The sequence below is a fragment of the Vulpes lagopus genome, chromosome 12, assembly GCF_018345385.1.
Source record: "Vulpes lagopus strain Blue_001 chromosome 12, ASM1834538v1, whole genome shotgun sequence".
Taxonomy (NCBI): Eukaryota; Metazoa; Chordata; class Mammalia; order Carnivora; family Canidae; genus Vulpes; species Vulpes lagopus.
Genome location: NC_054835.1, coordinates 5,953,492 through 6,092,174, shown reverse-complemented (window position 1 = coordinate 6,092,174; position 138,683 = coordinate 5,953,492). Strand labels below are relative to the sequence as shown.

General features: G+C 51.4%; 6 protein-coding genes, 1 long non-coding RNA gene and 1 other non-coding gene across 28 annotated transcripts in view; 3 read left to right on the top strand and 5 right to left on the bottom strand.

Moving 5' to 3' along the window:
• SLC27A4 (solute carrier family 27 member 4) overlaps positions 1–11,615 on the bottom strand; it is a 14,021-nt gene extending 2,406 nt beyond the window's left edge. Inside the window, exons 1-12 of the mRNA XM_041726330.1 lie at positions 11,309–11,615; positions 9,819–9,985; positions 7,862–8,256; positions 6,378–6,536; positions 4,367–4,436; positions 4,155–4,246; positions 3,232–3,341; positions 2,819–3,028; positions 2,518–2,644; positions 1,749–1,886; positions 1,400–1,564; positions 1,162–1,308 (exon numbers count right to left, since the gene is read on the bottom strand). Coding sequence (XP_041582264.1) covers positions 1,162–1,308; positions 1,400–1,564; positions 1,749–1,886; positions 2,518–2,644; positions 2,819–3,028; positions 3,232–3,341; positions 4,155–4,246; positions 4,367–4,436; positions 6,378–6,536; positions 7,862–8,256; positions 9,819–9,979 — 1,774 coding nt within the window. The 5' untranslated portion in view covers positions 9,980–9,985; positions 11,309–11,615. The remainder of the gene's footprint in view (positions 1–1,161; positions 1,309–1,399; positions 1,565–1,748; positions 1,887–2,517; positions 2,645–2,818; positions 3,029–3,231; positions 3,342–4,154; positions 4,247–4,366; positions 4,437–6,377; positions 6,537–7,861; positions 8,257–9,818; positions 9,986–11,308) is intronic.
• Positions 11,616–11,958: 343 nt separating this feature from the next.
• Positions 11,959–12,049, top strand: TRNAR-UCU. Its single transcript is given in 2 exon segments — positions 11,959–11,995; positions 12,014–12,049. It is a non-coding gene; the product is annotated as a tRNA-Arg (tRNA).
• A 4,349-nt stretch (positions 12,050–16,398) lies between these two features.
• COQ4 (coenzyme Q4) lies at positions 16,399–27,859 on the bottom strand. Its single transcript, XM_041725533.1, has 7 exons — positions 27,291–27,859; positions 27,087–27,218; positions 25,625–25,721; positions 24,993–25,095; positions 18,726–18,855; positions 18,150–18,243; positions 16,399–17,636 (listed from the first exon to the last, which is right to left on the bottom strand). The coding sequence occupies exons 1-7, from the start codon at positions 27,358–27,360 to the stop codon at positions 17,462–17,464; spliced, it is 801 nt and encodes a 266-aa protein (XP_041581467.1). The 5' UTR covers positions 27,361–27,859; the 3' UTR covers positions 16,399–17,461.
• TRUB2 (TruB pseudouridine synthase family member 2) lies at positions 27,731–38,732 on the top strand. The gene is given in 9 exon segments (XM_041725532.1): positions 27,731–27,899; positions 28,239–28,370; positions 30,644–30,718; positions 31,729–31,790; positions 33,135–33,216; positions 36,615–36,687; positions 37,197–37,333; positions 38,033–38,264; positions 38,266–38,732. Coding segments are annotated over 9 exon segments (990 nt in total). The 5' UTR covers positions 27,731–27,790; the 3' UTR covers positions 38,354–38,732.
• Positions 38,733–65,341: 26,609 nt separating this feature from the next.
• Positions 65,342–70,532, bottom strand: SWI5 (SWI5 homologous recombination repair protein). The gene is made up of 6 exons (XM_041725208.1): positions 70,519–70,532; positions 70,271–70,474; positions 69,930–69,978; positions 68,104–68,225; positions 67,285–67,379; positions 65,342–65,675 (listed from the first exon to the last, which is right to left on the bottom strand). The coding sequence occupies exons 1-6, from the start codon at positions 70,530–70,532 to the stop codon at positions 65,611–65,613; spliced, it is 549 nt and encodes a 182-aa protein (XP_041581142.1). The 3' UTR covers positions 65,342–65,610.
• A 94-nt stretch (positions 70,533–70,626) lies between these two features.
• On the top strand, positions 70,627–87,557 carry GOLGA2 (golgin A2). Of its 5 annotated transcripts, none has more exons than XM_041724639.1 (27): positions 70,627–70,775; positions 72,293–72,409; positions 73,547–73,627; positions 76,735–76,851; positions 77,130–77,173; positions 77,293–77,356; positions 77,772–77,831; positions 78,014–78,094; positions 78,892–78,930; positions 79,240–79,302; positions 79,388–79,481; positions 79,580–79,686; positions 80,619–80,677; positions 80,961–81,102; positions 82,244–82,333; positions 82,438–82,545; positions 82,732–82,819; positions 83,196–83,536; positions 83,807–83,920; positions 84,756–84,881; positions 85,060–85,135; positions 85,333–85,421; positions 85,693–85,902; positions 85,986–86,088; positions 86,172–86,278; positions 86,356–86,509; positions 86,598–87,557. In XM_041724639.1, the coding sequence occupies exons 1-27, from the start codon at positions 70,695–70,697 to the stop codon at positions 86,819–86,821; spliced, it is 2,979 nt and encodes a 992-aa protein (XP_041580573.1). In that variant the 5' UTR covers positions 70,627–70,694; the 3' UTR covers positions 86,822–87,557. The 5 variants fall into 5 exon arrangements, with proteins under 5 accessions (XP_041580573.1, XP_041580569.1, XP_041580571.1 ...); XM_041724635.1 differs by having other exon boundaries at positions 84,756–84,980; XM_041724637.1 differs by lacking the exon at positions 73,547–73,627 and having other exon boundaries at positions 84,756–84,980.
• On the bottom strand, positions 73,636–79,233 carry LOC121472947. Its single transcript, XR_005983040.1, has 3 exons — positions 78,870–79,233; positions 76,922–77,021; positions 73,636–76,218 (listed from the first exon to the last, which is right to left on the bottom strand). It is a non-coding gene; the product is annotated as an uncharacterized LOC121472947 (long non-coding RNA).
• A 665-nt stretch (positions 87,558–88,222) lies between the features above and the next one.
• Positions 88,223–134,254, bottom strand: DNM1 (dynamin 1). Of its 17 annotated transcripts, none has more exons than XM_041724650.1 (23): positions 133,967–134,254; positions 120,085–120,158; positions 119,633–119,782; positions 119,117–119,320; positions 118,617–118,715; positions 118,366–118,526; positions 116,922–117,064; positions 116,645–116,780; positions 116,405–116,472; positions 115,164–115,302; positions 106,365–106,451; positions 103,420–103,490; positions 103,177–103,228; positions 102,960–102,971; positions 100,317–100,430; positions 96,405–96,514; positions 95,656–95,767; positions 95,201–95,212; positions 94,456–94,626; positions 93,137–93,378; positions 92,554–92,769; positions 90,394–90,430; positions 88,223–89,473 (listed from the first exon to the last, which is right to left on the bottom strand). In XM_041724650.1, the coding sequence occupies exons 1-22, from the start codon at positions 134,125–134,127 to the stop codon at positions 90,409–90,411; spliced, it is 2,556 nt and encodes an 851-aa protein (XP_041580584.1). In that variant the 5' UTR covers positions 134,128–134,254; the 3' UTR covers positions 88,223–89,473; positions 90,394–90,408. The 17 variants fall into 17 exon arrangements, 11 of the variants coding, with proteins under 11 accessions (XP_041580584.1, XP_041580582.1, XP_041580585.1 ...); XM_041724648.1 differs by having other exon boundaries at positions 88,223–89,470; XM_041724651.1 differs by having other exon boundaries at positions 88,223–88,813.
• Positions 134,255–138,683: the final 4,429 nt, after the last annotated feature.

Below are 138,683 nucleotides of genomic sequence, written 5' to 3'. Positions count from 1 at the left end.
GAAGAATCGCTCAGCTGAACTTAACCCCAATCGCTGACCCACAAGCAAGGGGGAAAAAAAAAGGCTGCCTTAAGGGACGTTTATTCTGGAGCAAAGCCTCTGAAACATGCTGGCTTCCCTGCTTCTCCTACACAGAGAAGTCAGCTGTCACCCAAACCTCAGGAGCTCCCAGCCTCAATCATGAGCCTGGCACCAGTGTCCCCATTAGACCTGCTTCAGGGGCTCCCAGGAGCCTATCACCTGACAGGGGCTAACATGACCAGTACAAGGGAGGTGGCCCAAGGCTGAGCAGTTAGTGAGCCTGACATAGTCCAGGCCCTCCCCAGCCCAGAGTCTTCCCCACTTGGCCTCTCTGCCCCACCTGACACCGCTGCCCACAGCTTGGCTCCAGCTTTGGGGGCCTCCTTTCCTTCCCCTTGTGCCCAAGTGCCCTTCTGGCTTAGGGACCAGCCCGGAATGCCTACCCTGTAAAGCCTACCCTTTCATTCAGGTCTCATCTCAAAGATCACCTCCTCAGGGGAGCCTCCCAGGCACCCCATACCCCCTTTGTTTGCTTTTCTGTCAGTTCAGTTTGTATTCTATTCTTTGCCCTTGGAATGCCTTGCCCTGTGCTGCCTCTCCTACTGCTACAGAGAAACTCCAAGATGGCAAAGGTCCCATCAGAACTTGTCACTTCTATCCCTAAAAGGCCTAGCATGGAGCCTGGCAGGCACACGATAGTTATTCAGTAAACATTTGTACCACTAATGGATATTTGAACCTTCTGTCTCTGACGGCTCGGCCCACTTGCTTGTATATAGAGAGGTGTTTACCAATGACGCAGCAATGCTGTGGGAGAAGGGCAAGGGACAGCCCCCCAGGATCTCTCCAAAGGAACCAAGAAGGGGCACAGGCCTGGAACCTGTGAGCTGCACCAAGGGAGAGGACACACCTGTTTGTTTTGTTTTGTTTTAAAGATTTCATTTATTTATTTGAGAGAGAGAGTGTGTGAACATGAGTGTGTGTGGGGGGGAGGATATGGGTAGAAGGAGAGAGAGAAGCAGGCTCCCCGCTGAGCAGGGAGCCCGATGCGGGAGGCTCAATCCCAGGACCCCGGATCATGACCTGAGCCAAAGGCAGACACTTAACTGAATGAGCCACCCTGGAGCCCCGGGAACATACCTGTTTTGTGCAGCTCAGGAAGGAAGCGCAGGAAGATGGGGCGGGCATACAGGGGCAGCTCCTTCTCTAAGAGCTGTGCAAAGTGCTCCAGGTCACAGCTGCCAGCAGAGTTGGCCACGGCAGCCATTCCAGCCCGGCCCTCAGTTCCTGGGGGTGGCAGCATGGACAGTGAGGTGGCAGTGACCCCTGGCAGTGCCTCCCCATACACACCTGGCACCTCCCAGTGCCCCATAGGTACCTGGCACCTCGACACCATACACTGCCACATCGGTCATGTCCAGCAGGCGGCTGAGTGTGCCCTCCACCTCTGTGGTGGATACATTCTCCCCTTTCCAGCGGAACGTGTCTCCTGTGCGGTCTCGGAAGTACAGGTAGCCCAGCTCATCCATCACCAGCACATCACCTGGGGGGGGGGCCGGGGGTGCTATCTGAGCAGGGCTTGGGCCAGTCGACCATGTGGGACCCCAGGATCTCTTGACAAAGAGGGCTGGAACTGGGGCAGTCTGGGCAGTATTCTCCAAAGGTGGGAGAGGGCCCCTTCATTCCTCTCCACCCTGCCCATATCAAAGGGGCTAGTGCCCACCCACCAGTGAGGTAGGCCTGGTCCCCCTTTTGGAAAACGTCCTTGGCGATCTTCTTATTGCTGGCACCCTGGTTCAGATAGCCATCAAAGCGCCGCAGGGGGTCCTGCTGGATGATGCGGCCCACTAGCTGGCCTGGCTCACCTGGGGGCAGAGAAAGAGGGGCACCTTTACCTTGGTGGCCTCCTCTACCAGTTCCCCAGCCCAAATTCACCCTGAATCTCGATCTGACTTTTGGTTACAGTGCTTCCCACAGAAATGCTATGGGCTCTGGTGCAGAAGCCCTGAGGGCAGGGAGCTTCTCCTGGTGGGTCTGATGGGCACAAAGGCACTCAGTAATGTCTGGAGAGCAGATGGAGAGATGAATACGAAAAGGTGGCCAAGCTCTGTGTAGACAGCCTGACTAAAGCCAGCACTCATTGGTCCCTTGGCTCTGCTCAGAGGCGTACGTTCTTCAGCATACATGATCCCCAGAGCAACCCCAGGATGCAGTGTTGCCATCAGCCTCACTTGCAGATGAGGGGACTCAGGCACAGAGCTAAGGAGCTGAGCTAGGATTAATCCCAGGGTCCTCCACACAACAGTGACTCAATGGACTGACAGAGGGGATGAGGAATGGAAGGACGGATGGACGAAGATATAAATGACTTGTGGCCCTAAAAGAAGAGCCAAGTGATGGCCACTGGTCAGAAAAGGGCTCCCCACTCAGCCCAGTCCCATCTCCTCCCAGGCCAAACTCTCCTGCTCTGACTCCACTTCCAACCCTGGGACAGACCTGGTTGGCAGGGAAGGCAGACACCATTGGGCCCCCGGATCAGTTCCATGGTGTCCTCGTTGACTCGTACCAGCCGGATGGGGTACACAAAGGACAGGATGCGGCTGTTGAAGCCACAGGCCCCCACCTGCAAAGGCCAAGACTTGGGCCTGGGCTCTCCCGCCACCAGCCTGAGGCTGGACAATGGTGGGGAGCCTGGTGCCCACACTCCCACAACTGCCCTGCCCCAACCAGACAGCAGGGTCTCCAGTGCCCACACTCCTAGCCGGACCTGCCCACCCTCCACAGCCCCGCTGCCCACCTGGCTGTCGAAGTTGCCCACACTGCAGTTACATTCAGTGGCCCCATAGAACTCAGCCACTTGGGGGATGTGGAAACGGCTAGAAAAGTCGGTCCAGATGGACTGGCGGAGGCCGTTGCCAAGTGCCATGCGCACCCGATGCTGGTGTTCCGCCTCCCGGGGCGGCTGGTTCAGGAGGTAGCGGCACAGCTCGCCGATGTACTGCACAATCTGGGGGGTGGACCTGGTGTGAGGGTGGCCCTCGGCTGCTCCCTCCTGTCCTCCCAATCCCGCGGACCTCAGTCTCCCCATCAGAACAACAGGAATGTTGCCCCCAAATGAGTGACGGGCTTCAGCTGCCAGACAGATGTCCCCATGTGGGGCTGGCAGGTCATGAGGGGTTGGGCGGCTCATCCTCTGCCCTTCTCACTTACTGTGCAGTTGTACTTGATACAGTCGTCCCAGAACCGGGAGGCTGAGAACTTCTTCCGGATCACCACTGTCATGCCATGGAGCAGGCACTGCCCTATTCCCACGATGTTCCCTAAAGGTGGAGGGCTGGGCCGTGAAGGTCAGGGAGCCGGGAGATCCCTCCTTCCAGAGCTTCCTCTTGCCCAGCCCACCTCCTCAAAGGCCCTTCCTCAGTCCCTCCTTCCTGTCCTGTTCCTCCAACACTAACTAATCACACCTCTCCCCTCATCAGACACCTCCCATAGTTCCCTGCTGCCTCCCCAGTGTGGGAACGAGTGCATGCTCCTCAGACTGTCCCTGGGGGTCCTAGAGCTGGCCCCAAGCTCTTGCTCCTGTACCTGTAATGCTGCCATTCAGCTAGAGGGGGACCAAGCTAGCACTCCTGGCTTCTGCACCTCACATCTGCCTGACTTGGGAGCATCTCCTCCAGAAAGCCTTCCTGACCATCACTGGACTCTTCTCTTGAGCTGAGCTCCTACTCCCTACCTGTCTTCATACTCACCATGCCATCTCTTATATTAGTCAGGTGAGTTCCCATCCTTCACCCTGCCCTAAACCCACACCTGACTCGAAGCACCTTGAGGGCAGGAACTATAATTATTCCATTTCTGTGTTTCTGTTCCTAAGCAGCAAGGCTGTGCATACCTGTGGAAATGAACTGGCTGGTCAGATTAGCCTGGGTGCCCTGTGGGACACAGCTGCACACATTGTGAGGCTGGTGTGGCCATCTTGGTTCAGAGGTCCAGTCAATGGCCACATCTGAGTTTGAACCCACATTTGACTCCCAAATTCATGTGTTTCTACCCACAAGATGCTGCCTGCCAAGAGGGGTGGGGTTCCTGAGGCCCAGGGGCACCAGAGGCTGAGAAAATGGGCCCAGTGTTACCTGCTGAGTGGTAGAGGGGCAGGCAGTCATAGACAATGTCATCGGGCCGCATCCGGAATCCATAGTACACCAGGGCAGCCATGCGGTAATACCTGGGAGGGCACAGAGAGAGTGCTTTGCAGGCCTCTGGGGAGGCAGGAGGACGGGCTCCCGGGCCCTGCCACCCATCCCCAGCACCCACTACCCCCCAACCCCCGGCACTTGCCCCTTACCTGCTATGTACCACGATGGCAGCTTTGGGCAGCCCTGTGGTGCCTGATGTGTAGATGTAGAAGAGCTTATCTAGAGAAAACAGACACATAAGTGGCTGTGAGAAAAGACAGCACAGGGCTGGGAAGACACTGGCTGCAGGGAGTAGGGTGCACAGAGAGCTTCTCCACTACAGATCATTTCTTTCTTTCTTTCTTTCTTTCTTTTTTTATAAACAGGCCAACAAGACCTATCTTAAATTATTTATTTATTTATTTATTTATTTATTTATTTATTTATTTATTTATTTATGATAGTCATACAGAGAGAGAGAGAGACAGAGAGGCAGAGACACAGACAGAGGGAGAAGCAGGCTCCATGCACCGGGAGCCCAATGTGGGATTCGATCCCGGGTCTCCAGGATCGCGCCCTGGGCCAAAGGCAGGCGCCAAACCGCTATGCTACCCAGGGATCCCCCCACTACAGATCATTTCTTTACCCCACCCTGATCCTAGATCAGGGACTGTCACCTTTCTTTCTTTCTTTCTTTCTTTCTTTCTTTCTTTCTTTCTTTCTTTCTCTTTCTTTCTTTCTTTCTTTCTCTTTCTTTCTTTCTTTCTTTCTTTCTCTTTCTTTCTCTTTCTTTTCTTTCTTTCTTTCTCTTTCTTTTTTTTTTTTTTATTTTTTAAAGATTTTATTTATTTATTCATGAGAACACAGAGAGAGAGGCAGAGACACAGGCAGAGGGAGAAGCAGGCTCCATGCAGGAAGAGCCCGACGTCTGGAGCCTGGGTCTCCAGGATCATACCCTGGGCTGAAGACGGCGCTAAACCACTGAGCCACCTGGGCTGCCCTGTCACATTAGTTTCTATAGAGACTCGGGCCCACCAGGCTGGAGTAGAGTCCTAGGTCAGGAACATCATGTAAAACTGCATGTCATGCATCAACCATCTCATGCCCCCTGGATACCTGCTTATGCCAGCCCTTGGCTGGGCACCATGAAGACACCAGGCTGACCCAGCCAGAGACCCTGCCCTCAGGTAGCTTACAAAAGCACCCAGGAGGGGCGCATAGGTAGCTCAGTAGATTAAGTGTGCCTTCAGCTCAGGTCATGATCTCAGGGTCCTGGGATTGAGCCCCACATTGGGCTCCCCACTCAGTGGGAAGCCTGTTTCTCCCTCTCCCTGTACCTGCTGCTTCCCCTACTTATGCTCTCTCACTCTTTGCCAAATAAAATCTTAAAAAAAAAAAGTACCCAGGAGACAAAATTCACATATGACAGAGATAAAATGACCATGATGCCAACAAAGACTGGTTCCTGAGCATTTCCTGTCACACCCGAGCTTTCCACTGTCTCATTTTCAATCCTCAAAGCCACTCCATAAAATCGGTTCCGTTACCACCCTCATTGTTACGACTATGGGAACCGAGGTTCAGAGAGAGGACAGCTCAGGTGCTCAGGGTCACAAGGGAAGCAGTGGGCTGAGGCATGAACTCAGTGCCAGCTCTGAGCCTCTGGGTGGTATAGCAAACTGGGGGCTCCCCAGAGCAGAGTGGAGCGGAGGAGAGGATGCAGGGTTGGAAGGCTGCCTGGAGGAAGGGATGGGGAGGCAGGGCAGCCTAGTGCAGAGAGAGGATTGCAGGCTGACAGGGGCTGGTACCGAATAGGTGCAGAGTTAATATTTAGAGGGTTTAGCCCCTGGCCCAACCCCAGCTGAAATTCAGACCCAGTGGTTTCCTAGGATCCATGTGACCCTGTACATGATGGATGGCAATGAAGGCTAAAGAATCAGGTTTTCTGGACTCCTGAGTTGTTGGCACCATGTCTTGCATTTTCATATACATCAGCTATACATCAGCCTTCAGAGTGACCCCATGGTCACTATACTCATCTTCCCAGTTGGAAAAAGGGAGGTGACAGGACTCACTCCAGTTCACACACCAAGTCTGCAGAAGAACCCAGGCCTCTGGCTCTGGGGCCAGCGTTCTGTCCTGGGCCCATCTGAGAACCCCTCTGTGGGGTGGGAGGCCCACCTGTGAAGCCCTTGTCAGGACGACTGGGCAGGTGCTTGGGGGCATCTTCCAGGATGGGGTCCAGGTGCTCCGTGCTGGCGGGCAGGGTGCTGGGATCCCAGGGGCCAGAGCAGAAGAGGCTGAGTGAGGGGTCCAGGCTGGCTTGGATTTCAAAGATGGCTGCAGGGGAGACAGAGCCAATTAGCAGACAGACCAGGAACCTCATGTCCCCAGGACCTCTGCTTGTGTCAGAGCTGGCGTGTTGTCAAGGGGAGACAAGCTGTGTGTAGGGAAGAAGATGACTGAAGCACCTCAGCTCCCTAGTTGCTGGCTAAGTACACGGCAGATTCCTTGCGTGCACTCTCCTGCTCACACAGCCCAGGAGGTAGGTACCAACAGAGACAGGCTCCAAGAATGGGAAGGCCTGCTCACAGCTAGAATGTGCTGGAGCTGGGACTCCAAGCTGGCTCTCTCACATGCCAAGGTCTGCACCCTTCCACACTGTACCATGCACATCTGTGGAGTACCAGAGGTCAGCAGCCCCCAGCTTCTTCAGGCCCCCCCATGCACTATAGCTGACTGGATGCTCACCTATGCTGGGCATAGGCCAGTCCTAGACCCCTCAGCTCTACTTCAGCCTCCCTCTGGATCTGTCCAACCCTCTCCCCTCTCCCTTCGGGATCCTTCCTCTTCCCTTCTCCATATGTCAGTAACCTTCCCTGGCCATCATCCCAGGATGAAATCCTGCTTTGGTGTGACCTTAAGTGAGCTCCTCACACCACTCTGAATGTCAGTCTCCTCATCTGTAAAGCCAAGATGGCCATCCCTACCTCACCTGGCTTTATGAAGATTAGGGCTGCTTTTGTAAGGCACCAAGCTCTGTACTCAGTCAGTGCTCAATGTGGCAGCTAATAAAACATAAGCTCTGCAGGAGAGCAGAGGATACATTTTTTTTTTAAAGATTATTTATTCATGAGAGATACAGAGAGAGAGAGAGAGAGAGAGAGAGAGAGAGAGAGGCAGAGACACAGGCAGAGGGAGAAGCAGGCTCCATGCAAGGAGAGCCCGACGTCTGGAGCCTGGGTCTCCAGGATCATACCCTGGGCTGAAGGTGGCACTAAACTGCTGAGCCACCCAGGCTGCCCAGAGGATACATTCTTGTTCTCATTCTATAGATGAAGCAAATGAGGCCTAATTAGTCACAAGAATCGCTACCACTGCATCTGTGGGCTCACCTAGCATCAGGCACTGTTAGTACTTCTGGTGAAGTATCATCTTGAAAATAATATGTGGTAGGTACTACAGTGAGGAAACTGAGTCACAGACATTTCTAGTCTTAGTCAGTATCTCCAGCTTACAAGCAACAGAGCCCAGGCCATCTGATACCAGGGTTCATGCCCTTAACCCCTGAGCCACACACAGTTTCCCCCAGGCCTAGAGGGGGGCTGTGGTCTGTGTAAGACCCTGTGGGACCTCTTGCTTGACCCCACAGCCCTGGGACTCACCTGGGGCCATCTCACTGCCAAAGATGAGGACCCGGGCCTGGGAGGTGGTCAAGCAGTGGCACAGGGCATCCCGTCGGAGGTTAGTGTTGATGAGGGCCGCCTCCACGCCCAGCTTGGCCATGCCCAGCCACAGGCCCACAAACTCATTGCGGTTCTCCATGAAGAGGGCAGCTACATCACCCGAGGCCAGGCCCCGAGCCTGCAGAAAGTTGGCCACGCTGCTTGAGTAATCATCCAGCTGGCGGAAGGTCCAGTGGGTGTCTGTGCCCTCAAAGATCAAGGCTGTCTTGTCTGGGTGGCGCTGTACCGTAGAAGCAAACAAAATAGGCACTGTCCGCTGCTCCCGCAGGTACCGCCGGACCTTTGCCTTGACCTTCAGGAGTACCATGCCGCCACTACATGGAAACAAGAAAGGGAACTGTGACTGCTGGGGTTGGGAGTGGGTGGTCCCAATATCCTGGTCCAGGTTGCCATCCCACAGGCCTGAGACTCCCGAGCCTGATCACTTGTAACACTGCCCTTTCCCAGCACCTGGGCGCCAGGCACCATGCCAGGCACTGACCCACTGATGCTGCACTAACTCCAGGGACTCGGACGATAACTCCCTCCTCAGTACACGGGAGGAAAGGAGGCTCTGCAGGACCATAGCTCACCCGGAGTTCACAAGCTGAGATTAGGTCCCTGGTCCTCTCTGGCATCAGGGTTCAACGCCCAGGACTCAAGAAGCTCTGCTTTGAGTCCGCTGCTCTGTCAGAGCTTTCATGACTCTCAGGCCCAAGTCAAAAGTCTCAATTCATTTGAGATCCCCCACAGCCCTGTACTGCACCTCTTCGGACCCCTACCATAGTAAATAAGGGATAAGTTTGAGATTTGTTCAATCTCCCTCCCTGTGAACCTATTGAGGGCAGGGCTCCATCTGTTTACCACCTGGTCCCTGGGGCCCCACTTAGTCCTGGGCCCAGAGCTTCACTAAATGCAGAACCATTTGGCAATATCTCCCTCTCCTGCCCTGCCCCTGCCCCATCTGACCTTTGAAAGTTCTTAGCTCCCTGAGTTCTATGCCTATTCAGATGTTGTGCCCTCTGGTTGGAATACCCTGCTCCCATCACCTGGAGGCGCCTCTTGAATACAGCTTTTTGTCCTCCAGGAGGCCTTCTCTGATTCCCCAAGGCCCTGGCCTGAAGCCATCTCTCCCTGCTCCACACTCCCACAGCTTTCTGCTACCACCCTTCCTGCAGTGGCCACTCAGAACCTCCTTTTACAATCAATTCAGATGACAAGTGCTGAGCTGCCTGTTTTGAGTGTGGGTCACTGTGCTGAACCGTGGGACACCACCTGTAAGCAAGACTGCCAGGGGCTCTGCCAGCAAGGTTTTGTTAGTTTAGGGATTTACTGTATCTCCTTCCTATCTCCCTGACCAGTCTAAGCTGGGCCCAAGACTAGGCCTGCCTTGTTCCTCCCTGAGCTCCAGAGTCAGCCTGACGCCTGGCTCAGGGTAGGTAGCAGCAGGTGTTTCTGGTACAGAAGAGCCCTGTGAACCATAACTGACTTTCTTTGGGGAGTAAGTTCCCCAGATACCTGATTCAGGGCCCTGCTCTGAACTCTGTGCCCTTTCAGACTTATGGACAGGGTCCTTCCCACAGGGTTCCTCTTCATTCTCTTATAAGCCATAGCATGGCCTCAAGACCCTTTGCAGATGTCTTCTTCACATACCTGGTGTTCAGTGTACATTCTGGGCCCCTAAATCTGCCCTAAGCTCAACAGCACCAAGTTAGGCAGATCCCCTAGGACAACACTTTCACCTTGGAGGTGGAGATACCAGGTACCACTGCCAGGGGAAGGGGGTAGAGCAGAGGCTGCTCCTCTGGGGACCAGGGGGCCCTCTGCTCACAGAACTTTGGTCTGGAGAGATTTTGGGAAGTAGGAGACCCTAGGATGGGCTAGACCAGATACTCACAAGATATCACGCCTTATGGTCTTGACGAAGATGCGGACAAAACGCCAGCCTCCAGACCCCAGGTAGAGAAACAGCAGGGAGAACCCCACCTGGGTCCAAGGCAGTTTCAGCACCAGTTTGGAGAACAGCAGCACCCCCACCAGAGACGCCCCGAGCAGCATTGTGGTCTGTGGGCACAGTATAGTCAGTGGAGCCAAATGTCTATGTCCCTTACCTCCTAGCCCAGGCAGCCACTATGATCCCAGGGGTCAACCTGTAGTGAGGCTTAGCCATGCTGAGTAGGTAGCTGAGGATGGGGTCCCTTTCCAGGGCTGTTTTGAAGGGAAAGGCTAGAGGGGAGGAACTTGAGATGAGGAGTTCCATGGCTAAGAGACAGAGGCCGGGTTCTAGCCCCTTAGTCCCATCTCCTCCTCAAACTACCCCCATCACCTTGGGTAAATTCCTTTCCTACTTTAGGCTTTAGTCTCCCCCTCTGTGTTAGAGGTATAGTGAGAATTGCTCTCGGAAGCACTTCCAGCCCAAACAGGATGGTCCACTTTCCTGATATCCAGGATCTCTAAGCAATATGGCTTGGAGGGGGATATTAACTTAAGTGTCTCTGGTTTGACTCCTCATCCAAAGACCCAAGGAGGTTCTCTGGATGACTAGGCCAAGCCACAACACCCAAAAGGGCAGCTTCCTGGTAAGGGGCCTGGCTCAGTCCCAGCCCACAAACCCGGATAGTGCCATGTCTCTGCTGGCCCACAGAGGGCGACAGAGCAAACAGGTTAGAGCTTGGAGGTGCCTAAGAGGTGACCGCCTAGAGGGGAAAGGTGATTAAGGGAGCAGGAGGGCCCTGAAGTCACCCCGAAAAAACACAGTTGGCAAGCCATTGAGATGACTCTGTGGGGACTAGCCTATAGGGGAAGGGGAATGGCTTGACTAGACGGAGATTAGGAAGGACTCTTAGTCTCTACTCCTGGCGTCTTAGGTACTTGCTCAAGAGGCAGCAGATGGGACTCAGTTTTCTTTCAGGGTTCTATTCCTGGGGAGGAGGTGAAGGTCATGGCTATAATGGAGCCTGACAGTCTCCAAGCCAGGATGGAGACATGGTCTGGACCACAGGGAGCTCTTACAGACCATCTCCTCCCTTCTCCACATGAAAAGCAAAAACAAGGAGGGGGACAAAATCAGCGCTCCCATATCCAATGCCGAGATCTCTAAGGTCCTCAGACCTCTGGGCTCCCAGAGCCTGCCAGGACAGAGAACAGGAACCCGTCCCGGAAGGCTGGGGGATGGGACGAGAAGGGAAGGGGATGCCGACAGCCCTCGGGCCCCCGTCCCAGGTCACTGCGAACCGCCTTCGCTTCTGAGCAGCCAGGGCAGCAGAGCGCCCGGCCAGGACTTAGAGCAGCAGGGCGCGCCCCTCACCCCAGCCCGCCCCACCACCTCCCCAGGACTCAGCCGGGCACATTCCCTGCCCGGGACCCACTGGCCTGGCCTATGCTCACCCGGTGTTGGCCCCGCCGCGCGGCGCCCCGTCCAGATGCGGCCTGGCTGCGGCAGCGTAGTGGGGAGCGCGGGGGGCATCGGCCGCCCCTGGGCGCGCAGAGCCAGGTCTCAGCAGAGCTTCGCCGGCTCTGCGCCCTGCATGGCCCGGCCGCCCGGCCAGCCCCGCCCGCAGCCCGGCCCCGCCCGCCCGCGGCGCTCCTCCCCCGCCCGCCTTCTGCAACCCAAACCGGCTGCGCGAGGCCACAGCACCGCCTCCCGCGCCTTCCCCGCGGCGGAAGAGCCGCAGAGACCTCGGCACCGCGCAGCCCCAACGCGCCCGACGCCTGCCGGCCCAGCCCGCCCTGCGCGCGCGAGGGCCTCGGGCGGCGCCCCGCGCGGCACGCTGGGAGCTGTAGTCCGCGCCGCGCAGCCCCGCCCCACCGCGGAGACCCCGGGGTGGGAAGGAGACCCGCGGGCTGGGGTTGGGCCCAGAGCCGGCAATCCCCTGGCTTTCGCACGTGGTGGGGAGCACCCCCGCCCGCAGCGTGGGCGGAGAATCCGGAGAACGCGAGCGGAGATGGGCAGAGTTCCAAAAAGGCTAACGCTACACCTAGAAGAACGCTAAAAGGGTGGTGTAGACACAGAGGTGAACTGGGAGTTACAAGTAGCTGGCTCTGTGGCGCAATGGATAGCGCATTGGACTTCTAGCCGATCGGGGTGTGGTGATTCAAAGGTTGTGGGTTCGAGTCCCACCAGAGTCGAATTTTGATAGCTCCTCCCTCACTTTCATGGGGATATTTTACAGCCTCCAGTACCTTCACATGGTTCAGAAAATTTGCAGACTTGAGGCTGGCACTGTGCACCTGGGACGGCAGTAAACGTGATGTCAGGTTCCTGCCCAGGAATCCTTTCTTATCCCTGGTATCTTGTAAGCACTGTGGCACACCTAGTGGTACAAAGGGCATGGAGCTGAAGATCTGTACCTAACTGGCCTCTGATCGCTCTGACCTTGCAGCAAATCAACTAACTTCTAAGCCTACCACTGTATTTGTCTTGCTACCTGCCAAGTCCTTGGCCGTTGGCCAGCTCCCCAGCGTTGTGTGGCTCTGGGCCTCTGAAAACTTGGTTCCTTGATAATTAAACACGTTGGACATCCACAATTGCCACTTATCTTTTTTTTTTTTTTTTTTTAGATTTTATTTATTTATTTGAGAGAATGTGAGCGGGGGAGGAACAAAGGGAAAGGGGCCAGCAGACACTCTGTGCTCAGTGTGGACCCTAAGGTGGAGTTCCATCTCACAAACCTGAGATCATGACCTGAGTGGAAATCAAGAGGCACAACTGACTGAGCCACCCAGGAGCCCCACCACTTATCCTTAAATACATCCCTAATTCCTTAGTCCAGTGGGAAGTCCTTAAAGGGGAGGGGAGGGGCAGTTTTCAGGGTCTAGTCCTTGGGATTAAAAATGAAATTTTCATCTGAGAAGTACTTGGCAGAGTATAAAGTGCATCCTTTTGGAGAACCTAGGTAAGTTAAAGCTCTACCTCCCCCATGGCTATTATATTCAGGAGGCAGTGTAGGGCAGTAGTGATGGGCATGGGCATTGGCATCCAACACATATGGATCACCTTCTCAGCTGGAAGTTCAAAGTCTCCACTTTTTCTTATATATAAAAATGAGAACATACTATAAGATTGAGTTAGCATTTGACATATTTATTATTGTAGTTTATAAGGTCACTGACCACAAAGCACATGCAAAATCTAGACACGAAGATTCTTCCTGATTATGTCCACAGGGCTTATCTTGATAAATGTGTGTTGAATGAATGACAGGGAGAGTGAATTGGAGGCTCTGACTTGATCCACACCAGGATCCATCAATATAAACATGATCATTTCCACATCATCTGCTGAGGTTATATGTAATGTGGACAAAGGAGAGTTTAGAAGATGGTGCTTGTGGCCAGCTCCACAACTCTTCCTCCGCCCAGCCTGGTCACAACCATGAAGCCAGGGCGGCACTCCACCTAGACCCTGGGCCTGGCCTGAGGGGGAGATGGGAGGGGACATAGCGGTAACAAGATTGTCCTTAAATTGCTTACAGTCTAGTTGGACACAGAGAGACTAGTGGAGATTAGATCATTAAATGGGTTGCCCCCCAAGTGCTCTCCATATGTGTAGTGGATATGCACTACACATTATTATGACTTGGCTTCTTTGCTTTTCAGTCAAGGACATCTGGGTTATACTCCTAGCCCCCCCTGAGGCACTGGGCAAATCACTTCTTATGGCCTTGGTGTCCTCATTTTTTTTTTTTTTTAAGATTTTATTTTAAAGCAATCTCTATACCAAATGTGGGGTTCAAACTCAACCCCAGGATCAAGAGTCCCATGCCCTACAGACTGAGCCAGCCAGGCGCCCCTTCCCATGTCCTTATTATAGAATGGGAATACAGTCATCATGGTCCCTGCCTCCTAGGGCTGGGTACAGATTCAACGAGATGATGTGGGTCAAGCTCTCAGCACAGGGTGGCACATCAAAGGCCCTCAGCTCCTGTAACCGTTCAACTCCAAGAGGGCAGGGATATAGCTGTCTCTATCACTGTGGAATCCCCAGCGTTTAGCCAACACTCAGAGGTATTTGTGAAATAACTGGAGACTAGTGGGCCTGTGCATCAGGATTCATGGACAGGGGAGGGCCATGTGGTGGGAAATGGGATGGGAAAGGCCTTTGTGTGATAAGCTGAGGAATTTATCCTGGGGGCAGGAGGAGCCCCTGGGGGTTCCTAAGGGCAGGAGCTGGGTGCTATCGTTTGTGGGACAGGCTGAGTTTAGGCTGACCTCATACTGGGTTCCTTTCTACTGACAGGACCCCTGTCTGCCCTGCATTAGGGAATTAACATCAGCTCTTAAACCTCCAGACTTTGCCAGATAAGAGACCAACATTTGGACTCACTTGAAGGCACTAAAGATCCCCAGGGGAAAAAAAAAAAAAAAAAAAAATCCCCAGGGGACTGAAGTGGTTTGGCCCCTGGCACGCAGCGTACACTTATCCCATAGATACTTGGTTGCATTGGCATTAGGACCTCTGAACTATAAAAGTCCTCTCACTCTGGGTGTGTGCAAAATAAATACCTCTGGCTTCATTGTGTACATGGTGACTTCAGAGGCCTCAAAGGGACTTCCTGGCAAATGACAGCTTCTACTTCTTTCTTTCTTTTTTTTTAACAGCTTCTACTTCTAATGCTTACTTTGTGCAAAACCACTACACGTGCATAACGTCCCTGCTGTAGGATAGGTAGGTACTCTCCCCATTTTACAGCCTTCCCAGAGGCTCAAAGGGGTGACAGTACTGCAAGGGTAGAGTGCTGGTCAGTGGCAGGTCCAGGTCTCTCTGTCCTCAGACCCTGTAACTCCAAATGTTGCTCTGAAGCCAGCTACATATGGCTTTTATCAGGCCTAGGGAAAGGGAGCTTTCTCTGAGCTACCAGGAGAGGATTCAAGACCCGTGCATCACAGAACAAGCTCCACCACAGCCCAGCTATGTGACTTGAGGATGCTCCCCAATCTTGATACCCTCATGAAGTGAGGTTGTCGTGGGGTTCTCTGCTTTGGCCTTAGCATCCATTCTTTCAACTAATGGAGCAGCAAGCCTCTACTATGTGCCAAGCACCAATCCCATGAGTGAGGGAAAAGAAGAGGTACTTGCTCTTCTGGGGCTGACACAGACCTCAAAAATAAATGAACAAATAATTTAATTTCAGAGTGATAAATTCCAGAAAGAAAATAAGGTGACATGGTGCAGCAAGGGGGAGGGCACTTCTTCAAGTGGGTGGCCAGGGAAGGCTTCTCCAAGGAGATGCCTTCACATTTGAGCACAAATGTGAGTGACAAGTAGTTGACCACGTGATGACCTGGGGACAGAATGCTATTCCTAAAGACATGAAGAAGGACAACATAGTTTATTGAGATGAAGAATGGAAGTTTCTAGGTAGAAGTGGGCAAAGCCTTATGGGCTGTGTTAAGAACTAAGGAAGTGGTAGCTATTACCAGTCTAACTTTTTTTTCCAATCATGACTTGGTGGCAAAAATGCCACCCCAAGGGCTGGAGACCAGACTCCATTCCCAGCTAATCTTGATCCCCAATGCCCATCTCTCCAATGCTGTAAAGGCTCAGGGTTATTCAGGCACAAAGTGGCTGAGGCAGGTGAACTCTCTAACTGGACAGAGACCTTTTCCCCTCAAACTTGGCACTGTTGACTTTTACTGACATGGGGGACATGGGGGTAGGGGTTCCTAGACTCTGGAAAGCTGTGGAAACCTGACAGATCTGGAAAGGTGGTCCATATTGCAAAGATGAATTAGGTCTGGAAAGCTCACCCCAACCCCCTCCTCTTTCTGCAGAAATTCAAAGAGCTCAGGACAAGGCTTCCTTTCCTTCCCAAGGCCCTGGTTCTGAGGTAGGCCTCCAACCTCCCACCTCCATCCCTGAGGGCCCTGGACTGGGATGTCGTTGGCACAAGGAAGGCAGAGGCACTGGTGTGGCAGTGGGGCAGGTTTCAGACATCCCCTGGTTCGAGTCCCAGCTCTGCTCCCATTGCCTTGTTAGTAAAATACAAGTAATAGTACATCTTTCTTTGGGTTGTTGGAGGCATCAGTGCAATAATGCATCTCAATGGCTTAGGCACATAGTACAGCTATAAACTATAGCCCTTATTATCGATAGAGAAACTGAGGCATAGGAAACACAACCATAAAGTCTTGTGGCCTGTGTTCTGGTTACTTCAGGCAATTCCTTGCCCATCTCTGGCCCTTAGTTGTCCTATCCACACAATGAGGAGCTGGCCCCTCAAAACTAAATGCTCTGCCATATTTAATTTTTTTAAAGATTTTATTTATTTATTCATAGAGACAGAGAGAGAGAGAGGCAGAGAAACAGGCAGAGGGAGAAGCAGGCTCCATGCAGAGAGCCCGACGTGGGACTCAATCCAGGGTCTCCAGGATCACGCCCTGGGCTGCAGGCGGCGCTAATCTGCTGTGCCACCGGGGCTGCCCTAATTTTTTTTTTTTTTTAAGATTTTATTTATTTGAGATTGTGGAGGGAAAGGAAGAGAGAGAAACAAATTCCACTGAGCAAGGAGCCGGATGCGGGACTCAATCACAGGACCCTGAGAATGTGACCTGAGCCAAAGGCAGACACTTAACCAACTGAGCCACCCAGGTGCCCCAAGGTTCTGCTATCTTCAGAGTGTTTCTGGTTTTAAATCCCAAGACAGGGCCAGCCACTCTTGCAATGATACTTTAACCCTGCCTGTCCCCACTCCTTGGCCCCAACCCAAAGAAAATGCCTGGGTGAGACTCCAAAATGAACCAGCTGCCTCACTGCTGCCTTTTCACCTGTGAACACAATAGAGATAATTTCTTTCTGTCCCTGAGGCCCTTTCTCTGAAGCCCTTCTTCTGAGCATCACCTCATGAAATGCTCACAGTAACCCTAGGAAGTGGGTGTGGGTTCTGTTCCCTTTTTACCCATGATGAAATAGGCTGAGAGAGGGGGACAAACTTGCCCTAAGTCCCTCTGCTGAAAAACAACGAAGGAATTAGGAACTTGAATCCCAGTGTGTCTGACTTCAGACCATAGGAAAGAGGATAAGCAGCTAAAGCTTAGGCTGGAGGGAATGTCTGCCCTTCGTGCTCAGAGGCCCAAGGCTGCCAGAGCCACGGACAGCCCTGGGCAAAGGCAGGAGAAGCTGACACTTGGGCTGATGGCAGACTTAATTCAGACAGTAGACTCACTTGCCCCTTCTCAGGTCTTTGGAACTGGTATAGCCCTTACTCCTGAAGGACACCCGGACTAGCACCCAGAAAACCCTGGTTGGCAGGGAGGGGTCCAGAACAGGGGTAGTGGGCCTGAGATACCCCAACACCAGGCTGGATTACTGATTCTCGCTCACATCTGGTTCGCTTTGGATGGCTCCTGGCTCTCCTGGGAGCCCCACTGCACTGTCTGCTTCCTCCAGGGGGTCCTCAAAGCCACTTGGCAGTGGTTATGACAAATTATGACAAATGATGTCCAAGGGTCAGTCCTGAAAGAAAAGGAACAAAGGTAATGGTGAGAGAGTCCTTTGCCCCAGGGGAAGTGGGGGTGGTGGGGTGGGCAGTGGCTCAGGGCCTAGGCCAGGCCCCTGACATGCACGTGGGGGGCATCTGTGATGCCCAGCTCCTCCCGGAGAGCTCTCAGGGGCTGCTCCCAGCGCCGCTCGTAGTACAGGTTGAGGACACATGGCGCTCTGTGCCCATTCTGAACTGCCCACGGGATCAGCTCTGAAATCAGCACTTGCAGGCTCCTGCAAGACAGCAGAGGATAAAGAAGATATAAGGTCCCAGGGCCAGGCACGCTCTGCACCCAGAAACTGGTGTGCATTTTCCCAGTTAGTCCTCACTACCCTTAGAAAGGAGTTGCTATCCCCATTAGCAGATGAGGAAACTGAAACTCAGGGAGGTAAAATTTTGTGCCCAGAGCCACACAGTTTGAATACGCTAAAGCCCAAATCGTAATCAAAGGCTACCTAACTCCAGAAACTAACACTGGGGTGCCACCCAACCCCCTCAATTCCATGGGGGAACTCCCAACACTGAGGCCTTCCCCAAGAGACCCTAGAGTCCTATGAAACACCCAGGCTTCATTCGTTGCCCTGGGGACACTGCGCCGGGCCAGTTTCACCCTTCTGCTCCATTATTTCTACCCTGGCTTTCTGGAGAACCACTGGGGCTACTCAAGAAGGCTGCATGCTTGTCCCATTTCCTGGAGCCTGGCTCCTCTGAGCCTTCCCTCAACCCCTTGCCACTAGAGAACTTACTGGGCATTGAGCCGGATTGGTCCAAAGAGAGCACCCAGGATGCACATGGGCAGGTGGGTCTGGACAGCCTCAAACCACTTCACAGTGATCTCCCCTGGGGGGGCAAGAATAGGGTGGGAGGTGAGAAGGGCCCAGAAGGAGAGCCATGGTGCTCCTGGCAGAGCAGAACAAAGCATCTGTGCCTCCTTGATCTCTATCAAGGTTAGCTGTGGCCAGTCCTAGCCCATGTGGGAATGTGAAGCACCTGGCTTGGGATGAAGGGGAGGGCATGAAAAAGAGCACAAGGAGGTAAGGGCTGGGAAGGAAGCTTGGGATCTGAATATAGAGGACTCCAAATTTGAGGCTATCAAGTCCAGGACGGTTCCTGCAGGCCTCAGGGAGTTGTGGCCGGTTTCAGAGCCGGCAGCCCTGGTGTTTGGGTGCTGCTACATCAGCTTAGGAAGCACAGAGGTAGTGGGATGGAGAGGGGATGTGTGGCACAGATGCTACCAAGATGTTCAGAAAGCAGAAAATGAGGCACTGAGCTGCCCCATCCCACCCAGCCCCACTCTCAAGGCAGCTGGGGCTAGCACTCACCGAGGAGGTTGGTGGGCATCCCCAGCAAGGTGTGGAGTATGTCGTGAACCTCCCGGTACCGCTGAATCACATATGCTAGCTCTTCGTCGTCCACGAATCGGGTGGGTGCTCGGGTATCTGGGGAGACCCTCTAACAACCATGAGCCTCTTCTAGATCTCTTCCCAACTGTTCCCAAGGCCAAACTGGCCAGCATCTCTTTGATTGTCAACCACTCCCACCAGACTCATAACCAACAAAAATCTCTGGGGACTGTTTCTGTCTACTCCTGCCCACAGGGAAGTCCTCAGGCAGGGAATACAGTGGCACTGACACCCCTATGGCCTACCCCAACTCACACACAGTGTCAAAGCCTGTTGGAATTTATAGCAAAGAAGCTCCTGGTGGTTGGGGGAAGTGATAATTGTCTAAGGGGTAAGAGTTTGGGAACCCTGGGTGGCGCAGCGGTTTAGCACCTGCCTTTGGCCCAGGGCGCGATCCTGGAGACCCAGGATCGAATCCCACGTCGGGCTCCCGGTGCATGGAGCCTGCTTCTCCCTCTGCCTATGTCTCTGCCTCTCTCTCTGCGTGACTATCATAAATAAATAAAAATTAAAAAAAAAAAAAGGGGGTAAGAGTTTGTTTTACAAGGTGGAAAAGCTCTGGAGGTTGGTTTCACAACAGTGTGGATATATTTAACACCACTGAATTGTCCACTTAGAAATGGTTAAGATGAGGGACACCTGGGTAGCTCAGTGGTTGAGCGTCTGCCTTTGGCTCAGGGTGTGATCCTGGAGTCCCAGGATCAAGTCCCATATCGGGCTCCATGCATAGAGCCTGCTTCTCCCTCTGCCTGTGTCTTTGACTCTCTGTGTCTCTCATGAGTAAATCAATAAAATCTTAAAAAAGAAAGAAAGAAAGAAAGAAAGAAAGAAAGAAAGAAAGAAATGGTTAAGATGATAATTTTTTTTTTTTTAAAGTAAACTCTACCCCCACTCACAACCCTGAGATTAAGAGTCACACACTTTCAACTGGGCCACCCAGACACCCCCGAGAGGGCGATTCTTATGTTATTTTACCTTTTTTTTTTTAAGATTTTATTTATTTATTTATTTATGATAGACACACACTGAGAGACACAGGTAGAGGGAGAAGGAGGCTCCATGCAGGGAGCCTGATGCAGGACTTGATCCCGGGACACTGGGATCATGCCCTGAGCCAAAGGCAGACTTTCAACCGCTGAGCCACCCAGGTGTCCCACCTTATGTTTTTTTTAACCACAATTAGAAATAAAATGGGGAGAAAAAGAAAAAAATGAAGCTTCCAAGGCCCAATACTTTCTTTTTTAAAGATTTAATTTGGCGGTGGGGGGTGTGCCTGGGTGGCTCAGTTGGTTAACTGTGCCTTCTGCTCAGGGCATGATGTCAGAGTTCTGGGATTGAGCCCTGTGTTGGGCTCCCTGCTCATGGGAAAACCTGCTTCTCCTTCTCCCTCTCCCCCTCCCACTGTGCGTTCTCTCTCTCTCTCTTGTGCACATGCAGGGGAGGGGCAGAGGGAGAGTCCCAAGCAGACTCTGCTGAGTGTGGAACCCAACTTGGGGCTCAATCTCATGACCCTGAGATCACGACCTGAGCCAAAAACAAGAGTTGGATGCTTAACTCACTGTGCCACCCAGGTGCCCCTAATTTTTTTGTTTTTAAGTAATCTCGGGACGCCTGGGTGGTTCAGTGGTTGAGCGTCTGCCTTTGGCTCAGGGCGTGATCCCGGGGTTCAGGTATCAAGTCCTGCATTGGGCTCTCTACGTGGAGCCTGCTTCTCTCTCTGCCTATGTCTCTGACTCTCTGTGTGTGTGACCCTCATGAATAAATAAATAAATAATCTTAAAAAAAAAAAAAGCAATCTCTATACCTAGCATGGGGCTAGAACTCATAACCCCAAGATCAAGAGTCACGTGTTCCACTGACTGAGTCCACCAGGAACCCCAGCCCCCATCCTTCACATGAGCTGCTCTCTGCATAGGGTGCTCTCCCCCACCAGCCACAGCTTCACATGTGCAATTTCTACCTGTCCTTTATGATTCACCTAAGTGTCCCCCCTGCAGGGAGGCTGTTGACTGATCAGGTCCACACTACAAGCTCTTGTAGTATCCTATACCTTGTATTGTGATGTATAGTACCATGTGCCTCTCTTCCATACCTGAACTTTCCATTATGGCAGCCACGCACTGCATGTGGCCACCAAGCCTTGAAATGTGACAGTTCCAACTTAGATGTATTATAGGTATAAAATACACACTTGGTTTCAAAGACTTGGTGAGAAGAAAACAATGTGAAATTTCAGTAATTTAGAAATGCTACCTGTTGAAATGATAATATTTTGGGAACACTGGGTTAAATACAATATGCTATTAAAAATTCCACCTGTTTCTTTTTGCTTTTGCTGGAGTGGCTAGCAGCAGATTGGAAGTCACCTGGCTTGTGTTCTCTTTCTGTGATTGGTGCTGTAGTGACCTCTCAGCTGCACATGGCTGCTGGCTGCTTTGCTCACTGTTGTATCTCCAGGGCCTGGATGAATTCACGTCTCATGAATACCTGACTAAAAGGCCAGCTCCTGGGGCTTTCCTGGCCCCAGGCAGAGGTGAGAACTGACTCCCTCTGATTCACCCTGCCTGAATCCTCAGTAGTACTCATGCAGAATGGGAGCAGCCTAGTGTTCCTGTTCCCAGAGCAGGGGCTCAGCCTATCCAGAGGCCAAAGAATTTGATGTCTTCATTGCTTTGGGGCTGCTGGCTCAATGCCTTAGTCTGTGTCTGGGATCTCACAGGGGCCCGGTTCCTAACTTCATCCTAGGAGTTCTACATGCCGTATAAAGCAGAGGGTGATCACAGTGATAGCAATTATATTTATTCAGTACGTACTATAAGCCAGCACTGTATGAATTTCTTTACGTGTATCATCATAGTGCATCCTCACGACCATCTGGGGGTAGGTGCTCTATGAGCCTCGGGTAAAGGTAAGAAAAATGAGGTTCAGAGAAGTTATGTAACTTGCCCAATATCAGCTAATCAAGTAGCTGAATCAGGACTTGAAACAAAGTCTACTAGATTTCAAAGCCAGTAGCATTAACATCCATAAGCCATGTCATTGCCCTGGAAGATAAACATTAGGTCCCCTTACCTCAGATAAGGAATATGAGGCTCAGAGAGGTCAAATGATTTGCCCAGGGCCATAAAGCTGGGAAGAGAGGTAGGATTCTAATTCAGGCTACTTTTTTTTTTTTTAAGATTTTATTTATTTATTCATGAGAGACACACAGAGAGAGGCAGAGACATAGGCAGAGGGAGAAGCAGGCTCCATGCAGGAAGCCCAATGTGGGACTCGATCCCAGGACTCCAGGATCACACCCTGGGCCAAAGGCAGGTGCTCAACTGCTGAGCCACCCAGGCATTCCTAGTACAGGCTACTCTTAACTCCAGAGCCCATGCCCATAATCTTGATGCCATGAGATGACCATGCCCCTTACCAACGACAGCCTCAGGGAGGGGAGCCTCACCTTGAACTTTGATCTAAATCTCTTCTGGAACAAAGGTGTTCCTTCACATTCTGTGGGCTGTTGGTTTCAGTGCTCTAAAGTGTCACAATCTCTAGGGCTATTATCACAACTAGGGCTGAGACTGGGCAGGGTGCCCAGGGAGGCCCTGGCAGTCCCATCCTCTCCACAGCAACAAGATGAAAGGCACTGGGGACTTTAAGGTGATCCCTCCCTGAGTGGCATTTGGGGAAGGCCACCCTGGTGGGTTTCCCACTGATGAAGTAAATTGCTTTCTGGTGAAATATGAGATGGTAGAAAATGGGGCAGGAACAAGTGTCAGGAGAGTATGTGGAGCAGATTATCATCTCAGGGACAATAACCTTCTAGAGCAGTAGTTTCTCAGCTGTCCACCACGGGATATTTGCAATATCTGCAGAGATTTATGGCTGTCATAACTTAGTGGGGGTGCTAACTGGCATCTATGTATACAGGCCAAGGATCCTGCTACACATCCTGGAAAGCACGGGGTAGCTCCTACAAAAGAGTTATCTGTTGCTGGGGCACCTGAATGGCTCAGTTGGTCAAGTATCTGCCTTCAGCTCAGGTCATAATCTCAGGGTACTGGGATCAAGCCCCACGTTGGGCTCCCTGTTCAGCAGGGAGTCTGCTTCTCCCTCTCCCTTTCCCCTCAACTTGTGCTCTCTCAAATAAAAAGAAAAAAAAATCATCTGGCCACAAAAGTCAATAGTGGTGAGGCTGAGAAGCCTAGTTCTAGAGCAACCTGCTGGAGCACCACTTAACAGAGGTACTTTGATGGGATATGTATACACTAGGATGCAGTGGTTGGGACAAGGAAGGTGACCCAGATCCTAAGGTGGTCTTTTTATTGATCAGTTCATGTTACTATCCTTTTTTTTTTTTTTTAAGACTTTATTTATTTATTCGAGAGAGAGAGAGAGAGAGAGAGAGGCAGAGACACAGAGGGAGAAGCAGGCGTCATGCAGGGAGCCTGACACAGGACTCCACCAGGGTCTCCAGGATCACACCCTGGACTGAAGGCGGCGCTAAACTGCTGAGCCACCCAGGCTGCCCCTCATGTTACTATCCTACTTGAAACCCTTAATGTTTTCCTATTGCTCCTGTTGCAAAATGCAGACTTCTTCCTGTGGCTGGAAGGGTCTGGGCCAGTTCTCCTCCCACCTGCTGGCTGCCTCTCCTCTACTCAATTCCTAGATGGCCACTTCAGCAAATTTTCCTTTCCTTTATTTTAAAGATTTTATTTATTTATTTTTTATTCATTCATTCATTCATGAGAGACACAGAGAAAGAGGCAGAGACATAAGCAGAAGGAGAAGCAGGGTCCCTGTGGGAAGCCCGATGTGGGACTTGATCCCAGGACCCCAGGATCACAACCTGAGCCAAAGGTAGGTGCTCAACACTGAGCGGCACAGATGCCCCAGTTTTCCTTTTCTTAAACACATAGTAGCTTGCACTTGCCAGTGCCTCTGCTCCTCCTCATCCAGGTCTCTTCAGAGGGCCTCCTGTGACCTCCCTGTCAGAAGTGGCCACCTCCAACCCTACCTCCTTGTCCTCTCTAATGATGTTGTTCTTACAGCACCGCCGGCTAGAATGGAAACTCCACAAAGGCAGGCTCCTTGCTGGTTTCATTCACTGTATCTCAATTACTGAGAACAGTGTTGTACATTCCAGGTAGTCAATAAATATTTTACCTGAATTTTTTTTAATTTTTATTTATTTTTTATTTTATGATAGTCACAGAGAGAGAGAGAGAGAGAGGCAGAGACATAGGCAGAGGGAGAAGCAGGCTCCATGCACCAGGAGCCCGACGTGGGATTCGATCCCGGGTCTCCAGGATCGCACCCTGGGCCAAAGGCAGGCGCCAAACCGCTGCGCCACCCAGGGATCCCTACCTGAATTTTTATATGAAATTTCTTCTTCTATTACTCATTTTCTTCCCCAAACCAGAATATTAGAACCACAAGAGCAGGACTTTGTACACTGTCTAGTTCACCATTATATCCCCAGCACCTGGGGTAATGGATGGCACACAGCAGATCTTGAACAAATGAATGAGTTCTGCAGCGGCTGGGACTCTCCCTACAAGGTCCTGTCCTCCCTGCATAGGGCAGAGAGTGCCACAACTTGTCATACCCTGGGGGAAGCCCTATCTCTAGAACAGGGGGACATGATACAACAGTTAAGAGCATGATCAAGGAGCGCCTGGCTGGTTCAGTTGGTGGAGCATGCAACTTTTGATCTTGGGGTTGTGAGTTCAAGTCCCACATTGGGTACAGACAGACTTAATAATAAAATCTTAAAAAAAAAGGCATGATCTGAATATGAATACTGCCTCCATAAATACTGGCTATATGAAATCATCAAGTTGCTTAAGTGCTCTGAGCCTTGATTTCTTCATCTATTAAAGAGGATAATAATAGGACCTACTTGACAGGATGGGTCAAGGATGAACTCTCCTATTGGGAGGGTTTGGCAAGATCAGGTATGAGCCTGGCATCTGACATCTAGTAAGTGACTTTTAAATACTGGCCAGTATTATCACTCAGAGTTCCTGGCCCATTTGCCCATCTCATAGAACACGACAAAGCCTTGGCATAGGAGACAAAAAGCACACCTGCCCACAGTGGCCACACAGGACTCCTCTTTCCTCAGGACGTCACTCCCATGCCCTTCTCTGCCTTTCCTAGTGATTGCCACATGTGCAGAAGCTGGAAACTCACATTCACATCCAGGAAACGGAGATACTCTTGGCCAAGGGAGCCCTCAGGCAGACTACGGAGCTTGTCCAGGTCAAGGGTGGACAGTGAGATCCGGGGCCGCTTTCTGTGAGGCAGAAGGCAGGACTTAGGTACTGAGAGAGCAGAAGCAAAGGCAGGTGAGAGGTCCAGCTAGGGCAAAGGTGTGAGAGGTGAAGGGGCAGAGAATAGGGCCACAAATCCTACTTTAGCACCTGCTTCTGGCCAGGACGGTGGCAGGGACTGAGGAGCCTACCAATAGCTAAGGTCATGGTTCCTGCCTACAGTGGCATAATCTAGGAAGCAAGCCTCAGGTGTGATCAGTATAGATCACAAAGAACATTGCAGGGGTGGGGGTTATAGCTAGCCTGTTACGGGAGCTTAGGGAAGGCAGAGGGCCCTGTGGCGGGAACTGGGCTAATGCCACCACATTGCACTACCTGCTGGTCATCATAATATGTATGTGAATGGCACCTATGGAGTTGGGCAGTGCCCAGCATGTGCAACCCTCCATGGCCAGGGCATCAAGAAGAGTTCCCTAGAGGAACACAATGCAATTCCAGAGGGATCAGGATCCTCAGAGTGTCTCCAATTCCCCAGGCACAGTTGGGACCTACTGTAGGATCTCAGCACCCTCTGGATCCTTCCTCATCTGGTCCCTGAGGAACTTCAGGGCATAGTATCCTGTGGTCTCCCCTAGGACTGCGACCATGTCTGAAAGGAAAGAAATGGGGACAAATGAAGGATATGATCTCAGGTAGGTTACTGGACCTGTCTCCTACATGATAAGCTACAATACTATCTCTTAGTTATGAGGATTCATGTTATACATTTAGCAAATCACCTGGCACACAGAAAGCATTCAATATATGTACCTATAGCATTATCATTGTTATTAATCTAATAGGCTGAGGTGGTTCTGATTAGCACAGTGCTCTAAAGAGTTTATAAATCACTTTTACACCCATTATTGCAACAGAATATCATGCCTCCGTTGATTACAAGCTTTGGCATCAAAATGTTAGGTTTGGGTTCAGTTGCAATCACCATCTAAGTGAACTTGTAGAAATGCTTCACATTTCCAAGCCTCAGGGTCCTAATTTATGAAATGTGGAGAACACCATTCTTACAGGGTTAATGTGAAAAATCAAGAACACTACACATATAAAACATTTAGTGCAGTGAGCGACCAGCATTAAGTGCTCAGTGAGCAATCAGTATTAACATTTCTATTAATAGGAGTAATAGTACTTTCCAGACTTAGAACCCTAAGATGTTCTAGTCATACATCCAGCCAACATTTATTGAGCATCTACTATGTGCCAGGCACATTGTAAAATACTGATGATATAGTAGAACAGGGCAGTCAGGGTGTCTGACCTCATAAGCTTTAATTTTTAGTGGGATGTTATAATTTGGTGTATATTATACCAAACTCTGCAAATCATCTATTTACTCCACAGGTTCTTTCTTTCTTTTAAGATTTGGTTTGAGGGCACCTGGGTGGCTCAGTGGTTGAGGGTCTGTCTGCCTTTGGCTCAAGTTGTGATCTTGGGATCCCGGGATCGAGTCCTGCATCGCGCTCCCCATCGGGAGCCTGCTCTTCCCTCTGCCTGTGTCTCTGCCTCTCATGAACAAGACAGAGGAGGGCGGGGGAGGTGCAGAGGGAGAGAAACAAGCAGACTCCCAGCTGAGCAGGGACCCCCACGTGGGGCTCGATTCCAGGACCCTGGGATCATGACCTAAGCCAAAGGCAGACGCTTAACGGACTGAGGCACCCAGGCGCCCCTAGTCCGCAGGTCCTCAAGGTGGCTGGATGACAGACTCTTCTGGTAGTTTATTTCCCTCCCCAAGCTCGGGCTGATTTGGCTGGAGCTCAGGGTGGGACCCAAGCAGCTGCACTGTTAAGCTTGCGCGTGATGATGGGATGCGGCCAGATTTGGGAACCCGGACCCAGTTTCTTCTCCGGTTACCACCAGGGGACAGGCAGAGAGAGGTCAGCACCTGCCAGGCTCCCCCGGCAAGGGTGCGTGCCGACCTCCCGCTGTCCTGCAGGAGCGCCGGCGCGGGCGGCCTTACCGTGCCGGTACGGGTTATAGAGAGCCATTCCGGCCGAGCCGGCGGCCAGCAGCGCCTTCTGCAGCGGGGAGGTGGGGATGTGGCCCGGGTAGGGCAGGCCGGCGCCATGGCGCGCGCCTCGGAGCCACACATCTGCGGGGAAAGACGAAGGCGGTGGTCAGAGGAGCCTGGCTCGCCAGGCTTCCCTCCCGCCTCCTCACTTGCCTGCAGCTGGCCCTCGTCGGCCGCCGAGCGCGCGGAGAGGGCGTAGGGCCGAGCGCAGCAGGGTCGCCATTGGCAGCAGGCCCCCGCCGGCCGCGGGAGAGTGAGCGCGGAGGGCGGACGCCGCGAACCTCTCCGGCCGCGGAGCTCCAGGAACGGCCTTTGAAGGAGAAAAATCGTAGCACGGGCAGAAGGCCTAATCGCTAGGTATGAGAAGGAAACCCAGGCGACCTGTCTATCACCTGCTTCCACCGAAGCAAAACTCTCCCCATTTCCCTTCACTTCCGGCAAGGGTGCCCAGGTGAGCCCCGCTAGCTTGGGGTTCAGCCCCGGGCCCCAATTCTCTCTCCCCTGCGCGTTTTCCCGGAGGTCAGTAAGACGTGAACCTCTTCCGGCTGCGAAACATGGCGGCACTCATGGTCCGGACCTCATTTAGGGTGGGACCGTACGGCACTTCCGTTCAAGAGCTGCTGTTCCGCCAGCCAGCGCCGCGGGCTTTGAGCATGGGGTCCTGCGGCCTGGCGCGGCTGCAGGGGCTCTTCGCGGTCTACAAACCCCCGGGGCTAAAGTGGAAGCACCTGCGGGACACCGTGGAGCTGCAGCTTCTGAAGGGTGAGTGCCTGGAACCAGACCCACGATCCCGCTCCGCCGCTTCTCCCGGGAGTCCACCTCCGCCTCTCATCCTTCCGGCAAAATGAAGTCATGTGACCCAGGCTCCTGGGCAGAGCTTATTCTGTACACCGTTACTCCTCGCATTCCCCTGCGTTCAGATGGCCAGAAAGTGTCCATTATCCTAAGTCGTAGAGTCGGAATTTGAACCCAGGCCTGTCTCTGAACTGCTATCCTATACGTCGTGGGTTTTGTCTTCTACGTCTGCACACCTCCCCGTCCCACCACCCCCCAGGTGTTTGGACAGAATTGACCTCATGCCCTTTACCTTTGTGTACTCAGGTGTCAACGCTGGGAAGCCTCCTGCCCCTGAACAGCGTGTTCGTTTCCTGCTAGGACCCGTAGGAAGCGATGAAGAGAAGGAGCTTACCCTCACAGCCACCAGTGTGCCCACCCTCACCAACCATCCCCTGGGTAAGGGGACCTGGGTGTCACTTCCCAGGCAGTCTCTGCGCAGAGTCCGTGTCCCAGTCGGTACTCAGACTCCCGTCCCAGATCCCTTGATGGGCCGCAGTGGGGATGAAGTATTTGACCAGGAGTCGCCAAATTTTCCTGGAAAGGTCCAGATAGCAAATGCTTTAGGTTTTGCAGGCACAGTTCTGCCATTGCAGTGCAGAGAACCTGTAGGTAGTATGGAATGCAATGAACCTGACTGTGTTCCAATAAAGCTTTAGTTATGGAAAGTGACATTTGAGTTTCATATACTTTTCCTATGTCACAAAATATTATTCTCTTAATTCTTTTGGAACCACTGAAATATGTGACATTTGAGTTTCATATACTTTTCCTATGTCACAAAATATTATTCTCTTAATTCTTTTGGAACCACTGAAATATGAAAAAAAAATTAACTCATGGGCTTAAAAAAACAGGCTTGACGATTTGGCCTGTGGACTGTAGTTTGCTGACACCTCTTTTTTTTTTTATTTTTTTTATTTTTATTTATGATAGTCATACACAGAGAGAGAGAGAGAGAGGCAGAGACACAGGCAGAGGGAGAAGCAGGCTCCATGCACCGGGAGCCCGACGTGGGATTCGATCCCGGGTCTCCAGGATTGCGCCCTGGGCCAAAGGCAGGCGCCAAACTGCTATGCCACCCAGGGATCCCCCTGCTGACACCTCTTAACTATTCTGGGACTCCAGTTGGGAAATGAGACCTTCAGGTAGAAGTCCTAAGGCAGATGTTTTGGGTTCTTGGGAAAGAGTGATTTTTTTTTCATTAAATATTTAATTTATTTATTCGCGAGAGACACACACACAGAGGCAGAGACATAGGCAGAGGAAGAGGCAGGCTCCCTGCGGGGAACAGGATGTCTGACTCTATCTGAGGACCCCCAGGATCATGACCTAAGCCAAAGGCAGACAGCCATTGAGCCACCCAGGTGCCCGGAAAGAGTGATTTTTTCTTTTTTTTTTTAGTCAACAAAGCTACCCAAGAATGGAACTAGTGATAATGACTTCTTTGTCACTAGACAGTGTTAGGAAGAGTGATAGACTTGATCAGAAACCACTAAAACCCCTTTGGCAGTGATATTTAGTGACTCTACAGTGTAGCAATAACAAGTATGTACTGAAGATCTCTTCTATACTAGATACTGTGTTAAGCTCTCGCCAAGTACCATTTCATTAAATCTTCACCACAACCCTGTGAAGTGAGTCCTGTTCTCATTTCACAAATGCTCAATGTTGACATTAAGTAATCTAGCCTATATTCAGTAGGCTCTTAACCATCCTGTATCCTTCCCCTAAGTACTTCTTGTTCTGTAGAAGTGTATATGCTTCTGGCTCTTTCCTTCATGCAGTCTTTTTTTTTTTTTTTTTTTTTTTAACAGCATTATTGAGATATACACAAAAACCCACATTTTTGTTTTTTTATTTTTAAAAACCACATTTTTTTTTAAAATTTCTTATTTATTTACTTATGATAGTCACAGAGAGAGATAGAGAGGCAGAGACACAGGCAGAGGGAGAAGCACGCTCCATGCACCCGGAGCCCGACGTGGGACTCGATCCTGGGTCTCCAGGATCACGCCCCGGGCCAAAGGCAGGCGCTAAACCGCTGCGCCACCCAGGGATCCCTAAAACCCACATTTTTAAAAAAAGATTTTATTCATTTATTTGAGAGAGAGCACATGTGCATGTGTGGAGCCCAAAGCAGGGCTCAATCCCAGGACCTTGAGATCATGACTCCAGGTGAAACTAAGAGTCAGGTGCTCAACTAAGCCCCCCAGCCCGCCCCCCACATGTTTTACTGTATATATTTTTAATGAGTTATTCATTCTTTCAGTAGTTACTTTCTGAGCACCTAGTGAATTCTGGGCTCTGGGGGTAGAACTAGGGACCTAGGCCCCACCTTCAGGAACTTACCACCTCCATTTTCTTACCAGGATGGCAGACTCTTCTGCCACAGCTTAGTAGGAAAGTTGAGTCCCAGTGTTATGTCCAGTCCAGTAAAAACCTCTCACAGGGGGAATGGTGATAGGGAGATTAACAAGCCCTTTTTCTGGGCCCAGGGAGCTGAGGAAATGGTTCTGGGCCCCAGATTCCATGGTAGGAAGCAAGAGTCCAACCTGATCCTGATTTGGGGTCCATGAGGCTACGTCCTAGGAATGAAGCAATTGTGCAGGCTGAAATCATCCTGGAGGCTGGATTCATTGAGAAAAGGGACCTTGTTTGTTTCTTTCTAGTCTGCGGACCAGCATTCACCAGCCTGAAGGTTGGTGTGGGACACCGTCTGGATGCCCAGGCGTCTGGGGTGCTTGGTAAGTGATGTAGTGAGCCTAGGGTGCAGTGATACAGGCTTGGGGGAAGACTGGGGAGCAACAATGAACCCAGGCCACTTCCAGCCTGACAGCTGTTTCCCACCGCTGTCCTCCTTCCCTGATTCCTGCCCCAAGTCTGATCAGCTGGTGGAATGGGGGGAATGTCCTAATTGCCCACTTTGTGCATATGTTTTCATTAGATAGATAGTTTATGATTTTATGAAGAAAAGAAGGCTTCAGGAGCCTAGGTGACTTGTTCTGTGTTATGTGGCTGGTGAATGACCCTGGTCCAGGGAGCAAAAACTTTCACTTGTGTGGGGTAGCCAAGAGCATGACTCTGGCCCCACCGGCCAGGATCTGAATGTCTTTGGAGCTGGACACACAAAGCCCTGAGTCATGAACCATCTGTGTCCCCAGGGCAGGCGGTGGCCACATCCTCCATGCGCGGTAGTCACAATCCCCTTGTCTCATTTCCTGGGCACAGGCAGGCAGACATGATCTCATGCTCCCGCTCCCTGTCCTCCCTCTCCAGGAGTGAATGGAGGGTCATTCTCTGCTTTATCCAGAGGGAGAAACAGGCAGGGAATGGCCACAGTGCCCCTTTATCGGGCCCTTCCTTTGTTCTGACTTCTTTCTGTGCATTGCCTCAATCTTCACAACAGCCACAGGGTCAGAAGTATTTTGTATCCCCATTTTACTGATGGGGGAAGCTTGAGGCCCAAGGAGGCTAATGGACAAGCTTAGAGCCACCCCAGATTTGAGTGTAGGTCTATGTGACTGGGCCAGTGGTCTCTTTCTTTTGAGTGCATCAGAACCCCCTGGGGCTCTCACAAAGTATCCGAGGCCCCTCCCTTCCATGAGTCAGAGTCAGTACAAATGGGTGGGCCCAGAAACTTGCATTTTTAGTAACATCAGGGGTGGAAGTATTCTGGTGGTGGTTGTAGGACTTGGAGATCCCAGGGAAATGGGGAGGGGGAACTAGGTGTGAGATCAGCCTGGGTGTCTTCCAGTACTCGGCGTGGGACATGGACGCAGGCTCCTCACCAGCATGTACAATGCTCACCTCACCAAGGTATGGGGGCGCTGGGGACAGCTCATTTAGCCCTTGGTCCTTTCCCTGGGGGTCACCGGTGAGAGTCAAGCTGAGAGGACTCCGTGGGGGAACACCTAGGCCATTAGCCAGTGTTGTTTCATGGCCATGTGCTGGGGGAGACTGTGTGAATAGCATGGTAATAACTTCCAGCTTTCTTTACTGCATACCAGCCACTGTGCACTGAGCATTGCACGTGGACTCCTTGTGGATGCCTCACAACCCACCTTCCAGATGAGACCACTGAGGCACAGAGAAGGGATATCATTTGCTCAGAGTTGTGCAGCCTGTAAGGAATGGAGCTGTGATTTGAACCTGGATCTGACACCAGAGCCTGATCATGATGCCACTCCTCTCTCCCCCCAAGACTGAGAAGTGGCTGTCACCATCCACGCATCAGGGAGCTTGCATCTGGGCTGGGGCCATAGGGTCTGGTACCTTGAGTGGGGACAGAGGTGCTGCATTAGAGAGCCTCCATTTTTAGTGGTTAAGAGCACAGATTCTGGAGCAAGTTGGCTTTATTTATTTATTTTTAATTGTTTTTTCTTTTTTTAAAGATTTTATTTATTTATTCATGAGAGATACAGAGAGAGAGAGAGAGGCAGAGGGAGAAGCGGGCTCCATGCAGGGAGCACGACATGGGACTCGATCCCAGGTCTCCAGGATCAGGCCCTGGACTGAAGGCGGCACTAAACCGCTGAGCCACCTGGGCTGCCCGCCAGTTGGCTTTAGTTTGAAACAATTCCCTCCCTGTCCTGCCAGCTGTAGGTCCCTGTGTGAATTACTTAGCATCTGGGTTCCTCCATTTCCTCATCTGTAAAATGGGAAAGATGATAGTACCTCCTGTATAGGGTTACTCTGAAGATTGTTAGCTAACTCCATGCAACATACTTAGCACAGTCACTGGCACATGGTAAATGCTCAATAAATTACTGCTGTTGCCATCATCTCTTCCTTGTGGCAGAGGCCATTAGCTGCACAGATCATATCTGGAGGCTGGAGAAAAGTCAACTGGGTGCACTGGGAGGAGTTGTCAGGCTAAGAGGAGATCAGAGGCATGGGGCGGTTGTGGTAGGGCTGTCACTGCCCTTTGTGGGCAAGTGCCTGCTGTCATAGGGAAGTCTGGTGCCCTTCCCTGGGAGCGCAGTAAGGTGGCTGGGTGGGGGCTGAGTGCTTGGCTCCCTAACGGGAGACCCAAGGACCCTGCCCCACCTGCAGACTGTCTAGCAGGTTATGGGGGAGGGGGTGTAAGGTGACACACCTCTCTTCTCAGTGCTGAGGGAGAGCAGTGACACTAACCACATCTTCCCTTTTCTATCCCCATAGGATTACACAATACGTGGCCTCCTGGGCAAAGCCACAGATGACTTCTGTGAGGATGGGCAGCTGGTGGAGAAGTCAACATATGGTGAGAGCCCACAGGAGCCTAGGGCAATGGGAGTAGCTATGATTGCCTTTGCATTTGCTCTCCCTTGATTCCTTACCCCTACACAGGCCACATAGCCCTCAGTGACTTTAACACACTAAGTTTGAGCTGGCTACTGGAGGGCTTTGGACATGTCACTCTGTCTTCCAGGTACAAATGCCCTGTGCTTCCCCTGTGCCTCCCCACCTAGCATAAATGTCACCTCAGGGAAGCTCCTCTCACCCACAGATGAATTACATGGACTCTCAGAACAGTAATCAACTAATGCTTAGTGATTTTTTTTTTTTTAATTGAGAGAGAGAGAGCGAGCGAGCAAGCCACGCTGCATGGGGAGGGGCAGAGGCAGAGGAGGAGAATTTCAAGCCGACTCTTGTTGAGCATGGAGCCTGATTCAGGGCTCAATCCCACAACTCCAAGATTGTGACCTGAACCAAAATCAACAGTCCAATGCTCAACCAACTGAGCCACCTAGGCACCCCATGATTAGTGATTATTTAATATCTGTCTTCCCACCACACTGTCATGAGAGCAAGGACCATGTCATTCCACTCCTGTAGTTCCATGCAGTGCAGAGCCTGGGACATGGAAGTGCTTGTTGGTTGGGTAGAAAGATGGAAAGGTGGATGGGTGGGTGGGTAAGTGGGTGGATGTATAGTTGGATGGTTTATTCTTCACTTCTTACTCTATGTTCTAACACTTTCTATAATATCTATTACATTTTCTTATTTGACTGATGTTTTGGGGCACTGACCATGTTCCAGGCTCTTGGAGGGGGGAGATACAATGAATCGGATGAGGTCCCTAATTTCAGTGAACTCAATCTAGCAGGGAGAGCAAACACACACCTCTGCATCTTCTGGAGAGGATTGTAAATGTGGCAGAGTAACACTATATATCTGTACATGTGGGTGTGTCGGCATACAAAACATGTCTAAAGACAGTTACCAAGTTGACACTTCTGGTAGGGAGGAAGCCAGAATTTGGAGGAGGGGCTATGCTTGTTAATGCTGATTTAAATTTCCTTCTTTCTTCCTTTTTTTTTTTAAAGATGTATTTATTTATTTATTTATTTATTTATTTATTTATTTATTTATTTATTTATTTATTTATATTTCAGCAAGAGTGCATGCACATGTGTGTAGGAAGAAGGGGCAGAGGGAGAAGATATTAAGGAGGCTCCGCGCTGAGTGCAGAGCCCAATGGAGGGCTGTGTCCCATGACCCTGAGGTCATGACCTGAGCTGAAATCAAGAGTCAGATGCTGTGGCACCTGTGTGGCTCAGTGGTTGAGCATCTACCTTTGACTCAAGTCATGATCCTGGGGTCCTGGGATCAAGTCCCGCATCGGGCTTCCCCCAGGGAACCTGCTTCTCCATCTGCCTATGTCTCTACCTCTGTGTCTCATAAATAATAAAACCTTAAAAAAATAAAAGTCAGATGCTTCACGCACTGAGCTACCCAGGTGCCCCCTAATCTAAATTTCTTAAAGAAGAGGAGTACTTACATAGATCCTCTTTCTCTGCTACTTTTCCCTGTGTGTGTGTATACGTGCTCTCTCTCTCTCTCTCTCAAATAAATATAATAAATCTTTAAAAAATAAATTTCTAGGGCAGCCCTGGTGGCGCAGTGGTTTAGCGCCGCCTGCAGCCCAGAGTGGTCCTGGGGAGTCTGGATCTAGTCCCACGTCGGGCTCCCTGCATGGAGCTTGCTTCTCCCTCTGCCTGTGTCTCTGTCTCTGTCTCTGTCTCTCTCTCTCTCTCTCTGTCTCTATGAATAAATAAATAAAATCTTTTTTAAAAAAAATTTCTTGGGGATCCCTGGGTGGCTCAGTGGTTTAGTGCCTGCCTTTGGCCCAGGGTGTGATCCTGGAGTCCTAGGATCAAGTTCCACATCAGGCTGTCTGCATGGAGCCTGCTTCTCTCTCTGCCTGTGTCTCTGCCTCTCTCAGTGTCTCTCATGAATAAATAAATAAAATCTTTAAAAAATAAATAAAAAAATGGTCAGCCCCAATGGCGCAGCGGTTTAGCGCCGCCTGCAGTCCGGGGTGTGGTCCTGGAGGCGTCGGGGGCTTCCTGCAGGGAGCCTGCTTCTCCCTCTGCCTATGTCTCTGCCTCTCTCTCTGAATAAATAAATCTTTAAAAAAAAAAAAAGTTTAAGATTCATATGTCAATTATGTAACTAAAAGATACTGTTAAAACCGAAGCAAATTAAATGCTAGGGAAGAGACCCAGGTACAGATCGGCAGCAGCCAGTAGAAAGAAGTGATGTGCTCTAGGAGGGCTTCTTGGAGGAGGCTACATTTGAACTGGGCTGTAAATGAGGTGGGGGGAGGAAGTGGTGGGTACATTTCAGGTAAGACAACAGCATGAATAAAGCCAGACAGAAGGGATAAGAGGCCTAGGCCCTCCCAAGCTGGCAGCCCTTTGGTCATCACACCTGAGCCCAGAACTCTGGCCTTTAGAGCCAGAAGCTGGCGCCTGCCCAGATGGGCCACAGGATCAGCCTCCAGGCAGTTTGTATGCATCCCCAGGCTTAGCAGCTGCCTGCCCTAGTCACTCAGTGGGACCAGCAGGCAGAGCCACTCCCTATTCTTGCCATCTGTTTCTGCATTCAGATAGATGGTACTCTCCCTCCTAGGGTCTCTGACATAAACCAACAAACAAATTGGGGCTCAAGGGACTTGGCTTAGAATATTGGAGAAGTCAGGGCACCTGGGTGGCTTAGTGGCTGAGCATCTGCCTTCAGCTCAGGGCGTGATCCTGGGCTCAGGGATCGAGTCCCACTTTGGGTTCCCTGAAGGGAGCCTGCTTCTTTCTCTGCCTATGTCTCTGTCTCTCTCTCTCTGTCTCTCATGAATAAATAAATAAAATAAAATCTTTTTAAAATATATATATTGGATAAGTCTTATGATGGCTTTGAGTTTCCAAGAGAAACTTGTTGGGCAGCCCGGGTGGTTCAGCAGTTTAGTGCCGCCTTTGGCCCAGGGCGTGATCCTGGAGACCCGAGATCGAGTCCCACGTCAGGCTCCCTGCATGGAGCCTGCTTCTCCCTCTGCCTGTGTCTCTGCCTCCCTCTGTCTGTCTGTCTCTCTCTGTCTCTCATGGGTAAATAAATAATCTTAAAAAAGAAAAAGAAACTTGTTAACTTGGAGTCTGTGAGCCCCTTAATAATTCCTCACAAAGTTAAGTTCAGGCATAACATTCTGAGAAGAGGTCCTGGCTTTTGTAAGATTCTCAAAGGACTCTCACCCCCCTAAATGGGAACTCTGGGACTCCTCTGACTTCCAAGGATAGAGCTGGGTTGAAGGAAGGGAATTTGCCAGTTTGTTGCGGCCCTTCCTCAGCAGGTGCTTGTGTGCTGACTGTCCCCTGGCTTTTCCAGACCATGTGACTAGAGAGAAGCTGGACCGAATCCTGGCCCTGATCCAGGGCTCCCATCAGAAGGCCCTGGTGATGTAAGTGGGGCCCAATCCACACTTTCCTGAAAGGGGCCCTTGGGGAGGTGCTGCAAGAGTAAGAAGTGCCTGCTGGGCTCCATGTAGGCTCTGCCCACCCTGGGGCAGATTCCATGGATCTTTTTAGAGCCTAAAAGCAGACATGAACCACTTCTACCTTTCATAGCCCGCAGAAGTGTTTCTTTGTGCCAGACCAGCCGCTGGGGAGACCAGGGGGGAGCAAGAAGCCCCTGCTAGCGTCAGTGGGAGCATATGATTTAGTGGAGAGGAAAGTCAGGAACCCACATCCCAGGACATAGAGGCAGGGTGTAGCAGCAGGCAGTATGTGCGTGGAAGCTGGGGGAACTATGCAGAGGAGGGCAGAGCCTGCTTTGAGGGATTGGAGGGGACAGAGAAGAAGGGGGCTGGAGGAACAGGAAAGATGGAAGGCTCTTTATGAGTGGGTCAGGGCCAGGGGTAAACAGTAGGCCCAGCTCCCCATCCCACGCCAACCCCCTTCTGATCCCCAGGTACTCCAACCTGGACTTGCAGACCCAGGAGGCCTATGATATGGCTGTGAGAGGCTTAATCCGGCCCATGGATAAGTCCCCGATGCTGGTAACGGGCATCCGATGCCTCTACTTTGCACCTCCGGAATTCCTCATGGGTAAGTTGCCCCAGGAAGGTGGAGCAGTGCGGGGCTCCTGGGTTTGGGGAGTCACTGTGGAATGCCCTTGCAGAGGCCAGCGCGTGCTAGCCCTGACCTCTGCTGGGTAATGCACCAGGGGCCAGCTTCCTTCTCAGCCCTGGACTGGACTTGGCCTATCACATGGCACCCAGATCAAATGCTGTTCTGTTTGCTGCCAAGTCACCCTTTGAAGCTAGACCTCAGTGAGCAAGTTATACTTAACTGTTCATTTCCAGAGCCTCCAAGTGTTTCAAGTTGCAGTGGGCTGCAGTGGGCATCCTCACCACCCCAGTCCCACCCAGCTCAGCCCCTCCCTCCTTTCTTCTCTCTTTGTCTTAGTTACTTGAGTATTGACCAGGACTCTCCCAATAATAAGCACCTTATGTACCTTGTATTCCTCACAACCTCCCATTTTACAGCTGAGCATAGCAGGTCTTAGACCCGGGCAACCTTCTGGGAGTTAACCTGCCCAGAAAGCAAACTCTGATTTTGCAGTTCTGGGTGGGGCCCAAAATTCTGCACGTATGATAAACTTTCAGGGTTGGCCCTTGGGCTACACTTTGAATAGCAAAGCCTAAGGTTATCACACAGCCAAGAGGTATCATGGGTGTGGATTTGGATCAGAAGATACCAGAGGTTGTGCTCCCAACCTTCAGATCTCTTGTGTGTCCCTGGCAGAGGTGCAGTGCATGCATGAGACACAGAAGCAGCTGAGAAGGCTGGTGCATGAGATCGGCCTGGAGCTGAAGACCACTGCTGTCTGCTCCCAAGTACGGCGTACACGTGATGGCTTTTTCACTCTGGACGATGCCCTCCTGAGGACCCAGTGGGACTTACACAGCATCCAGGATGCCATCCAGGCTGCTGCTCCCCGGGTGGCAGCGCAGCTGGAGAAGAGCTTGAGGCCAGGGCATCCAGCAGCTTCTATGTCCAGGCCGGCTCTGGGACTCCAGAGTGCCTAGCTCTGGCTCAGGGCTAGAGAGCTGTTCCGGGCATTGAAAGGCCAGGTGGCTGGCGGGGCAGTGAATGGATAAGATAAGAATTGTTGGCAAGCTGGAATTGATAACTGTGCAGAAAGCAAGAGTAGGGGAAACTTTTCTACATGTGACATAAAACTCTGAAGCTGTAAGAAAAAAGATCCAACAGATTTGACCCAATTGGGGTCAAAGGAAAAATTTCTTTATGGAGGAAAAGATGATAAACAAATGATAAGACAGGTAAAAATATGTATGATATGTTTAAGAATGAGTATCCAAGGGCACCTGGGTGGCTCAGTCAGGTAAGTGTTTGCCTTTGGCTCAGGTCATGATCTCAGGGTTCTGAGATTGAGCCTGCATGGGGCTCCCTGCTCAGCGGGGAGACTGCTTCTTCCTCTTCTCCTCCCCCTCCCCGCTCATGTGTGCGCTCACTCTCAAATAAATAAATAAAATCTTTCTTAAAAAAAGAATGAGAATCTGTAATATATAAAGAACTCTTATAAAACAGTAAGAAAATTGGGCAAATGACATGAATTTGTGTGTGTGTGTGCGTGTGTGTGTGTGTGTGTGTAAACTCAAATGGCCAATAAACCAGAAATGATGCTCACCCTCTCTAATAATAAAAGACCTACAGTAGAAAATCATATGATTTTTCTTACCTTTCTAAACAATTAATAAAATATCCAGTATCGGTGATGATATGAGAAAATGGGCAATCTGTGCTATCAGTAGGAAGGTGTACAGCTTTGTAACCTTTCAGGAATAACTTGGTAGTATGTGTCAAAATTAAAAATACTCTGACTCAGTAGTTACAGTTTCAGGAATCTCTTCTGGCATAAGTTGCAGACAGTTACAGGTACTTAGATTATCATAGCTGCAATATAATAGTAACAAATAGGAAACGTCATTACCATCCATCAGTAAAGGACTGGTTAAATAAACAGGGCATACAGAGTCAAAGACTCTATCCTAGGGGAGCCTGGCTGGCTCAGTCTGTAGAGCATACAACTCTTGATCTTGGGGTTGTAAATTGGGTGTAGGAATTACTTAAATAAAAACGTTCTTTTCCGGCAGCCCTGGTGGCTCAGCGGTTTAGCCCCGCTTTGAGCCCAGGGCATGATCCTGGAGACCCGGGATGGAGTCCCATGTCGGGCTCTCTGCATGGAGCCTGCTTCTCCCTCTGCCTGTGTCTCTGCCTCTCCCTCTCTCCTTGTGTCTCTCATGAATGAATAAAATCTATAAAAAGAAAAAAAGACAAACAGAAAAAAGGAAAGTTCTTTTCCAATACTCAGGAAAATTATCAAAAACCAATTATTTTTTCTGTCAATTTGATTTTCCTAGGCTTTGGACACCTTGATCCCATGTGGATGGTTTTGTTTTGTTTTGTTTTGTTTTGTTTTGTTTTGTTTTGTTTGTTTGGGCCTGACTCTATCCACTTGGATCTCTTCCCTCTCAATATTATTCCCCTAATAATATTTTAGTCTCTATCCACTAAGTTGATGTATTCCCACTTAGAACATTTGGGCTAGAAGGAGCAACTTAGCATCCGGCTAAGGTTCCAGTTTCAGGGGGATGCCTGGGTGGCTTAGTGGTTGAGCATCTGCCTTTGGCTCAGGTCGTGATCCTGGGGTCCTGGGATCAAGTCCCACATTGGTCTCCCCACAAGGAGCCTGCTTCTCTCTCTGCCTAGTTCTCTGCCTCTCCCTTTGTGTCTCTCATGAATAAATAACATATTTTTTAAAAAACTGTTCAAAGGTTCAAATCTGGGCCCCAAGGGGAGGCAGTGCATATTTCTCACGACTGCTGTCACCCTGGGAGAGGAGGCCCCAGCCACTGCAGCTCCCTCACCCTCACAAGGGGGCATTGCACAGTTCAGAGCAGTGCTGAGCAGGTGTGGCTCTGCTGGCTTCTGGCTGCGGGGCCTCAGAAGCTCAGCTTCCTTATACATAACATGAGAATTGTGATCTTGCCTACCTGGTGGCCTTGTAACAAATGAAGTCATGGTGAGGTTCTTGCCCTGGTGCCTGGCATGTAAGACTTGCTCTGTGAGTGAGCCACCTGCTCGCTGTGGCTACTTTCTTCTGAAGAGTGACCTAAAAGAATTGTCACAGAGTCAGAGGCCTTCTCTCCATCCCTCCTATTTATCTGGCATAAAAATCAGTTAGGAATTTGACAAACACACCTCAGCCAGATGATCAAGGTCAACAGCAACAGTGATAAGTTGTGTTGCTGGTAATGTCCTCTTGATAAGATGTAATGAAAATGACCCTTTACCTCTGTGGTCTTCTTCCTAGTAACCCATAGCCGCAGTCTTATGAGAAAGACATGGGTCAGATTCGGGTAATGAGGCATCCTACAAAATACCTGACCAGTACTTCTCAAAACTATCAAGGTCGTTAAAAGCAGTGAAGTCTGAGAAACCACTACAGCCAAGAAGAACCTAAGGAGACATGATGAGTAGATATACTGTGGGATCCTGGAACAGAAAAAGAAGACTTTAGGTAAAAACAAAAGAAATCTAAATAATTTCTGGGCATTAGTAAATAGTAATGTATCAATATTGGTTTGTTAATTTTTTTAGTTTATTTATTTATTTGAGAAAGAGAATGAGCACAACTGGAGGGGAGGGGCAGAGGCAGAGGGAGAAGCAGACTCCCCACTGAGCAGGGAGCCCAACATAGAATTCGATCCCAGGACCCCAGGATCATGACCCGAACTGAAGGCAGATGCTCAACTGACTGAGCTACCCAGGCACCCTGGTTTGTTTTGTAACAAATACATTACTGTAAAATGTTAATAGTACAATAGTGTGGCAAACTAGTGCTGAGTGTATGGGAATTCTCTGTACTATCATCTTGATTTTTCTGCAAACAACTGTTGTAAAAAAGTCTACAAAAAAAAAAAAAAAAGAAAGAAAGAAAGAAAGAGATCGGGGTGCCTGGGTGGCTCAGTTAAGCATCCAACCCTTAATTTCAACTCAGGTAACAGTCACAAGGGTCATGAGAGTGAGCCCTGTGTCAGGCTCTGCACTGAATGGGGAGTCAGTTTGAGGATTCTCTCTCTCCCTCTTCCTCTGCCCCTCCTTAACTCCCCTCAGTTGTGCACTTTCTTTCTCTGGGTATCAAATAAACAAATCTTAAAAAAAAAAAAAAAAAAAAAAAAAGCTGGAGAGACTTTTGAGAATCCAGATTTTTTTGTTGTTGTTGTTGTTAGTTGAGAATCCAGTTTCTAACCCCAAACTTTGGATTCTGACGCAGTGGATCTGGAGTGAGGCCTGGAAATCTGCATTTTAGCAAGTCCCTAAGAATTCTGATACCAGAACTGTAAAAAACAGGGGCCCCCAGGAGCCAGCTAGGCATTGTCATTCCCCTCTGGTCTTCAGGAACCACATTAATGGCTACTTGAGGCCCATTTGAGAAGAGAGTAGCCAACAGCCATGAATGACAGGGCATGGTGTGCTAGTTAGTAAGGTTACTCTATCAGAGTATCACAAACCAAGTGGCTTCAACAGTGAAAAGCTATTGTTGGGATGCCTGGGTGGCTCAGCAGTTGAGCGTCTGCCTTCAGTTGATTTTATTGTGGCCTGATCTCAGGATCCTGGATTGAGTCCCACATGGAGTTCCTTGCAGGGAGTCTGCTTTTCCCTCTGCCTCTCTCTGTGTGTGTCTCTCATGAATAAATAAATAAAATCTTTTTTTTTTAAAGATTTTATTTATCCATTCATGAGTACACACACAGAGAGAGAGAGGCAGAGACACAGGCAGAGGGAAAAGCAGGCTCCACGCAGGGAGCCTGATGTGGGACTTGATCCCGGGTCTCCAGGATCACGCCCTGGGCCAAAGCCGCTGAGCCACCCAGGGATCCCCCCTTTTTTTTAAAGGCTCAATGCAGGGAACCCGACGTAGGACTCAATCCTAGGACTACAGGATCACATCCCGGGCCGAAGGCAGGCACCAAACCGCTGAGCCACCCAGAAATCCCATAAATAAATAAAATCTTAAAAAAAAAGGGCGGGGGGAAGCTATTGTCTTGCAACAGGCCAAACGTAGAAGGCTAGAGATCCAAGATCAGGGTGTCAGCAGGGTCAATTCTTTCTGAGGGATGTGAGGAAGTAAGTGTGCCAAGCTTCTCTCCTGGCTTCTGCTGATTTGCTGACAATTTTTGGTGTTCCTTGGTTTGTAGAAGCATTGCTCAAATCTCTGCCTTCAGGTTCACATGGCTTTTCCCCCCATGACATGCCTGTGTCCAAACTTCCCCTTTCATAAGGACACTGTTCAGATTAGGAACCTGCTGTACTCAGTATTACCTCTTCTTAACTAATTACATCTGTAATGACCCTATTAAAAAAAAATCACGGGGATCCCTGGGTGGCGCAGCGGTTTGGCGCCTGCCTTTGGCCCAGGGCGCGATCCTGGAGACCCGGGATCGAATCCCACGTCGGGCTCCCGGTGCATGGAGCCTGCTTCTCCCTCTGCCTGTGTCTCTGCCTCTCTCTCTCTCTCTCTCTCTGTATGACTATCAAAAATAAATAATTAAAAAAAATCACATTCTGAGGTACTAGGGATTAGGACTTCCATATGAGAATTGTGTAGGGACACAATTTGACCCACAACACATGGTTAGAGATTCATGTGGGCTGGCTCAGTGCTCCTCAGAGCACTATTGTCATATGGCCAGAAGATTCCCCCAAGGTCAGGGCATGCTCCATACTCCCCTCCACATCTGCTGTAGATTGCCTGGGGCAAGTGTCATGCTATGGTTAGTCCATGCTCCCTTAGGAGCTCTTCGCTAGGAGTAGTAGGGGTCAGAGACTCTATGCTCACAGACTTCTGTGCCAGCCTGGGGTAGCCGGGAGGGCTCAGGGCCCCAATGTATCTAGAGGGTGGCGATCCAGAGTCAGGAAATCTAGCTGTCCCCTCCGGGGCCTCTATCCAACTAAAAATTTAAACTTTTTACTTAATGGCACTGTATATAAGAAGTCTATCTCGATCTAATTCTAGGATTTACAAAATTTGGGTAGTTGGTCTTAGATTACAAAACAAATATGGTGTGCCTGGGGGGCACAGTCGGTAAAGCGTCCAACTCTTTGTTTCAGCCTGGGTTGTGACCTCAGGGTTGTGAAATCAGGCCCCACATGGGGCTCCCCACTCAGAGCGCAGTCTAAGACTCTCTCCCTCTGTCCCTTCCCACTGCTTGCTCTCGGGTTCTCTCTCTCTCAAATAAATAAATAAATAAATAAATAAATAAATAAATAAATAAATAAAAACAGAAATATATCTCTAGGAGTCTGTTGAAATGAGGACTTTGTCTACCTCATTCAGTAGAGCCACACCATGGGCTCCTAGGATGAGACATGTGTTTTTCAAGGCTCTTCAGAGAAACAGAACCAACAGGAAGTGCATATATAAAGAGAGATTTATTTGAAGAAATTTGATCATGTGGGGCACCTGGTTGGCTCAGTTGGTAGAGTGTGTGATTTTTGATCTCAGAGTAGTGAGGTGGAGCCCCAATTCGGCATAGAGATCCTATAAATAACCAAACAAACAAACTTAAAAATTTTATTTACTGATATTATTGTGGAGCCTGGCAAGTCCAAAATCTTCAGGGTAGGGCAGCAGGCGGCAGGCTGAAGACCCAGGGGAGAGTTGATATTGCAGCTCAAGTCCCAAAAGAGTCCAGAAACAGAATTCCCTTTTTTGTGGGGGATTCAGTTTCAGATTTTTGCTTTTTTTTTTCTTCTTTTAAGGCCTGCAATTGATTGAATAAGCCCCACCCACTCTGCAGAGAGTAACCAGATAAATCTACAGATACTAGTTTGTAAGTATCTGAATACTTGCCCCAAACTTCATCACAACAGGATGTATCTCTTTTTCATTTAGGAACACAATGCATACTCCCTATGCTGGCTGAAATGGTCCAAGAGGTGCTGTGGGATTGACCATCTGGGTTTGAATCCCAGCCCTACCTTTCCTCTGTGCGTGAACTGAGCCAGTAACTCCACGGGAGTGAGTCTTGTTTACCTCCATCTGTTGGGTAGAAGTGATGACAATGGTGCCTGTCTCGTGGAGGAATAGGATGAGCCAGGATGAGCCAGATGAGTAAATGCCTCCAGAGAGCTTTCTTTGTGCCAGGCCCTGGGCTAAGAGCAGTAACATATCTGATCTCATTTAATCCTCAAACAGGCCTAGGGTTTAGGCACTATGCCTATCCCTGTTTTACAGAAAAGGAAACTGAGGGCAAATGACACCTTAAAGACACCCAGCAAGGGAGTTCAGAGCCAGGGATCAGATCTTTGGTGTCCAGAGTGACCATTCCTAACCACTATGCATCCTGCCTCTCTGCTAGAGCTATTGCTGCTTTTGTGCTAGTGGCTTACTAACTAGTCCCAGGCCTGGCACACAGTAGGTGCTTAGTAACTGCGTTTAAGGAATTGAATACCCGTTGTGATATTGAGATATAATCAGAAATACAAATTTTGGTCTTCCTCCCCAGCTTCTGGCCAGAGCACCTAAAACCTCTGTGATTTCCTAAGTGATAAAGGTGAAAGGAACACCTTTTGGGTTTTGTTTGTGTGTTTGTTTTTTAAAGATTTTATAATTGGGACGCCTGGGTGGCTCAGTGGTTGAGCATCTGCCTTAGGCTCAGGGCGTGATCCCGGGGTCCTGGGATCGACATAGGTCCAGGCCTATGTCTCTGTCTCTCTCTTTCTGTGTCTCTCATGAATAAATAAATAAAATCTTTTAAAAAATTAAAAAATAAAGATTTTATAATCGCTTCTCAGTTTTTTTGGCTAAGATCAAGTTTTGTTTTGTTTTTTTTAAGATTATTTATTTATTTGGGATCCCTGGGTGGCGCAGCGGTTTGGCGCCTGCCTTTGGCCCAGGGCGCGATCCTGGAGACCCGGGATCGAATCCCACGTCGGGCTCCCGGTGCATGGAGCCTGCTTCTCCCTCTGCCTGTGTCTCTGCTTCTCTCTCTATCTCTCTGTGACTATCATAAATAAATAAAAAAAAAATTAAAAAAAATTGTTATTAAAAAAAAAAGATTATTTATTTATTTATTTATTTATTCATGAGAGAGAGAGAGAAAGAGAGAGTGGCAGAGACACAGGCAGAGGGAGAAGCGTGCTCCATGCAGGGAGCCTGATGTGACAGGACGCCAGGATCACACGCTGAGCCAAAGGCAGGCGCTAAACCGCTGAGCCACCCAGGGATCCCCTCAAGTGTTTTTTTTTTTTTTTCCCTCAAGTGTTTTTTAATAAAGATTTTATTTACTTATTTGAGAGAGAGTGAGAACACGAGTGGGGGAAGGGCAGAGGGAGAGGGAGAAGCAGGTTCCCCACTGAGCAGGGAACCGGAGGTGGGGCTCAAACTTAGGACCCTGAGATCATGACCTGAGCTGAAGGCAGATGCTTGACTGTCTGAGCCACCCAGGCAGCCCGAAAAGAACACCTTTTGCTATTCATAATAAGGCCCCACTTCAACCACACCTGCCTACTAATGGGAACTTCGTAAAAAATCCCTAAATGATGTGGTTCAGAGAGTTTCCATGTTGGGGAACACATCTAGGTGCCAGGCAGGTGGCATACCCGGAGAGGACATGGAAACTCCGAGCGCCTTCCTACACACCTTGCCCTGTGAGGCTCTTCCATTTGGCAGTTCCTGAGTTGTATGCTTTATAGCAAACTGGTCAATATAAATAAGTGTTTCTCTGGATTTCATGAGCTGTTCAAGCAAATTATGAAACTTGATGAGGGGGTCATGAGAACTCCCAATTTATATCCAGTCGGTCTGCAGTACAGGTGACAACCTAAGACTCATGATGAGCGTCTGAAGTGCAGACAGTCTTGGGGGATGGAGCCCTGAGCCCATGGCTTTGGTATTAACTCCAGTCAGTTAGTATCAGCACTGAGTTACATTGTAGGAAACCAGTCCTTGCCCATCGAGAATTGCTTCATGTAGAAACCACCACACATTTGGTGTCAGTAGTATTACATGCAGAGAGGAAACGGGTTTTTCTTTTACTTGTATATGAATTCTGTATGTGTGTGTTGATATGAGTATATGAATAACCCAAATGGTTAATTTTTTAACAAAGCGGAATGATAATATATGTGGTGTGTAACAACTTGCTTCTTTCATGTGTAATGGAGCAGGGCCATTTCTCCCTATCTGTGCACCAGGTACTGGTGCTCCTTCCTCCAGACCTCATATGGGTGGCCAGAGGTACAGGAAGGCCCCGACCTTCTCCCGCCTTGGGCTGTTCCTGTCTATAAAACACATAGCTGGGCAGCCCGGGTGGCTCAGCGGTTTAGTGCCTGCCTTCAGCCCAGGGCGTGACCCTGGAGACCGTGGATCGAGTCCCACGTCGGGCTCCCTGGAGGGAGCCTGCTTCTCCCTCTGACTGTGCCTCTGCCTCTCTCTCTCTCTCTCTCTCTCTCTCTCTCTCTCTGTGTCTCTCATGAATAAATTTTATTTATTTAAATAAAATCTCTAAAAAAAAAAAAAAAAGAACACGTTGCTGCCGGCAGGACGGGGGAGCTTTCCCAAAGGCCTGGGTTCCAGCCACTTTATTGAGAATTCAATTAACAGATATTTATTTAGTGCCCACTATTTTCCTGGTCCTGTTGTAGGCACCAGAAATACAGCAGTAAACAAGACAGCCCAAACATCAAGTAGAGATAGGGCAGCTTGAGAAGAGGTCATTAGAATAAAGAGCCAAGGAGGTCAGGCACGGAGCCAGGGAAATTATCTGGAGGAAGAAGCCTTTGAGGCCAAGGGAATAGCCAGTGCGGGTCAAAGAGTATCTGACTTATCAGGGGACAATAGGTCCTACACGGAGATGCAATATCCAGATTGGCTTGACGGCGTCTGAATAAGAATCACCTTGAGGACCTTTGCACCTGATGTGAGTGTCCTGTGTTGTCAGAAAACAGGACCTGGACCTTTTGTTTCATAATCTGCTGGATGGAAGATCCACCTAGGTTTTGTCATCTGTGCATTTTCTCAAACCTTCAGAGTTAAGAGCCAGGGTGACCAGGATTTGTTCCTTCAAAGGAATCCGGCCCTTCTGGGCCTCTCTTCTGGCACTCACACCAATAATTTCAAAAGAATGTAGAAGCAGGCTGCCCACAATGCCTTCTTGAAAAACTAAGCTGATGCCATCACTGTAAATTACTCCCAGGGCCCAGTGTCCATCCCTGGGGCCTGGCCATGTTTTGGGATCAGCAAACCAAGTGATTTGAAAAGAAAAGTGATATTAATAAGAGCAGCTAGCATTGGGATACCTGGGTTGCTCAGTGGTTTGGCACCTGCCTTCAGCCCAGGGCATGATCCCCGGGTTCTGGGATCAAGTTCTGTATCAGGCTCCTTGCATGGAGCCTGCTTCTTCCTCTGCCTTTGTCTCTGTCTCTCTCTGTCTGTCAAGAATAAATAAATAAAATATTAAAAAAAAAAAAAAAGCAGCTAGCATTTATTGTGGGCTTCTGCCGAGCCGGGCTCTGGGCTGAGAATTTCACATTTACCCTCTCCCATGATCCCATAATCATCCTGGTATGAAGGATACCATGATTAAAGTGCCTGGGTGGCTCAGTCGGTTAGGCATCTGCCTTCAGCTCAGGTCATGATCTCAGGGTCCTGGGATTGAGCCCCATGTCGGGCTCCCTGCTCAGCGGGGAGTCTTCCTCTCCCTCTGCCTGAAGCTCACCCTGCTTGTGCTCTCTCTCTCTGTCAAATAAATAAATAAAATATTAAAAAAAATAAAAGATACAAGTGTTTCTTTCTTTTTTTAAAGATTTTATTTATTTCTTCATGAGAGACAGAGAGGCAGAGACACAGAGGGAGAAGCAGGCTCCATGCAGGGAGCCCGACATGGGACTCGATCCCAGGTCTCCAGGATCACACCCTGGGCTGAAGGCAGGCACTAAACCGGTGAGCCACCTGGGCTGCCCAACACTTGTCTCTTTTAAAAAAAGAAAAAAGATACCATGATTGGGGCGCCTGGGTGGCTCAGTGGGTTAGGCCTCCAACTCTTGGTTTCTGCTCAGGTCATGATCTCAGGATCATGAGACTGAACCCCACATGGGGCTCCACATTTAGCATGGAATCTGCTTGGGATTCTCTCTCCCTCTCTCTCTGTGCCTCCTCGATACATACCTACTCGCTCTCTAAATAAATAAATAAATAAATAAATAAATAAATAAATAAATAAAATCTTTAAAAGAAAAAGAAAGATACCATGATAATCCTCATTTTATGGGTGAGGAAGTTAGCAGGGAGAAACACTCTGCCCAGGAGACAGCATCTATGTCTCAACAGGACCCTGCTGTCTCCCTGACTCCTGAGCAGGTAGTTGCTCCAGAGATCAGCTTAACCTGCATGTCAACTGCCTCTCTGATCTCAGTCACCTAGATCTGTGGATATACTGAGCCTCAGAACCAGCCTCTGCACCAACCCTGCTTTCTTGAGCCACATTCACTGCCCCAGGCAGCCTCCCTTCTTTCTGTTTAGCAGCTCCAGGCTTCCACCTACCACACCCTCTTACCTGGCCCCACCCTCACACCAAAATTCCCAGGGAATTTGATCCCCATATTATAGGTGGGGAAACTGAGGCACCAAGTCGGTACAGGCGAGACAGCCAGTCTAGGGTAGACTCAAGATTTGAACTGGATAGTCTGGCTCCAGAGCCTGTGCTCTTTATTTGTTTAAAAAAAATTAAAAAAAAATTTTTTTTAAAGATTTTATTTATTTGAGAGAGAGAGAGACAGAGACAGAAATAGTGAGAGTCAGCACAAGCCAGGGAGGAGATAGAGAAACGGACTTTGCCGTGAGCGGGGAGCCTGATGCAGGGCCCGATCCCAGGACCCCGAGATCATGACCTGAGCCAAAGGGAGACACTTAACCGACTGAGCCACCCAGGTTTCCCCAGAGCCTGTGCTCTTAATCCTTCTTTAACCATGGCCCCCGTCTTGACCTTGGCCCAACCTAGACCCAACCCAACTGTGCCTTGGATAGGTTTCCAAGTAGATTTTTCCTCCTGAGACTTTGAGCCAGAGGACATATGCATAACCTAATCTTATCTAAGAGTTGTGGCCCTGTTAGATAGGAAGCAAATGAAAATATATGTTTCTGCATGTAGAAAGTTCAGAATAAAGTCAAGTAAGGCTTGGATTTGCTGGATCCAATCCCAAACTGAGGAAACCTGACCAGAGGGTATATGCAAATTTCTGCTGGCTGGAAAAATGAGATAAATGGGACCCAGGTACATGGGCTGTCCCACCACCCCCTTTGGAGTCCTTATTGGCACAGAGATAATCAAGAGGACTCAGTGTAGCCCATCATGATCTTGAGATTGCAGGGGACTGGAGAACCCTAACTCATGACCAAACTGTTAGGTCAATATGCAGCCTCATTTAGCTGGGAAAACCACCAAATCCCTGAGGATGATAAAATATTTTCCTTAGGAGGTATCTTTAACCCTGAAAAGGCTAGAACTTAACAGTGATTGTTAAATTGTGCCAAATATGTTAGCAACGTGAGATCTGTCAGTTGAATTTTCAGTTGCATTATTGAGTTCATTATTTCAAGAAAGAGACTCTAGGGCAGCCCTGGTGGTGCAGCAGTTTAGCACCGCCGCAGCCCGGGGTGTGACCTTGGAGACCTGGGATCAAGTCCAGCGTCAGGCTCCCTGCATGGAGCCTGCTTCTCCCTCTGCCTGTGTCTCTGCCTCTGTCTGTGTCTCTATGAATAAATAAATAAAATCTTAAAAAAAATAATAATAAATTTTTAAAAAAAGAAACTCTATTTTTCAAGAATATGCAACAGCATGCACTTACTATGCATAAGATGTGTTCTTAAAAATACCAGCATCCTCATCAACAAACCTACAGGCCTTTGCATTTGTCAGTTGCCTGCCTGGGTGCAGCCCTGCCCCATGTGTTGGGGCGGGCCTTTGGTGGTAGAAGGTCCAGGGTGTGAACTCCAACTCACACTGGGTATTTTGACCTCTGTGAAGCCAGTCCACCCACAGTAAAAATGGGGATTAATACAGTCTTTTGACCTCGGTGAAGCCAGTCCACCCACAATAAAAATGGGGATTAATTAGTCTTTCCCCCATGTACTTCTGTGGGCCAGCCACCACTCTAGCACTAGTGCTAGTGTCAAAGAACCAGCGAACAGCAGCAAGTGTACATGGTGAGAGGAGCAGGTGGGAAAATAATGGGAGAAATGAGTGATTGAAAGGAACCAGGCAGGGGTGCCAGGGTGACTCAGTTGGTTAAGCGTCCACCTTAAACTCAGGTCATGATCTCAGGGTCCTGGGATTGAGCCCTGTGCCTAGTAGGGCTCCCGGCTCAGCAGGGGGTCTGCTTCTCCCTCTGCCCCCACCACATGCTTGCACAGCATGCATGTGTTCTCTCTCTCTCTGAAATAAATAAATAAATAAATATTTATTTATTTATTTATTTATTTATTTATTTATTTATTTATGATAGTCACAGAGAGAGAGAGGCAGAGACATAGGCAGAGGGAGAAGCAGGCTCCAGGCACCGGGAGCCCGACGTGGGATTCGATCCCGGGTCTCCAGGATCACGCCCTGGGCCAAAGGCAGGCGCCAAACCGCTGCGCCACCCAGGGATCCCATAAATAAATAATCTTAAAAAAATAAAATCAACGAGCAGAAATCTGTTCCATTTCTGTACATTAATAACAAAGCAGCAGTAAAAGAAATCGAAATTGATCCCATTATAAAACAATAAGATACCTAGGAATAAACCTAACTAAAGATGTAAAGATCTGTACTCTGAAAACTATAGAACCCCTAAGAAAGAAATTGAAGAGGACACACAATTCCATGCTTATGGATTGGAAGAACAAACATTGTTAAAATGTCTATATTAATCCCAAAGTAATCTACACATTTAATGTATCCCTATCAAAATACCACCAGCGTTTTTCACAGAGCTAGCACAAACCTAAAATTAGTATAGAGCCACAAAAGACCCCAAATAGCCAAGGCAATCTTGAAAAAGAGAATCAGGCTGGTGGCATCACAATTCTGGATTTCAAGGTATATTACAAACCTGTAGTCATGAAGACCATGTAGTATTGGCACAAAAACAGACACATAGATCAATGGAACAGAATAGAGAACCCAGAAATGGACTCTTAACTATATGGTCAAGTAATCTTTGACAAAGCAGGAAAGAATATCCACTGGAAAAAAGACAGTCTCTTCAACAAATGATGTTGGGAAAATTGGACAGCCACACGCAGGAAAATGAAACTGGACCACTTTCTTACACCATACACAAAAATAAATTCAAGATGGATGAAAGACTGAAATGTGAGACAAGAATCCATCAAAGCCCCACACGAGAACACAGGCAGTGACCTCTTTGACCTCGGCCATGGCAACTTCTTACTAGACACAGTGTCAGAGGCAAGGAAAACAAAAGCAAAAATGAACTATTGGGTCTTCGTCAAGATTAAAAGCTTCTGCACAGTGAAGGAAACAAACAAACTAAAAGGCAGCCTATGGAATGGGAGAAGATATTTGCAAATGACATATCTGATAAAGGGTTAGTATCCAAAATCTATAAAGAACATACCAAACCCAACACCCCAAAAGCAAATGATCAAGTTTAAAAATGGGCAGAAGACATGAATAGACATTTTTCCGAAGAAGACATCCAGATGGCTAACAGACAAATGAAAAGATGCTTAATTAACATCACTCATCATCAGGGAAATACAAATCCAAACCACAATGAGATACCATCTCACACCTGTCAGGATGGCTAAAATTAACAACACAAGAAACAATAGGTGTTGGTGAGGGTCTGGAGAAAGGGGAACTCTCTCACACTGTTGGTGGGAATGCAAACTGGTGCAGCCATTCTGGAAAACAGTGTGGAGGTTCCTCAAAAAGTTAAAAATAGGGACGCCTGGTGGCTCAGCGAATGAGCGTCTGCCTTTGGTTCAGGGCATGATCTCAGAGTCCCAGGATCAGGCTCCCCACATGAAGCCTGCGTCTCCCTCTGCCTATGTCTCTGCCTCTCTCTGTGTATCTCATGAATAAATAAATAAATACAATCTTTAAAAAAAAGTTAAAAATAGAACTGCTCTACAATTCAGCAATTGCACTGCTGGGTATTCACCCAAAGGATACAAAAAGACAGATTCGAAGGGATACATGCACCCTGACGTCTATAGCAGCATTATCAAAAATAGCCAAACTATGGAGAAAGCCCAAGTGTCTATCAACTGATGAAAGATAAAGAAAATGTGGCACACACACACACACACACACATACAGTGGAATATATATTGTAGGGATCCCTGGGTGGCGCAGCGGTTTGGCGCCTGCCTTTGGCCCAGGGCGCGATCCTGGAGACCCGGGATCGAATCCCACATCGGGCTCCCGGTGCATGGAGCCTGCTTCTCCCTCCGCCTGTGTCTCTGCCTCTCTCTCTCTCTCTCTCTGTGACTATCATAAATAAATAAAAATGAAAAAAAAATTTAAAAAAAGGAATATATATTGTATATATATGTATAATGGAATTTTGTGTGTGTATATGTATATATATATACACACACACACACACACAATGGAATATTATTAAGCCATCAAAAAGAATGAAATCTTGCCATTCGTCATGTTGTAGATGGAGCTAGAGTGTATTATGCTAAGTGAAATAAGTCAGAGAAAGAGAAATACCATATGACTTCACTTATGTGGAATTTAAGAAAGAAAACAGATGGAAATATGGGAAAGGCAAAAAATAGGAGAGAGGAAAACAAGGCATAAGTGACTTTTAAAAAAAAGATTTTATTTATCTATCTATTCATGAGAGACACACACACACAGAGAGAGAGAGAGAGAGAGAGAGGGGCAGAGACACAGGCAGAGGGAGAAGCAGGCTCCATGCAGGGAGCCCGATGTGGGACTTGATTCCGGGTCTCCAGGATCACACCCTGGGCCAAAGGCAGGCGCTAAACCACTGAGCCACCCAGGGATCCCCCCATAAGTGACTTTTTTTTTTAGAAGATTTTATTTATTTATTCATCACACACACACACACACACACACACACACACACACACACATACACACAGATGCAGAGACACAGGCAGAGGGAGAAGCAGGCTCCATGCAAGGAGCCTGATGTGGGACTCGATCCCCAGTCTCCAGGATCACACCTTGGGAGGCAGGCGGCGCTAAACCGCTGTGCCACCAGGGCTGCCCCCATAAGTGACTTTTTAAAAAAGATTTTATTTATTCCTGAGAGACACAGAGAGAGGCAGAGACATTGGCAGAAGGAGAAGCAGGCTCCCTGCTGGGTGCCCGATGTTGGACTCAATCCCAGGACCCTGGGATCACAACCCAAGCTGAAGGCAGATGCTCAACCACTGATCCACCCAGGTGTCCCCATAAGTGACTCTTTTTTTTTTAATTTTTTTTTTTAAATTTTATCTATTTATGATAGTCATACAGAGAGAAAGAGAGAGGCAGAGACACAGGCGGAGGGAGAAGCAGGCTCCATGCGCCAGGAGCCTGATGTGGGATTCGATCCCGGGTCTCCAGGATCGCGCCCTGGGCCAAAGGCAGGCGCCAAACCACTGCGCCACCCAGGGATCCCCCCATAAGTGACTCTTAATGATAGAGAACAAACTGAAGGTCTGAGGAGGGAGGTGGGTGGGGGATGTGCTAGATGGGGGTTGGGTATTAAGGAGAGCACTTGTGATGAGCACTGGTTGTTATATGTAGGTAATGAATCAGTGAAGTCTACTCCAGAAACCAATATTGCACTATATATTCACTTAAAATTTTAAAAACCCCAAAATACAAAATTGGAGCCAGTCTTCTCAAACCCTGCTGCTGGTTTATCAATTACATTTATGTGGCATTCTAAAACATTTCAACAATCTTCATAGCATCTTCACCAAAAGTAGATTCCATCTCAAGAAATCACTTTCTTTGCTCATTCGTAAGAAGCACCTCCTCATCTGTTCAAGTTTTATCATGAGATTGCAGCAAGTCAGTCCCATTTTTCAGTCTTCACTTCTAATTGTTGTTCCCTTGCTATTCCACCTCATCTCCAGTGGCTTCCTCCACTATAGTTTTGACCCCTCAATGCCATCCATGAGGGTTGGAATCAACTTCTTCCAAATTCCCATTAATGTTCATATTTCGACCTCTTCCCATGAATCACAAATGTTCTTTTTTCTCCTCCCTAAGGAACATAAAGATTTTTTTAAAGATTTTTTTTAAATTTTTTTATTTTTTTAAAGATTTTATTTATTTATTCATGAGAATACACAGAGAGGAGAGAGAGAGAGAGAGAGAGAGAGAGTCTGAGACACAGGCATAGGGAGAAGCAGGCTCCATGTAGGGAGCCTGATGTGGGACTGGATCCAGGATCTCCAGGATCACGCCCTGGGCTGTAGGCGGCGCTAAACCGCTGAGCCACCGGGGCTGCCCCATGAAGATGTTTTTATTTAAACTTTTCCAGAGCACAGATAAAAAAAGGAAATTATTCCAAATATATATTTTTTCAGTTTCGTTGCATAAATGTCCTTAATAAAACCTTTCCAGAAGGTTTTCAATTTATTTTGTCCAGATCCATTAGAGGAATCATAATCTATGACAGCTATAGTGTTATAAAATATTTTTCTTTTTTTTTCTTTTTCTTCTTTCTTTTTTAAAGATTTTCTTTATTTATTCATGAGAGACAGAGAGAGAGAGAGAGAGAGAGAGAGGCAGAGACTCAGGCAGAGTGAGAAGCAGACTCCATGTAGGGAGCCCAATGTGGGACTCGATCCCGGGATTCCAGGATTATGCCCTGGGCCAAAGGCAGGCGCCCAACCACTGAGCCACCCAGGTGTCCCAACACATACATTTATCAATTAAGTTCTCTATCTTATATGGGCAAGGCTCATGGTGCCCCAAAACAACTACAACAGTACCATCAAAAATCCCTGATCACAGATCACCATGACAAACATAATAATAATGAAAAATTTGAAATATTGCAAGAATTACCAAAGTGTGACATAGAGACAAAAAGTGAGCAAATGCTAATGCTATTGGAAAAAGGGTGCCACAAACCTTCAATTTACAGAAAATACAATATCTGCAAAGTACAATAAAGTGATATGAGATGCCATGAGGTATGCCTGTACTTGTGCACCAGACCCCCTACCTTCTCTCCTCACCCAAGGTCATCAGCCCCCATTCTCCCTCTCTTGTGCTTCATGATTTCCTCTTTTTCTTTTTTTTTTTTTTTTTTTAAGATTTTATGTATTTATTCATGCAAGACACAGAGAAAGAGAGAGAGAGGCAGAGACACAGGCAGAGGGAGAAGCAGGCTCCATGCAGGGAGCCCGATGTGGGACTCACCCCGGGACTCTAGGATCCCGTCCTGGGCTGAAGGCGGGGACTCAACTGCTGAGCCACCCAGGGATTCCCCCCAGATTTCCTCTATTTCACTTGATCATTTCCATCGGCACACAAACATGCTGCTCTATCTCCTCTTAAAGACAAACAAGCAAAAGAGACAACGGCAGTTCCTCTAAAAATTAAACCTAGAATTACCATAGGATTCTGCAGTTTCACTTCTGGACATACACCCTAAAGACTTGAAAGCAAAGATGCAAACAGATATTTGCACACCCATGTATGTCACAGCATACACAGGCAGCCAAAATGGAAACAAAGCATGTGTCTACGGAAGGGTGAGGACACAAATAAAATGTGGTCCATCCACACAATGAAATATTATTCAAGCATTAGAAAGGAAGGCAGTTCTGGCACCTGCTACAACATAACTGAACCTTGAGGATTATGCTAATTGACATAAGCTTCTGGAAGACAAACACTATATGATTCCACTTGTTTTCAGTCCCCAGAGTCATGGAGTTCACAGAGCCAGTCATGGAGTTCACAGAGCCACAGTGGTGCCAGGGGCGACGGGGTGGGGGTTGATGGGGAGTTAGCGTTTAAGGGGGACAGAATTTCAGTTTTGCAAGAGGAGAGCTCTGGAGATGAATCATGGTGGTGGTTGCAAACAGTACAATGCCACTGAACTACACATAAAAAAGGGTTAAAATGGTCAATTTTATGTATATTTTACGCCTCTCCCCAAATTCCCAAACAGAAAAACAAACATTAATTCTTGACCTCATGTCTTCTTTCTCCAGTTACTTGGTTTCTTTAAGAGCAAACTTCTGGAAAGAGTGCCGTCTCTGGTGATTGTCCCCAGTTCTCATCCTGTGCCCCCCAGAGTCCCTCTAATCAGACTTTTGGTCTCCACTGCTCTGGAGAAACTGCTCTTGCCAAGGTCACAGTGAGCTCCTGGCTACACACATCAGCTTCAGGGGCCTTCCCCTGAGCTTTCTCCTCCCTCCCTGATTCTCTTTTTGCTTTTTTTGGATGGATCCCCCTCCCCTGAACTCTCCTCATTGGTGCCCCCAACCTCCTTCTAGCTTTTTTCTTGGCCCACAGCCTCCTAGGTGATGTCCCTCAGAAATCACATGGCTGTCTAAACCAGGGGATGCAACAGGGTGGGTGCGCCCATATATGTGTCTTGCCTGACCTTCCCAGGAGTTCCATCCCCAAATACCTGTTGTCCCGCCTCTTGGCCTCTCAAACCTCACAGAGCCCAAACCCAGCTCCTTATCTTCCCAGACTTCCTCATTCCAGGGAGTACAACTCCACCCTTCCAGTCACTGGGCCCAGATCCCAGCCCCCTTTCCCACACACCCTATACTTCATCCATTAGCAAATGCAGCTGGCTGTGCTTTCAACATGCTGTTGTTTCCAGAATCTGACCACTTAGAGCCATTTCCCTAGGTCCACCCTTATAACCCTTCCACCTAGTGGAGAGAGGGATTTTGTAAAAATGCAGGTTAGGAGCACCTGGGTGGCTCAGTAGTTGAGCGTTTGCCTTTGGCTCAGGTCATGATCCTGGGGTCCTGGGATCCAGCCCTGCATTGGGCTCCCCAAGGAGCCTACTTCTCCCTGTGCCTATTTCTCTGCCTCTATGTGTCTCTCATGAATAAATAAATAAAATCTTTTAAAAAATGCAAGTTAGTCTTATTTTTCTGCTCAGAGCTTTTCCCTGCTCACCCAGAATAGAAGCCAAAGTCCTGACAGTGGTAGCTTCTAAGGCCTTCACTCTCTACTCCCCACCCCTGTCCCTACCCCTTTGCATTGTTTGCCTTGCTGAGTTCACACTGGCTTCTCCACTGTTCCTCAAACCCTCCTGTCTCAGGGTCTTCTCCACTTGCTGGTCATCCACAGGGCCCCCACTCTCCCTTCCTGTGGGTCTCCACTCCACTGACACCTTCCTGCCCTGTTCATAAAACTGCCCCCAGAAGTCTGGCTGGCTCAGTGGGCGGAACAGATGACTCTTGATCTCAGAGTTGTGTAAGCCCCACATTGGGTGTAGAGATTATTTAAAAATTAACAATTTTAGGGGCACCTAAGTGGCTTAATTGGTTAAGGGGCCAGTCTTGATTTTGGCTCAGATCATGATCTCAGGGTGCTGGGATTGAGCCCATCGTTGGGCTCTGCATTCAGCAGGGGCAGTGTGGAGGGGGCTGTCTGTTCAAGGATCCTCTCTCCCCTGCCCTCCCCCTGCTCTCTCTCTCTCTCTGAAATAAATGTCTTTTTTTTTTTTTTAAAAGATTTTGTTTATTTGTGCATGAGAGACACACAGAGAGAGGCAGAGACATAGGCAGAGGGAAAAGCAGGCTCCCTGCAGGCAGTCCGATGCAGGACTTGATCCCCAGACTTTGGGATCACTCCCTGAGCCAAAAGCAGACGCTCAACCGTCTGAGCCACCTAGGCGTCGCCCCCCTCCCCAATTTTTTAAAAATAAACATTTGGGACACCGAGGTGGTTCAGTGGTTGAGTGGCTGCCTTCGGCTCAGGGCATGATCCCAGGGTCCTGGGTTTGAGTCCCACACTGGACTCCCTGTGAGGACTCTGCTTCTCTCTGTCTATGTCTCTCTCTCTCTCTGTGTCTCTTGTGAATAATAAAAACAACAACAACAACAAAAACCTGCCCCAGAGTAGGCCCCTTCCTGGGCTCAGGACCTAAATTCGAATTAATTCAATATGTCTTTGGGGGAGGAGGGGAAGGAGACCCAAATATTATAAACTTCAGGTCCCATCTATTTTCCCTGATTTATTCTTCTCCCTGGTACTTATCACCATCTGAAAGGATGGTTTGTCTTTTACTTGCTTTATTGTCTTCTCCCAGCCTTAAAATGTAAGCTCCACAAGGGCTGGGATATTTGCTTTCCTACTATTGCATCCCCAGAGTTTAGAGCAGTGCCTGAAAAAATTCTTGTTGAATGACTGAAGGTATGAATGAATGAATGAATATTCATGCCCAGATAACCACGGCTTTCAAGGTAAGAATTTTCTCTTACAGCCACCCCACCCCCCAGCCCTCTCCCTTTTCCCCTCTCTCTTCAGGGTGCTCCCTCTCTTATTCCTTCCTGTCCAGACCTCTTCTCCCCACCCCTCCCCAGATTTCGCTGCCCCAGATTGCAGCCTCATTAAAGGTCCCACTTTGAGTTAGAAGGACCCTGCATTCCTGGGGACCAGTAATATACTTAGGATACACAAATGTATTATCATAATAACGAGCTGACAAAATGGCCAATGTCTTTAGAGTCATTAAACCCACCTTTATAGCTATGATCACTTGTGAAGTGGTCACAGCAGGTTTTATTTTACCTCCATTATAGATGAGGAGACATAGACCTGGCAAAGTTCCTGCCAACCCAGCCTCCTGCATCTGTCTATATAGTAAGGCCTGCTGAGCTTCCTCTGTTTGGCCACAGACCAAAAAGCAAACAAAAAACCACTTCCAGCACCGTATCAACATCTAGATCTCTTCTGCAATATCTTGTCATTCCCTAACGAACCCCCTCCTTTGAGCACTGTAGCAAGAAGGGTGGGACTCTGGAGATGATGGACTGGATAGCAGGAGGGACTCACATTAGTCACAGGAGAGAAGTTCCCATCTGGAGGTGGGTTGGGGAGGAGGTTGACTTCCAGAGACAAGCATTAGGTGGGTGGCCAGGGTGTGACGGCATGGTGGCTGGGCTGTCTAGGGGCACCTTCCAGCCCCCTTGTGCTCTGCAATGCAGCCCGTGGTCAAAGCAACTCCCCACCAAGTGCTCTTTCACGTGGTCCCCGCTGCCAACCCCTGTAGGCACTTCTTCAGCCCCTGATAAGTCAGAAGCAAGAGCCCTAAGATGGCAAGACAGGCAGAGCTGCTCCCTGGGAAACCAGCCCGGCAGGTCTGCTGGTGCCAGGGTGGAGGGTGGGGCTGCAGGTCAGCTCTAGCCAAGTCACAGAGCTAACAAACATGGGGATCTGTGAGAGGGCCAGATAAAACCCCACCTTAGCTGGAGCTGGAGCTGGCTCTTCAGGGCCAGGGACTCTAGATGGGTTTGAATGTGGCTGTTCGGAGGCAGGGTTTGAGCGTACTTTATTATTGTGGGTTAGAAGCAATTTCACCAACCAGCAAGGAACACTCACCAGAGAGGTCATATACCATGAACATCTGGGAAACTTGTTAAAAAAGTACAGGCCTGCCCCAGGCCTACAAAATCAGAATCCCTAGGGTGGAGTTAGAGGCCCAAATCTTTATTTTTAAAAGCCCTTTCAGGTAATTGTGATAATCAAAGGTTTGGAAATTATTACCTGGACTTTAAAGAGCACGTTTTTGGAAACTTCCCCTCTGGGTCTACTGGTTACCTGTGTTACCTTGGGAAAGTGACTTAACCTCTCTGAGTTTCATTAGCCTCATCTAGAAAATGGAAATAAGTGAATACCTCTTAGGAATCTGTGCAAACACATGCAATAGTCATGCCAAGCACAAGGGTCACTGGGAATAGAGCAAAGCTTCCTGCTCAGAGGAATTAGGAGAGAGGGGGCTGAGGCTAAGGCCAAGGCCAAGGTGGTTCATTTTTGGCCACTGGCCTGGCCTCAAGAGCAGGGCTTGGGCAGATACAACTTATAAGAAGCACAGCAGAGATTTGTGGTTAAGACCTTGAGCTTAAGGGGTCAGAGATTTCTGGGTTCAAGTTCTAACTCCTCCTTTTATGAATGCATGACTTTGGGTGAGAGATTCACGGGAGCCTGGAAATCTGCTGGGGAGGCAGAACAGTATCATGTGGGCTGGGTTCTGGGGTCCCACAGCACAGCTGCTAATTGGACCTGTGACCTGGAGCAAGCTACTCCACCCTGTGAGCTGCAGTTTGGAAATGGGGAGACTCCACCTAACGTGTTCTGTGATTGGGAGGTGCCAATGGGATAGTGCCTGTGACATGCTTCTCTCACTGCCTGACTGCCATGTTTCGTAAAGGGTAGCTGTTACCACCATCAACCCCTTGTCTGGGGAAACCTCCAGCTTGTGACTGGTTTGAGTGTGTGGTTGTCACCTTTCACCTCATTGTCAGTCCCTGTCCACCTGACACAGAGCTTTCATCACAATGCCTCCAGGGCGTCGGGGTTGGGGGCCCGTGGGCACCCTTCTCCCACCATAGTGGGGCCCTGGGCCCCTGGCCTTCCTCACCTCTCTCCCTCCCCAAAGTGTCCACTTCTGAGAAGAGCTCAAGTGGGGTGCTATTTGGTGACACTGTCTCTGTGAGGGCAGGCTGTCCAGAAATTAACCTTTCAATCCCTAGAAATGATGGGAATGCAGGCTGTGTTGTGTTAGTGCTGTAGGTGCTGCATGATAAATATTTCCAAGTAAGGTTTACACTAGATGTGCTCAAACAACCTAGGTCTATGTCAGAGGTACCCTTGGCCGCCAAGGAGGCACACCCTGAGCAGTGGCACCTGTCACTGTCCACATCTCACAACTGGTTGGCTCCTTACCATCTGTGGTGGGAGCTGGGGTCACTCCGGCCTCCTGGAAAGGGTACTTCCAGAGAGAACCCCACTTCTGTGTGGGGTGTGTTGAGGATCTTGTCTCTAGCCAGTGGCTCAGCAGGCCCAGACCATCCCACCAAGGCCTTCCTAGGGATTGCTACCCCCCAACCCCCCCCACCCCCAGATTTGGGAGCATCTCTGGGCAGACACTGCCCCCTTGAGGCCTCCGCCTGTCATGATACTGGGCTGAGCTGACGCCACATAAAAAGACATGGATCCAGATGATGCTTTCCTTTCCGGGGTCGTCCTCGGTCTCTGGAGTTCTGGACAGTGTATTCTTCTCAGCCTGAGAACCTGGAATCTGCCCTACTGCCATTTGTTGCCTTCCAGAAGAAACGCAACTCGGGGCAACTGCCAGGACACAAGTACATATAGACATAAGAGGTCTTGGGACTCTAGGCTTTCGAGGGTCCAGGGAAAAATGATTTTTAGTAATATTTAGAATTAAGGTTAAGGATAAGTTTTTTAATTTTTCTTTTAAAAAAAGATTTTATTTATTTATTTATTTATTTTTTTGAGAGAGAGAAGGAGCAGGCGGAGGGGCAGAGGGAGAGGGAGAAGCAGACCCCCTGTTGAGCAGGGAGCCTGATGACGTGGGACTCCTTCCCAGGACCCTGAGGTCATGACCTGAGCAGAAGGCAGACGCTTAACAGCCTGAGCCAGCCAGATGCCCCTGAGGATAAGTTTAGAATCAAGCAAAAATAAGTAGTAGAGAGTTAAGGGTAAAGGGGAGGAAAAAAACAAAGCAAAGACAGGATTAATTACAGGAAGGTCTGGATTACTTGGCTGGACTGAGAACAGAGAGAGTCAGCAGGTGGAGGTGTGGGGATGTGGGTTCTTTGGCTGAACCACCCAGTGTGATAGCATGGCTGTTGCAGAGAAAAACATGAGAAAAGAAAAAACACCAAGAATCCTTCCACATTGAATAAGCATTATTATTATTGTGGTGTATTCCCTGTTGTTTTTTCCTATGTGTCTTCTTTTATTTTTATTTTAAATTTTTTTAGGGAAGGAGAGGGGAGAATCTTAAGCAGGATCCTCACTGGAAAGCCCAACACAGGGCTCAATCTCAGGACTCTGAGATCATGACCTGACCTGAAATCAAGAGTCAGATTCTTAAGTGACTGAGCCACTCGGGCACCCCTTATTTTCATTTTCTTAAAGTTTTATTTATTTAAATCATCTTTATACTCCATGTGGGGCTCAAACTCGTGACCCTGAGATGAAGATCAAGAGTTGTGTGCTGAGCCAGCCAGGTTGCCCCCTATGTGTCTTCTTTTAATGTCTTCATTGGAGTTAATGTCCTAATTGGGTTTTTTCACTTCATAAGAATTAAATCATAAACCATGTGAATTACAGAAAATAAAAACTGTATCCATCTCCCTGCAAAAAAAGATCAGCCCCAAACGCAGAGCTGGGGTCCAACTGTGTCTGGGGCAGAGTCCCATCTGTACCAAGAGTCCAACTAAATAGTCAGCAAATCATCTCTAATTGCTGTCCAAGCCGACTGAGTCCTCAGTGCCCGTCTGGGGCCCGCTAAGATCTTGGCCTGGGGCCTCTGTCAATGTCATTTCCCCTGCTGGAATCCTGGCCCACATTCTTGTCTGGCTGACTCCCAGTACAAGCATGAGTGTCTCTACCCCGGGACATTCCCCCAGTGTCCCAAAATGGTTAGGTGCTGCTCACACATGCTCCTGTAACCCATAACAGCCTTTGACCAAACTATTGTCATCATTTCTTAGATCCCTGACTTCTGCTGGCAGGCAAACACTGTGTGGCAGAGACCCAGAGGCCATGGCTCGACAGCTCCTGGCACTGAGAGACTCAGCATGGACAGAGCAAGGAGAGTCAGCTGTCTGTGTGGAGAAAACTCCTCCTGGGGGCTCCCCCAACCCTGAGCCTGGCTGCTTACCTCTCCTCCTCTTCCTCCTCCACTGGAAGATGATGTTGGTTGCCCAGGAAGCTGAAAGGGAAAAGTCAGGTGAGGTGACAGCTGTGTAGGATCTCACATGTGAGAGGCTCAGAAAGCCTGTCCCAGTCCTGCATCCATATCCAGTTAGATCCAGCAGCCCTCTCTCATGACCTAAGAGGATGGGATCAGGGTCCCATTCAATTAGGCAAATACTGAGTATGTGTGAGGTGCAGGTGGCAAAGGTATCACTAGAGATGAATCTGACAATCTTGTCTTCAAAGGGCACCCAGTCTGGGAAGAAATCCCAAGAAGGCCTCATGGTGTAGGGTTCAGGTTGGAAGGCCAGGGTCTAGAGCCAGACAGACCTGACCTCTTGTTCCCACTTGGCCACTGTGTGACTTTGACAGATTGCTTCCCCTCACTGAGCCTGTTTCCTCTTCTACAGAATGAGGATGATGATAGAACCTATGTGGTTAGATGGTTGTGAAAACCCTGGACATGGGCACATGGGTGGCTTAGTGGTTGAGTGTCTGTCTGCCTTTGGCTCAGGTCACGCTTCTCCCTCTGCCTATGTTTCTGCCTCTCTCTGTGTGTCTCTCATGAATAAATCTTAAAAGAAAAGAAAAAGAAAAAAGAAAACTCGTAGACATTAGGATGCAAAAGTATAGGAAATGGTGAGAAATGCCCCCAAATGAGAATGCACTCTGGCTCTCATAGTCAACAAAGGCATACAGACACAACGAAGTACGTGACATCTGGAATGGGCCGGAGTGTGGACATGGGTCAGGCTAGCCCCTGAGGAGCACGAATGGGGCACTGGGTCCTGTGCGGCTGTCCAAGTCCTGGAAGCATGCTTCGGAGCTAGGCCCTTGGGGCTCAGATGGCAGCGAGTCCCCACCAAATATTCATATGCTTACCCTCATTTTCTGGTCCCAGCCTCCCTTAGTGGGTTTGGGCCATGTGGCTAGTTCTGGACAACTGTCTGTGAGCAGGAGTGAAGGCTGCTCATTGGGCCAAGTCAATTCAGACTTGATGTGTCTTCTCCTTTTCTCTTCTCCATGCCTTGGATACCAGCGGTAAAGCCCTACAATGCAGGGAGCTACCAGACCCTCATCAGACTTGCAGATTCGAGGGTTGTTTGTTGAGACAGCTAATGCTAACTGCCACACTGCATACAGTACTACTGTTATTTCTGCTTATAGAGGCCAAGTCAGTGGCCTGTGGTCACACAGCTCATAAATGGACAGAGCTGGAACCCACACCCAGGCCTGACTCACACGGCCGGTTTTTAGAAACCATGCTTACTTCACCTCATGACGGCCTGTTGTGAAGCGTTGCTATCACACCTAAGATTTTAAGATGTCCAGCAGGGACAGCCGGATGAGCAGCTGGGACAGTCAGAACACTTTTTTTTTTTTTTTTAAATTTATGATAGTCACAGAGAGAGAGAGAGAGGCAGAAACACAGGCAGAGGGAGAAGCAGGCTCCATGCACCGGGAGCCCGACGTGGAATTCGATCCCGGGTCTCCAGGATCGCGCCCTGGGCCAAAGGCAGGCGCCAAACCGCTGTACCACCCAGGGATCCCCAGTCAGAACACTTGGCTGGCTCAGTGTGAAATCCTGCCCTCTGGGTTGCACTGAGCACTTGCAGCACCAGTTTCACTTCTGCCAGGGCTGGTGGTTCAGAAGCAACACACAAGGGAGTCCCCTGCTTGGTGGAAGACTGCAGCCAAGGACTGGAGCCCTCATTGTGCAGATGGACGCACAAGGGAAGAATTCCTTCTGTGCCACTGTTTCACACTAGGCTCCTACCTGCTTGTCCCTCAATCCAGAAAGGCAGCAATGCAAACCATAAGCTTTGGAATTAGACTTATGCTTGAATCCCTGCTCTGCCACTTACTGGCTGTGTGACCATGGGTAAGTCACTTTGCTTCTCTGAGCCTCCACCTCCCCATCTGGGGATGGGGACAGCAATACTCATTCCTCACAGGATGGACTCGGGCATTAGAGAGAACAGATATAAGGTTCTCAGCACAGTGCTTGTACATGTTGGCTTGTTCTGATCCAAGGGGGGCTCTCTTTCTCCTGGGGAAAATCAGGGGGCTATCGGAGGAGAGGGACTCCATGTACAGATTCACACCAAGATTGCTTGTATATTTATTTACAAACGGCAGGCATACACACATGTAGATATCACCAAAACATTTCAGGAAATGTGGAGCAGGTAATAGTGCTTCCACACCATCTGCCTCTTCTCCAGGCTCCCTCCTGACTCAGATTGAGCTCTCTAGAAAACGGCTTCTGAAACTTTCTCACTGGGAAGCCTGTGGGTGTGCTGGCTGGGCTCTCACTGCCTCTCATGTTCAAATCTACCTGTCCCATCGGGCTGTGGACAAAGAACTGTGAGCCTTGGTTCAGTCGTTCATTTCCAGGCCAAATTCTGGATACAACTCTTTGGTGGTGACACCTCGGATCATGGCTGAAAGAAAAGAAAGAAGAAGGGATGCACATCCTAAGGAGGAAAGGGGGAGAAGGGCCAAAGGCCTGACACCTACCTAGGACCCACTCCTGAACCTTCTTTCTGCTCCCATAGTTGGTCGAGATACCCTCCTGCTATTCTCTCCAGACTTCAAAACCATGGGCCCTGCTGGGCCACCCCAAACTAGATTCACTGAACCCTCACCCCACTTCGCAGAGGAGTCAAACAAAGCTCCCCTGGACTCCACACAGAGCAGCTAGAGCCACCTGCTGAAAATGTAAATTTATATTTACACTGTACCTGAGGACTGCTGAAAACCCTCAGTCTTTAGCCTGGCCCAAGGGCCATGCCCTGGCCATTTGGTGATGCCATTCCTCCTCCTCCCTCAAAGACTCTTTCTTCCTCCTAAGGGAAGGAATGGCCTCCCAAGAGAAGGGTTTCCTGAGAGGCCTTCCCTGACGACCTTAGCTCATTCCTAACTGCCACCCTGTTTACACCTCAATATTCTTCTCCATCTTTGTTTCTATCATAGCACTTAGCACATTTTATAATTCCGCTGCTTATGTTCCTTTACCCATTGACCACCTCCCTCCCCCCGCAATACCAAAACATAAGTCACATGAGAACAGGGTCCTTTAAGGGTCTGGTTCATTGGAGTGCCCCATGCCGTGCAGTAGCACAGGGCAGGTGCTCAGCAAATATCGCTTGAACAAATGAGAGAAGATAGGCTGCCCTATCCTCTCTCTCCAGGTCCTGTGACCAGAGACAGGTCTCAAGCTGGGTTATATCTCACAAGAGCTTATGCCCTTAATCACTAGGCTACAGCCCTGGTCTTCCTTTCTCCTCGGGGCCTGATCATCCTCCTTTCTCTGTCTGTATCTCCCTCCTTCTGTTGTCTCCTTTCCTTCCCTGGGATCCATTCCCCACTGGAACAGAGAAGCCCTTCCTGCCACAGAGTCCTGGATGCTGACAGGCAATTCCACAAGACATGCTAAACTCCTGCAATGACCTGGTGGACATCCTGGCCCTGCACCCTGTCCCAAAGAGTCACCAGTTGCTGAACGCTGGAGTGCCCACTGACCTCAGCCAGGTAACGGACTGAGGCTACCCATGCATTTCCTTACTTCCCAAGTGGCCTGTCCTAACCAGCACAGACACCTTTGTGTGTGTGTCTTGTGTCTTGGCCAAGCCCTCTGAATAGTCAGACTGTGTTCAAAGAGGAACAAAATACTCCTTTAAGTCACAGAGTCACCCTCCTGTGACTTTCTGCCTCTGTGGCAAGTCAGCCATTTGAGGTAAGGGTGGTATCTCCATCAGTCTGAGTAGGGACCTAGAAGACCAGGAACCGTAGCCCTCAATCTAGCAGGTAGAGGAGCTCATGCTCAAATCCGCCTGGGGCTCTGAAGCAGGCTCCATGCTTAGGGGAAAAAACCCTAGGGACTCCTGTAAGAGCTGTACAGCTGCTTCGGGGCATTTGAGCAGTGGGCCAGCTGAGAAGGATGGGAAGGCTGGCAAGTTAGAGGGCCCAGGAGCAAAATCCAAACACCTGGGGAAATGGAGCCTCCTTCCCTCTGAGCCCTCGCTGGTCCTCTGGGGTCCTGCTGCTCACCTAGTTTGCCTAGCAGCATCTGGCCTATATCCTTGATGTCGTTATATTCATGGAGCTGGGAGATGTGGTCCTCCAGTTCATCCACACTGTAGCCTCTGGGGTAAGAGTTGGAGAGAAAGAGAGAGAGGGGATCTTTAAGAAAGCTGAGGAGGATCCAAGGTTCAGAGACTAACAAGGCATCTATTTTTTTTTTTTTTTTTTTAACAAGGCATCTATTTAACAAATGTTCACTAAGGGCCTACTAGGGGCCAAGACAGACTCTGCCCTCAGGAAGCCTACAGTAGGGCAGGGAATGTGCCTAGCCCCTCACTCCTGGTAAATGTCCCTATGCCCTTGGGGGGCAGCTCCCAGCCACAACTGGCACTATGCAACCAAGGGCGCAGCTGAGGGATTCACTGATGGGCACATGAGTGGCTAGTCAGATCCCTTCATGTGTGAAATGCACAAAGCTTGCTCAGTCTGTGCCATGTGACTATAGCAAGGGGCATGAGAAAATCCAGAAGTTGTGGAAGAGCCAGCTTCCCCCAGGCACAGAAAAGCCCACCTGTAGAGAATGGAGTCCCACATGAGCGTGAGCGGGGAGCAGAGGCAGAGAGGGACTGTGAGAGTGATAATCTCTGTTCTGACAGCTTTCCACTTCCTAGTTCCCGCTCCTCCCAGGCCTGACCGCACCCTACCCAAGATGGATTGCTGAGAGGGGATGGATCTAACAGCAGGGCACCATCCTGGTTTCATGCTAAGCTAGCATGGCTAGGTTTCAGTTACTGGGCTCTGGTCAAAAGCTATCTCGAGCATGTTGAGGAGCTCAGTGAGACTTACTCAGATATTAATTGGGTGATCTCCTTGTCCAGCAGATCCCTCTTCTCCTTCAGTTTCTGAATGTCAAGGCGCAGAGAATCCTTGCTGGCCCCATCAGCCTGGCCAGACTTGGGAGATGGCCGCTGGGTGGCACACAAAGTCATTAGCCAGACGGACCCATTATCCACAATTCAGAACCTACAAGTTTGCCCTCAACAGCCACTCAACCCGCTTCTGCTTGGTGACAGACAGCCCCCACCCACTAATGAGATTACATTTCCCAGCTTCCCTTGGAATTAGATGTAGCCCTCTAAGTTCTGGCAAGGGGAAGTTAATCTGAAATCATGTGTGCAATATCTGGGAGTCATTCTTCCAGGGAGAGGGCATGCTTTTCTCTGGCCTTCCTTCCTCCTTCCTGCTGGCTAGAATGTGGATGTAATGATAGAGCTGAACAGTATCTTGGGTGATAAGGTAGAATCGAAGCTGAAAGTGTGGTGAACCAAGATAGAGGCCTGGGTCCCTGAGGACTATTTAGGTCACCATTATTGGGGGCTTTCTTTTACTCCTGTCCAAACCCAATCCTAACTAAAGGGCTCACTCTGGCCCCTAATCTGACCCTAGATAATCTACTAGGGTGATGTCTACTTCTCGGATTCTCTTTTCAAGTCTATGATGTCGCTGGGCTTATGATTTTATTGGATAACAAAACCATTCTCTGGGGCTGCAGTTCATCTGCCCTCTTTGCCTCTAGAAGCTACAAGGGCCAGGGCTTGGTACACTGGCTAATCTTTAGGAAATATGTGTTGTATCTGAAGAAGAGGCCAAGGAAGCCATGGTTCCTATTCTTAGGGCAGGGGTTGTTAATCAGTGAGTTGACAGTGAATAAGCCCTATCTGCTAGACACTGGCAAAGGCTCCAGGAATTCAACGATGGACAAGACATCAAGCCTGGCCCCTGCCTTCTGGGAACGCATATAAAACACCCAGTAATTATGGTTTTCCTCCAGATATCTTCATTTAAAATTCTACTCACACTTCATCAGGAAGGCCCTCGCTGACCACTCCGTCTAAAATGGTCACTCCTCACTGGCTTACTATACTTTTGTCCTGATATTTTAAAACATCTATCACCACATGACATATCCATTTCATTGATAATATGTTGTTGGCCTTGTGCCACTGGAGTATGAACTCCATTGAGGGCAGGGACTGTGTTTTGTTCACTGTGCCCCAACAGTGCCTGGCACATGGTAGGCACTCAATAAAAAGGTGTCCAGTGAATGAATGAATGACAAATAATTAATCAACTAACAACAAGTCTGAAAAGTGCTTTTTAGGTGAAGTACAGTGTGCTAAGGGAGTGTCTAATTGAGCAACTGGACCGAGTCAGAAGTGGGGGTGAGTGAGGCTCCTCTGGGGGATCTCAACCCGAAAGGATGAGCAGGCATCACCTTGCTAAAAAGCTGCAAGGAAAGTATTCCAGAAGCGCACAGTATATTCAAATGGCAAAGGCAGGAGAGCGCACGCACGTCTGGGGGAATGAGAGTGGTTTTTTGTGTGGTGTGGAATGGGTGAGGGAGGAGATCATGGTGCTCTCGGCAAGGAGGAGAGACAGAGCCGACTGGGGGAGCCACAGGCAAAGGCCAGGACACTGCTTCTTCTTTGAATCTTGGTGGGCAGGAGGAAAAGAAGGCAGAAGGACTGAGAAATGACCCGGAGTTCCTCAGCAGAACAAGATGTGCTGGGGGAAGACTAGGAGGGGGCTGGGGATGGAGAGGAGGGCTGGGAGCAGCACTGACTTAACACTGCGGAGGGAGAGCAAGGGGTGGGGGTCACAGGCATACTCACAGGGGATTGGAAGGCCCCGCGGCAACTTTGGGAAAGTCCTGGTTGAGTCCTGGAGAGGAATCCGAAGATAAAAGGCTGATTGAACCTAGAGTCAGTCCGCTCTGAGAGGAAAGGGTTACGTGGGGGTGTGGGAGGTAAGGAGTGGGGAAGGGGCAGATATGGTCCGAGATGAGGGCAGGGATCCTCAATGAAGGGGCGCCTCTGAGACAGGGAGTGTGGGGGGCTAGATGGGGGTCTCGGGAAGTGATCTCTGGGACCAGAGTCTGAGGCACGGCAATGGGGAGTCAGGAAAGGGACTGTGAGGGGATGCGCTTTCGCCCTCCTATCCGCCCCTCGCCCACCTCCGGAGCCCTGGGGTCCGGGGCCCCCGTCTCGGCGGAGTATGCAGTGCAGAAGGGTCCAGGGCGGGGCGGCAGTGCGGACCCTCAGGCCCACCAGGTACTCGGAATCTTATGACGGAGACGCCGACGGTTAGATGGCTAGATGCGCGCGCACCCTGCAAAACCAGGCCCCGCCCCCCTCCCCGATGTGGGCGGGGACAGAGGCTGCGCGCGCAGCTTTCATTGTTACTCCACCTGCTCGCGGCAACCTAACCACGCCCATTCCCCCGTTCATGTTTCTCACCAGCCAATAGAATTGGAGCGTTGAGGCCACGCCCACCAGCTGCTACCTAGAAACTCTAGGGTCCCTCCTTTTCTGGCTCAGTCGCACACCGGCGCGGTGACTGCCGGAAGTGATTCCGCAGTGGTTGCCGGGATCGCGGTGATGTGGCCCCCCCTTACCCCTCCCCGTCCCGGGATGTCGGAAGAAACCCGACAGAGCAAATTGGCTGCGGCCAAGAAAAAGGTAAAACGTGCCGGGTCGCGGCTCCCTGACCCAGCCAAAGGCCCCTCGGACGGCCGGGCCGTGGCCAGAATCTTTGCTGCCCCTGAGGCACACGGGGCTAGCCCCGTGACGCCCCTTGGCGCCCCCCACCCCAAGTCGTCTCAGCCAGTCCCGCCCCCCGGCAGCCCAGCCCCCGCCCTCGCCCGCCGCCCCCGGGTGACTTTGGGCTGGTGACTCCCCGGGCTCCCTGCTCCAGGTTTGGCCCTAGACTTCTGCCACCCAGAAGCGGAGGACCTGGGCTCTCCAGGCCGGTCCCGGTGTCCAGGGACCTCGGTCCCAGCCCTGCTTTCCCCTCCCCCACCGCGGAGCGGCGACTCGGGCGTTGGTAGGGAGGAGGGGAATGTAGTTAAGTTACGTCACAATCCCCCTCGGAACTGTCATTAGCGCCAGGAGCCCCGGTGTTTGGTCTTACTACCCAGTCTCCCAGTGTTTTCATACCCTTTCCGGTTTCTCCGGTCGCGGCGCAAATTTCCAGCTTGAAGGGGACTGGGGACTATGGGACCTAGGTGGGAGAGGTTTCAGGAGCCCTTACTCTAGACTGTACCCCATCCTTAAACATTGACTACACCAGTGATCATGGAACATTGATAACACCTTGGTGACAATGGGGAGAGTGTGTTTTCTTTGGTATGGTTTCCTTTTAGGTTTCTACTGTCCAGAAAGACTTTCACATATTAAATCTGAATTCTCTACCTCACATTTTAATTCCTTATGATTCTGGACCAGAGTCCCCCCCCCCCCCGCCTCCTCCCCCCTCTCCCCCATCAATCAGTGCTCTTTGGAGTGAGATCTGCTTATCCTCTGTGGAAGTGATCTCTGGAACCTGAACTTCATAGGTGGGAATCTTCCCCAAATCATCATCTCAACATGGAGTGTTCTGAGGGCCACAGGATAATATGGAACTGAAGCATCAATTGTGCTTGATTCTTTTGAGAAAGAAAAATCCTTTTATAGTAATGTACTAGGGATGACATTTGTGTAGATTTGTAAGATTATGATAGACTTCTCTCTGAAATGGTGCTTGGATTGTCCTCTTTCTGTTAGGTTTCCACATTCACTAGGTGTGTGCATTTACTACCTTCTGCCATCAGGCAGGATACGTTGATATAAAAGTTTGATAAATACCAATGTGCAGCTTTAACAGATTTGTAGGAAAGGACTCTAAAGTCAGATTACTCAGATGTTGTTTTTCCCCCCTTTTCCACCTCCACCTCTGGTTTTGCCTCTTGGCACCTGCTGATTTCATGGCATAACCCCAGAACTCAGAGTCAGAAGACTAAGTTTAAATTCCATTATTGCCTTTTCTTAGCCATGTTATCAGTCTATATCTGCAGTCACTGAGAATTACAACACCTTGTAGGGCTGTTGGTGGCATTAAGTCAGATGGCGAGTATGGGAGTATATTGTAAACTACAAAGTTGGACATGAATACAGGGGTTTATAGTTCTCATGAGCCCCACTGATTTTCCTTTCTGTAGTTGAGGGAGTATCAGCAGAAGAACAGCCCTGGTGTAGGAGCAAAGAAGAAAAGGAAGATTAAAAATGGCAGTAGCCCTGAGACTACCACTTCCAAAGATTGTCACTCTCCTGAGGATGTGAGTACTGGCTGGCCAGGTTCCTGGGGCCAGGGGTGTTTGAGGGACAGTAGAGGGTGGTGGTTGAGACTGTGGAGGAGATGTCAGGTACGGATTTGAATCCTACCTCTCCTTCTGCTGGGAATATGCCCTATCAATAAAGTTGGGGTAATAATGTCTTATTTAACACTGGTGACACTGGAATGAGATGGTTGATTTTTTTGTTTCTTTTAAGGGTTTATTTATTTGAGAGAGAGCAGGGGGAGGGGCAAAGGAAGAGGGAGAGAGAATCCTCAAGCAGACTCCCTGCTGAGCACGGAGCCTGATGTCTGGCTGGATCCCATGACTCTGAGATCATGACCTGAGCCGGAAGAACTCAGGAGTCAGACACTTAACCAACTGAGCTGTCCAGATGCCCCATTGATGTTGTTTTTATATTAATCCCTTAGGGCCTGGTGTGGGATAAGCATTCAGTCAAGGGTAGTCCTATTTGACATACTGATCTGGTGACTTTCCTCATCCCTGGCTTCAGGGGGAAGCCAGGCAGTGAGAATAGCCATGTGCCATCACACTGTCCCTACAGGAAGCACCAAAAGAGGCCCAGGGTGTAGCAAGGAGACCAAGCATTTGGGTTAGGTGACAGTGAATTTTGAGTCCATCTTTGCCACCAGTTTGCTGGGCGACCTCAGGAAAATCACTTCCTTCCCTGGGCCCAGTTTCCTCTTCTGTAAGATGATATTGTTGGAGCAGATCAGTGTCTTTCAGACCTCTAGCTGGAGCTCCCTTTGTTCAAGCGAACCCTCCATGGAAGTCTGCTTTTTAAAATGGAGATGCAAGCCTGTCAGATTTGTCCCCAGAGTCCCAGGTCTGAGGAGAGGGTCTGATGAATGTATTAAAATAACACCTGCATTGGGCTGGTGACCGCGTTCTCGGTCTCGTTCAGGGGACTTTTCCATCTGGGTACATTGATTTCTGCCTCCAGCACGGCAGCAGGTGGCTGTTTGGAAAGGCAGCACAGGCCATGGATTTGTTGCCCTCTCTCTTCTCCAGCATTTCATCTTCCTGAACCCACTTCTTCCTTCCCTGACTCTCTCACCTCTCTCTAAGCCACTCTTCTCTCTCCCCTTGCCCTTGTTTCTCCCTTCTCGCCTCCTGTAGATTCAGGATATTCTGAAGGTGCTGGTGTCCGACCTTAACCGCTCCAATGGGGTAGCGCTCCCCCCATTGGACAAGTGGAAGGTGAGGCAGTGCCGAACCCCCTCTCTGGCTTGCTCTCTCCCAGCTGTGCATGCCCCAAGGCTTCTCTGGTTTGGGGGAATACTTTGCCTCTGGCTTATTTTATGTTGCTGTCATTAACCCTCAGCCTGTTCATGTCTGCTTTTTTTTTCACCTGCTTGGTTGATTGGGTTTTTTTCCTTCCCCCACATCTTTTATCATTTTGAAGAAGATGTGAGACACTTCTTGAAGTTTAAAGGTAACTTGGGAAAGCTTCCAGAGCAGGTGTGTGGGATTTGGCTTTTTCTAGCCTTGGGTATGAATACCCAGTGGCGCATCAGATTTGGATTAAATAAAAGCAAACCTTCACACTTGCCCTTTGGGCACCTGTCCCCCAAAAGATGAATAGACTGCATAGCAGTTTGTCCTTTTTTTGAATTGGATTAGTTCATTTTGGTTGGAGAGTAGGTAGTGTAGGGTTAAGACAAAGGGAGTGTATGTTATAGTTACAAGGACTGAGGTTATTTTTTCAGAGGAATTAACTGGAAAGCATGTGAAGTTAACCAAACATGAGTGACCAGGACATCCCACCCTGCCCCTGTTCTCAAAAATCAGTTCAACACTGGGCTGTGTATTCAATGGGTCCTTGCTAGGAGAGGCAGTTGGCTAGGTGCTCAAGAAAAAGAGGTAAACCAGGTTGAATGCATACTTAGGGAGGCAGAGACCCTGCTGCAAGAAGCAAGGAAAGATGTGGCAACATTCCAGGTGCTTAACTGAGGGTAAGGTTGGTTCTAAATGAACTCGAGACTGATGGGAAGATTAGAGGCGGGTAGCATTCATCCATATGGAGAGTGGGGGAAAGGGAATCCCAGGCAGCGGGAGGGTGGAATGCAGGTAACAGTCTGCATTATGAGCTCACAGAGTATCTCCCAGAAAGTCAGGAAGCCTGGGTGGGTTCTCTGGACACGACGTTGGTACTTCCTCCTGGGACACTGGCCAGGCCAGGGGTGTAGGGCTGAAACGCAGCCACGTCCAGTTAGAGATGGGCATGGAGAGAGAGCAGGGGACAGAGCCCTGGGTGTTAGAGGCTTTCACTCCCAGGGACTGCTCACGCCTGGGTGGTCGGGTCTGTCTAGGTGCTGTGACTCATCATGTGGGCTCAGAGGAGCTGCTGAGAGGCACAGGGAGGAGGGGAGCCTAGGCCTAGGGCAGTCCTGAAGCTCGTATTTGCACTGAGTTCTAGGATTCTGTGCCCGCTGCCCGCATCCCTCTATTGTCCTGGAAAGGAAAACCCAGATTACTTTTGTGGGTTTTTTTTTTTTTTAATTTATTTATTCATGACAGACAGACAGAGAGAGAGAGAGGCAAGAGACATAGGCAGAGGGAGAAGCAGGCTCCATGCAGGGAGCCCGATGTGGGACTCGATCCGGGACTCCAGGTTCATGCCCTGGGTAGAAGGTGGCGCTAAACTGCTGAGCCACCCAGGGATCCCATCTCTTGTGGTTTTTAGATCCAATCTTCTATCAGTGATTGTTTCCCACTTAAGTTTTCTGTCCTGGCAATGCTGGCTTGTGGTTGCAGGATCCTGGACAGAGAGGTGATAGCATTTCCAGAAGTGGGGAGTCATGAAGAAATAAAAAAATATTAATAGTACATTTGGAGGAGTGGCGAGTGATTTTTTTAAATACCCCCATACTTTTGCTGTAAGACCTAAAATTGTGAAATAACTTGGTTGATCACAAAATCGTCATTATAGATATAGATATATATATTTAAATCCTCAGGTAATCACTTTTTTCTTTTCTGAACGTCATTGTATCTAGTGCTAGGGATCAGGGGGATCCCAAGATGCCAGGAGGCACCCAGAGCTTGCAGGGCCCAGGGCTGGAAGTGCCCTACCTCCCCCAGAGTCTCATGCCTCAGCCAGCTGCTGAGCCTCTGCTCTTATCTAGGATTCTGTTGAACAGGTTGTCAAGACAACGCCAGGTTCCAGGGTCAAAGGTCACAGCATGGACAGTAAACATGCAAATTGCTCAGATTCATCCTCAGCTCCCTGGGCTCTGCCGCACTTGCTCTGAGGAGGGCAGCAGATGCGTCCAGAAAGCAGCCAGCCCTGGGCTGAGAGAGAGAGACAGACAGACAGACAGACAGACAGACACACGTGTGGCCTCTTCCTCCCGCTCCTGGCCTCGCTGGCCAGGCCTTGGCTCCCTAGTGCTCCCCTCTTCAAACTTGAGCTTATCAGCCATCTTCCCCATCTCTCCACTCATCTTTACTCATCATCAGACATTAGATCTGTAGAGCCAGGTGCTTGGACTGAGTGTGTCAGACCTGAGCCTGGAAGGAGGCTGGGTAGGGCCCTGGTCAAGCAAGTGGGTTCAGGTGGGGAAGAGGGAGCAGTTTCTCTGTGCTCCTTGTGTCCCATTCCAGGATCGTTCTCCAGGATACCAAGAGTCAGAGGGCAGGCATCTTACCTCTGGTTTCTCAGGTTGGTTCCTGGTTGGTAGGTGTTTTGGAGCTAGGAGGTTGGGGTGGGTGTAGTAGCCATGTTTTTCTTTTCACCTGCAGGAGTAGGGTGAGGCTTCTAGTTGGGTAACTTCCTTCCCAGGAAAGGCCTGAATTGAACAAATACAGCCAGGAGTTGGAAGGAGGAGGGGGGGAAGGGAAAAGAGAGCAGAGAGGAAGGAGGCAAAGAGTGGAACTGACCACATCTCCTTCAGTACCACCACCCTCTGCCTGGCAGGGGCCCAGGGGGGTGTCACCCTGGCATTCCAGAAGAACAGGGCCTGCCTTCTCCCTGACTGGGCACCCTGTCTTCCACCTGCTGTGGCTGCCACAGGTCAGAGCATGGTACTGTCTCTTGCTGAGCTCTACAGAGAACAAGGCCCTCATGTGTTCATGAGGGAGGTCTTGCAGACCTTGCTTTGAGCTTTGGCCATCCAGAAGGCTGCAGGCGGCCCTCGGCTTGGGTGAGTCATAGCCGCACTCCAGAGTGGCTCCCAGCATGTGTGACTGTCACTCTGACCACAGCAATGCCTGTCCTGCCTGCTCTGCATCCCTGCGTCCATGGCAGCAAGGCACCTTCTTACCTGCATGGCCCCTAACCCCCTGCCTGCTCTGTTCTGTGACAGGCGCCCAAAGACCGCGCCGCTCCTGCTGCACCAACTGTTGATGACACCGTGTCACCTGGCGGTGTCCCTTCCCCCTGTGCTAGTCTCCCTCGTGTCACCAGCATGACATCAAATCAGGTTTGTGCCTCCTCCCCCTTTGCTGCCCCCACTGTATGTTCACCCCCTCCTCTTCCTCAGAGGACTGTACCTGCTTTGGGTCCTCTTCCCATTCTTCAGGTAGCTTGGTTCCTAGAGCAGAGTGCCCTTCTGGAGGACTGAGGTGGGGGAAGCCAAGACCAGGTCTTTCCCTGAAGTTTGGGAAGTTGGCCAGTTATCAGAATGAGTTTGCCTCCCCCTGCCCCTGGGTGGTCTTACCAGCAATTGAGTGACCACCTCATGTGTTTCTTCCTGAACAGAACCATGATGCAGAAAATGGTCCTATCCTCATAGATGAAAGCAAGTGAGTATCTCCTATGAGGGCAGTGGTCCCTGGGCCCAGGCATTGGGGCAGGCCTCTGCCTGAGACCCCCTCTTTGCCACTGGGCCTCCTGAACCCCTGACTTTCATGTTCATCCCCAGATGTCTGTCCTCTACCGAGAGCCTGCGACAACTTTCTCAGCAGCTCAATGGTCTTGTGTCTGAGGTACCCCAGCACTTGAAACCCAAAGTGGGGGGGAAATGGGGAGGGAGAATATGACAGAAAGAAACTGAGGCAGAGATTTCCCAAGAGGGAGGGAAGAGCTTAGGAGCAGCCAGCTCACTGGGTAATGTTTGCCTGACTCCTCTCCCCTTTGAAGTCTTCCCTTTGAAGCTCCCCCAGGTAAAGGGGTCCGACCTTGAGGCTGCTTACATCATTTGACCTCTCTGCAGAAAGTGCATAATGAGAGCTGCCCAGGAGGGGATGGATGAGGGGGAGCTAAGAACCAGGAGGAGTGGCACAAAGGAGGGGTTAGTTAGGCAGAAAAGTTTGCAGCTGACGGACAGGATGAGGAGTCAGAGGGCTTAGGTACTGGGGCGGGCAGAGCGCGCCTCCATGTGAGCCCTTTTGTGTCTCCTAGTCTTCATCCTACATCAATGGGGAGGGCCTGGCATCTTCTGCTAACATAAAGGATCTAGAGGTAAGTGGCACTAGACCATGGTCCTGAGACCCTGCAGGCCAGCCCCCACCTCCTCCCACAGTGGGGGCTGGGTGCCCCGCTGCCAGCCCAGACAGCCCCAACCCTAATGACTGCTCTCTCTACCTCTCCCCAACCCTCGTCCAACTCCTCCTCCTCCTCCTCCTCCTCTGCATGCGCCTCAGAGCCGGTACCAAGAGCTATCACTAGCCCTGGACTCCAGCAATCTAACAAACAAACAACTCAGTAGCAAGATAGAGGAATTGGTAAGAGTCCAGTGGGGTCCCCTGATTCCACACTGCCAATCTGGGGCTCCAGTTTTTCCCTGGGGCTCTGAAGAAAGGGGCTGGGGGACCCTGGTGCTAAGGGAGAATGGGGCGTCGGGGGGTTTGAGTCTCAGGTGGAGGGACCCCAGAGCATGCGGCATGGCTCTCTGTGGCTGCCCTCTTTGCCTCCTTCTGTTCTCCAGACACCCCTGCTTGAGTCCTCTCCATACTTGCCCCAGGGCTGTAGCCTCTGGAGGAAGCACTGGCTTGGCTGGTGTGCTCCTTCCCTGACCCAACTCCTAATTTGCTCCATCTTTGAACTTGGATGAGTCACCTTTCCTTTCTGGGCTTCAGTCTCCTGAGGAGGTAGAATTAGAGGTGTCCAAGGTCCCCTTTAGCTCAGAGAATCAGGTCCTTCTCATTCCTGTATCCCTGCTATTAAGAACAGAACCTGGCCTGTGGGTACTTAGGCCCAGGGTGCTCAGTAAATACTTGTTGAATGAAAGCACCCTTCCAGATCATGAGCTACCAGAAGGGTAGTCTCTTGCTTCACAACTCTTGTTTCTGGAGGTTTATCCCTGTCCTTTCACAAGGACTCTCATCTGTGTAGCTGTGAGCAAAACTACCCAAGACCCAAAGTCTTTTCTTGGGAGCTTGAGGAGACTCTATCAGTTCATGTCCACATGAAGTTTCCCCTTTGAAACCCATTCCTGGCCCCTGCCCATCCCTCAGTCTTGGTGTGCAGAGGGCAGTGAAAGGGAATAGACCGAGTTACCTCTCTTTGGCTCTCCCCACAGAAACAACAGAACCAGGAAACTCTGGATCAACTGGAAAAAGTAACATGATATCTTTTGTCTGCTGATTATGTGGCAGAGGGGTTTGGGGAGGATTCAGATGTAGAGGCCCATTCTCATCTTGGTCTGCTCCCAGCCTGGAGGAATAAAAGGCCCCCTTGTGTCCCCCACCCCTCCCCTACCCCTGCCCTCCTCCCACTACCTGCCACTGCGCCCCCCCCCCCCCCCCCGCAGTCTGGCCACATTGTTGGGCCTATCCTGTTCCACTGATGGCATATTTTGGGATCACGTCCTTTGCTGTTTCATCTCTACCCCCTCCCAGTCAGGGATGTTGTGTCCTCCTTCCTGCAGGAGAAGAAGGAGTTTGAACAGAAGCTTGCAAAGGAGCAGGGGTCTCTAAGGGAGCAGCTGCAGGTGTGTGGAGCTGGGATCTCCCTCCTGTCCCCAGGAAATGCTTCCTTCCCCTCTCATTAGCGCCCCTTTACTTTCTTTCCCAAAGGTTCACATTCAGACCATAGGGATTCTGGTGTCTGAGAAGACCGAATTACAGACAGCCCTGGTCCACACACAGCAGGCAGCCAGGCAGAAAGCAGGTGGGAGTCTAGACATCCTCCCACCCCATAGCCTGGCACGTTGGCAGGCCTTTGGTGGGATTCCTTCCTGGGCTCCTCTTTGAACTCTGTCATTCCAGGAGAGTCTGAAGATCTTGCTAGTCGCCTGCAGTCTTCCCGCCAGCGTGTCAGTGAGCTGGAGCGCACATTGTCTGCTGTCTCCACACAGCAGAAGCAGGTGGACAGGGTAAGCCCAGCATCTGACCCACCTGGCTGGAGGTGCAGCTTCCCCGACAGGGGAAGGGGAAAGGTCCCTTCCACACAGTGGAGTGTCTTCCTGCCCACAAGGCAGCACGGGCTGTTTCTTGCTGCTTTAAAGTTTTGAGGTGGTTAGAAGCAACCAGGGCTGAGCTGACTGTCTTGGGGGACTTAGCAGTGGTGGGGGCTGCTTTCTGGACTGAGCACTGAATGTAGAGTCCAGACCCTGAGAGACAGCCCTGCCCCCTTCGCTGGCTGTGGGCCTTGGCTGTGTACAGAACAGTCTTTTTCGTATGTTACCATTTGTATAGGAAGGGAAGTATGTGTGTAATACAAGGTGTGTGAAAGGAATTATAAAAACCCAGGGAGAGGAACAGATCACCTCTGTACAGTCTGAGTGGTGGGCCGTATGAACAGATCATTCAAAGGGACAGAGGATCACAATGCAAATTTAATTCCACTCCTTATCCCTGCTTCCCCAACCCAGGGAGAAAATGTAGGTGAAGAATCAGATGGACTGGATGTTTAATTCTAGCTTTCTGATGGGGATTTTAGGCAAACGACTGAATCTGTGATATTCTGTGTTGTTCACCTGTAAAAACAGACACAATCGTGCCTACCCCATGTGGTGGTCGCAAGGCTTGAATGTGATTGTTAGCATGGCAGCTGCTGACATGCTCTGTGAAGGGTCAGGAGTGTTCTGACGCTACTAGTAGTTGATAGCAGTGCCACTGTCTGGGCCTCTGCTGGCCAGCTCTGAATCTCTCCCACCCTTACCGAGTTCTAGTCCACGGCACATGACAACTTGGGCTTGGACATGGCTTTGAACAAAGTGTCAAGTGTGGCCAGGGTGGGTGAAGAAGTGTGGCTGCATCTTCTGCTGCCCAGCTCATGCCTGACCCTGCCTTTCTGTGTCTGCAGCACAACAAGGACTTAACCAAAGAGCGAGACACCCTCAAGCTGGAGTTATATAAGAACAAGTAGGACGGCGGGGCTGGCAAGTGGGAGGGCTACAGGGGAAGGGGGGCACCGCATACGGCTTAGAACACGCACAGAGCCAGACTCCAGGCCCAGCTGTGCCACCAGCACAGGCTGTGGCCTTGGGCCACGCGGGTCTTCTCTCTGGCCTGCTCGTTGGGCTTCATGTTCCCCGGGGGCCCCTTCCGACCGTTCTGTGGCCCCATGGCAAGTGTGGTGGGTTGATCACCAGAGTACTCCTTTCTGTTCTGTACTCATACCTACCTTTGCTCCCTCTGGCCATAGCAAAAACAATGAGGACCTGAAGCAGCAGAACTCAGAACTGGAGGAGAAGCTTCAGGTGATGGTGAGAGAGAAGGCAGCCATGCAGCTCGGGATGGAGGAGCTGCAAAAGAAGCTGGAGATGTCGGAGCTCCTGCTGCAGCAGGTGAGGCCGAAGCCCCAGGGAGTCTGGGTCCCATCTGTCTGGGGCCGTGGTCTCCCGGGATTGTCATGGCCAGCCTCTAGCCAGAAGCTGGAAGATTTGGGTCCTTGTTCTGGCCCTGCTATAGAATCCTGCTGCAGATGTTGATCAAAATCTACAAATTGGGGCCCTGTGCAGATCTGTGGACTCAGAATCTCAGGGATGGGGCTTTTTAAATTTTTGTTTTTTAAAGCATCCTGGTTGCAAACCATTGTTCTATAGTTGACAGTCACAAGGCTAGCCCATGAGTCCCCATCTGCTTCCTCTTGGAGGTGGGGCCACCAGGTCATCAGGGTGCCTGGGCCAAAGAGCTCCCCTCCATCAGTGTTTATTCACACAGCGATAATCTGCCTTCAGGTCACTTCCTTCAGTGGGGTTCTTCCCTCCCAATCAACACAGGAAAATTTCATCTCTTTCCTGAGACAGACCTTTAGATACTCGGAGGGAGTGTGTTTGTAGATGTGTCCTTGGCCCTCCCTCAGGTTTTCCCAAGCTCCACAGCCCCAGCTGTTTCTCACATGGTCTGTCACCCTCCTGACGGCTTTTTTCCTGCATGGGACCAATTGGTTAAGGCTCCTCTTATGGTCAGTCCCCCCAGAGTGAAACATGAATCTCCAAATTTGGTCTGTCCTGGGCAGCAGATAGGGCTCTCTACCCATCTCCCTCACCATCTCCCCATCCATTCAGCAGGTGTTGACTGAACATGGCCTCCGCCTGTTCCTAGGCTGGGTAGTCTAACAAATGGCCTGGTAGAGAGAGGAAGTGAGGGCTTGAGGTTGCTCTGAAGTTAATGGACACCCGCACTCTGGGACCTGACCACCCCATTTCTGGGACCAGGGCCAGTTTGTAGCCACCCTCACTATACCCAGTAAAGAACCTGGAAGAATACACACCAGTTTGGCGGGACTGGGAGCTAGAGGAGCACTTAAAATGAGTATTTAGTTAACAGAAAGCCTGTGGACCCAATACTAATGTAACGTAAAGATAGAGATCTGTATCAATGCCAAATTGTACGTTATCCCAGCTCAGATCCTTTTGGGGTGGGGTGCATTACTGCAACAACCTGGGCTCCCCACATCTAACCTTCTCCTTTTCCATTCTCCAGTTTTCTAGTCAATCCAAAAGCCCTGACAGCAGCCAGGAGTTACACCAGGCCCTGGAAGAGCGGACACAGCTGGAGGCCCACGTCGGGGAGGTGAGGCCTTGCAGAGCAGGGGTTGTAGAAGGTTGGCCCTAGGTGCTTAGAAGCTGGTTAGGCCCAGCAGCAGCCCCTGCTAACATCTGTGCCCCGTTTTGTAGCTGAGAGATTTACTAAAGCAACTGCAGCTGGAGAGAGACCAGTATGCAGAGACTCTGAAGGAGGAGAATGCCATTTGGCAGCAGAAGATGCAGCAGATGTCTGAACAGGTGAGATGTGACCTTCAGCGCCCCCACCTTAGGCTGCTTGATCTTTCTGGGCATCAGTAAAAGGGGAATCCTATCACTTGGTGTGCAGCCAGAGGTGGCTGTGCAATTTTTTATAGGTGGGAATAGAGAGGGCAATGGTCTTACTTCCCCCCACCCATGTACCCATCCCCCCTGTGCTTTGGGCAGATGCACAGATTGAGGGAAGAGAAGGAGCACAGCATGAGTCAGGTGCAGGAGTTGGAGGCCAACTTGGCTGAACTGAAGAACCAGATAGGTAAGCTGAGGCAGGAGGATCTGGGAGCAGGATTGGTGCCAGAGGGCTGGTGAGGATGCCTTCAAATGCCCTAAGGATGTGGGTGGATGGAAGGGGACTGTGGCCCAGGGAAAGAGGTCCTAGGAGTTGGCCAGGTTGGGCAGTGTGCCCGCTGGCAACCACTCCGAATTGTCCTGAGCATAAAAATATTAAAAACTCTTTTCGAAAGTGTCTTGAAAGAGTGCATATCCCCTGAGGGTGAGGGATTGTGAGCCAGGAAGCCAAGGTTTGGGGCGAGGAGGCCCAGTTAGGAGCTGTGGATCAAGAAGAGGGCTTTTTTGAAGGCACAGAGGTGAGAGGCCCCTAGCGTGTGTCCCCCTCCCCCTGCTCCCCACAGTGGTGCCCCCAGCCCAGGAGCCCCCAGCCAGGCCCTTGGAGGAGGAGCAGCAGCGGCTGCATGCCGAGACTGAACAACTACAGAAGGAGCTGGAGAGCCTGGCCGAGCAGGTGCAGGCCCAGGTGAAAGACAACGAAGGTTTGAGTCGCCTGAACCGGGAGCAGGAGCAGCGGCTGCTGGAGCTGGAGCGGGCAGCGGAGTGCTGGGGGGAGCATGCAGAGGAACGCAAGCAGATTCTGGAGAGCATGCAGAGCGATCGCACCACCATCAGCCGTGCGCTCTCCCAGAACCGCGAGCTCAAGGAGCAGCTGGTTGAGCTGCAGAACGGCTTCGTCAAACTGGTGTGTAGCCCTTCTCCTCCTGGCCAAGTCTTTTGGTGCTGGGCAAGACAGTTAACCCCTCTGGGCCTTTGTCTCCCCATGTGTAAAATGGGGGAAGGGTGTGTGCACCCCATGTGAAAATGGTGCCCTTGAAGGCACCCTGTGAGCCGGAGAGCCCTGCTGAGATGAGTGGGGCAGAGGTGGTGAGGACACCTGCCTCCACTCTTCCCTGCACTGTGGGAGGTAGACTCCATGTTCTGGGGTGGCCACTGACTCCTCTTCTCTCTCCAGTCCAACGAAAACATGGAGATTACTACTGCACTGCAGTCGGAGCAGCATGTCAAGAAGGAGCTGGCCAAGAAGCTGGGCCAGCTGCAGGAGAAGCTGGGAGAGCTAAAAGAGATGGTAACTTACCCCCCACACCAGCTGAGGAAGCCTGGAGGACAAACCTACCTGCTCGGAGGGTGGGAGGTTGCCCAGGATGGTGCAGCTCCAGCCTGTGGGGGATACCTGACTCCCGAGTCCTTCCAAGCCTGCCTGTGGTGCAGGCCCCTTGTCACTCCCAGCTGTCTGACTCTACAGAATGGGTATCCCTGGGCTGAAGGTCCTCATCCTGGCTAGAGAGCTCAGGCCCCCAACAAGAGGTCAAGAGATGGTACACCTCGGGTGGCTTCTCAGATTCAGCCCCGGATGCTACCCCCAGCTCCACCAGTCACTAGTCGCTTCTCATCTCTCAGCCTCAGGTGTCCTCAGAGAGATTAGCATTTTGCTCACAGAGGTGTCGAGGATTATTATTTTTTTAAGATTTTACTTATTCATGAGAGAGACAGAGAGAGAGAGAGGCAGAGACACAGGCAGAGGGAGAAGCAGGCTCCATGCAGGAAGCCCGATGTAGGACTCGATCCTGAGTCTCCAGGATCAGGCCCCGGGCTGAAGGGGCTGCTAAAATGCTGAGCCACCCGGGCTGCCCAGGTGTCGAGAATTAAATGAGAAGCATGCCTGTAGTGTGAGGCATTCAGGGCGCACTCAGATGTCCATGGGCGCACTTTGCTTTTCCACTAAAGTGAAAATAGAAGGTGGTCATGAGGCATGAGGCAGGGTAAGGGAAGTGTGGGTCCCTGGATATGGGTGCAGTCACAGAAGTCCTAGAGCGAGGAAGCCAGGGGCCTGGGCGGGCTGCAGAGCCTCCCCCTTTCCTCTCAGCATGGGTGCCAGCCTTAGTCCCTGGGTCTTCCCACAGGTGGAGCTGAAGAGCCAGGAGGCTCAGAATCTACAGCAGCAGCGGGACCAGTACATGAGCCACCTGCAGCAGTATATGGCCGCCTATCAGCAGCTGGCTTCCGACAAGGAGCTGCTGCACAAGCAGGTACTGCTGCAGACTCAGCTCATGGACCGGCTGCAGCATGAGGAAGTTCAGGGCAAGGTGGCAGCCGAGAAAGCCCTCCAAGAGTTACAGGAGACCCAGGTGAAGGGAGTTTGAGTACTGGGCCCCGAGGGGAGGGCCTGCTACCCGCGTCCCTTCTCACTCTTTCCTGGCCCCTCAGGGACGCCTGGAATCTGCCACCCAGCAGAACCAGCAGCTCCAGGCCCAGCTGAGCCTCATGGCTATGCCTGGGGAAGGTGAGTAGGAGAGTGTCCAGGGGAAGAGGACAGAGCCCGAGGAGGAGGGGTGACTTTGAGCAGCACAGAATCAAGTGTGACAGGAGCTGTAGGACAGTGAATTCTTCTTTGGGGATGCACTGGCCCCAAGCTTTGTTCCCTGGGCCGCTTTACCTCCCCTGTTGGGTTGTCTGAGGACCCTCCATCTGCCCTGACAGGAGATGGATTGGACAGTGAGGAGAAGGAAGAGGAGGCTGCCCAGCCAAAGCTGAGCATGCCAGAGAACCTGGAGAGCCGAGAGGCCGTGGTGAGCAGACCCCCGCTGCCCCTTCCTTGTCCCACCTTCCCGCTTCCCTCTGTGGTAACCCCCTCCCAGGGGCACCCTCCTTTCTTCTTGGTTCCCTCCCTCAACCTCTCTCAACCCTCAAACCCATGGGACCCAGCGGTCAGCCTCGGCACCATCCTTGAAGCGCAGATGTGCCCACCAAGGCCGGGAGAGGAGGAGCTTCTCTCTGCCTCCCTGCCACCTGGTCACCCTGAGTATCCCCCACAAGAGCACACACACGTCTTACCTGCAGGTGGCATTTTTTAACTCGGCCTTAGCCAGTGCTGAGGAGGAGCAGGCACGGCTGCGCGGGCAGCTGAAGAAGCAGAAGCTGCGCTGCCAGCGTCTGGCTCACCTGGTGGCCCCAGGCCAGCAGGTGCAGGAGGAGGCCGCAGCCCCCAGTGGTGACAGTGTGCCTGGGGAGACCCACCAGGCCCTCCAGGTGGCCATGGACAAGCTGCAGGTGCGCCAATCGCTGGCCAGCCCTGGAAGGGTGGGGCCACCAGGGCGGGCTGCCTGATCCTGACCCTGCTGCTCTGGCCACAGGGCCGCTTCCTGGAGCTCATGCAGGAGAAAGTGGAGCTGAAGGAGCGGGTGGAGGAGCTGGAGCATTGCTGCATCCAGCTTTCTGGAGAGACAGACACTATTGGTGAGTGGGAGGGCCAGCACCCGGGGGTGGGGGCAGCCCTGTGATGGGTCCAAGAGCCTGAGCGGCAGCCCGTGTACCCACAGGAGAATACATCACCCTGTACCAGAATCAGAGGGCAGTGCTGAAGGAACGGCACCGGGAGAAGGAGGAGTACATTAGCCGTCTGGCTCAAGACAAAGAAAACATGAAGGTAGGGGCCCTGAGCGTCACTGGGAGTGGTACAGGGCAGGGGTGGAACTCGGGGGTGCTCAGCACCTCTCCTTCCAGATGAAGCTGCTGGAGCTACAGAAACTGGTGCTATGCCTAGTGAGCGAGCGCAATGAACGGCAGGGCAAGCTCCTGGCAACTGCCCAGGACCCCGCAGCAGAGCCTGCTACAGCACCCCCAGCCCAAGAGCTTGGTGCTGCCAATGGCCAGGGTGGTGAGTAGAGCCCTCAGGGTGGGTGGGGCGGGGAGAGCTCGCACAGCACTCAGAGCCCTGTTTCTCTCTCTCTCCCTGACCCACAAAGATCTTCGAGAGGTGAGCCTGGCTGACAATGATAATGTGGCACCTCCTCAGGGAGAGGCCCTACCAGGCCACAGTGCCCCTGAGAACCCCACTGCACAGCAGATCATGCAGCTTCTGCAGGAGATGCAGAATCCCCAGCCATACCCAGGTTTAAGCAAGAATCCCTGCGTCCCCTTCTTCTACCGGGCTGATGACAATGACGAGGTGAAGATCCTGGTGATCTAAGAGCCTGACACCAGCAAGCAAAACCTGGAGAAGTGGGGCCGGGGGCTCTGCTCCCACCCTGTCCCTGCCACCCTATCATTCCTTCCCAGTTACCCTTTTATCCCTAAACTAGCAAGATAAGACCCCTGAGAGGGGTGTGAAAAGCCTCCTAATGGGGGGAGACAAATAGGTGCAGACCTCTTGCCACCTTGGCAAGGGCTGTGTCTTTATCTGGACTACTCATCGTTCCAGAAAAACAAAGAGCCAGAGGCTCAATAAAAACATAGTTTATTTAGAGGGCTCCCTTTCTTGGGGGGCAGGGGCTCCCTGGTGGCCTCCTCACCCCCACCAAGCAGTCCTTCAGAGGGGCTCAGGCATCCTCTATTCAGAGGCACTTTGGGGAACAAGTGCTCCCCCTGTCCAGCTCAATGACTGGGCAGCACTCTCCCAGGCCTTAGGACAGTTGGGGCTAACCCAGGCCAGGCAAAGGCATAAGCTGGTGGGGGGGGGGCTCCCTCCCCAGTGTATATACTGTACCTGTGTAACATTTTGTATATTCTGGGGATAGGGCAGCCCCCTGTATTATAGCAGAGGTTGGAACTGGCAAATGGGGAGGAAGTTCTATTAAATATTTGGGGATGAGGAAACTTATTTATTGATAGCATAGGACAGAGGAAGGAGGCGGGGACGGGGTTCCGCCCAGGTGACTCACAACTTCTGTTTGCTTTTTATTTCGGAATAAATGGATTTAGCCATACTGCTTAGCCTTGTGTGTGCCTGTTTCCAGTCACTGGCCCCTAGGTCCTGGGGTCTGCACTGTGGGCATTGAACAGGGAGCAGATCCTGCCAGCAGAGGGCAGACTTCTGGATTGTGCAAAGCCCCAGTGTCTCTGAGCCTGCGTAGCAAACAGAGCTGTTGGAGATGGTCTAGGCCGGTCACCCCCATGCTGCTTGGGGAAGCCTGGGGGATCCCAGGGCCCCTGCCATGCATGGGACTCTAAGGAGCACTCCTGTCTTAATGGTCCAGTGGCTCAGAGCCTGATCTAATCCTGGGTTGGGGAAAGCAGGGTCCTCGCACCAAGAGTGCTGCCTTCCAGTTCAGGCACTTTGCCCTCTCCATCACCCTGGCCCTCTGGTGGCCTGTTGTCCTTCCCCTGCACAGTGCGTGCTAGGGGCCCCCAATCCTCCCTCTGGGCTGAGTTGGTGCCCCTGCCCCCTAGAAGGCAGAGCAGGCTTCCCAGAAAGATAACCCATGAACCCGCAGGTGCTTTCCCAGTAGGCCCTGGAAAGGACAGGACCTCTCTTCACCACTCATCCCAACACCCTAGCAATGGTGGGGCCCTTCCCCACCGCTTCATCCCAAGGTTGAAGCTTTCCCCTTCCCCTGAACTCCACAAAAACACAAGCCAGCAGAGGACAGTCTCCCATCATCCAGAAATGGGTTTTATTCTCAGCCAAGAGACAGCAAGATTGGTGGCAGAGGACCACACAGCTGCCAGTACAGCGCCCCCCTGTGCTCAAGCGGGGGAGGGACGGAAGAGTGGCCGTCCACAGGCCGGGCATGACAGGGAGGCTCATTGGAGGTGGCACACTTTGGAGAGGGGGATGTCAGGGCGACAGTGTTCCCCTGTAGTTGGACCACAAGACTCCTCAAGGACAGCGTGGTGATTGGTTCCCAACACTAGAGGCGAGGCTGTGGCAGCCATATATGTATGTATGTGTGTGTGTGTGTGTGTGTATTTATAGTTATTTATAGAATGGGATAGGAGCAATACCACAGAGGGGCACAAGTTTTCACCAATATCACGCCTGGATGTGTCAGCTCACCACTACAACAGACTAAGTCACAGATGAAGGGGGAGGCTTTGGGACTGGGGAGCCACTGTCAAGTCACAGAACAGCCGTCCAGGCAGGCTTGGAAAGGGAGGTCTCCGAGGAATAGAGGGATCTGGTTAGAGGTCGAAGGGGGGCCTGGGGCTCTCAGGACGGGACGGACTTGCCTGACCCGATCGGCTGGCAGTTGGAGAGAAAGCAAAAAGAGAACGGAGAGAAGGAGGAAGAGAACTGGTAAGGCAAGGGCAGCCAAGCCCGGTGGGGTAGGAGGGGAGGGCAGGGGGCGAAAACAAAGCTGAGGGTGTGGGCAAGGGTTCTGGAATGGAGGAGAGAGAAAGGGAAGGTAGGAGGAACTGGAGGTGGGTGGGGGCCACAGCTTCCCAGGGGTCTTGGATGGAGGCCGGGGCGGCCCTCCCTCTGCCACGCACGCCGGTCTCTCATACACCACCAGGCAGTGCACCCACAGCTCCAGGCACATGCTCGGCCCCTCTGCCTTCCCTCTTTTCTGGCCCCCATGTCTTCCAATGTACTGGCCCAGGACCATCCCTAGTCTCGGAATGTGGGTCCTGACGCCCCATGCCACAGCCACCAGTCCTCGTGGAGAGAGACAGGAGAAAGAACAGTGTTTGAACCAGGAGGGTAAAGCTAAAAGGATGGCTGGAGGGGCACCTGGAGGCCCCTCTGGGTGGGCAGAAAGCCCGGAGTTCTCAGAAGGGACCCTGGGGAGGCAGGGAGGTCAGGCAAGCCGGATGCCAGCGGCCACAGACTTATAAGTCTAAGAGGGGAGCCTCAGCTGGCCGGGGGACCACAGGTCGCGTAGGTGAGGCTGGGCCCTTCCTGCTGGGGAAAAGCAGAAGAGCGAGAGTCAGCGTCAGGGACAGAGTGGCAGGTGGGTTGCTGGGCTCATGTGCGGCCCAACCAGGGTGGGACTCAGAAAAGCTGACTTGCCTAGATCGGTGGACACTGTCGTCCCCTTGGCTGAAAAGTGTAGGTCACCCCAGGAGCACCAGGCCTAGGCCCAGGAGCCTGAGGGCTGGCTTACGGTGCTTCATCTGGGACAGAGGACACTGTTGTTTGTAGTGCCGTCACAAGCATGACCATACCAATGAGGGAGAGGAACAGGCTGCATGATCCTACCTCGCCCCTACACTGTGGACAGGGCCCTCCAGCTTTCAGAAATCAGCAAACCAGAGCCTTCGCCCCAAATTGCTGCTCAACTGCTGGCACCATAGAGGAGGTGGGGCTGTGACCTCCTCTGCCCTATCATGGCCTCGGTTCCCAGAGCTCCTGAGCTGGGCGCTGGCTGCCCTGCCCCGACAGCTTGGCTCAGGTTGGACAATGAGTGTGGCACCCCCAGGACAAAGTTCCAAGCCTGGCTGGCTGAGTTCAGCCCCACGCACAACCCCCTCCAAGGTTCCTGCCTCTACACCATAAACCATGAGCCCTCTGTCCTCTCTGATGGCTCCAGAGAGCACCTGTGTCTGCCAGCTCGGGCGCGGAGCCTGTCCCAAGAGCTCCCCAGGCTCAGTCTTGAGCAGTGGCACTGAGTCCCGAGGCTCGCTGAGAGGGAGGTGAGAGAGCCAGCTGGCAGCGAGGACAGAAAGAGGAAAGAATAAGTCTGGAGCTGCAGAAGGGAGAGGGAGGGGAGCCTGGCTCTGAGGTCCCAGGTGCGCCCCCCAGTGTGGAGCTGGTGCAGCGGCGGGGGGGGGGGGGCAGACACACTGTTCATGCAGCAGGCAGAGAGGCATGTATGCACCTACCGTGGCTGACGCTCCTCAGGGGTCACTGATAGTGATTCTGAAAGACAGCACGAAATCAACATGGCAGTTCACACGCACAGACAGGGCAGGCCTGGGGGGTGGGGGTCACGCACACGCACACGCCCGGGCGTGCACACACATGCTGGGAGGCCCCACGGCCCCGCATGCACACGCTGACACACATGCCCACAGACAACACGCATACATCTCCCCCACCTCCCGCTGCCCAGCACCCTCACTGGCTGGCACGTGCAGCACGGATCCGGGGCATGCAGCCACTCGGCACATTGAAGCACACGCGTGGGCTGAGTCACGACACAGAAGCTCGCCCATACACAGGAGGCATTTGCACCAGCTCCCTGCACATTCGTGCCTGGAGTGCTCAGAGGGCCACCTGCAATGCTCCATAAGGGACAGGACTTGCTTTCTCAGGGTCCAGCTGTCATTTCTCTGCCAGAGAACCTTCCATGGCTCCCTAGTCCCCACAGCATTGAGTCCCAAGAATTTTTAAGGTTCTGCAGCCTGCCCCCACTGTACCCACGGCAACCTTTTCTTATTCTTCCTCATTTTATCTGCACTCTTCTCTGGCCAGCGGCTCTCCTCAATGCATCCCAAGCTAAACCTTTGCCCTCATTGCTGCTCCATACAGACGCCCCTGACTCCTCATCACCTGAGTCTTATCTCAATCAGCCCCCAGACCTCCCCTAGGTCAATCTGTCTTGAAGCATCCCAGACTGTTCTCTTCCCCGAGGCAAGGCGGTGACTTGCCAAGCATTTCCTGTATGTTAGTGAGACTGGAGTTAGAGCAGGTGCCAAATCTTCCTCTTCCCATATGTCACACCTGGGCATGTCAAATACCCTTAAGAATCTCAACTCATAAGAGAAGTTAGCAAAGTGCTCCTATAGCCACATCTGCAGTTTGTGGCTACAGTCTGAACTGTAGAACTGTAGACAGTTCTACAGTCACTGTCTCCCTTGATCCTCACACCAACCCTGGGAGAAAGGCAGAATGTTAAATATCATGTGGTAGAAGGGAAACTAAGGCCCTGGAAGAGAAAGTGATTTGCCGAAAGCCCAGGGTGAACCAGAACATCTGGACTCCAATCCAGCGCTCTCGACCAACTACCATGCTACCTGCTTTACCCCATCTGCTTTGGTCACAGATCACCATGGAAGCAAGTCCCATCTCTGCTTCATTTGGGGTTCATGGAGGCTAGACCCAAGAAGGCGAGGCCCTACCCTCCAGGCATGTGGAAACACAAGTGGTTGCTACTGATTTGATGTGCTTCTCCTCAAAGAATGTGGCCACTGGAAACAGGGATCAGAATGAGCTTCCTTGAAAAATGGTCATGAGTCAAGAAGGCAAATCCAAGGGACGATGTAGAATCCTTTTCCTTGGAAATCTCTGGGAAAATGGGGCAGCCTTCACCCACTCCTGCCTCCATACCCACCATGTTGGTTCAGGCCAGGTTGGGCCAGAGGCAGGGCAAAAGAAGAAAGCCATTAGACTGCCCCATGGCTCCCAGTCCCCTTTCCCAGCTGTTCCATGTCCTAGCCCGTGCCTGGATGCCATTCTTACACTCACACTTGTGTGCACGCCCACACACACATCACACACCTTGCTGGTCAGTCACAGCCTGGCCTCTGTTCCTGTGGGCCAGAGGCCAGATGCCCCCTGGGACAGCTCAGAGAGTCAGGACTCAGAGCAGCCCTGAGTGTAAGTGAACAAATTCCACATCTGGAGAGGATCTGGGTTCAGATCCCCAGACCTGAGGTAGGTCACCAGGGACTGGGAGAGAGAAGTTGAGGGCAGAATGGAGAACGGAGGGAGGAGTGCAGGAGACGGAGGAGCGCGAGGAGAAAGGAGGAATGCAACGGGTGGAGGAGAGAAGTGAAAAGGGAGGGAAGCGCCATGCAAGTGCTAGAAAGAAGGGGGCAGGTGGGATGAGTCCCATGGCCCCCTCCCCAGAAACGACCACCTCCGGGACTCAGCGCTCCCTGGGGGGCCAGGCTCCGCCAGCCCTCGGCCACACCTCCCGTGGCTCCAGCGTCCACGTCCACGTCCTAGCGCCCTGGATGGAGAGGGCGGGCTCTGGCCCTCCCTTCCTCCCGGCTACGCCCGCCCGGTGGTCTCTCCCGCCGCATTCAGCCCCTACTCACCTGGGGACCCCGGGCGGGGCGCGGTTGGGGCGCGAGGGCACCTGGGGGGGAGGACCGAAGGGGTCAGGGGAAGCCCCCGGCCTGGAGGGCACGGGGGGCGCCCCCCCCAGGGCGGACCCAGCAGGCGGAGGCCCAGGAGCAGGGCCCCGCGACCCGGGCCGGGCTGGGGGCACGGCGGGGGCTCGGCGCTGCGGCGTGGGGCTGGACGTGGGTGACCTGCGGATGACAGGGCGCGGAAAACAAGGAGGGAAGAGATGAGTAGCTCCGCCCTATCCTGAGGCCCCGCCCCAGCCCAGCGCCGGTCACGCCCATGCGCGGAAGCCCCGCCTCGCCGCGCCCTACTTGTTCCCGGAGGTTAAGCCCCGCCTCTGGCGGCTCCGAAGTTCCAGCTCCACCCAGCCCCGCAGCCAGCGCTTCACGGCAAGCCCCGCCCCGCGTCAAGCCCCGCCCATCTCTAAGCCCCGCCCCCTGCTCCAGGTGGGAGCCGCTCCGGTGACGCGGGCGCGCCACTGCCCGGTCCCGGCCCACCTCCCGCGGGCCCCGGGTTGGGGGGCTTTGGGGCCGTGGGGGCCGGCCCTGGTACCTGCGTCCGGCCGGTACGCTCTGCACCTGCAGCCAGGAGTCGTCCACGGGCGGGGGCATGGGCGTGCTGACAGTGGTCGTGTTGATATCGCCGATGATGCTGAGCGCCTCCTTCAGTGCGTGGTACATGCGCAGCATCTCGTCGCGCCGTTGCGCCTGCTCCGCCGACTCCTCCATCAGTGTGTTCTGGTCCCCGCACGAGTACAGGTTGGCGAGCAGCTCCGAGAAGATGAATTCCTTCGTCTGCGGGCGCGCCAAGAGAGGAGGGGCTAGGACCTGACGCCTGTCCAGTCTGGCCGCCTTGAGGGACTGTGCGCTGGACTGGGAGCTCGGTGGTCCTGGCTTTGCCACTCGTCTGAACTCAGAGATCTCCCCCGCTTTCCCGTCACCATGCTTGCCCTGTTCTCAGATGGTCCAGAGGGGAAAAGTGACCTGTCCAAGGTCATAGATATGGGAGGGCACTCAGGGCCTACCATGCAACTAGCACACCTAGTTATTCAGCTTTGTTTCAGCCTCAGTTTCCTCATCTGTAAAATGGGATAGTTATAACCCTTTCCAAGGACTTGCACAATCCACGGGGCCAAAATAAGGTAGATGACATTTTAAAAATTCCCAAGCCCTTGAGAAGCAGATGTAAATACATGCCTGGGTTGGGTGAAATCTGAGTCTCTATGTGTAGGTGGTGGGCTCCTTTATGCTCTACAGGTGCTACCTGGTGCAGGCCCTGGGATATTCATGGGGAGGCACTGAGGTTTTTACACCATAGGTCTGTGTCTCACTTATTCGTTATTTAAATATATGTTGAGCACCTACTCCTACTATGTGTCAGGCACTGTGCTGCTCTGCACTTTATATTCCCTTAATTCTCAACTCTATTATTATCCATATTTTTACATAGAGGGAAACAGAGGCTCAGGAAGGGTAGTTTACTGAAAGTCAAACAGAATTTGTGGCAAAGCCAGGATTGAAATACAGTTCTAATTCTCTGGGGGCCATGCTTTTTCACTAAGCCATGGGTGGTAGTGGTTCTGCAGGGCACGCTTTTCAAAACATGGTCAGGGAGTTCTCAAAAGGTGTGATTCCTAGTCCCTTTTGGGAAACATTTAAGCATGTTTGGAACAACTTGGGTATGTGAATCAAAATACAAAATAATATATAAAGCTCACATTATATTTCTTTTTGGACAGCTCTAGTGTGGACCTATACCTACCTCTCTAGACCTGATCCCAAGGGACTGGTCTGTGCCTCCCCCAGGCCAACCTAGCCACTCCCTCCCTGGTCCCAAAAGAGCACCCACTGCCCACAAAGTGTTGCACCCACATTGTTGATCATGAGGTGCATGATGGTCTTCGGCATGAGGTCACGCACGGTCTTGTTCACGATGGCCATGTATGAATCTACCAGGTTCCGGATGGTCTCCACCTGCCGCTCTAGCTGTGGGTCCATGGAGTGCATGAAGCTGTCTGAGCCATTCTCCTCTGTTTCGCTGGCCTGCCATTGAGAATAGAGGGCATCAGAGTGGCTGGGCCCTCATAGCCAGGTTCCAGCCACTCCCAGGGTCTCAGCCCCTTGAAGGGTGCCTGGAGAACTGAGTACAAAGAGCAAAGGGCCTGAACACACAGACACTGGCTCCTCCAAACATTCTGTGTTTGCACTCTGCCCACCCCAGTGTCTCTAAGGCACCCAAACCCTTGTTCAGCCTTATCTCCGCTCTCAACTTGGTGCCTAGAATTTGCCTCAGTCTCCCAGTCTCTCAATTAGCAAAGACCTTTCCAAGGCCCCTTCCTGATTCTAAAATTCTTTTTTTTTCTTGTTAAAAAGATTTTATTTATTCATGAGAAAGACAGAGAGAGGTAGAGACATAGGCAGTGGGAGAAGCAGGTTCCCTGGGGGTAGCCTGATGTGGGACTCGATCCCAGGACTCTGGGATCACACCCTGAGCCTAAGGCCGATGCTCAACCACTGAGCCACCCAGGTGCCACCCCCTTCCTTATTCTAAAGACCTGGCCAGAGCTGCTGCCAGGCTGGAGACACCTGGCAGAAGGTGAGAGAGGGGCACACTCACTTTCTCCTTGTCCTGGGAGGCCCACACCAAAGCCATAGAGGCCACGACACCAGCATTGCCACCACCGCCGCCGCCGCCACCAGCAAGCACAGCCAAAGCAGACACACACACAGAAAGGAAAAGATGAGTGAACCCAGGGCACTTGACCCCAACCCTAAGGCAACTGTAGACATCACCACAGTGAAGGAGAGAAGGAAAATGAAGGTAGCCACAAAACCCCCTGAACTATTCTATGAAGAGAATGAAGGAATTGCCATCTGTGGTCGAGGAGGCTCACAAAAAACTGGCTTTGGAGGACAGGAAGAAGGCTTAACTCTGATCCCACTCCAGTACAGGTAAGGGGGAGGATCTGTGCTATTTCTGAGCCCTGATGACATGACTTGGCATTGCTGAGGATAATGATTCAGGGCCCCCTATTAGAAGTAACTTGCCCCCCTCCCTGGCTTTCCACTCACCCCAACGCGTTCAGGATATACGCCAGCCCGCAGGAAAGAGGCTTTCCAGCTATCCACCTCCTCTTGCGTCTCACAGGCCAATTCCAGCTGCCGATAATCCTTGTAGACATTCCTGCAAGGTGGGGCAGGCGGCGAGGGGAGAAGGCTCAGAGACCCACTCACCCAGGTGATTAAGGGCATGCACAGATTGAGGACATCACACCTGGGGCCCAGTCCTGGCTTCCTCATTTCCCAGCTGTGTGACCCTGGGCATGTCCCCTCACCTCCCAAGCTTGTTTCCTTGCCTGGAAGGTGGATTAATAAAAACAGTTCCTGCCTCCCTGGGTCATTGTAAGGATTCAGTGAAATAAATGGTAAAATGCTCTATTAAAAAGATACTAAAAAGGAGAAGGGGGACTGAGATCTCATACGAAGGGCATCCCTGACTGTGCAGCCTCCATTGGCTCCCTCCTTGGCTCTCTGGGGACCTCCCTGATGGCAGCTGTACTGAACCCTCGGTCAGCCCTGGCTTGAGAGGTGAGAGGCCTGGTACTGTCACCAACCCTGCTGGACACTGAGCAACAAGGGGATCCGGCCTGATGGGCCCTTTGTCCCCCATGCTTAGCAGGGTGTCTTAGGCAGAGCAGGCGCTTACCAAGTGATTGACTGAATATTTGTCAAAGGAATGACTCTCACTGTGGGGCTTGGAGCAGGTTCCTCTCCTTTCTGCTCAGGAAAGGTGGTTTGGGGCTTGCAGTCTGGGGACCCACCTCTGCTCAGTGTTAAAGAGGGCAAAGATGTGCTTGCTTGACATGAAACCTTTCTCCACGTCCCGTAGCTTCAGATTGTCCACGGAGAGCATGTATTTCTTCTCTTTCTCCTGTGGATAGAGGTGGGAGCGATGGGTGAGGTCAGTGCCATGCCTCATATCCTAAGAGTGTTCCATGTGGAGGTTTGGGGCAGTGGGGGAGCAGGGCTCTGGAGCCCCAGGGCGGCCCTGGGCTTCTGGGCACCCGTGCCCCCTGCACAGCATAGGTGCTGTCTGAAGAAAGCCTGGCCACGGAGCCCTGGACCTGCTGAGCACCTCTGGTTCCCAGTGGCTTTCAAGCCATTCCCACCACCTCTGCATCCATGCCACAGCCCAAGAGGGCAGGGTGGCGAGACGGAGGGTGGATCCTACTCCCCCCAAGCAAGCCCTGGATGCTGTCCAGGCCAGCCCTAGCCAGGGACCCCTCACTCAAGCTTCTCTCGCCCCCGGCCTGGCCAATGGGACCTGCTTTAGCTAAGTTGCTGATTTCATTTCCTGACTATAGAGACAAGAAGGGGGGCCACCAGCACCAGCAGCTTCAAAGGGCTGGCTCAGCCCACACCCTCTCTTCGCCCCACCCCCCAGGCGCCCATGTGTTAGCAATCAGGCGCACAGCACAAGCCTGGAGATGGTATGTCTCTGTGTGCAGCATGTGTGTAGTTGTGTGTGTAAACACATGCCAGCTGGAGCACGTACCATATCACCACTGTGATGTGAGGCCACGTGTCTGTGTTGTGTAGGTGTGTGTGTGGGCATGTGTGTGCCTGACGAGGTGCCTCGCATGGCCATGTGTTGTGTGAGCAGGCCTGTGTGTCAAGGCGGATGTGTGCACACTTTCATAGATGTATGTGGCAGCTGTAAATATCTGTGTTTGTATGGAGTGTGCCTGTGGGGAACACTGTGGGCTTGCATGTTCATGTGCATATGGTTTGCTGAATAGGTTGAATGCGTTTGGTTTATTTGTAGTCATCTGGGAGGAGTAATATGTATCTGTGGATGGGCATGTGGGTGCCAGGCCTCCGTGCACACTAATGTGTGCCTGCTGTGGGCCAACATTTGTCTGTAGCTGTCCAAGGGAGGCTCGGGGGTTCTGCAGAGAAGGTACTCCAGGAGGGGGCTCTGGGAGGAGGAACCCCTGGTACCCCACGTGCCCACACCACAGGACCCATGCCGTGGCTGGGGAATGTCTGTGTGGATCTCAGGGACTCAGGGCTTGGGCATGAGCCTCATCCAGGATCTCAGGTCGGGGATGGATTTAGGGGGACCCTGCTCCCCAGTCCTGGCACCATCCTGTCCACCTCCTTCTGCCCTCCATACCCGCCTGGCCCGTCCAGCCACATAAAGCCTTCTTTATGCCAGGCGGGTGGCCGGGAGCCCCAGAGGGCGGCTGGGGGAGGAGAGAAGGAAGTTGCACACGCGGCCAGGGAACATCTGGAAGCGTTCGAGGGAGGCCCCGCCACCACCCGCCCTTGTGCTCTGGGGTTGGACTCTAGGTAGGAGCGGCCTCCTCCCCCCACCCCTCCCTTCCTGCCGGCCGGCCCCCTCCCCAGGCCCCTCCTTCCCAGCCACAGCTCCCGCTCACCCCTGCCACGTCAAAGGAGGCAGAAGGGGAGTCGGGAGCAGAGAGGGGACCACGGGCTGGCTGGGCTGGGGCTGGGGGCCTTGGGTCTCCAGGAGATGGGGCCGAAGCTCTCACCCGACGGACAGACACAGCTGCCTGGAAGGACCAGAGGACACCTCCACTCCGTCTACCCAGTGTTTAGACTATCTGTTCAGGACTCCCAAATTGTACAGTAGTCTGCACATTGGTTAGGCTGGGCTGGGTTAGACCCTCGGCGCCGCCGCTGGAGAGCTGGACTGACCCCCACCCGCCATCCCAGAACCGGAACCCGGAGATGGGGCAGGGGGCTGCTGGGGGGTGCAGGGGGTGCTGGGAGGAGGTGTAGAGGGAGGGGGGCACCGTGCTGTGAGACGGGATGGGGATGCTGATGGGTGGCAGAGGGAGACCGAGAAGATGGGGGGTTCAATGAGGACTATGGATATGGGGAGCCGCCTGTCTGCCCAGAGGGCCGCCCATGTCCCAAAGACTAGAGGGCTGGCAGCTGGGGAGAGAGGGGGACAGATCATCCTCCCTGCAGCCCAGACCACCTCCATGTCCGCAAGCTGTTCTAGTGCAAAAATCCACACACATGCAACACACACACACACATACGCACTCAATTCGACATGCACACCTCCACCACTCAGGCACATACATTCCCACACCCAAACTAATATCACACATTCATGCCGCAAGCACACTTACACATCTCAAGGCCACAAGCTTGTGCACACATACATACCCTCACAATGGAACACGAGCTCTCTCCCATGCTTACATCGCAAGCACACGCATGTTCTCAGATGCTCCACATGCACACTCTCCCTCCTCCAGCCCATTTGCTACATACAGCTTCACTTACACACCGAGAAAGGGCACACATGGTCTTCTCCCAACCACACCTAGATGCTTATAGCCCAAACACTCTCCTGCACCACCACCCCTCCCGCCACACATAACATCCATCAGCCTCACACACCCCACCCCCCAGCACTTACTACCCACCCCTACTGCACCCCACACATGCTCAGCACAGTTCCCACACACAACCCAACTCAAATGTACATACAAAGCTCAGAAAGACCCCACCACTCAAGGACGGGGTCCCTCTTGGATACTTTCTCCCAGAGGGCAGCCCTCAGCCCCAGGTCACACTGTCCCCTGGCCCAACACATAAGGACCCCCAACTTAAGAGCACCAGGAGTCCTAGGGCCAGTAATCAGTGCTCCCAGCCCATGAGGGGGTCTAGGCAGCCTGCCTGAGCGACAGAGCAGGAAGCGACACCCCCCCCCCCCCACGTCACGCCACCTCACACTCCAACCCTTCCAGGGGCCCCATGCTCGGGGAGAGGCCAGGGTTGGGGTAATGAGGTCCAGATGGCTTGGCGCCCCCGCCAGTGACGACGGAAGGCCCAGCCCAAGATGAGGAGGAGGGGGCCTTGCCCAGGGCGACGTGGAAGAGGCAGGGATCAAGGAGGGAGCTCAGAGACCAAAATCACAGCTCCCACCCCAGCCCCACTTCCCCACTGAGAGCTCCCTCTCCTCCGAAAGCTTCCTCAGGAAGAAGGTCCCCTCCCCCACTGGGTGGCCAGCTGGAGTTCATTACCACAAGTCTCCCCCCCAAAGCCCCAAGCCCTCCCTGTTCTCTCTGGTCACCTCTGGAATCCAGATGTGGAAGCCAAATAGACTCATTTTTAAAGGAGACCAGCAGCAAGGGAGGGAGGTGGCAGGCATTCTGTGAGCCCATGTGGGCAGGGAGGGGTTTTGTGTGGAGCCTCTGCAGGGCCCCATCACTCCTGGCCCCTTGGCCTGGAGGCCCTCAGGGCATCTCTCTTGTGCCCGTGGGGTCTGGGGGACTGGGGTGCAGGGGTTAATAGGGTGTCTGGCAGCTGGACATATGTGTGTGTCATAGGTCTGTGGGGGCCACAAGAGAGGCGGCACACCCCAGAGCAGGAAAACAGGAAGGCCACAGGGCTGGCGGGGTCAGGGAGGGGCACCCAGCACCCCTGCCTACCCTCCTCAGGGCACTTGGCCCCAAGCTCCCTGATCCTGCCAAGGCACCTTCTCTTTCCCGCCTGGATGAGCTCTCAGGATTGTCTGCCTCTGATCCTTGCAGGCCACCTCTATTCAAGGGGCTTTAATGGGATTTAAAAAAAAAAACAAAACAAAACTTTGTTTGTTGGGTGGCCCAATCTACTCCAAGCCCTTGGAGTAGTGTCTGAGCCTGAATCTGGCCCCAGCCAAACCCTTTGATGACCAGTGGCCCTTTACTCACCTCGTCATCCTTGTACCAGGACAGATTCTCAGCGGTCAGGACAAACCAGTACTCCTTGGAGCCCCCCTTCATGATGCCAATATTGTTGATGGTCAGCCAGCCCTTCCGGATGACCTGGAGGGTGAGAGGGCAGGGGGTCAGTGGGGAGAGGCCAGGACTCCCCCTGGAGGATGGGGTAGGCAAAGAGAAACACTCAAAAGCCCACCCCTCCTCCAGCTCTTGGAAGCCTGGCTGGGCAGGGAGGGTGTGGGCCAGACCTGCCCTGTTTTGAACCACAAGTAACAGACTGGAAGACAGAGGAAGGCATAGGTCAGCTCAGGATAGAGAGCCTTCTGATAGTCAGAGCCATCTGAGTAGGGGACTGGTAGCCTTGGTAGGGGATGAGCTCCCCACCGCTAAAAGTATGCAAGTAGAGTGTAGGGGGCCAACTGGGCAATGTCTTTTCAGCTTAAGATCCACTTAATTCTAAGACTTGTTTCTGATCTCAATGACTATATAAGTGCTGCTGCTGTCTCTGCCTAGAAAGCACTTCTCTCCTGTTGGCCTGCCGAATTCCTCCATACCCTCAGGGTATCAGCTCAAAAGTCACATTCTCAGGCAGGCACTCCCTGACCCCCAGTATAAGTCAGGACCCTCATTGTCGTCTTACTGTCCTTTACAACTCCCTTAAGTCTTCTCCTATGACAATGACTGAGGTTTCAAGATTGTGTGTCATGTGTATGTCTGTGTGTGTCTGTGTGTGAGAGAGAAAGAGCGAGAGAGAGTGAGCAATTATCTGTTGATGTCAGACTGCCTTGCTAAATTATGAACTCTTTTGCCTGCTCACTGGTATATCCTAGCGCCTTGCAGTGTGCCTGGCAATCAGTAAGTGATCAATAAATGTTTGTGGCATGAAAACATGAATGGTTCTGAGGGTCTTTGGCCTCAGGCCCTGAATGGGAGCAGGGTGGTAGGGCTTGGGAACAGGGTGAAAGGCTGAGCATGAATTGAACAGGCCCTTCCTCCCTGGGGACCCCAGAGAAATAGGCAAAGATCTGTTTTCCAGCAGGAAGCAGCTGTCCCCAAGACCATCCTGAGCCATCACCACAAACAAGGCCTGTAGATTCTACTCCAAGGGCAAGGCCACTAACTAGACCCTGGGGGTGGGCCAAACTGAGGAGGAGGGAACCCTCTCTTCTCCTTCCCCTAGCCCTGACCTCCCTGGCTTCTCTAAGCATCCAGAGAAGAGCCGAGGAGCCTGGGGCTGGCAGGAAAGCCTGCTTCTGAGGCCTCCTGGAACCCTCCTCGACCCTCTGGCTTCCCCAGGAACCTTGCAGAGAACCCAAGTGACATAGTGGATCAGTAGCTGAGTAGCTACCTTAGCCATTAACAGAAACAAGGTAGCCAGGTGCTCTGTGGTGCCTCTTCTACCCTGTCCAGGTCCGATAAGGACCTTAGTGTCTTGTCACTATCTTTGGAACTGAGTCCAAATGCCATGCCCTGGCACTCCCTACCCCAGTATCTCATGAGCAGACCTTGTCACTCACTCCCTGCTCTGACCTGCAGGCTTTGTCCTCCCTTGGCCACCCCCACTTCTGCTAAACCCCCTTGCAGAGCTCCTGCACCAGAAACCTCCTGCCCCTCCAACTCCCATCCTGCTGGGGCCTGATGGCAGGCTCAGGTCTCCAGGGGGCAGGGCCAGAATCTGACTCCTGTCTGGCAGCCTGTGAAGTGTAGGCACCACCGAGTGTTTGCTGAACTCAGATATTACACTCATTGATGCCTTAGTTCTACTGAGCACCTACTCTATGCCAGGCACTAGGCTGTAGGGCTGAAGACTTGCTGATGGACAAGAGAGACCCAACCCTTCCCCTCATGGGGTTTGAGAGGGAAATAGGTATGAACCCAATAATCACACAAACACCTAGATTGTCATAAAGAAACTATGGCCTCTGGAAGATCCCAGACCATGGCTTGTGTGTACAGGTGGGGGTAAGAAGTGTTGTTTCAGCAGAAATCTGAAGGACAGAATGGGCAAGGAGGGACTTGTCTCTTGACATTCATTTATCTCTTTACTCAACTCTCCAGTAGAGATGGCTATCTTAAAAACATATTTCTCGGGATCCCTGGGTGGCGCAGCGGTTTGGCGCCTGCCTTTGGCCCAGGGCGCGATCCTGGAGACCCTGGATCGAATCCCACGTCAGGCTCCCGGTGCATGGAGCCTGCTTCTCCCTCTGCCTGTGTCTCTGCCTCTCTCTCTCTCTCTGTGACTATCATAAATAAATTTAAAAAAAAAAAATTAAAAAAAAAACATATTTCTCTTCCATCCATCCATCCATGCATGCATCCATCCATCCAACAGATATTTGAGGAGCACCCATTGAGTGCCAGGCCCCTGCCAGCCATTTGTGCCCGCCCAGCCCAAATGGTCTACCTCTGACTGAAGTAGAAGCTTAGCTCATGCGCACTAATGGACAGGTTGATGGGACTCTGAATGGCCAGGCCTTGCCTCTGGACTGAGAGCATGTGTGGGCATCCATGTGCTGGTATGTGCAAGCAGCTCAAGCCAAAGAGTGCCCTTTTGCCCCCTGGGCATCCCCACTACAAATGGGTCCCCTCCTCCCCTTCGCTATATAAGCCAAGAGCCCCAGTCCTGGTACTCACCAGAATCTCATCCTGCAAAGAGGTAACCATAGCAACCACGAGAAGCATCGGGAGAGAGGAGAGAGGGTTACTGAGGCAGAGTGGGAGGCTTGTGGCTGGCAGCTGATAGGATCCCTGGCCCCTGTGAGACCCTTCCCCTCGGGGGAGGGGACTCTCAGAGCTTGGCGTCCATCCGGCACCCTCCATCCCTCCGGCTGGGGCACTGGGGTTCACTCACCTGGTTCCCTGAAGCCTTCTTCTTGTTCATCTGGTTGCTCCTCTGCTGAGCACTAAGAAGAAGAGAAGGAAGAGTCTCAGAACTTCTCCTCTCAAGAGGCCTAGCTTCAATGCCACTGCTCAGTGGGCACCAGACCCAGAGGGTTAACCCAACAGGCCTGGATCCTACACACACACACACACACACACACACACACACACACACACACAAGAGGTGTGACTTCTCAGCCTAGGGAGCACTCACTTGGCAAAGCCTATGAAGTCCTCATGATTGGTATTCATGTATGCCAGCTCAATATCGATGAGGAGCATAACCTTTGAGGATATGCAGGTCAACAGGCAAGTGGAAAAAATATGACAGGGTTTTAAAAATGCATGAAAGGTTGGAAGAAACATACTTATAGCATATATAGAATCCATAATATATCAATCAATGCATCAGTAATAGTACCCATAATAAATAAAGAGTTCCTATGAGTAAATAAATGAAAGACAGACACAAAAACACAAATCAAAATAGCCAAAGAACATGAATGGGTAATTCATAGAGGTAATACATGTAATCAATAAGTATGTAAAAGAATGCTCACCCTCATAACTAAAGAATGAGACCCTTTTATAACCTGTCAAAATAATAATAAATATTGGTAATGACCAGTGTGGGCATTGTGGAAGATGGATTCACATATACTGTTGGTGGAAGTACAAGTTAGGATCACCTTCTTGGAGGGTAATTTGGCAATATTGAACACTATTAAAATGCACATATTCACATCTAGAGATAGATACATAGATTCACAAAGTGAGCAAAGATATATGTATATCAGGGTGTTCAGTGTGGTGTAGTTTGTAAAGGAGAAAAATTTTCAACAAGCCAATGACCATCAGAAGGTAAAATACATTATTGGATCCTCTGAACAATAAAGCTTTCTATAGCTGTTCAAAAGAATGAGGACAATTTCTAGGTTCTGGCATTGGAAAATCCCAGGATAAGTGATAGGATTTGTAACTGAGTTCCGACCAGAGTGACATGCCTGACGCACACTGCTGAGTTTCGACCCAAGCGTCACTGCTTTCTATAATAAACCTGTGCTCACTAAGTCTCCAGTTCATCAGATGAAGTGGTCTGCCTCCTGGGAGTGGTGAAGACACAATGAAATGAGGCAGATCACATGTCTGACATGTAATGGGCACTCAACAGATGTTAGCTACTACAATTATCTTTAGAGGAAAAAGACAAGACACACAGCAGGACTGCAGTTACTGAAGATTAAGATGGAATCTGGAATGTGTATATGTCTAGGGGGAAAATGCCTTGGGGCACCTGGGTGGTTCAGTGGGTTAAGCATCTGCCTTCGGCTCAGGTCATGATCCCAGGGTCCTGGGACTGAGCCCTCTAATCAAACTCCCTGCTCAGTGGGGAGTCTGCTTGTCCCCCTCCCTCTGCCCTCCCCCCCAACTTGTGCTCTCTCTCACTCTCTCTCTCAAATAAATAGATAAGATCTCTCTTTTTTAAAAAAAGATTTTACTTATTTTTGAGAGAGATTGTGAGCGGGGCTGAATATTTTATTAAGTATTTATCACTTTCGTAATTAAAGAGATCAGTGAGGATTCAAAACCTACAAAAAAGATGTGAATGACTGGGGCGGCAGCACCGTGGTGGAGAAAGGGCGTGTGAGGATGGAGGCTAGGAATTGGAAGCCAGAAGCAGGTATAGATAGAAAGGTGACAGAGAGTTGGACAAGTAAGGAGGACTTGCCCATGAGCCTCATGAGGGCCAGGAAGGGGCCTGCTCATCTCTGCTCCTCCCAGCTCAGGGGTGGCATTGAGTGACTATGTTTGTGATTGAATGAATGAATATCTGATAAACTATTGAAATGAAATGAAAGCATATACAGGCAATAGAATAGTGTTCAGGTATTCCTTAGAAAGGAAGGGAATTCAGAAGGGGCACCTACGACCCAATGTTCATAGCAGCAATGTCCACAGCAGCCAAACTGTGGAAAAAGCCCAGATGTCCACTGACAGACAAATGGACAAATAAGATGTGGCATAGGGCAGCCCCAGTGGCGCAGCAGTTTAGCGCTGCCTGTAGCCCAGGGCGTGATCCTGGAGACCCCGGATTGAGTCCTGCATCGGGCTTCCTGCATGAAGCCCACTTCTCCCTCTGCCTGTGTCTCTGCCTCTCTCTTTCTCTCTCTCTGAATGAATAAATAAATAAATCTTTAAAAAAAGTTTAAAAAATAAGATGTGATATATATATATATATGATGAATATTATGATGGAATATTCCTCAGCCACCAAAAAACCGAAACCTTGACATTTGTAATGACATAGATGGAACTAGAGGGTATTATTCTAAGTGAAATAAGTCAATCAGAGAAAGACAATGATCACGTGATTTCACTTGTGTGGAATTTAAGAAACAAAACAGAGGAGCATAGGTCAAGGGAGGGAAATATAAAACAAGACAAAATCAGAGAGGGAGACAAACCATAAGAGACTCTTAATCATAGGAAACAAATTGAGGGTGGCTGGAGGAGGGTAGCGGGATGATGTAACTGGGTGATGGGCATTAAGGAGGGCACATGACATACTGAGCATTGGAACTGATGAATCACTGACCTCTACCTCTGAAACCAATAATACGCTATATGTTAATTAATTGAGGTTAAATTTTTTTTTTTAAAGAAGTGAATTCTGACACCTGGCATAGATGGACCTTGAGAAAATTATGCTAAGTGTTTTTTTTTATGCTAAGTGTTATAAGCCAGACACAAAAAGACCATGGTTATAGGATTCCACTTATACGAGGTTCCTAGAGTTGTTAAATTCGTAGGAACACAAAGTAGATTGGTGGTTGCCAGGGGCTGGGGGAAGGCAGGGGCTGGAGAGTCACTGTTTAATGGCACAGAGCTTCATCTGAGGAATATTAAAAGGTTCTGGAGACAACAGATGGGGGGGGGATGACGGTGGCACAACAGTGTGAATATGCTTTATACCACTGACCCGCTCATTGAGAGGTGGTCAAGGTGGTATGTTTTACATTGTACATATTTTCCCACAGTAAAAAAAGAGAGAGAAGCAGAGAGTGTGAGGCCAGAAAGTGTGAGGGAGACAGAGACAGAAGAGGCAAAATGGGAAGGAGAGGGAGGAGGGCCCAGGGGCAGGAGGGGCTGTGGACTCACCTGCTCCTTGGTGCGACCCTCACGCTCCCGGATGTGGGTGGTCACGATGCGCTCCATCTCCTCCCGCAGCCGGGGGTACTGCTGCAGCTGGGGAGGGGCAGGAGGGGAGAGAGCCACGTACACAGGGGGCACTGGCGGGGAGCTCCTCCACCCCACCAGAATCTGGGGATCCAGGGGCGTGGGGTGGGAGGCACACACAGAAGGCCCGGGATGAGGGGAAGAGAGGCCTGGGGTCCCCAGGAAGCTGAAGGCACCAAGCCACGGCCACCCTCTCCCCCAAGTGTGGGTTCCAAATGACAACTCGAGGGTCTTTCCGGTTCTAGGCCCTCGTCCCTGGCCTACTTGGGCAGCTTTGGGGGGAGGGCAGTGAGTTCCCATGGGCAGAAGTGCCACGGGGCTTGGCCTCCTCTTTCACCTTGGTAGTGGCCTCTTGGAAACAGACTATTCGACTGAGGCCTCTGTTTGGGGGCCCATCAGCCCCCAAAGCTTTCGCTGACCCCAGAGCTATGCCTTGTCCTCCCAAAGGCTTGGAGGGACAGTCAGGTGGGGAATCAGGCAGAGAACAGCCTTGAGATTCCTATCCAGGAAGAATCCGGGGAGGGCAGGGCCCGAGGTGCCAGTTGGCCTCCTGAGTCAGGCTGGGGACAGGCAATGGTCCTTGTCAGAGCTGAGGGAGGGGGCAGGGGGAAGCCAGCAGGCACATACAGGACATGCAGGAGCCACAGGCAAGCATGCGAGGGCACAGGGCAGGAGGCATGCGGAGTGGGGTGCCAGCAGCATGAGCAGTACCCCGCGGGGGCCTGGCTGGACCCCCGGCCCTCTTGGTAGAATCCACGCGATTTTGCCTCCCTTTGCATGCCCCCGCCTGGCACCATCATCCCCAGCAACATCTGCCCAGCCAACCTGTCTCTACCCCGCTCCTTTGGAGTAGGAGCTCACCGGTACCCACGTCCCTCCAATTTTTATCAACTGAGGCCCAAGGGGAAGTTACTCTAAAACCTCCTCCCTCTGTGAACTCTGCCCTCAGCTCAATGGGATTCTGGACAAATCTCACATTGCTTCATTCTCCTGCAGGACTGTTGGATGCCACCTCCTCCAGAAAGTCTACCCTAACTACCCCAAGAACTGGGTTAGGGGCCTCTCTATGCCCCCCACACACACACCCAACAACTGGATTGTCATTGCCCTGAGGGCAGGAGCAGAGCCAGGCACATGCCTGGGGCTCAGAGAGGGCAGGTTGAAGGAATGAGAGAATGAATGAAGGATGGATGTCTTTGCCTTCCTCTTCAGGGTGAGTGGACATCAGCCCTTCTGGTTCATGAACAAGCTCCTCTTCAGGGAGGGGGCCTCATTGAGCTGATGATGGGGAGTCCACTCACAGGAGTCCTGCTGGGCTGCCCTCACCACTTGGTGGTGGTCACATGGGACCCAGGTCGGGCAAATCTTGAACCAGTCCCATCCCTCTTCCCATGCCTGGGTGGGGCCCCTCAGGTAAATCTCCTTATGCAGGAAGAGACCTGGAGGTTAGTGTGCCTGGGTCACAGGTGGTGATCCTGAGGGCAAGATGGAGGCCAAGGAGATGGGGCGGGGGCGGGGGGGGCATGGGGAGAGGCAGCAGGATGGGGAGGAAAGTGGTGCCCTGGATGCCCAGGAGAGGTAGATGTGAGAGATGGCTCATCTTCCCCCTCCACCCCTGACCATCCCATGGCTATGCCAAGGTGTGGCTGACGTGGCCAAGCAAAGAGGATCTGGAGGAGAGATAGCCCGAGACCAGGCCTTCAGAACAAACACTAGCCAGACGGGTCTGGTGGACTCGCTACCCCATGAGGCCTAAGGAGGGGCTCCCACTCCTTAGTTGCCAACTTGGGACAGAGATTCAGGACTGAGTCACTTCCTCTGAGGTGGTCCCAAGTGCTTCCTCCCAGGGCAGGGCTGTGGCAGGGGGGTGGAGGGGTGGGGAGAGGTGGGCAAAGAGGGAACAGGGAACAATTTGCCAAAGAGCATGACCAATTCTCCCACTAACCGCCTGTATGTTACATGTGTCAAGTTTTCCACGTGTCACACATGACAGGGCAGCCTCAGCCTCTTTGAGAAGTTCTGTTCCCTTTGAGCATCTTTTTCCATTCTGGCTGTCTCTGAGCATTTCCAGGACTTTTAGCCAGTTTTTAAAATGGAACATTTCTCTCCCAGTCCTTGGCTGAGCGGGGCAGTCAGCTCGGAGCCTGTGAGTTAGTGGCCAAGGATGCAGGCCTGGGCTTGTTTCAAAGCCAGCCCCTGCCCTGCTGACTCTCCTTAGGAAAGTAACTGCCAGCTTCTGCGAGCCTCGGTTTCTCCGTGTGTGAAATGGGGCAGTAACAGCACCTTCCCTCTTAGGGTTGTCAGGAAGATTGAGCAGCACATCCCATGGGCGTCATTAAACTCCAGATTTCATCCAGAGAGGAAAGTTGTAATCCCAGCAGGCCTGGGAAGAGTTAGAATTGACTATTTAGAAGCTTCCGGCAGGGGTACCTTACTAAATTTAGACTTGGGAAAGAAAAAAATAAAGAAGATGGGTGGATTTTTGTCATGTAAAGAAAAAATAATAATTACTGTTCATTAAATAAATCAAAAGGCAACATTATTTTAAAAAATAATTTATAAGCTTTCCTTTTTGTTAATTAAGATTCCTGCTGACAAAATCTACAGACTCACTGTAAGGCTAAAATTTGCAAAGCAGGGCAGCCCAGGTGGCTCAGCGGCTTAGCGCCCCCTTCATCCCAGAGCGTGATCCTGGAGACCCGGGATTGAGTCCCACGTCAGGCTCCCTGCATGGAGCCTGCTTCTGCCTGTGCCTGTGTCTGTTCCTCTGTCTCTCTCTGTGTCTCTCATGAATAAATAAATAAAATCTTAAAATTAAAATAAAATAAAATTTGCAAAGTAGAAATGGAAAAATTCCTATTTTCCTTGCCCTCTTTTAAAAGAATGGTTGGCAATTTGGTGGCTATGACTTTGGAATTTTGTTATTTATATATATTATTTCTTCCCCCCAAATACTATATTGTCTTCTGAAACCTGCTTTTTATCAACAGTACATTGTGGAGGGACATGTGAATGGAAATAAATATACCTTGCCCTTTTAATGGCTATAGTCTGCCATTGACTGCATGATATTTTACATAATCGATTCCCTCTTGATGGATATCTGGGGTTATTTCCAAAATTTCACCATTTACTATAATTACTGCTTTCCTTCGGAATGCAATTCAGTAGAGTGTTTCACAGGTTTTAAATGTTTGTATCTAGTAATCAGTTTTCTAGGAATCTATCCCAAGGGGAAAAAATCCTAAAGAAAGAAAAATAGACATTTATATAGGAAAAGAGGTTCAGGGGCACCTGGCTGGCTCAGTTGGTTAAGCGTGTGACTCTCAATCTCGGATTATGAGTTAAAGGCCCATGTTGTTCGTAGAGATTACTTTAAAAAAAAAAAAAAAGAGGGGGATCCCTGGGTGGCTCAGTGGTTTAGCGCCCCCTTTGGCCCAGAGTGTGATCCTGGAGTCCTAGGATCGAGTCCCACACCCGGCTCCCTGCATGGAGCTGGCTTCTTCCTCTGCCGGAGTCTCAGCCTCTCTTTCTGTGTCTTTCATGAATAAATAAATAAAATCTTAAAAAAAAAAGATGTTCATTGCCATATTATTTATAATATTGAAAAAACTGGAGACAATTTAAATGTTCACCAATCGGGGTGCCTGGGTGGCACAGTGGTTTTAAGTGTTGGACTCTTGGATTTGGCTCAGGTCCTGATCTCAGGGTTGTGAGATTGAGCCCTGCATCAGGCTCCACGCTGAGCTTGGAGTCTGTGTGAGATCCTTTCTCTCTCTCTGCCCCTCCTGCTCATGCTCTCTCTTTCTAAAATAAATAAATAGATCTTTTTAAAAAATAAAGGGGCGTCTGGGTGGCTCAGTTCGTTAAGCATCTACCTTTGGCTCAGGTCATGACCCCAGAGACCTGGGATGGAGTCCCATATCAGGCTCCCTGCTTTGTGAGGAGCCTGCTTCTCCCTCTCCTTTTGCCTGCCACTCCCCCTGTTTGTGCTCTCTTTCTCTCTGTCAAATAAATACAATCTTTTAAAAAATAAATAAAATAAAAAGTAAATGTTCACCAATAGAAAAGCTATTATGTAAACCATGATAAATCTGTTTGGTAGAATATTATGCAACCACTAAAATAGATTTATGTAGACTATGTAATATACCCCACCAAAACATGTGTTACTAAAAGAAAAAGCAGGATACTAATATATTCACAGTGTGACTACCTAACAGAGTAAATAAATCTATGTGTAGAAAAAAAAATTGGAGGGGGTGTCTGGGTGGCTCAGTTAGTTAAACATCCAACTCAAGATTTCGGCTCAGGTCATGGTCTCTGGGTCACAGATCTAGCCCTGTGTCAGGCTCCACACTCAGCAGGGAGTCTGTTTGGGATTTTCTCTCTCCCTTTCCCTCTGCCCTCTACTCCCTCAAAATAAAGAAATAAATCTTTAAAAAAGAAAAAAAGATTTGGAGGACAAATTGGTAAAAACTTTTTGGAGGGCAATCTTGGGGAAGTAGGGAAGTTACCAAAATTGTGAATGCTCATTTCCACTGACTGGTCATTCTCTGTCTAGGAATTTGCCCTAAAGAAACCACAGGATACATACTATTAGTACATCTGTAAGGATATTCACTGCAGCACTATTTGTAGAAGAAAAAAAGTTAAAAACAATCAAAATGTCAATAGGATCTTGAATATATAGATACCACCTTCCTACAGTGGAATATGATTCAGCGGTTCAAGGGTGGATCTTCCTGTAGTTACGTACAAGGATTCCATGACACACTGCTTGGTAAAAAAGAGTTCTGGAATCAATGAGTATAGTATGATCCTATTTAGGTTGAAATTGCTGTATATTTGTAATTAGTTAGAAAGTTAGTAGTCCTTATCTTTAGGGTTGTACAATTATAGGGACTTGCTTTCTCTGTGCTATTTGAGTATTTTTATGACAATCATGTATGATCAGAACAAAATCAATACTGATAATTTCATTTTTTAAAAAGGAGTGTCGGGGTAGCCTTGGTGGCGCAGCGGTTTAGCGCCGCCTGCAGCCCGGGGTGTGATCCTGGAGACCTGGGATCGAGTCCCATATCAGGCTTCCTGCATGGAGCCTGCTTCTCCTTCTGCCTGTGTCTCTGCCTCTCTCTCACTCTCTCTGAATGAATAAATAAATAAATCTTAAAAAAATAAGAAAATAAATAAAAAGGAGTGTGCTTGCAAGACACATACCAAAATTTCGATAGTGGCTCCCTAGAAAGGGAGGGTTGTTGCCTTCTTTTTAAGCTTTGGCATTTACTAAATTTTAAAAATTGAGACTGGGGCAGCCCGGGTGGCTCAGCAGTTTGGTGCCGCATTCACCCCAGGGCGTGATCCTGGAGACCCCAGATCGAGTCCCACATCAGGCTCCCTGCATGGAGCCTGCTTCTCCCTCTGCCTGTGTCTCTGCCTCTCTCTCTGTATGTCTCTCATGAATAAATAAATAAAATCTTAAAATAAATAAATAAATAAATAAATAAATAAATAAATAAAAATCGAGACTATATATATGTATATATGTACACAGAGTTTTATAATGAAAAGCTAAAATTTAAATAAATTTAATTATATCTTGTCTTCTTTTGTAAAGAGATTTGAGGCAGCTTCAAATAAATTCAGTAGGAGTGTCTGAGTGGCTCAGTCGGTATAGCACCTGCCTTCAGCTCAGGTCATGATCCCAGGAAAGTGGGATCGAGCCCTGCATCAGCCTCCCTGCTCAGGAGGGAGTCTGTTTCTTTCTCTCTCCATGTCTCTCCAACCCTGCTCGTGCTCTCTCTCTCTCTCAAATAAATAAAATCTTAAAAAAAAAAAAAATAAACTCAGTAATTTTTAAAGTTTAACAAAAGTAAGATTGTGTTGTTTAGTATTCACAGTGCAGTAGGACCATGACTCAGATGTCACGATAAATACTATGCAGTGGGGAGTCCAGCCCAGATCTTATTCCACCTGGAAAAGGCATGGAGTGGATGCTAATTTACCTACTGTCTACATTAGGCATAAAAGTGGGCAAAATGAGACAGGATAACGAAAGGGGTGCACGTGACTCACGAAACCCGTGAAACTAATTAAATATGAAGTTGAGGCAGAAGTGCCCCCACCTCCCAGCATAGGGAGCTTTTTCAAGTATAGGCAAGGCTGGTCTCTTCCTGAGATTCTGATTCAGCTTGCTGGACAGGGGCATCTGAATCCTAGGAAGGCTCCCCAAGGCAACTGATTCTCCTGCACTCCCCTGGGAAGAACTGCCTTCAGAAGATCTGGCTAAAAATCCTCACAATGCCCAAAAGTAGACAAATAGGAAGAAGGCATTTAAAAGTTCACAGACCCAAAAGAGGCTGATCCTGTTAAATGCATATGGATTACTATAAAGTGAGTAATCCAATATGCTTTTAGGCAAATTGGTTTTGAGGAACTGGGATAGCTTCCCCCCCCACCCCAGGAGGCCTGGATCCCAGATCTATTCCCTCAGCTTCCCTAAATCTGAATCCTGTTCCTCTCTTCTCTTCTGAGACTCAGTTTATTCATCTGTAAAATGGGATTAACACTACCCACTTCTTAGGATTGTTGGGGAGGCTTAAGTCAGATAACAAGGATGAGCACTGAGCTCAGTGCTTGGCACCTAATATGTGTTCAATCAACATCAGCCATCCCCTTCTCATCATTGTCACCATTGTCATTCTTGTCGGTGAAAAGGATGCTTGGGTTGGAGCAAAGTCTTGTAGCGGAGCTGGGAGCCTAAAAGGATGGTAAGTATAAGCAGACTGAGGGTTTTAAGCTATCATGAAAACTAAGGGCCCGGAATCACCCGGCCAGCACAGGCATCTGGGTCCCCGTGGGCAGCCGAGAGGCTGCCTGGCCTGCTCAGCAGATGGTTCTGCCCACGGGAGTCCATGGCCAGAAGGAAGGGACGGCCAGGCCCAGCCCCGCCCTGGCGGCCCTCATACCTTTTCGCTACACTTTCTGATGGTGGCCGTGAGCTCACTGACTACCATATCCACACACTTGATACTGGGCTCTTTGAGCTTCTGCACCTGCTTTTTCACTGTGGCTTCAAAAGCGAGGTCAGGTGTGAAGAGGCCCGTCCTGCACCCAGGGAGAAGGAGGGGACGGGAGGAGGAGCAGCCACGGGCAGGTGGGGAGAAGGAGGGGAGTGAAAGCCAAGCAGAGCCAGGATTCAGGAGTGGAGGATGGCACGGGCATGGGGGAAGAGAGAGAGACACCGACACAGAGAAAGAGAGAGAGAACAGAAGACAATGTGAGTGTGGAACCGGCCCTCCCTACCACCACCCAGGGTTGGCACCTCCCAGGTGCTGCCAAATATCCCCCAGGGCTCTGTGGGTATGGGGCAGGGGGCTTCTGAGGGACAAAGCCTCTGCTCCATACAAGACCACTTACTGAGTTCAGATTGTCTCCCCAGGGCTTGCCCCCCAGCCCCTCCTCAGCTACACTGAGCCGGCCCTCTCTGTCTTTTCCAATGCTGTCTTTGTCACAGCCTTGGGTCCTCCTAAGGGGCTGACCCAGGCCAGGACCCTACCCACCCATTCTCTTCAATTCAAGGTTTGCCAGCACCTTCTACATCCACTTCATCCTGACTCCAAAGCCTAGCACAATTCCCTATCTCCGCCAGGATTGCTGCACCCAGCTGCCCAGGCTATGCACTGCACAACTCCAGGGGCTCCATTTGCCTAGACCTCGGTGCAGATGATGCCTCCTGGAGTTGCTGTGTCGCTGCCTGACCTCCACTCTCCAGCTCCCTGTTCTACTCCTGCCCTTCTCTTTCTCCTCAAGGGGCATCCTTTGCCTCTCCTCCAAATGGTCTGGAGGAACTCAGCTGGGAAAGACAGAAAAAGAGAAAAGGAAAGACAGAAAGAGTGGAGGTGGTGGTAGAGAGGGGCCAGGGCAGCAGTGGGGAGAGGAAAGGGAGGGAAGCTGAGGGCGGAATCAAACAAATACTAGATTTGGAGTCCAAAGCCTTGGCTTCAAGTAACAGCTCTGCCACCTGCTAGCTCATATGACCTTGGACAAGTCACTCAATTGCCTAAGCCTCAGTTTCCCTCTTGTGGCCTGGGTGCCATCCTCCCTGGCCTGCCCTCCTTGGGTGGTTCTTGTGAGGCTCAGATGACAGAACAGATGGAAGAGGACTCTGTCCCTGGAAGGTTGGATATGGATGGAAGGGAAGGCAAGGGTCTTGAGTGAGAGTCCTATGTAGGGCTGAGGTGAGAATGGAGAGGATGAAAGACAGTGGGGAGTCAGGGTACCTGCTAGACCTGGGTCCTCTGCACCCCTCTAGCCATCCAGACTCCCAGAGCAGCACCCAAGAAGGCCCTGTATCTCACCTGTCTGCAGGGCCAAGGTGTTCCCTCCCTGGAACCTCCAAAGAGGACTCCCAAAGCTGGAAGGGGGAGGGCCCCTCAAGGCCTATCCTCCCTGAGCTGGAGGAGCTCTTAGTGGGCTCTCAGGACATCCATCATCACACCTGTCTTATCAATGTCTAATCCCTTGCGCCTGGGGTCCAGGGGGTGGGTAAAGCCCCTTCAGAGAGGCCCCCTGTCTGGGTCTGGGGTGGCCTGCCTCCCCCACCCCGCTGAGGTCTGTACATGCTACCGAGGAGGCAGTGGGGGGTGTGGGGAAAGAGCGCCTGGCAGCAGTGCAGGATGGGGACAGAGGTGGGGGGGCTGGCCCGGGCCACCGGGTTACCTTCTTGGTGCACTGTCTAACCGTGCTGATTAGCTCCGAGATAACCATGTCCACACACTTGAGACACGGTTCTCGGATCTTCTTCACCTGCTTTTTCACAATGGTCTCAAAAGCCATGTCTGGGGTAAAGAGCCCCGTTCTGAACGCCCGGAGCGGGAAAAGGGCACAGTGTCACAGGCCAGCTCCTACCAGGAGTGCTAGGCCAGGGCCCACCCGACCCCCTGATTTCTCCTTGGGGTCCTCCCGCTATTACCCCTCTCTGGGCTTCAGTGTCCTCATCTGTAAAATGGGCGGGAGGGATTCTAATGGAGGACATTGAATTGATGCTCTTTGGGGCAAGGCAAGGTCTGCTTATAATTATGTATGTCCTGCTTCCTCTGAAGATTCTGTTCACACAAAAGGTTCTCTGGCCAGAAATGGTACGGAAACTGCCAAACTGGGTTCTCTTTAAGAGCCTCTCTGGGAATAAAACATTTTATTTTAAGACTAAGAGAGAAGTTTTTTTTCTGTGTCGTGGCCAATACAGTTATCAGTTTGTAAATTCCATGCCAAACCTTGGAATTGAATCTGTATAAAAGCAGGGACATTTTGGTCTTGTTCACTCCCTGGCACATAGCAGGTGCTTTAAATGTTCTTGTTACATGAACAATGTAGATCTGGGTCCTAGAAGGGGGCTAAGCTTTTGTCTTTTTTCCAATCCCTCTTCCTGTTTCAAAGGCCATGGCGTTGGCTGGAAGGAGGGAGGTGGTGTGGAGTGAGACCCACTTTGGCCTAATGAGACTATGGGAGGGTCTGGAAGGTTGAAAGACCCTGTTTCATCATAAAAGGACACAGGCCAATGCCTAGATGCTCCATCCCAGGCCCTCCCCAGTGCTTTTGGCAGCTTTGTGCAGCTACCTGGATAGGACTGGAGGAAACTGTCTCATCCTGAGGATGGGCAGGGGGCCCAAGCCCAGAGGATGCTTCCCCAGCCTCCTATGTCACCTATGTCCTGGGCTCTGCCCAGCTGGTCCAGCCTCCAGGCCCTGCTCCCAGGGACAGCAAAGGAGGACAGCAAGCCTCTCATCCACCTCCCCCAGCTCGGGCTTGTCTGAGCTGGGAGCCAGAAAGGGTGGAGAGGATGGGGGACCAGGGCTCTTGGTCCTTCCTGAGGGCGGCTCACTTTATCACTCCCTGTGCCTTGGCATGAGACCCCCTCTGCCTTCCAGGGCTCAGCCCCTTTCCCCGGTCCCAATACGTGCCTAATGCCATGGATATTCTTGATGGCGTAGCTGATCTCTCTCCGGAGCTCCTTCTCATCAAACTCCATCTGTGCAGGAGAGCAAGAGGCAGCTGGTCAGGCCTTCCTGCTCCCTAGAAGGCCAAGACAGAGGCCCCACTCCCTAGCGGCACCAGGTCAGCAAAGGTTCATGTGGAAGTCCTGGAGGGCAGGGTGGGTAGTCCTAAGCTCCCCCACTCTGCCCCTGGGGAGACTGTCCTACCTTGACTAGCTCAAAGGGGAAGCGCTCATGGAAGATCCGGTTGATGCGAGCTCCCCCTGACAGTTCATAGGTGTCAATCTGGTCCCCGGAGCCCTCAATGCGCTTCTCAAAGTCCACAGCAAACTGCTGGACCATCCTGGGGGATGGAGAGAGTGGGATGGCATGAGGGGGCTGCAGCAGCCTTGTGCAGGGAGCCCTGGGTGGAGGGAGCCCTGAGAGAGCACGGTGCAGAGGGATAGCTCAGTGCTGGGGTGTCAGGAGTTGGGGCGGGCCTCACTGCAGCAGGGCCTTGGTCTTGCGTGCTGGGTCATCAGGTCGGAAGTTCTTGTACTCCTCCACCTCCTTCTCAATGGACAGTAGCTGGCTCTGCAGCCTGTTCCGGAGCCCCGGCAGTGTGTCCCGGATGTGGTTGGTCAGTTGCTGAGGGGGGAGGGGAGGCGGATGAGACAGGGGTTAAAGCCATGGTCACAAATGGAGATGCCCACAGGGCCAAGCAGAGACCGGAGTGCCATGGGACCTGCGGATGTGGTGAGATTGAGAGATGTAGAAGGCAGCCACGATCCAGCCCACCAGGATCGAGGAGGAGAGCTGCCAAGGCCAGGGCTTGGAATACAGTAGGTGTATTAACTGAATTTGTGAGTGAACAACACAATTTTCTTTTTCTTTCTTTCTTTCTTCTTTCTTTCTTTCTTTCTTTCTTTCTTTCTTTCTTTCTTTCTTTCTTTCTTTCTTTCTCTTTCTTTCTCTTTTTCTTTCTTTCTTTCTTTCTTTCTTTTCTTTCTTTCTTTCTTTTTCTTTCTTCCTTTGTTTTTTAAAGATTTTATTTTTACATAACCTCTACCCCCAATGTGGGGCTCAAACTTATAACCCTGAGATCAAGGGTGTATGCTTTACTGACAGAGCCTGCCAGGTGCCCCACGCAATTTTCAATAGAAACCAGAAGTCTAGATTTTTATTTGAAATTACCGGATTTTTGACTAATGGACTATTTTTAGACACCATGAGGGCCAAATAAAATGTGTCTGGGGCAAGGATGGCCAAAGGGCAACCCTCTGAGTTTAGACCTCTGGTACGATAATTCTCAAGTTCTGGGGCTCACTCTGGCTAGGTCCTCGTACACAGTATCTCCCTGAAGTTGCACAATGATCTTATGAAGCAGGGTCTTATCACCAACATCACCATTTTACAGATGCAAAAATAGAGGTTCAGAGAGCTGGTGTGTCAGGTCTGTGGCTTCCAGAGTCCCTGGTTCTGCCCCTACACCACACTGCCTTCCCCACTGCTTCTCTTCCATCATCACATACACATACACACATGGCTCAGTTCTGAAAGCCCCATTCCAGATGGAGAAATATCTTAGGGAAGCCCCTGGGATTGCCTGTTCCTGTCTCCAGATGAGCCTCTCCCCACTTCAGAAGGAAGCAAGGCCTTCAGCCAAGTACACTCTAATAATGGCTCCCAAACCCAAGCCTTTGTCAGTGCAAAGTCTGGATCCTCACTCCATTCTGAGGGGCTACAGGACTCCCTTCCTAGGCCCCTGTTAGGGAAAAGTCAGTGAAGCTCTGCTGCTACCTTGCTGTGGGGCTGCGGGCAAGTTGCTTTGTGTTCTGGGTCTCTGTTCATCTGCATGATGAGGACACTAACCTCTGTTGGTCACCTTCACAAAACACATTTAAATATACCTGTCCCCGTGCTGCTTTCCCCAGGCCTGAGTTCCTTACCTGGTTGAGGACCTTCTGTAGGTAGGGTGTGCCCATGCGGTCCGCCAAGTGGCGGTAGGATGGGTGGGAGAGAAAGAATTTGCGTTCAGCGGCCAAGGCAGCTGAGATGTCCTTCTTGCCATCAATGTCCTTCTGGCTTCGGTTTACCACCCCTATGTAGCCTGTGGAAGGGGGCCGAAGTCAGGGGCAACCAGCCTTGCACAGGGTGGGGTAAAGAAGGGCAGGTGGAGTGGGTCGGAGAGCCTGCCTACCTCTGCGCAGGGGAAGGAGCTTATTCTCCAGCACATCTCGGGCATCTGTGCCCTCATCCATCAGATCTAGCTTGGTGATGACCCCGATGGTGCGTTGACCTAGGGGACAGCAGGAGAGGGTCACCTACATCTGCACATGCTCTCCTCACAACGGAGACCACATGCTCTCCACCTGCTTCCCACATCTCCCTACCCACACCCTCCCTCACCCACTACCTGCCTCTGCTCTCCAGCCTCATTTAAAGAATTTTTTAATTCCTGGGAGACACACAGAGAGGCAGAGGCATAGGCAGAGGGAGAAGCAAGCTCCCTGAGGGGAGCCTGATGCGGGACTTGATTCAGGGGCCCTGGGATCACGACCTGAACCAAAGGCAGACACTCAACCACTGAGCCACTAGAGTGCCCCTCTCCCACCTCATTTATTCTTCCCAGAGGGGCTCCTCCTGGAGCTGAGAATAGAGCCCCAGGGCCTTGTACTTCTGCTCCCCTTAGGAACCTACCCTGGGGGTCCACCTCCTTGGCAACCTTGAGAGCATCAGAGTTGGCCAGGTCGGAGTTGGCGGGGGACACAGCCAGGATGAGGCAGTTCTCTTTGGTGACGAACTGCATAAGCATGTCCCGGATCTGGAACTCGATGTCAGGAGGTTGGTCCCCCACTGGGACCTTGGTCATTCCGGGTAGGTCCACCAGTGTCAGATTCAGGACTGGACAGGGTGGCGAGAGGGCGGGCTCAAGGCGAGGGGCGTGGCCGTGGGGCGGGCGGATTAGGGTACGGGGCGTTTAGAGAGGATCCGCTTGGGAGCGTGGCGGCAGGTGCACGGGATTAGGGAAACGCGGGACGAAAGCAGGGGGGGGCGGGGCGCGGGTAGGGCATTAGAGGCGTGGCCAGAGGTGGGCGGAGTCGTGGCGGGGTGGAGCTTGGGGTAGGATGGGCCGGGGGGGGGGGCGGGGGTCGCCGTGGGGGCGGATCTAAGACTGGGAGCCCGACCGCCTGGGGTGGGAACTCGACTCCTCACCCTGAGGCGAGTAGACGCGGAGGTTGATGGGCACCGGCGAGATGCCCTTGTTGGTGCCGGTGACCCGGTCGGTCTCAGCCTCGATCTCCAGGCGTACCTCCTCGAAGTCAGTGAATTTCTTCCCCTTGCAGTGCAGGAATTCGGCATATTCTGTCCCAGAAGGGGACGTGGGGAAGAATGGGGGAGGGTAAGCATTCTAACCCCAACCCACCTAGGTCCCATCTTCCCCTGGAAATAGACCCACACACACCCCGAAACACTGCCTTCTCCCCACTCCCTCCCCACAACAACGCCATGTCTTGTTATGCATTTTATCCCCACTGTCCAGATGGGGAATCAGTGCCAAAGTCATAGAAGCAAGCAAGTTCAGCGACTAGGCCAGACCTCTCCTTGGGGATAGGGTGGGGACGCTGGAGAGGGGGGGTCGGAGTGCTGGTCCAGAGAGCGCATACCTGTGGTGGCATTGACCAGCTGCAGGACCAGGGGCCTTCGGGTGACAATGCCTGACCCTCGGGGCAGGAAGTCCCTGCAATGAGTTGGGAGTGAGAGTAGCAATGAGTCAAGGCCTGAATGGGCTCCCTCTGTCCTGGGGGCACACATCCTGCCACTGGGAGCTCCAACTCTCTCCCAAAGTGCCCACCACACCTTAGCTCAAGGGTTTCATGTCACTCAGGAGAGATGGCAGCTGAGAAAAGTGGACAAGACCTCCCCCAGATACCCTGGGTCACAGATTTATGCATATGAGCTGCCAGGAGACCAGACCAGTAACCCCCAGATCTCTCTCAGGTATGCCCTGTGTTGTCAACCAACAAGAAGTCCCTCTGCCAACCAAGTCACTGCCATTTAACTGTGGCACGGAGTGCCCCACATGCCCAAGTGGCCAGTGGCCACAGAGTGGATCTTTTTTTTTTTTTTTTTTAATTTTTATTTATGATAGTCACAGAGAGAGAGAGGCAGAGACACAGGCAGAGGGAGAAGCAGGCTCCATGCACCGGGAGCCCGATGTGGGATTCGATCCTGGGTCTCCAGGATCGCGCCCTGGGCCAAAGGCAGGCGCCAAACCGCTGCGCCACCCAGGGATCCCCACAGAGTGGATCTTAAGGAAACAGAGCAGCACCTTTTCCCCTTCCTTCCTTCCTCTGTGGGGGAAGGGCAGCATCTCACTTCCCCTTGGGGGAGGGCCCATCTGGCTGGGGTTGAGGAAGAGGGGAGATGGGGGAAGGAGGAGGCAAGGAAAAGAATTCATGCTTAAGTGCCTACTGCACGCCAGGCTCTTTGTGGCCAATATCTCATGAACTCCACACAATAGCCTAGTGAGGTAGGTGCTATTATTCCCATTTTGCAGATGACATTGAGGCTCAGAGGTGTTCAGACTCTGGATGCAGATCTGTTTGACTCTGCTGTGAGAGCTCCTTGCACTTCAATGCCTTGCAGACCCATTCTTTGAAGGATGGGATCTGAGGGGTCTCCGAGTCACTGCCCCAGACCTGATGTCTATACCCCAGATATCTGCTGGTGCCAGTGTCAACCTCAGCAGTCCTTTCGGCTAGCTCTTGTGGGTGCTGATTCTCTTCCTGTCAGCTCTTCTCATATCCACTCCCACCCTTGGCCCCACCCAGGCCAGCGCAAGCATGGGGGCAGAGGTCTCTTCAGGGACCAGACTGTCAGAACTGCAGTCATGGGATCCCCAGGACACAGGAAAAGGCGGAGCAGGTTACAGCCTGAGGGATCCAGTTGGCCACCGCATTCACAGAGAGGCACATGGAGGCCTGAGAAGGGGAAAGGACACATTCAAGCTCCTACAGGACTTGGACAGAGCTCGAGAAGAAACCAGGTCTCCTACCCCCAGCCTAGAGCCTGACCTGAGCCACATAGCTTCCTGCACCCCCACCCCCACTCCCCACTCCCCACTCCCCGGCCCCGGAAGGTCCCAGGAACAACAGAATAGGCCCAGGCTGCTGGGTTCCAGGCCTCCTCTAGGGCCCTGGGGAGACTTCTTCCTGCCCTGCTGTTCCTCTGGGGGAGATTAGAGGCTAATAGGGCGGAGCCAGCCACTTCAATGGGGAAGGAGAAGGATGACATATCCTGCAGTTATTCATCATTTCCAGGTGCTAGGCAAGCACTTTTCATTTTTGCAAGACTGAGCCTCAGAAGGGTGGGGCCAGTGTCTTTCTGCCCACCATGGTGTCCCATTGTCTGGCCCAAGGCTTAGCACACAAGGGGCACTTAATAAATGCTGACTGAATCCCCTGGTCCTCAATGCTCAATAACAGTGCTCAGTAAAGAAATTATCCTGTTACAGATGAAGTAACTGAGGCTCCTTGATGAAGTGACTCATCCAAGGTCACCCAGATGGGAGTGTCAGAGCTCGGATTTAAATCCAAGGGTCTGTTGGACCCCAAAGCCTGGGAAGTTCCCTGTCAAACTCAGCTCCTCCTTCAACCCAAAACACCAGACTTGGCTTTTTATGTAATTCAATTACATTCAGTCTAGGACATATTTGGGAGCAGCTGCTCTGTGCCAGGCCCTGTGCTGGGCCCTGGGGATGTGAGATGATGAGTCAGACAGCTCCCTACCCAGAGGAGGAGCTCACAGTGTGGTGGGAGAGACAGACAAGTAAACAGATAATGCAATGCAGTGTGACATGTGTTGGAACGGAGATGCACCAGGCAGCACAGAGAAGGAGGGGATTAAGGGGGCCGTGGGGGGTGGGGAGGTGTTCTTGTCTCTCCCATCCATTACTCCTTTGGGGGGTGACCCTCTAGTATTTGGGAACCCCCAGGGCTGTGGAGATAGGACATCTGTCCTTACAGAGGCTGGGCTGGCTTGGGGGCCCGGGGTCCACCCTTTCCCCCACCAGCTTCTCACCCAGCAATACCATGGCAACAGCAGTTGCCATGGAAACTACAGGAGGGGCTGGGAAGGATGGGACTCCCCACAGAAAGCCCCCTACGCAGAGACATGGACCTTCCCTGGAGCTTTTCCCTGAGAGGCCTCCCCTGCACAGATGGGCCCACTCGGCCCTGGCAGACCTGCAGGTTGGAGGTCAATGAGGTGCTGCATGGAGAGGTACAGAGAGCCCAGGGCCCAGCTGGAGGGGTGGTCAGGGGTCTGGACCAGGCTTCACCAAGTCACTGCCTCCCCAGGGTTACTTAAAGGACAAGCAGCTTATGAGAAGCAGAGATTAGAGGGGCAGGGCTATGTGTGGGAGTAGAGCCCCTACTCAGACCAGGCGCTCTTGGGGCCAGGGTGTGGATGGGGGTGGCAGGGTGGGGAGAGGCCCCATCTCTGTCATGGCCCAGGTTCTCAGAGTGAGACCCTCACGTAGCTTGCAAGGACAGCTTATTAAACTGTGTGTTACTCAGATATGCTGGGTGAGGATCTAGTGGGGCTGGGGTAGGAGAGAGGGAATATGGATTTTAATAGTCATTTTTGGGGGCACCTGGGTGGCTCAATGGTTGAGCGTCTGCCTTTGGCTCAGGTTGTGATCTTGAGGTCCTGGGATCTAGTGCCGTATCAGGCTCTCCTCAGGGAGCCTGCTTCTCTCTCTGCCTGTGTCTCTGCTTCTCTCTGTGTGTCTCTCATGAATAAATAAATAAAATATTTAAAAATAAATAAATAAACAGTCATTTTCATGTTTTTCAAGTTTAGTGGTCAGGAGCCAATGCCAGGCAGAGGCCCTGGTTTCGAATCCCGCCTTGGCCATTCTGCGATCTGGACAAGGCTCTTTACTCTCTGTGCCTCAAAACCTTCAGCCTCTAAACCAGCACCATAGTAACTGGGCATCATCTGCTACCACACGTGGGCTGCAAGGTCCATGGAAGCTCTTCATGCAAAGAAATTAGGCCAGGCCTGCTACATAGAGGGTGCTCAGCAGCCCCAGGGGGCTGCCCAGGGGCCACCTGTTCTCAACCCCCTCTCTAGAAGAGTTCCCAAATTTCAGCAAGGAATGCAAGATCCCACAGAGCCCTCTGGCCACCTCCTCCAAGCACTGACTGGGGTCTCAGGATGCTGACCACAGAATGTTAGGTGCAAATGCATGTTAGGTGCAAATGCAAATATTAGATGCCTGCTGAGGAGGAGAAGCTTTCAGAGACCATGTCATCCCTCTACCATTGTCTAGTGGAGGTGGGGGATGGAGGCCCCAGAGAGGCACCAGGAGCTGTGAAGGAAGAAGTGGCTGAAAGGGGACCAGGGACTCACACCCTGGGCAGGCAGCAAAGAGCACTAGCTGGTTCACACGTCCAGACTGAGGTCCTTGCTCCCTGCTGGCTTCCCATGCTCACCACAGGCCAGGCAAGGAGTAGGTGCTCAGGTAACCCTCACAGGAGCAAGCATAACTGAACAGCTCATGGCTCCTGCCCTCCACCTGGACCCACGGTCCCCGGCACTCTGTTATAGCGGGGGTTAGGGCCTGATCTGGCCTCCAGCCAGTGCCACCCTGTACCTCCCACCCGGCTCCTGTGTAGGCTGAGGGAGGACAGAGAAAAGTGTGCTGGGCCCACCAGCCCTGGGAGCCATGTGGGAGGGGTGCATGGTGGCATGCCAGCTCTCCCTACTCATTCTGGACAGATGGTGGTATCCCGAAGAGGCTTTGCCTTGCCATCTGCAGAGGCACCTTCAAACCTGAAGCACAGGGAGGGTGAAGTAAACACCTCTGAGGACCTCCAGGCACCACATGCTTCCTGTGTGAATTGGCACTGTTACACCCAGAGGGGTCTGGAGGAAAGACATCAGAGGTCCGAGGAGACCCTCTTCTACTCCACTCTAAGACCTGAGATCTGGGGCCAGAACTCAGGGACGCTGCTTTCCAGGTCCTGTTGAATACAAACTACACCAGAAAGCAGCATGCTCTGGCTAATGCGTACCCAGCGGCCGTCTTCCTCCCAGGTCTCCTCTTTCCCAGGCTCTGATGTCACACACACCCAGTGTTGAATATCAGAGCTGCCACGTAGGAGCTGTGTGGCTCTGAACAAGTGACCATACCTCTCTGAGTCTCAGTTTCAACATTGGTAAAATGAGTTGCTGTGAGGCTCATCTAACTTGATGCCCGAAGAAATGGTAGCTATTATGATTACAAATAATAACTTGCTGAGTAAGCTGAGGACCCAGGCTGGGCTCCCACGAAATGTGCAGCAGGGAGGGAGCTGGAAGGTGGGTCTCCTGGGGGCCCGGCCGGAAGAGTGGGCTGGTGGGCCAGGACATTTCCAGCCAAATCTTACCCCTGAAAGCGGAAGGCATGGGGGAGGCGGGGAGGCTGGGAGGTGCCCTCTGAAGCACTGAGCTGGAGTGGAGGCCAAGGAGGGGGTGGGCCAATAAATACGGTTGGGAGGAGGTGAGGGTGACTTCAAGCAACAAGTCTCTCTCTGTTCCTGCTGCCCCAGGAGGCCCCAGGCATCATGCAGCCCGTGAATTTCCAGCTAAGGTCTGAACATTTCAGGGCAGTCCTGGCCTGGTTTCCCCCGATGCTCTGATGCCCTGAGAGCAGGGATTGGGCTGGTCCTGTTTACCAGTGTCCTCTGGAGTCAGCAGGGCAGGTAGCTGGCACTTGGGGCAACCCTGCTGGCCTAAAAGAGTGTTACCCAATGTCATAGAGCAAGTTGGTCATGGGGTAGGATGGGCGCCCCGGGCTCTGGACTCTGAGTGCAAACTCTCTCCTCAGCAACTGTTTTCCCTACTAAAGAAAAGCTATGGGGACACCTGGGTGGCTCTGTGGTTGAGCATCTGCTTTTGGCTCAGGTCATGATCCTGGGGTCCAGGGATCGAGTCCCGCATCAGATTCCCCACAGGGAGCCTGCTTCTCCCTCTGCCAGTGTCTCTGCCTCTCTCTCTCTCTCTCTCTCTGTGTCTCTCATGAGTAAATGAATAAGATCTTAAAAAAAAAAAAAAAAAGGAAAAGCTATGATTTTTCCTTCCTCCTTATCCTTCCCTCCTTTCTTCCTTTTTTTCCCTCCTTCCCTTGCCAGTGTTGATGACTTTATATTTTCAAGATGGAAATGGATGTCTCTTTTGCCTCCGACTTATATAAAAAATCATATGTTCTCCCTTTGAAAACATATTCAGAAAATACACAAAATATTTAAAAAATAAAAAGCAATCATCATCCCAACACCTGGGGACCACCCTTGTAAACATTTTATTATTTACAATAATGACCACGGCAAACACAGAGGGCTCGCTGACTGCTAGTCAGAGGCTCTGCCGGGTGCTTGAAAATCTGCATCATGACAAGGCTTCTTTCTGGGGTGAGGGAAGTGTTTTAAAATTAGACTGTGATGGTGGTTGCACAACTCTGTAAATATACTAAAAATCGTTGAGTTGTGTACTAAAAACAGGTGAATTTTATGGCATGTAAGTTATACCTCAATAAAGCCTGTTTAAGAAATCTGCAACCTAAAAAAAAAAAAAAATTTAAATTTAAAAATTAAAAAAAAAAAAGAAATCTGCAACCTGGGGCACCCGGGCATCCTGGCTCAGTGGTTGAGCATCTGTCTGCCTTTGGCTCAGGTCATGATCCTGGGGTCCTGGGATGGAGTCCCACATCGGGCTCCTCGTAGGGAGCCTGCTTCTCCCTCTGCCTGTGTCTCTGCCTTCCCCCCACTCCCCCCCTCCCGTCTCTCAGGAATAAATAAAATCTTTAAAAAAAAGAAAGAAATCTGCATCGTCTTTTTTTTTTTAAGATTTTATTTTTTAAGTAACCTCTCCACCCAAGGTGGGGCTTGAACTCATGACCTCGAGATCAAGAGTCACATGCTCCACTGACTGAGCCTGCCAGGTCCCTCCCCACATCCTCTTGATTGATACTCACATGGCCATGTGAGGCAGATATGATGAGAGATGAGGCCAAAGCCCCCTCACATGTACACACACACAAGAGGCTCCAGTCTACACTGTAGTGGCTCTGTTTGCCTAATAGCTCATCAAGGGCATTTCCCAAGTCATTCAATACTGAGCTACATCTGGATCCTTATTTATTACCACCAGTAGCTCGATGCAAGAGTATCTCAGCTCCATCACTAAATTATTTCCCTGCTCAGAGCCTCAGTTTGCTCATTAGTGAAATGGGACACAGTCCAACAGCTCCTTCCCAGGGCTGCTGAAGGAATGAATGCCCTAAGAACCTGGCTGTGGAAGGACCTAACAGGGTGTCCATTGGTGGTACCATGAGCCACCTGAGCACTCCTGTGCCAGGTGCCTTGTGTGTGCTAGTGAGCATTGCGTTCCTTCAAATTTGGGACTCAGGGATCCCTGGGTGGCACAGTGGTTTGGTGCCTGCCTTTGGCCCAGGGCGCAATCCTGGAGACCCGGGATAGAATCCCACATCGGGCTCCCGGTGCATGGAGCCTGCTTCTCCCTCTGCCTGTGTCTCTGCCTCTCTCTCTCTCTCTCTCTCTGTGACTATCATAAATTTTTTTTTTTTTAAATTTGGGACTCAGATCAGAGGTGAATGTGCATTCACCTGCTGAGATATTTCTCCCCATCCTGCCTAGTGGCCTCACTTCCCCATACTCAGACCAGATGCATTTGACAGGAGTGATAAAAGAGGAGGCATTAATAAACAGCTAAAACGTTTATAGGAACCGTGGTTGGGGCTGCTGTCTGCTGAGAACCCTCAACCTAAAGGGGTTCTCTCTTAGAACCACCTCTCTCTTCCTCTGCAGCCCCTCATCCTGGGAGAAAACTGAGCCCCAGCCCCTACACTGAGGGTCAGGTCATAGGGGGAGAGGGTGGTCAAGGAAAGCATCCTGGAGGAAGTGTTGACCGATATGAGACTCAGAGGATGAGCTGGTGAAGGAGGAAGACGAGGGCATGGTGAAGATGAGGACAGCATATGCCAGGAGAGTGAGGAGGGACATTTTTTCCATGCATGGGGAAGAAGACACAAAGGGGAGGCTGGTCCCAGAGCCTTTGGCTAGGACAGTGGGAAGATGCCATTTAGGAGACTGCCTTGAACACCTTCCAGGGCCAACAGTCCTTTTCCTGGTGCCTAGCAGCTGTTCCAAGTTGTTAGAACCACTGTCCCCATACAGCTCTTGTTCCTTAGCCAGATTTCAGTCCAGGGAGGTGTAAGAGTCCAGAGCGACAACCAAGGAGAGCAGAGGGGTGTGATATATACACACATGGGTGGGGATGAAGAGAGCGGACACTGACCTGGAGGCGGGGGACTGGTACATGTTCCTGTCCTGCCTCTGATTCCATTGCTGCAGGACTTCAGACAGATCCCTACCCTCTCTGAGCCATCTTGCCATGTGGAAACAAGGAATGATAGTCTGCTCCTCCAACTAACAGGTCATTGGTTCCAGGAAAATAATCAGCACTGCCCTCGGACATGGGGACTCAGGGCCCCTGCCCCATGTTTAAGAGGTCCTTCTTTGGATCTCCAGAGCAAGGGGTCCCCAGGAGCCAAGGGTCAGTGCCCAGCTGGACCCCTCCTAAGCCACACTGAGTGCTCTGGAATTCCCTCTCTGACTCAAGCCCTCCTCTGGGGTCTGCCCCGCCAGGGTCAGGGAGATCCTTTCTGGCACCCTGGATGGAGCTCAGATGAGAGGGTCCGGTGTCTGCATGCGAGCCCAGGGGGCCCCTTGTGGTTACAGGACACAGTAAAAAGAGACAGAGTCAGCCTGAGGGGATGGGTTCCACATCCCATCACAGAACTCCAAGGAGTCTGAAATTCTCCATGCAAACCCAGTCTGCCAGGTTGTTATGAAAGCATGTTTGTCAAGGTGGGAGGGCCGAATGCATTGTGTTCAGCGATCCCCTAGCTTGATTTATAACTGGAATATCCAGACATATGGCTCGTGGGCCTCCATTTCTGCTCTTATTTCATACCTGATAACACTGTGCCCTAGATGGGTCCCCTCCAGGCCGCCCCCCTCCAACCACCCCCCCTCACATCCCCTCCCCTGAGGTTCTGACCCTGTGACCTCAGCTAAGGTGGGGGGGGGGGGGGACTCGATTCTATTGGAGCGTGGATCAGATGCTGTCTGCCAGAGTCACCTTTCATTCTGGACTCCTTGGGGCCACTGAATGGGGTGGGGGTTTGGTGAAGATGTTCTCCAGCCTGGGTTGAGCGCACAAGCCTAGCTGTAGATGTGTGTTGGGCATGTGGCAGGTCCTGCTCTGAGCACAGGGTGGCTGCCTGGCAGTGAGTTGGCTCCTGGGTGCGGGTGGCGGGTGAGGGGCCACCTGTGCCTCCTGACCTTCCTGGTCTTACTGGGGCCTCTGCTCCTCACTCGGTGACACTGCCCTTTGTCTGGGTTCTCAAACCCATAGGGCTCTTTTCCTTCTTGAGCCTTTGCTCAGACAGGACCCTCCACCTGGAATATGTTCACTCCTTTGCTTGACTGGGTCTCTTTTTTGCTCAGGTCCAGTCTCAAATGCTACCTCCTCAGGGGGCCTTCTCTGGCCTCAGTGATGATGCCACTCTTCAATAGAAGGCTCCCCCGTGCCCTTCTTCAACTACATGACAAATGAGCCCTTTGTATGATTTAGTGTCTGTCTGTCTTGCTCAGCTGTGAGCCCCCTGAGAGCAGAGATCAGTCCTGCTTGCTCACAGCTGTATCTGCAGCGCCTGGCACCTTGCACACCAGGCAAATGTCCCTCCTCTCTGCCTTCTCCCGTCATTGAGTTTCAACCTACAATGTCTTAGATAGCCCCTAATCCTCCTTGGCCTCAGTCTCCAAATCTGGGAATTGCAACCACTAAGATGTGTCCCAAAGTGTTCAGAGGATGAGGCGAGCTTAGTAATGGGGAGTGGGCTGTCCCCTACTGGAGGGCCTGGGGTTGAGCATAAGAGGGGTTCTCAGAGGCAGAGACCAGCACCAGGGCTGTGCTGGGAGGAGAACATAGAGGAAGTGGTGAGGAGGTTGGCAGGAGGCAGGGAGCCTGAGCAGGGGTAGGCAGAGTCACTAGGGAAACCCAAAACCTTGCCTCTCAGGCCGCCCCTTGGGCTCTGGGCAGAGGCCTCCTGCCCCTACCCGCACCCCAGCCGACCTCCCAGCCTGTCCCTCTGTGCAAGCAGAACGGAACTGGCACGTCCTCTATGCTAGGCCTTACCTGGAGTGTTTCGTGGGTGTTATCTCAACACTCAGCACAATCCCATGAGAGAGGTGCTATTATAACCCCCATTTTATAGATGAGGAACTAGGAGCTGAGCAGGGTTTAAGAAACACGCCCAAGGTCATTTGGCTTGTAAGTGGCACAGCTGAGCTACAAACCCAGGTCCAATTCCAGAGCTCGAGCTCTCACCCCCTCTGCTGAATCCCCACTGGCTTTCGCCTCCCCAGGAGTCAAGCAGGCAGGGAGGGCAGGTGCTATGCATTTGTCAGCCTACCTGGCACCAGAGTGAGGGGAGGGGAGTGGAGGCTGAAAGCCTGTCCCAGGGCAACTTATTCTTGGTTCTGGACAGGTGTCACAAGGAGGGGGGATGTAGCCAGGGGCACACAAAGGATGGCCTAGGGCAGCAGGCACCTGCTCACAAAATGCTAGGGTGACCTGGGACCCTGCACACACTCCTCTGTCTACACTTACCCTGAGATGATCTCATCTACTCCCATGGGTATAAATCCCACCTCTATGTGATGGATGACTTCCAAACTTACACTTCCAGTCTGCCTTCCCCTGAGCTTCCAGCTTGCATCACCACACTGCCCACCTTACACTTCAGTCTCAACATGCTCAGAATCCACCTCCTGAGCCTACCCCCGCCCCCCACACCTGCTCCTCTTGTCCTCCAATAATGGCACCAACACCCACCCAGAATCAAAGACACTGGCGTCATCCTAGAGTCCTCTCTCCCCACCCTGCACATACCATCTACCGGCAAGTCTTGTGGGACTTTCCTCCAAAATATACCTTGAACTCCACTGTTCTTCTCCCCCTCTATGTGGAAGTCATGGCCCAGCCACCCTTCCATCAGCCGGCACCTGCTCCCTGGGGCAGCTCCTCACCTGCCCCCCGCACCCAAGTTCACATGTGCTGGAATCAGCTCAAGTCCCTCCACTACTTCAGAGCTTCTGGCAGTAAGGAAAGGAAACCCAACTCCTCTTCAGAGCCTAAGGGCCTTCTAGATCCAACCCCTGCCTACCTCTCTGATGCCATGTTGCCCTGGTGTACCAAACACCAGCCACAGTGGCTCCTTTCTGTTCTTTGTTACTGCCCCAGGGCCTTTGCATTCACTGTTCCCCCAGCCTAGAATACTTCTCAGTCCCATGGCTTCTCATCTCAGATGCTACCCTCTCCTAGAAAGGGACCTCCTTTCTTTCTGACCTCCCTGTGCAAAGCAGGCCTTCTCCCTCTCAGAGGACTGGCCACATTCCCTCGTTGTCATCTTCATATATGTGCTCCTGTGTTTACTATTTCAGTCTCCTCCTCTGGAATGCAAAGCTATTGTCTTTTCTACCCTAGAATCTCTAGTGCTGTGACACTGTCGACAATCCACAGATGTCTGAATGACTAAAGGAATTAACCTCAGTTTCCTGTTCTGTAAAAGGGGGATGAAGAAGTAGTATTGAACCAGACAAGTCCTAGCAAGTCCGGCAGCTGCTGTGCTACTTCCACTGCAGAGCTGACACCAGGGCCACCTGGGGGTGCCCAGGAGCCCACGCTGGCCTGGGGCAGCCTCTGCTCCCTCTGGTTTATTTTCCACTTCCTCTCCATGGGGGGTTGGCTCCTGGGAAGCCCCAGGAGGCAGAGCAGCTGTTTCCATGCTCACCGGTCTGGGGACCCAGCCCTAGGCAGAGAGGTCAGGAGCCTATGAAGGAGCAGTGGGGCTGGTGAGGGGCACTACTGAATTGCCTCCTAGGGCCCCAGCCATGGCCTCCTCACTAACTTTCATGAGGATCAAATAATGCCTTCCCACCCATCCCTCCACCTCAGGCCAAGTCCTCCTCACTGGCCCTGGGTCCACACCTGGACACCTCTCACATCCTCCAGCAGAGCCACTGTCAGAGGGCCCCGAGGCACAAGGGATGAGAGGACCCGGGCCTCTGGGGGCACAGTCCACATCTTGCTCCACTCACCAAACTAACAGGGGCCCAGGCTAGCTGTGGCTGGGCTGGCCTGCTGTATTGTCTACTTACTGGCACCTCTCTCGGCTGGACAAGGAAACTCCAGGAAGACAGGGGCCAGGTCTGCACTGGCACACATAGGGCCCCAAGCCTAAATGACCATTCACAGCTCCCTCCCACATTTTACAAAGGGGCGTTTACACCCATGAACTCCTTGGAGCCCCATGCCACCCTCTCAGGAAGGTAGAGCAGCAAGGGTCAGTGTTCCCATCCCACAGATTTGGAGGATGGCGGCACATGCACCTGTGTGTTCCTGTGCCCAGCTCAGGGCCTGGCTCTCACGGGCTCTCAAGATTAGGGTTAGGAACCTGGGCTTTGGAATTGAATAGATGTTGTCCTTCCTGGGTAGGGGGACATCTAACCTCAGGGGTCTGTCTCCTCAGCTGCAGGATGGGCATCATAGCACCTGCCTCAGGGGGCTGCTGTGAGCCACCCGACAGAGAATGGTGTAGGGCACCTGAGAAGGAGAAGGGCTCAGCAGAGGGGGGCTGAGGTCACCTGCCCCCTCCCTGACCCTATGCCTCCTGCCCAGAGCACACAGCCTGGGAAAAGCAGGTATTCAACACATGTTCAATGGATCAAAGGTAGGAATAAGGTTTCTACACTGTCAAGTGCTGCATTTCCATGGGTGCCTTTTAAAACACTAGGGCCTCTGGGCTTTTCTGTCTCCAGAGGCCCCCACCCTGCCCCCTCCCCCTGACTGCTGGGCCACAGGGAAGGGCCCCATCTGTGTATCTCTTGCCTGTTTATCTCTGCAGCTCTGGGGGTCACGTGAGCAGGAGAGGGGCTCTGTGGGAGCCCGTCCCCAAGAGACAAACGGCCTCCCCCGGCCTCCCCCACTGCTGATCAGTTGGGCCCAGCCACCCCCACGGTGGCTTTCCAACATCCCCCAGATACCCTGCTCTTGTCGGAACCCTTCCCTCCAGCCCCAGGGTTGGCACTGGGCTTCCCAGGTCATTTGAGGGGGAGGAACAACCATCCAGTGCAACTCTCCTTCCTAGAGGTGGATACACAGGCTCAGAGAGGGCAAGTGATTCACCTGAGGCTTCACAGCAGAACCTGGCTTGGATCCAGAGTGTTCCCCTCGGAGGCAGGGGCCTCTGCTTTCCTCCCTCACCTGCCAGTTGCTTCCTTAGCGGAGAAGGTCACGGGGAGAAAGCTAGGATTTCTGAAGAAGGTGAGGGAGGGAGATGCCAGAGTGGAGAGCCCAGTGTCACTGCCTCCTCCCTGTCTGCCCAACCCCCTCCCCGGAGAGTGCCTCCTCTTCTTCTCCGGCACCGAAAGGCCATCCTTGCCTCCATTTTCTCTGGGGATCCCGGGAGGGGAGGGTCACGACCCCACCTGCCCCCCCTAAACCCAGGACCTTTTGTCTCTGCGGTTGCCCCAGCTCCTTGCCACCTGGCCCTCCCAGCGCCCTGTAGGATCAGAGGCAGGAGGGGGATTAGGTTGTGCAAATGGCTCCCCCCTCCCCGCCATCCAGCTTCCCGGTCTTAGTCATCTCTGCCCTCTGCCGCCTTCTCCCTCCATTACGATCCCTCTGCCAGGCCCGGGGGCGTGCGACGGCTGCAGGGGCCCCCCACCCAGGGGCGGCGGCGGAGCCAGGGGCCGGCGGCGCGCAGGAGGAGCAGAAGCGGTCCCGCCGCCACCCCCCTCCTGGTCCTGCAGCACCCCAGCCCCCCTCCCCTCCGCCGCCGCGCTGCGCACGGATGGCGGCGGGAGCTGCAGAGGTGTGTACGAGGGGGGAGGCTGTGCCTGGTCCTCGATGCCCGGGGACTGTGTCCTCTCCCAGGGACACAGCTGGGAGGGGGGCCCTAGCCACGGCCCAGGGAGCCTCATGCGGGAGGGAGCTGTCTTCCGTGGAGCCGGGCTGGGGAGCACTGCCCTTGGTGCTGCCCGCTCCGGGGGACCGGAGCCGAAGGGAGGCGCTGAGTAATGCAGGCCCCCTCGGTGCCTATCCTGGGGGGGGGGGGGACCCTTTGGCAGTGTCTCTCCGCGGAGCGCCGTCTTCCCTGAAGGATGTGGCGGAGGAGGGGGGCGTGATACCGTGGCCGGTGGCTTGACGACGTCTGCGGACAAGCGGGGGGCGCTGCCGCCGCTAAGGGGCTCTCGGGGCTGGGGGGCGCCCTCCGTCTGGCTGAGGAGGGGGGCGCGCGGTCCGCGGGGGCAGCGCCAAGGGCTGCGAGGTCGCGGCGCCGTCGGGGCTGGGGGCGGAGGCCCGGGGACCCGGGCGGGGCGCAGTTCGCGCTCCGGGGCGCGCCGCTCCTACCTGCCTACGAAATTCTCGAGCACCGAGCTCTTGCCGGCGCTCTGGCCGCCCACCACTGCGATCTGCGGTAGGTCGAGGTCCGCGTTCTGGCCGATAGCAGAGAAGGCGTCCTGCAGCCGGTTGACTAGCGGGATGAGATCCTCCATGCCGCGGTTGCCCATGGCTGCGGCGGGCCCCGCGGGCTGCGATCCAGCCGCGGCTCCGGCTCCCGGCTCGGGTTCCCGGCTCCGGCTCCTCTGCTGCAGCCGCGCGCTCCGAGTGCCTGTGCCTGCGCGCGGACCCCCCCGCCCCTCCAGGAGCCGAGCGGAGCTCTGCGCCCGGCTACCGCCAGAGGGCGCCCTCAGCGCTGCAGGCTGGCTGCCGTGCGCAGGTGCCGCCTGTGGCATTATGGGGATTGTAGTTTTCTCCGCCTGCGGCTTTTGGGGCGCTTGAGCCGTGTCTGGGGAGCTCTGATGCTGCACCGTAGCTATCATTCTTGGAAATGAGCAAGGTCTCGCCCCTAGTACCAGGCCTCTTGGATAATGGTCATGGTTGTCTCACTCCATCTTAAGATGAGGAAACTGAGGTTTGGAGAGAGATGGGTCTCCTTCAAGGTCACAGTCTCCGGACCTGGAGTTCCACTCTGCCTCACTGCCTTCTACTCTAGGTTCTGACACTAATTCATGGCGGCATGCCCCTTCCCACCATTAGGCCTCAGTTTCCTTGTTTCTAGAAGGAGACAGAACATTAATTCAACAAATATTTATTGAGCACCTACTATAAGCCAGTCCCTGTTGTAGGCAGAGGAGTTACAGTAGTGACCAAGACTGACAATGTCTCTACCCTCAGATCTCACATTGGGTTGGTGGAGACAGATAGGAAATGAAAAACAGATAAACGAAAGAGTAAAAATGAAAATAGTGTACACTAACAGTGATGGAAGAAGTAAACAGGGTGTGAAGAGAGGTACTTATGTAGGTGCAAAACGTCCACTTAGCCTGGGAGGAGTTGGGTGGTTCTCCGAGGAGGTGATATTTGAGAAGAGACCTAGATGATGAGAAAGAGCCAGGCCTGACCCTTGGAAGGCCTTCTTGGGAGAGTTGGGACTTCTTGTCCTAGAGTGTCAGTCTTTGTCCCAATCCATCAGGGTAGTGGTAAAACTGGGACTCAAATCCAGGACTCTTATAGCCCTACCCTGTCCCTTTCACATGGAGAGGTCGTGGGCCCCAGCCCTAGCCATCCACCTTTGATTTAGAGGAACCTGATTTGGACTGCCCACAAGGAGTCTAGGAAAGAAAAGCCAGCCTATCCTGTGCTGTTAGGCATCAGCAGGTCACCCTGCTGTGAATCTAGGGGGTGGGGAAGCATTGCTGGGAGAGCAGTGGCCTGGCAAGCAGAGATTGCATTCACTCACCTGTTTAATGCATATTAACTGAGCCAGGTACTATGTTAGAGCCCAGAGCAGTGAGCAAAATGGACGAAGTCCTTTCCCATATGTGGCTTATACCCCTATGTGGAAAAAGAAACAAAGCACCAATAACCCAGTAGATATGACTCTGTCAGATGGTGATGGGTGCTTTGGAAAGCAAGAAAGCTTGAGAAGGCTAAGCGGGCAGGGGTGTGTGTGGATAGTGCTGTTCTTTGTTTAGAGTGATGAGAGTAGGATTCTGGTAAAAATGTGAGCAGAGATCTGAAGGAAGTGACCCATGTGGACATCTGGGGGTGGGGGAATTTTCCAGACAGGCAGAGGAGAATGAACAGGTCCTGTCCTAGGAGGGGTTTAGTCAAGCTAGGTGATCCAGGTCCCTACCCATCTCTGAGCCTCAGTTATCTAATCTGGGTAATGGGGATAATGAAAGATTAGAATCCCTGTGAGGGGCCTGGCACTGGCTTGGTGCTCACGGGAATTTGATTAAACCAACTGATTGAGCCTGCTTCTCCCTCTGCCTGTGTCTCTCTGCCTCTCTCTCTCTCTCTGTCTCTATGAATAAATAAAATAAAATCTTTAAAAAATAAATAAATAAACTGATTGAGCCCTCCAGGCAGCTGGAGTATTAGCTACACACAACGCCCATCCTGAGCAGCTGCTTAGGGCCAGTCCCTTTATTATGCTCTGACAACCAGAGAGGGCAGAGATGAAGCCTGGTGTGGAGCCATTAATTTGGGGAAGGGGTGCAGTTTGCCGATGTCTGCCCAGAAGGGTGCCATCACGGCTCGTTGTTTTTCCTAGTTACAGTAGTGAAACTTACTGTAAAAGTCAGACTTTACACTGTGTTTGAAAGCTTCTGGTTATCCTCCCACCCACAGATAACCACTATTTATAGCTTATATGGTGTTTATTCTCTGGATTTTCCTATATAAATATTCATTTTGTTTCATCTTGTTTTTATAGAATGGGATCATACTATAGGTCTGCTACTGCTTATCACTGATGCCAGAACAGCAGCTTGGACATCACCTGGAGTTTGTCAGAAACGTGGAATCTTGGGCCCTGCTTATGGTCTGCTGGATCACAAACCTGCACTTAACCAAGAGCCCCAGGAGATTCCTATGCACATCAAAGTTGAAGGAGCTCTTATATATATTATTATATAAAACTTGAGATGTGGTGGGAGTTGGGGGAGGGGTTTAACAAAGTCATTCTACAATTTACCTGGAAAAAATTTTTTACACAATTGGGAATTGGCAAGAAATTTTTTGTAAAGCATGATAATGGTGGGAGCTTGTGCTATCAGGCATTAAAATACATTCCCAAACTGTAATAGTCACACCAAGTGGTAGGTTGCATCATGGGAAGGGATGGGTAGATTCCTGGAGCAGAAACAGGTCTGAATGCAGATCTACATGAGTATGAGAGTTTATTACATGAAAAAGGTGCCACTCAGATTAGAGGCAAGAAAGAGGCCTCCAGGTGATGCTACAGCCTCAGACTTCATTTCAGATGCAAAGAGATGGTGCCTCTCTTCTCCCTCTGAACATAGTCCACTGGGGGGCTTTGCCAGCAGGGGATTGGTTAAAAGCAATTAACATGAGGCTAGCCCTGAATAGTATCCCCCAAGGAGTTACCAGCCATTGCCTTGTCTGGTCTTCAAGGAGTCAACACAAAGTCTTATACATTTTTTAAAATGTTCAACTCCCTCCCCATGAAAATGTCATCTAAACCGATACCATAAATTAGAAAAAAGGAAAGAAAGTGAACTTCCTCCATGAGCCCACTACACACGTATATTTATTTTTTCCAAAATTAGGATCATGGGCAGCCCAGGTGGCTCAGTGGTTTAGTGCCGCCTTCAGCCCAGGACGTGATCCTGGAGACCCAGGATCGGGTCCCACATCAGGCTCCCTGCATGGTGCCTGCTTCTCCCTCTCCCTCTGCCTGTGTCTCTGCCTCTCTCTCTCCTTCTGTGTCTCTCGTGAATAAATAAAAAATAAAATATTTAAAAAAACAAAACAAAATTAGGATCATAATTATGTATGCAATTTTGTAACTTGCTGATTTCACTTCACATCATATTGTGGGTGTTTACATAGTCTTTGAAAGCATAATTCCTGATGGCTGTGTGCTACTCCATAAGAGGCAAACACCATGATTTCCTTACCTGTTCTCCTAAAGTTGATTACTTTCCAGATAGCTATTATAAATAATGGTCCCATGAATGACGTGCTGGCTTTAAAAAGTCTCCTGATTCTTTTCTTGGATAAGTTTCCTACAAGAGGGGTTGCCAGGTCAAAGGGCAGAGCACATTCAAGAGGTCTGGGGTTTTGTTTTGTTTTGTTTTGTTTTTTTTGAAGATTTTATTTATTTATTCATGAGAGACACACACACAGAGAGAGAGAGAGAGAGGCAGAGACACAGGCAGAAGGAGAAGCAGGCTCCTTGCTGGGAGCCCCATGCGGGACTCTATCCTAGGACCCCAGGATCACACCCTTAGCCAAAGGCAGACACTCAACCACTGAGCCACCTAGGTATCCCTCAAGAGTCTTGATAGAGCATTTACAGATTGCTTTTCAGAAAGATGAACTAATACAGAATCACCAGCATGAGCATTATTTTTAGTTTGTTTTTTTACTTCAGCAATTTGAATGCAGATCTACGTTACACATTACACAGCGCTATGCATTATGTAATATTATCCTCACACCCACCCAGGGAGGGAGCATTCATTGTATAGAGGAAGAAACCGACTCAGAGAGGACTCCTGCCTGCATCTGGGTGGCCTAGCCACAAAGTAGTGGAGTCGGGATTCAACTTCTGCTAGCACTGGGACCAAGGTGTCAGTGGGCTTGGATCTTGGCTCTGTCTTCGTTCTCACCAGAGTGAGCTTTCTATTTTTCTATTTTTTTAAAAAAGATATTATTTATTCATGAGAGACATAGAGAGAAGCAGAGACACAGGCAGAGGAAGAGTCCAGGACCCCGGGATCATGACCTGAGCCAAAGGCAGACGTTCAACCACTGAGTCACCCTAGGCGCCCCCAGAGTGAGTTTTCTTTTTTTTTTTTTTTTTTTTTTTTTTTTTTTTTTTTTTGTTTGTTTGTTTTTTTTTTTTAACTTTTATTGGTGTTTAATTTACCAACATACAGAAAAACACCCAGTGCTCATCCCGTCAAGTGTCCACCTCAGTGCCCGTCACCCATTCCCCTCCAACACCCACCCTCCTCCCCTTCCACCACCCCTAGTTCGTTTCCCCGAGTTAGGAGTCTTTATGTTCTGTCTCCCTTCCTGATATTTCCCAACA

Bases quoted from the DNA above. Each gene is read 5' to 3' on its own strand.
- SWI5 (XM_041725208.1), bottom strand. The intron at 69,979-70,270 runs GTGGGCGAGGGG...ATTCCTCTCCAG, and splicing joins CGGACCCCAGGGCTCCGGAG to GACTCAACCAGGACTTTCCC. The intron at 67,380-68,103 runs GTAAGTCTCACT...CTCTTACCCCAG, and splicing joins ATCACCCAATTAATATCTGA to AGGCTACAGTGTGGATGAAC.
- GOLGA2 (XM_041724635.1), top strand. From the start codon at position 70,695: ATGTGGCCCCCCCTTACCCCTCCCCGTCCCGGGATGTCGGAAGAAACC. The intron at 78,095-78,891 runs GTAAGAGTCCAG...CTCTCCCCACAG, and splicing joins GTAGCAAGATAGAGGAATTG to AAACAACAGAACCAGGAAAC. The intron at 85,903-85,985 runs GTGCGCCAATCG...CTCTGGCCACAG, and splicing joins TGGCCATGGACAAGCTGCAG to GGCCGCTTCCTGGAGCTCAT.
- COQ4 (XM_041725533.1), bottom strand. From the start codon at position 27,360: ATGGCGACCCTGCTGCGCTCGGCCCTACGCCCTCTCCGCGCGCTCGGC. The intron at 27,219-27,290 runs GCAAGTGAGGAG...CTTTCCCCGCAG, and splicing joins CCGACGAGGGCCAGCTGCAG to ATGTGTGGCTCCGAGGCGCG. The intron at 17,637-18,149 runs GTAAGTTCTCTA...GCTGTCTTGCAG, and splicing joins CCAATCCGGCTCAATGCCCA to GAGCCTGCAAGTGCTGATTT.
- DNM1 (XM_041724641.1), bottom strand. From the start codon at position 134,127: ATGGGCAACCGCGGCATGGAGGATCTCATCCCGCTAGTCAACCGGCTG. The intron at 116,781-116,921 runs GTGAGGCCCGCC...TCCATCCCCCAG, and splicing joins AAGACCAAGGCCCTGCTGCA to GATGGTCCAGCAGTTTGCTG. The intron at 89,474-92,553 runs GTGAGTAGGGGC...GCTTTTCCCCAG, and splicing joins GCCCCGCCCGGGGTCCCCAG to CAGGAAGGGCCCAGCCTCAC.